The following is a 125,532-nucleotide window of genomic DNA, read 5'->3' on the forward strand; positions in this document are numbered from 1 at the left end:
CTATGATTTATTTCCCCCAAATGCTTCTTCATACAAAGAATAAGAAAGTAGTATCAAAATCTAGCCAGCATTGTTTTTTATTTATTTATTTGTGGGGGTTGTTGTTGCCGTTCTGGCGTGACCTTGCAACAAATGGTCCAATTATGTGAGGTATAGCAGCAGCCTTCATGCATTCTTTGCTTAACCCCTAATGCTGTCACACACATATCCCCCCCCCATACACACGTACTCAAGCGTGCCCTGGCAGGAGGGGGTCAAAGTTCACTGCACACTATGCTGAGGCTGTTAATTTTTCTCCCCCAATTTGGTGGCTTAACGACCACCGTGGGGGTGGAAAGACGGTTAAGTGTTCGGCGTACAGGTGCCGTGCAATCGCATCATAATGCTTGGTTTTGCGCTACATTTAAGTCATACAAAAGAAACACGGGGCCAATTTATCGGGTCTGCCCAAATTGTTTGTCGAAGCAGAGTTGTTGATGCTATCTAGAATTTATTTTGACCCAGTATCCTCTGGTAAAGACGTATTTTTTAACTTATTCAGTGACAGTGGTCACTACAGTGGATACATATTAGAAAGTTATATTTGCTTAAATGATTGAATGCCAGCTTAGGTGACCTAGTCAATGTTAGGGTGGTAAAATTCATATTTAATATATCTACTGATGTCAATTTCAACTGAGGGTAATGTCAATGGCAACCAAAGAGTTAAGTTATGTGAGGTCACGATAGACAACAAAAAATTAATAAATGAAAGGATAGAAGGGAGTCTATTCTTTCATTTGGTAAACTGTGTGTGTGTATATATATATATATAATTATAGAATATAAAAGTCTGTTGGTTTTGGAAAATCCATTAGAATGCTCCAAAATGGCTGGAAATATGTGTTTGGTTGCTTTGGAAACGGCTGACAGTGAATGGTTTAACACACCACATGTGCAGGCTACCACAGAATCCTTGTGAGACAGCTAACAATCCAGAATTTGCTTCTTTGATCAGTGAAATCTATCTGTAGATACCGCACAATAATCGCACTGAATCATCTTTCCAAGTATCCATCAATTTTATCCTTTGCTGATGTTGATCGGTGAGATTTACGCACAATGCACCCAATGGCAAATAAATGGGCCTTTGCTAACATTCATCAGAATTAGTCAATTGGTCCTGATCCTCACTTGGGTGTTGCATTTTTGTGTGCCAACTACAGTACAATCACACTTATTGGCATTCATGAATATGTTTCAATCAATGTTTTGTCATAAAATGTCATTGTGTATTGATAGGTTGAAACCCTCAATACACGTCTGACAATTTTCCCCTGTGGAAAAGGTTTAACGATTGAGATGGAAATCATGGAGGAATTGCCACTTCCCGAACACCATCTGCTGGTGTGTGTGTGTGTGTGTATGTATGAGGCAAAATCAGGACATATGGCTTGTGAACCTCTCCGAACAAGATGGGGGTAGTGTTAGGAGGGCTGTCAATGTTCAATGTGCAAATTCAGACGTTTCCTTAGGTGACATGGTGTTTATGCTCTTGTAGTTGCTATGACAATGGCCTCAATTCCCTCTTAAATGGCCTCTTTTTACCTAATCTTTTAGTTAACCCTCTGAAATATGTATCTAAATGCTTCCTGATAAGTTCACATATATTTTGTGAAAATTTAACAAAATTACACACTGCAAATGTGGATATTTTTTTCTTTAAAATACACTATGTTGAATTCCAACTGGATGTCCAGTGGTTCTTCCGCCTGATTTTGGTGCAAGCAGTCTGGGTTCGATTCACACTTGGTGGCAGTGTGAGTGGTTGTTTGTCTCTCTCTGTGACCTACGACTGACTGGCGACCAGTCTAGGCTGTAGTCTGCCTTTCACTCGATGTTAGGCTTCAGCAACCCTTTTGAGGATGAGCGGTATGGGAGAAGAATGAATGAATGATTCTAATTGGCAGTTTACTGGAAATAGCAAAGCTTCTGCAGTCAACCATTTTTTTCTCCTGAAAGTACAAATTAGGTCAGTGAAACACTGTTTAAGTAGAGCATCATGAGCACTGAGAATCCTCCCTCAGGCCGTCATCCTACCATAGACTGGAAGTCAAGTGTGTCATTGGCCTGCTGGTAGCAGGATGCAGCAAGCTGTCGGAGCTCCTGCGACAGGTGCATCTTTTCCCTGAAAGCCAGGCGGTGGTGTCGTCAAAACATCGATAAATCTACAGATGCTGATGCGCCAAATGTGTCCATTTCCCGTGAAAGCGAGTGATTATGGCTGTGGTCGAGCCTTCCGCAGCCAATAGTCAATGAATATGGTTTGAATGCAGTGAGATAAATGGCTCTCAGTTACTTGGTATCGAAATTCCCTTTATGTCCGCATGGGTCAGCATCAAGTTCCGAGGTGTTCAGTGGTTTTAACGATAATGATAGGCATATTCATGCTTGGTTTGACACAGTGGATAGTCGGTTTGGCTGAAACAGTTGGTCAGATGTGCAGTTTTTCGACCCAACCATTGGCAAGGAATTAGTGCTGGAAATATGATTCTGTCAAAGTGAAAATGGGATGCTTCATTCAGTGTTGGACTTAAAATGAACGTGAATAGCAACTTTTTGGCGATGATGGCTCGATTCGGAGGTCTTGTTAACTAACTAAAGTTAATTGTGCTTGGTGGCAACATTGCTTTGTGGATTTGTTTTGATAGTTTTTAAACATAGTTACTTAGAGTACTATTTTTATGACATATCCCAAGTAAGTTTTACATCAGGATGTGACAATTTATCACTGTAGTGACCACATCACAATAATACCTTGTACTATTATCCTGTGGAATTGAAGACATTTTTGAGTCACTTTTTTATATGACGTATTTTAAAAACTTAGCAAACTGTAGGCCCCGTGTGTGGTGTATGTTTTGGCCTTTTTCTTGATTTAGATAACTTAAATTGGGGCAATTGGAACAGGCAATGTGGTGAAAACATCTTTACATGCCAGACATAGTGCGTCTGTTTGGGTTCCTAAAAAAATTGGAAGCGGTTGTATCTCGCCCGACTGATTGAGTGTTTTCTAGGCCACGTTCGCAAATTTGTCTTGGTGCTCATTTCTCGGTCTCATCCTCGCCGCCTTCTTCTCGCTGTCGAATAGCATAACAAAACATCATCTATTGCCAAGTAAACTGTTTAATATTGCCGTCAGTGTGAATGAGTCGGAGGAGAAAAAGCATACGAAGGAATAACATTTTTCAAAATATCAGCATGGCTGACATGTGGAAATCAGCGTTAACAAAAAAAACGCACCAGAATCTGTATAGCGGAACACAATGATTCTGAGGAGGAGGTTATTAAGAGTGCAACTTTTTGACAGGAGAAAAGATGCCGCTGTCAGGTTAAGAAACGACATTTTATGGAAAGAATATTTTTTTCAATTGTTTGTACAGACTACTTTATAGGTTTCATAAACAGCAAACACCAAAGTAAGAAATCTCAAGGTAACAATAAACTGATTGACTGCCACAAACCTGAGGTGAAAGACACAAAAAGTATTACTGTACTTCATGATGGTAAAACAAGTCCCCATTTCCTTGCTAGAGTTCCTCTTTAGTAGCAATTCTGCATCCGTTGACTAATCTGCTCGGTGCGGCTGAATGGAAACATACCAAGACATCGGGGTCTAGTGACTTGCCATGTGCGTCAGAAGAAATTGAAACCAATCTGGCTGGCCTTCGTGTCCACTTAACTCGTCACGATGGTTGTCAAAACGAGGCTTCTTCTCAGTCAGGAAAAAAAAAGCCATCTGAGTCCTGTATATTCTTTAACGCATTACCATTTTGAGACTTGTTATTTCTTCAAACATGACGTGTGTAGTTAAGTAACCACAAACGGTAGTGAGAAAGACAGAATGGAAAGCATACGGTGAGAGGAGATGGGCTGAGAACTATGTGGGCCGTATTTTACAATTACGTCCAATGTATGAGTTTAAAAGGATTATCACAAAACCCAAGTTAAATCAAGTTAGTAATAAATGGACTGTAAATCTAATGTGTAAAGGCTTCCTCAGCCAGTAGAGAATCACCGTTAGAGATGAGACATTGAGAGATTCACTTAATACATGGCAGGACATTGCCTTAGCGGTTATTATGTTTGCTTCACAGTTCTGAGGTTTGCAGTTGGAATTTTAGGCTCACGTTGGAGTAAGCACAGATTTGAGACGTTGTGTCGTGGTGCCAGATTCAACAAAGCAGAACTCAAAAGTAGTTCCTTCAACATTCACTATAGTAAACCACTCAACTTTGGAAGTATTTTCATCCCTTTTTAAATGAACATGAGATTATAGATCAATCCATTTAACTTCGATGTTTAAATGTATCCATTTTTGTTTGCATTTGTGTCCGTCAAATGTTGTTAATGCGGAGTATGCCTTTTAGGATGATATTTTAACATTTTTGAATGCATATTTTTGCAAGCCGTCCCTTATCTATAGTTCATTCAGCTTAAATTTGGGAGAATCATTCCGCAGAATGTGAAAACACAACTTTTTAGTCTTTGAATATGTCAAAGATCCGATCGGGCACTAAAATCCTCAGCTCTTTAGACAACTTTAAGCCTTGGAATGATTTTCTGCAGTTTGACGTGAAACATGAGCGTGTGTGTGGTGGAAAATGAGTGGGACAAAAGCTCCAAAAACGAGCTCCAATGGAAAAATCTGTCCAAAGTTGGACCGCTTCGACAAAAAATTATGAATACGGACGTCCATCATCTCTCCCTCGTTGTTAGAGATCAGGCTTCATTTTTTTTTACTGTTCTGCTCTCCAACATCTGTTTAGAGGAACATTAATCCCTAGCACAGCTTACTGTTTTCATCTATTCTTATATTATATTTATCATTAATATTTACGCCCTACGAGTGTTTTTTTTCTTACACACATTTTTGTCATAACTTAGTGCTGCACTTGAGATTTGTATAAGTTTAAAATGTGAGCTTTTGTGGCAGATTTGAGAATGTAGTGCATCTTTAAGGTTGACCAATTTTAAAAAGAGATTGCACAATTGCTGCATTAAAGGACTATTGACCAGAGTTGTGTAATTTGTAAAGTTCCCTTTATAAACCCAGCTTTAGGATCCACAAGAAGGTCAATATTTCCAATAGCAACGGCATGAAGTGTAAAAGCTGTTCTAAACTCTTGCCTCAGTTAAGTGGCAGTCTGCTGCATCAGCCATGGGCATCTCCCCCTCTTATCACTTGTTTGGCTTGTTTGTTTTGACTAAATGAAGATCCCATAGCATCGGCACGGACCGATCCGTTGTCTTATAAATGTATGCAATTTAAGCTCTCTTTTCTTGCCTGCAGATTCGAAAGTCATTGAATTTTCATGGAGTAAGTTGACTCTTGCTGATTTGAGCAATTTTCCTCTTTTTTATCTTTTTAAAACTTCAGTAAGAGGTCATATATGCAAAGCAACTGACTAAGCTGATGGGTTAGAAATGAGGAAGCATGATTCATAACAGTTTTCATTTCATTTTTTTTTTCTAGTCTCTTAACTTCTGAATATAAAACAATATTTGGCATCTGCTTTTCATTTTCCATCTCGGGCGATAAAATGTGTACTTTTGACTGACAGCCTGATGAACATTGGCAACGTGTTTAAATGGCACCTTCTAAAACAACACCACTAATTACGCCCCTTCACATCACCATAATTGATCTCATCGCAACGTGACCCCGTCGACGCTGCAGCTGGATTTGGTAATTTAATACAGAGTGAGACTTTCCCCTCAGACGAACATAGCATTGCTTCCTAAATTAGGAATGGGACGCCCACATAGTTGTTTGTGGATACTTGATGCTACACCCAACATCCGTGACACACAGATGAACAGTTCATCGTCACAACGGTTCTTTTTTTCAGCCCTGACAAAATATACGTTGGAAAAAAAGGATTATAAACCATTGTTTTTTTTTTATTCTTTCATTTTCAGTCATTCTTAGAGCTGAAAACTTTAATATATTCTCACAAATGCATTCACAATTATTGTTTCTAAGACCCAAATATCAAAATGTATCAGTCAGTGAATAGCAGCATTCAAAATTTGGGCTGAAAAAAAGTTAAAGATTTAAAAAATGAGAGAGGTTAGCACATAATCACCAGTGATGAATATAAAGAATACGTGCTTTTGTTCATTTTTTTTTTAAAGGCACAATTGCGATCAATCTTCACAAATCCATTGTTGTCGAAGGGAACAGTCGTCGTCGTTCCAAGTTCCATACAATACAATGTGTTTATTTTGTATTTCACCGCAGTCCTGGTTACGGAGGTTATTTGGTTGCCCCCTCTGCCAGAAGCTGTAGTTAAAACAAACCCGCAAAATATTTAACATTAACAAAACAATCATCTGATGTTTTGGCTTTAAAAAAAAATGACGATCTTACTCTGTGATGACGGGAGTCCCATCCACCCACATCCAGGTTCCCTCATTCACATGGTCACTCATGCCGATCCACGCATGTTTGCCAGAGCCCAACAAACCGTTCAGGAATACCTGTTTGTGAAGACCACAATCTCACATTAAATTTCTCTTTTTGTTAGGAGTGGGGCTACAAACTGAATACTCCCTGAAATAATCTGGGATAAATGAGACTGTAATTTCACTGTTAGAATGACTTTGATTCTCTAAGAGTACTAGTTTTGCACTGGTTATGCCAATTGTCATCTCATTCGCGAGTTTGTCAGTCCCACCTCTTCCGACTTGCTGTTTATGATGACCAAGTCGGCTCCCTTATTGATGCAGTCTTGTCTGCTGTCTCCCCAATTCCGCTTCAAGCTCGATACAAAGTAGCAGTTGGTTTCAAACTTCCGCCATCCGGCCTTACAGCTCATACCTACACAAAAAGCATCAAAACGAGGAGATTGGTGACGTAACTGGACTTTTGTCTGCCGTAGTCTTACCTTTTAGCTTTGTGGTCATCTTGTCCAAATTCTGCTGCAGATCGTACGTTAGTGTTTCAAGGCTGCTCTGATTTCTTTGCAGCTGTTCGTAGTCCATCCGTAGTGTGTCACAGTCGTTATTCTTTGTCGGACGTAGACACATTAGACGCATCAAAAAGTGCCTTCTTTCAAGAAGGGTTTTTTCAGCCTCTAGCAAAGTGTAATTGGTCTGCAAATTGTTTCTCTCATTTTCAATATTGCTATAGAGGGACTTGAGCCTATCTCTTTCAGTAGTCAATTGAGTTATAGTTAGCACTTTCTCTTGGATGAGTGAGGCATGTTGGTTCTGTAACTGAGCTTTCTCGCTGCTAAGTGAAGAAAAACTCAGTTGTAGCTGATTTTTCTCATTTCTTAGAATGTCAAAGCGGGACTTGCATTGTTCTCTTTCATTTAACAAACTGGCTTTAGCTGTTGAGAGAAGCTTTGTGTTTCTATCAAGAGAATTGTAACGAGCTTGTAACTGGTCCATCTCGCTTCTTAGTAAAGAGCTATTGTGTTGTAACTGTTTTTTCTCGTTCCCCATATTGTTGAGACTGGACCTGCACTGATCTCGTTCATTTGACAAGGTTGCTTTACTTTCAAGAAGAAGCTTTTGCTCTTTACTGAGCGAATCGATGCTGCTCTGTAGACTAACCTGCAAGTGGTCTTTCTGTTGTCTTAGTAAGGCATAATCATGATCTAACTGTTCTTTCTCAGTTTTCAAACTGTTGAAGCGGGACCTGAATGCGTCTTTTTCAGCAGCCAAGGTTGATTTACTATTTTGAAGCTGTTCTTTCTCTTTAGAGAAGGACTCCAATCTGAGCTGTAGCCGGTCTTTGTCCTTCCACAGTGAAGAGATATTTCGTTGCAACAGGTCTTTCTCAATTTCAAGATTTTCAAAACTAGACTTGCACTTATCTCTTTCTGTAGCCACATTGGTTTTACTAGATAGCAGAAGCCTTTTCTCCTCCACGAGGGAATCGTATTTGCTCCCAAGCTTCTCTTTCTCTTTAACAAGGGTATCGTAACGGGCTTGTAAGTGGTCCACCTGGTTTTTCAGTGAAGTGTAATTGTGTTGCAAGTGTTCTTTCTCAGTTTTCAGAATTAGAAAATGTGCTTCAAACTCGGCAAACTCGGTGCTTTGATTCATTCGAAGTTGTTCTTTCTCTTTAAGGAGTGAATCATAACTGGTCTGTAACTGTTGTTTGTCTCTTACAAGGGACTCCAAATTGGCCTGTAACAGGTCTTTCTCATTCTTCAATGAAGAGTAAGAATACTCTAACTGGTCTTTCTCATTTTCCAGATTGTTTAGACGAGTCTTGAACTCATCACTTTCAGAAACTGCCAAAGTTTTATGGACTTGGAGTTGCTCTTGTTCTTTAACAAGGTCATTGTACTTGGTCTGTAATTGGTCCTTTTCTTTAACAATGGACTCATAACTAACCCGTAATTGGTCTTTGTCTTTGCCCAGTGCACTATTTAGGGTTTGTAGTGAAATGTGCTCTCCAATTAGAAGGCTGTAATTGGTTTGTAACTGATCATTCTGTTGTTTCACAGTCTCGGAGTTGGCCCTCAACTTGTCAAGTTGGGTAGTCAAAGCCGTTTCGTTGCCAAGCAGTTGATCTCTCTCCGTCACCAGAGAATTGTAGCTCGTATGCAACAGGGTTTTGTCCCTCGTCATGTTATACAAAGCAACCTCAAGTTGGTTTTGCTCCGCTTGGTCGAATTTGTGATGGAGATATTGGCCATTCTCTTGAGTCAAATGGTCAGAATTAGCCTTGTCCTCCATTGAAAAACGAGGCAAAAGTTCATCTGTGAAAATAAAATCAAAGTGATGAAATGGCTGACAAAAACTCACGCAACAGCATGTCAAATAGTCACGCTAACAAGCTTTTATTGTGACATACAGAAGATGAATTGTCCAATGTTTCCAGCCAGAAATACTGCGCACAGCAAACCAAGACACACAGTGACAAGTCTGGATTTTCTTTGTTGAAAATTCACTAAACAAATGAAAAAGAAAACATTGTCAGTTTCTAACAACCTGGAATGATTAATTCCTAATTTGATTGTACTGTTGTACTTTCATAATGTTAACATTTATTGAAAATGAATATTTTTTAAAAGCCAAAGCTGCGTACATTTTCTACACTCTTTTTCTTGTTCTTTGGGTGGGCTGAAACTGAAAAATGAAAACCATTTGTGTTTCTAACCTACTTGGCCAGCATGTAGAATTCTGATTCTTATTTTAAATAGTCACAAGAGCACAAGTTGTCCGTCTTTTTGAAGGGAGATTGCTGACATTCTATCTATATGTCTAACTCACAGCCAGACTACACTTATTACGCATGAGCTCTAGTATGTAAACATTTGCAGTAAAGCACATGGCGTTTTAACGTCCCCTCACTGTACTATGTGACGTGAACCATGACTTTAAAACAAACGTGGACAGTGATCCATTGACTTTTTGCAATATCCTTAACTTATTGAAAAAATATATCACTAAAAGAATAAATAAACCACTGACCTGTATTTCAAAATAATGGAAGGAATGCAGATGTTTTATAACTTAGCATTATTGAGGCCAGTTGACTCTTGGTTTTAATTATTTTATCATATTGTTGTGATTATTATTATTATTATACATTACCTTCAGGAGCCAACTCATTCAGTGTAATTTTCCCCTTGAAGTAGCCGCAGTCTTCAAGTTCCATGGAATCCATGTTTATCCATATGTTTCGCCCCCTAGTTCAGAAAGAGAATATTTGAGATATTTTCTAAATTATTGTATCATTTCTAAATCATGCCAGGTTACTGTGACAAAGCCATAAAAGAAGTCCTTACCTTGGCTCTGTTGAAAAACAAATGTAAATGATGGAGAGGTTCTGCTTTCATACCTTTTTCATATCAGATGAACCTTAATGTTAACTCTGATTGGTTGTAAATGTCCACACTGTATGACAGTTAATATTTCACTCCATGTTATTAGAGTTCACTGACTTATGGTCATCTTTTTTTTTTGGGGAAGCTGTTGACTTTCTTTTCCCCTTCTTGACTTAATCAAATGTTCATCTGGACTTTCCCTTCTCTTTTGCGGTCAGAAAGTCAGAAAGTGCAACCTTATTCCAAAAAGTCAAATGTGCCAACTCATTCAATTTCCACAGAAAGAATAGTTTTTGTTTCATTTAACTGGAATCATCTTCTCGAATTTTCTCACCTGAAAGCATTTTAGTTTTTACTCCTTCCTCAGCAAAGACTTAACTCTGGATTTTCAAATATAACTCATTTGATGCTCTTTACAAAAACAAATTTCCAACTTTTATGGAGATTCAACCAGGAATACGATAGATTTGGTTAATTTAGATGACAGGCTGTCATGTAGCTAAATGACAGCAGTAACTTAGGAGAAAGTCTTGGTTCACTTAACCAGGTGCTCCATCTGGCGCACTAGCAGGAGGCCCTGAGGAGTTCAAAGGCTAATCTCCGGCTCATCATGGAGGCTGTCATTCTACGAGTATGTGATCATGTTTTGGCCCAAACACCACCCATAGTTTCTCCTTTAATTATCCCAAAACACATTGACAAGGACCACAGCGCAGCGTTCGATGATTCATTTCATAGAGTGGCCACTGACTGTTTTGGCTGCCAGCCTAAAGGCTTTTCCCCCTACAAACGGCCCTGAAGTAGATCTTGTTGGAGGGCGAGAACACAAATTCAAACATTTGCCAAGATCGGTAATTTATTGAAGTGGTTAAATACAGTAGTTTGCGGTATTATGGTCCTTTTGTGATGAGTCAAAGTGGAAAGCTGATGATTAGATAAGAAAATCACAAGAAAATCTGGAAATAGCCAAAATCTATACCATGCAAAAATGATATAGCTTAACATATATTGTGAGTATTTTTTCCCTCCGCTTGCTGGCGGTTACAGACGTCTTACACAAGATTTCCCTTACTTGATTCATTGATGATTTCGACTGTAAAAACGTCTGTACCGCGTCCTTGACATTTACGTCAACTTCACAAAGGACCGACACGGTTTGTTACGAGCATGCAAAAGTGCTGACATCACATTTCCTGCATCAGCTCAGCATGCTGCACCAATCAGAATGTGTCGGAAAACAAAAGATGGAACACGATCTCACCATCTTGGCAGCATAAATACCGTATGAGCAATGTTCAAATGGTGCAGGATACCTAATACCTTTCACGGCTTCGCAAAAAGGGACATTCATCCCAGTTGAAAAGCGATAAAAGTGAATTTATGACCCTCTATGTACGCCTCGGGCACAAACTGTCGGGTTTTTTTTGGGGGTTGTTGTTGCTGTCAAATCTCTCCCATTGGATTGGACGTCTAGTATCGCCAAAGCTATTCAGTGGAAGAAATAAAGTAGCAAGTACCACATGGTCTCCTCTGGATTTAATGTTGAATTAAAGACTCAGCAACAAAGACGTGAGCCACTACGTTCCATGGTGGAAATCTCACCGCATAGCATGCTGCACAGATTAGTTCGGGGTCGGAAACTGCACAACTCATGACCTCAGTAAAACGGCTAAAAAAAAACCCATTCCATCTAACCCACGTGGACCTGGCTTTAGATTTTCTATCAGCGCTCATAAGGAGGAGATAGAGGTTTTGCTTCAAAGCATCCATGTCACCGGTAGAAGGCTTTTTCTAAACGTAGCTCGAGGCCTATGTCCGAGTGCAGCTTCTTATTTATGCTCCCTTCAGGCGTTTCACAGTCAACAAAGGATTGGATAGCGTAAATGCATCTTATGTTGAGTTTGACTTAATATGTGCCCCGGGGATTCGTCGGCACCTCTACTTACCATTCCTGACACGTGATCGCTGGATTGAGGGAGTCTAATTGTGAGGTTGAAGGGTTCTTTTGGCCCCCAGTCAGGGATTTTCTTTTACACATATATTCCATAGCACGCCGCTTGCACTTTCACTGCTATTATCTTGACAAACATGACATGGATCCCCCTGGTAATGGTAGCAGAGCATGGGATGTTAAAAATGGGATGGCTCATTATATAGATACCATATGATTATTTACACACTTACTAACTATTGTTTTCATACTCTATTTGTATTTCTGTTGAGTGTCCTCAGAGGCTTCTTGTAAAGGACCTCCTTCAAACCTTTGGGGATTATTCTTACAATTCAAAGCAGAAACGCTGTAGTATATTTTTAATGATGCCTACAAAGCAATGCTTTGTATTGGGCCTCTGTTACTTTGTCTATTGTTGGACTTTTTGCTTTTCAAAGTTCAGATTTCTTTCCATTTGTAGCTGTCAATCAGGTAGTTCATTTAATTATGTTTTGTTGCCGCTTATCTTCTGGTAGCTATATTTAAAAATTCATCCATCAATCTTTCTTTCCGTCTACCTTCCAGTAAGCAATTTACCTGTTATTTATTTTTTTTCTTTTGGTTAGGCAGTGTGTTGAATCTTTTATCCATTCACACTTGTTTGTTTGTTTGTCAGTCCCTCCTTTTGCCAGTCTGCATGTGGCTGATATAGATTAGACTAAGCACTTTTACCTCAGTCTGCCTTTTCTGTTCATCTGTATCTTCAAGGAAGTATGCACCAAGTGTTATTGAAGAAATAAAAAAAGAACAGCACCCTTTTATATTGCCTGCCACCATTACAAAGTCACCATATATTGATTTGATAATCCTCTTTGAAAGCTCCTACTATTGTACTACATGTATTCAAGTCCAAAGCTAAAAATCGTAATGCCACAAAATTGCTTTTGTGCCTTTTTGGGAGAAGATTAATTCAATGCTAACACACAAACAGGGACACACACTTTGTCAGTGAGAACAAGCCCTGAAAGAAAGCACTTCATAATCTGTAAACCAGAGAAGGTGCATTGATTTCTGCTTTGAGAACAAAAAAATGTCCTGAATATTAGGACACTCCAAAATATGGAACACTACTAAACACCTTCAATGCAATTTTTCAATGCAATTCCATAATTTTTCTTTAATGACCTTGATTTCTTAGATTTGTCCACGTTATTATTATGTGCTAAATAACATGAACTTGACCCTAACGGTAGAAATTTAAAAGTAAGACAACACTGACATCTGTTGATAGGTTTTTAAAATACATTTGCTGTTTTTTTTCCCCACCTAGAGTAGATGACATATAACATGCAAATGTACTCTATGTAAGTTAAAATTAATATCTAATGGCAGCTACATCATTTGTATAAAAAAACTAAGTATTTTATTCATGATTCAATGTTTCAAAAGAAATAATTTAAGAGCATTTATTATACAGAATATAAAGAAGGGAATATATCAACCTGGATAGTTACACTGGGTAGGAAATGTCTGCCTCACAGCTTTGGGATCAAGGTTTTAATCCCTGGCTCCGGCCTTCCTGTGTAATGTTTGCAAATTACATCCCGTGCCTCTGCGGATTTTCCCCTCGAGGGTTTAATCCTGGCTGGGTCCGAAACTTCCTGTGTGGAGTTTGCATGTTCTGCCCGTACCTGTGTGGAATTGTACTCTGGTTTCCTACCACGTCATTTTATAGGGTAGTCTGATTGATCCGTCCATATTGGCTCTAGGTGTTAGTTTATACATAAATGATTGTTTGTTTCCCTTGGCATGCGATTGGCTGGCAATCTACTCCAGGTGTACCCCGCTATTTTGCTGGGATTGGCTCCAGGCCCCCTGCGGCCCTTGTGAACATAAGTGGAATGAATGGAAGTTGAATATGAATTTCATTCCATGGAATTTTCAATAGTACTTGACCTTTTTCAAAATAGTTGCATATGATGCTCAGGGTCTGTATAGGGATAATGAGGAATTTCCATATACATAAATGCTTCTGTAGTTGGTTGAATTTACATCAATTTCACATCAGGTTTAATTTACATGATGTAATGTAATTGTGACATTGGATTGCAATTCCCAATTCGAGATAAATCTAAATGGGTTGGTTGTTTAATTCAATTGAATTGGATGTTTTATTTCTGTATTTTATGCTGTAGCACTGTTTGGCCGCTAGATGTAGTTACTTACTCACATTTGAAAGAATGATCTCGCCAATTCTATCTGAAACTTCACTGGCTTGTTGAAAAAAAGGACTTTGATAATCAATATGTTTTTTTCCAAGGAAATACTTTAACGTTGCAGTGAATAGGATTGTTTTTAAAGCCTAACACAACTGTGATTTAGTCATTGGCTGCCACTGATAGCACACTGATACACAAATCCAAATGCCGTCAAAATGAATTGGACGTCTCACACTGTCAATAGCAGCCAATGAGTTCAATATTATGAAAACAAATCAACTTTAAATCATTGCATAGGGCCATAACCAATGTATGTGTGAGTGTGTATATACAATAATTTTGATTATTAGTATTTATTAACAGTATGTAATATTTTTTTAAAATGAATTTATGATAACATGGAAGGTACAATAGTTAAAAATGTCTTTATAATGCACACTGCTAATATTTACATTTTTATTGAAAACAAAGAATCAATTGCCACGTCAAAGGTCATTATTGTCATTTTTGCGAAAATAGTTGTTCAACTCTTAAGTGGTAACTTTTAAATAGCTGTCTGAAAGAGTTAACAATGTTTTAAATCAAGTACATTTTCCTCAAGTGATTTATTTACAGTTAATCTTCAAAAACAAACGTGTTTCACGTCATAAGTTTCAATTCTTGGTTTAACTAGTTAATGGATGCCAAAAGAGTGGGATTTTTTTTTCAAATTTGCTAATGTTATACTTTTGTAGAGGGAAGATGACACTTGTTAAGCACATTCCTGACCTGTATGACATATAAACTACAATAATGTGCATGAAGCATGACTGGCGGCTTATATACAAACGGGAAGCGTGTGTGCACGCGTGCGCGCGTGCGTGCGACAATGGAAAGTGACGGAGGCGGTGCGAGCTTGCTTAGCCCCGTCCAATGGGATCCAGAGAGGGAGGGAGCCCCGAGTCCAGCTTTGTTCTAACTTTTTGGAAAGAGACTTTGCCGAGTAGCGGCGCAATGTAAAGTGCGCGCGCCCAGTGGACCGTTATTCTCATCGCTTCTCAGCTGCGCATCGTTCCTCGCTTGCCCGGATCCACTTTTTGCGCACAGAGAGGTTGACTGACATTTGGACAACCCCTTCTTTTAGAATCAACGTGAGCAGGGAACCTTTTTGAAGGAATTTCTTTTCACCTTCCCGTGGATGCTGCATTGATGAGGAGCGCTCTGCACTGCTGGAGTTAAGTGGGGTTTTTTTTCAGCCAGTGTTAACTTTTGCAAGAAGTTTTTTTTTTTGGGGTGGGGGAAGTAGTTGGGGGACTATTATCATGCTCTAGCGTGGATGCATCAAGCTGCACCGGGCTGGCTGACCTGACCTGACCATGGCGCGGCTTCATTCGCTCCTGCTGCTGCTGTGGACCCTGTCGCGCTACTCGGCGTCCACGCAAGTTCGCCAAGAGTTCCGCGTGTTGGAGGAGCAACCCGCCGGCACCTACGTGGGTCAGATAGAGACCCGCGATGGCTTTACGTACCGTTTCAGTGAGAGCCACAAACTTTTTGCCATCAATGGGACTACTGGGGTGATTTCTACTTCATCCCTAGTGGACAGGGAGCTTCTACAGAGCGATGTCATCAATGTAGTGGTGCTCTCCAGCCAACCCACCTATCCCACAGAGGTCAGGATTGTGGTTATTGATATTAACGACAACGCACCGGTGTTCCCGGACACGTCTATCGTGGTTTCTTTCAAGGAGGATGCCAGTAGCGGTCGGCAGGTCATCTTGGACACGGCTACCGACTCTGACATCGGGAGTAACGGAGTGGACCACACCACTTACAGAATAGTGAAGGGAAACCAGCAGAGGAAATTCCGCTTGGATATTACCGTTAACCCCAGTGGCGAGGGCGCTTTTCTGCACCTGGTCTCGACAGGAGGCCTGGACAGAGAGCTTATACCTTTCTACCAGCTCTTGATCGAAGTGGAGGACAAGGGGGAGCCTAAAAAGTTTGGCTACCTGCAAGTCAATGTCACTATCCAGGACATCAATGACAATCCCCCTGCTTTTGAGCGTGAACAGTACCAGGCCAGTGTATTTGAGGACGCCGCAGTGGGTTCCAGCGTCCTGCAGATTACGGCGACCGATCGTGATGACGGGACCAATGCGGAAATTAGGTACTTTCTAGATGAGGGTAGTCCTTTTCAAATTGACCCCAAAGATGGCACCGTTATCATAAAACAGAGTTTGGATTATGAAGTTAAGAAGGAGTACTCGCTGACAATTCACGCCATGGACAACGGGGCTCCGTCGTTGTCCGAGAGAACCGAGGCCACCGTCAAACTATTGGACGTCAACGATAACGACCCGGTGGTGAAGTTTAGGTACTTCCCCACCACCTCAAGATTTGCTTCCGTGGATGAAAATGCGCAAATCGGCACCGTTGTGGCCCTTCTCACCGTGTCCGATTCGGATTCATCCTCGGCTAACGGTAACATCTCCGTTTCCATCTTGGGTGGTAACGAGCAAAGACATTTTGAGGTGCACACGTCCCCCGTCCCCAATTTAAGTTTGATCAAAGTGGCCAGTGTGTTAGACAGGGAGCGGATTTCCTCGTACAACTTAACGGTGTCCGTGTCGGACAACGGCAAACCTGTGGCACGCTCCTCTTTCGCCAGTCTTGTTATATTCGTCAATGACATCAACGACCACCCGCCAATATTCCAGGAGGCGCTGTACAGGGTCGATATTAGCGAAGACGTCCCTAAGGGCAGCTACATTAAAGGGGTGTCTGCAACAGATGGTGACTCTGGGCAAAATGCCAACTTGCGCTACTCACTGGTGTCTGGAAATACTTTGGGATGGTTTTCCATCAGTGAAAACAGCGGCCTGGTTACCAGCTCTGCTTTTTTGGACAGGGAACTTGCATCCCAAGTCGTGCTGAACATTAGCGCCAAAGACCAGGGCTTGCAACCCAAGATTTCTTACACTAAACTAGTCGTCAGCATCACTGATGTTAATGACCAAGTGCCCACATTTACCCAGAGCACTTATCATGTCTCCCTGGTAGAACACGCCCCTGCCGGCACCGAGATACTCGTGTTGTCGGCCTCCGACGACGACTTAGGCGACAACGGGACCGTTCGTTTCTCGTTTGCCGCTGAGACTGCGCCAGGCATCCGTGAACTTTTCCGTCTGGATTCCGTTTCGGGCCGGTTGAGCGCTGCCGGTCAGTTAGACAGGGAGGAACAAGACTCTTACATGATCCACATCCAGGCAACAGACATGGGCGTGACCCCTTTGCACTCTTTTGCAAAGATTAACATCACCTTGAAGGATATCAATGACAACAGGCCTGTTTTTTACCCTGTGCAGTATTTTGCAAATGTGAATGAGAATGAACCTCCGGGCACTTATGCCACCGCCGTTTCTGCCACAGACCCAGACTTGGGTCGCAATGGTACAGTGAAATACATCATCACGGCAGGTGACACCTCTAAATTTCACATTAACAGTAACACGGGTAAAATCACCACCCTGGCATCTTTAGACAGAGAAGTGAAAACTACTTATCAGTTGCAGGTGACAGCTGCGGATGGTGGCGGCTTGCGTTCACACACTCATGCTATTGTCACTGTGACTGTAATTGATACGCAAGATAACCCCCCAATTTTCAGCCAGAGAGTTTACAGCTTTGTCATGTTTGAGAATGTGCGTTCAGGCACAGCAATAGGGACAGTATCGGCTACCACTGTAGATTTAAACTCAAATATTTCCTACTTGATTACATCAGGAGACCAGAGGGGGCTTTTTAAAGTCAATTCAGATGGTCAAATCATGACATCAAGCCAGATAGATCGAGAAGAGCAGGGCTTCTATCACCTGAAAGTTGTAGCCAGAGCAGGTGAGATCACAGGAGAAGCCTTTGTCAACATCACAGTGAAGGACTTAAATGACAACGCACCACATTTTATTCACTCTGTGGAACATGTGAGCGCTGTGGAAAACTGGAGCACGGGTCATGTGATCTTTCAAGCCAAGGCCTCGGATCCGGACGAGAGCGCAAATGGAATGGTGGTCTACAGCCTCAAGCAGAACCCCCGAGGTCTTTTCCACATTCACGAAAAGCATGGCCTCATTACACTGACTGGGCCTCTCGAGGTCACCTCCACGTCCTACGAGATCGAGGTCTTGGCTTCGGACATGGGGGTCCCCCGACATACCTCCACCTTGGTCATTATCGTCAGTGTTTACGACGTCAATGATAACTCACCCGTGTTTGACCAGCTATCGTACGAGGTGGCCATCCTGGAGTCGGAGCCCGTCAATAGCCGATTCTTCACAGTAGAAGCCACCGACAAAGACTCGGGCCTCAATGGGGAGATCACATATGACATCACCGGTGGCAACACGGGTGACATTTTTGGAATTTTCCCGGATGGTCAACTGTACATTAAAGCTGAGCTTGATCGGGAGCTGCAGGACAGATACAACTTAGTGGTGGTGGCCTCAGACCGCGCCGTGGAACCTCGAAGCGCCACCATCAACGTCAGCGTGATTCTCGACGACGTCAACGACAACCGGCCCCTGTTTAACAGCACTAATTACGTCTTTCAATTTGAAGAGGAGCAGACGAGGGGCTCAGTTGTCGGCTCGATCCACGCCGAAGATAAAGACTTTGGCCCCAACAGCGATGTCAGGTACTCGTTTGAGACTCCACAGCCCAACTTTGAGCTGAACGCCATCACAGGAGAATTGACGAGCACAGTGAGATTGGACCGCGAGTCACTCATGAGACAAAGAGGCGCCGCCGCCTTCAGCTTTGTCGTCATCTCAGCCGACCAGGGTCTCCCTAAACCCTTGAGAGACCAGGCCAAAGTGCAAGTTTACATTCGAGACATCAATGACAACGCTCCCAAATTCACCAAAGACATTTACCAGGCCTCCATCTCCGAGTCGGCGCAGAACATGACACAGCTACTCCGTGTCTCTGCCTCCGATGTTGATGAAAACAACAATGGACTGGTTCAGTATCATGTCGCCGAGGGCAACGAGGAAGGACAGTTTGCCATTGATGGCAGCTCTGGACAAATCACTTTAATTGGCAAGCTGGATTATGAATCAACGTCTTCCTATTCTTTGAAAATAATTGCCACCGATACTGGCATTGTGCCTTTATCCTCCTCTTGTATGCTTAGTATTAGCATTCTAGATGAAAATGACAACTCCCCTACGTTCCCTAAATCCTCCCTGACTGTGGACGCGCAGGAAAACATGAGGATTGGGGAACTGGTGGCCTCTGTGACGGCGAGTGACGCCGACTCGGGCCCTAATGCCGACATAACGTACAGCATCACGGCTTCAAATAACCACGGCACCTTCAGCATCAGTCCCACCACGGGAAGCATCTTCCTCTTCAAAAAGCTGGACTATGAAACGCAGGCATTTTACAAGCTCAACGTCACAGCGAGAGACAACGGCAGACCCCAGCGCTCCTCTTCCATTCCTGTGATCATCCACGTGAGGGATTTCAACGACAACCCGCCTATCTTCTCACCCGGGGACATCTTCAAATCTATTCCGGAAAATCTGCCCCTTTCAGCCTCGGTCATGACCATCTTGGCTCATGACACAGATGCGGACATCAATGGCCAGCTGGAGTACTCCATTGTGCAACAAGTTCCTCGAGGAAACCACTTCAGCGTCCATCCGATCTCCGGCGTCATTTACACAACAAAGGAGGTGGACAGGGAGTTTTCCAACCTGTTTGAGTTGACCGTGAAGGCCACTGACCAAGCCATGCCCTTCGAATTCCGACGTTTCGCCCTTAAAAATGTCACAATATGGGTCACGGACATCAATGACAACATCCCTACATTTGTGTCGCAGAACGCCCTGGTGGCCGAACCCAACGTTGTCATCGGTTCCATTTTGACAACGGTTGTGGCGTTTGACCCCGACGAAGGGGAAAATGGGGAAGTGGAGTATGAGCTGGTGGCGGGAGATTCGGACACATTTATCATGGACCGCTACAGCGGCGACATCCGCCTGGCGTCGCAACTGGTGCCCTCCCGCCTCGTGTACACGCTGACCGTGTCGGCCACTGACCACGGCAGCGAGCGCAAGACATCCAGAACGGACATGACCATCCTCATGCAGGGCTTGGATGGTCCCGTCTTCACCCAGCCCAAATACATCACCATCCTTAAGGAAGGGCAGCCAGCGGGCACTAACGTCATCTCCTTGGACGCCTCCAGCCCACGAGGCTCCGGCGGGAAAGTGGAGTACTTCATCGTGGCGGTGCGCAGCAGCGGGAAAGTGGCCGGACGTCTCTTTACCATCGGACGCCGAAGCGGAGTCATACAGACGGCAGCGGAGCTGGACAGAGAGAAAGGCTCTGACCTCTACTTGGTGGATGTGTACGCCATCGAGACCGATGCGGACCATCCTAGGACGCAGCGTGCCGAGGTGAGTGCACCGCAAGCTGTTGTGATCCTGGGAAATATTCTTATTTTTTATTGGCTCCGTTTGTTTTGAGAGTTCGTGAACTCATGTGCTGGCATTTGTGTCCAATATTAATGAGATCAAGATCCACACGAGAATTGGAGGAGGGTGTCAAAGGGACACCACAGACAATAGAGCCATGTAATGCATTGTTCCACTCATTACTTCACAATTTTACGCACAGCTCAGCCATTTATTTACTATCATTATGTTGTGCCCCCACTGAGGCGTTCTCGTTGTAAGGCATTGTTACTTTCAGTACAGTCTTATCTGGAGATATGACAGATTGAAAACAGATGCCAGTACAAAAGGGGTGGGCAAACTTTTGTGCATTAGGTCCACGTTTCAGTCTGTGAAATGGACAGATACTATGCACACATTTAAAATTGAGTAGAAAAGAAGTGTACCTAATAAGAGTAATAAAATTAAATAAAAAATTACAACACTTTTTTAAGCAAGAAATGTGTTGTTCATCATTTTTAATTCAGCAACCAATAATGTAATTGGAATAAAATGGTTCCTATATATATGTGTATGTATATATGTATATGTGTATGTATACATGTATATATGTGTATGTATATATGTATATATGTGTATGTATACATGTATATATGTGTATGTATAAATGTGTATTTATGTGTATATATGCGTATGTATATATGTATGTGCATATGTATGTACATTGGATGTACATATGTATGTATATATGTATACATATACATGTCCATGTATATCTTTTTTACATAAATGCATTACTTTAATTTGTTTCCACGCGATTATAGTGTTTCATTATACATATATATGTTTAATTTTATAAATATACACAATAATTCACCCATTAAAAAACTAATAGATTAATAAGAAGAACATAACGTATATTGCCAGATTTTAATAAGTGCTGAAACGGACGCATTTGGCCCCCGGGCCGAGCTTTGCTCACCACTGATGTTGAAAGTTCAATGTGCTGGATGGCTTTACTAAGTGTCTAAAAGGGAGTTATTGAAATAAGTACGTGTCACGTGTGTGTGTGTGTGTGTGTGTGTGTGTGTGTGTCTGTGTGTGTGTGTGTGTGCCAGTACTACGTTTGGGCCTGGGGGCTGTTTTGGCAGTGGGGTGGTCCCGACTGGTTCCATTATATGACTGAGAACTTCTCCACAGGCAATAAGTGACCATTAAAATTGCATGACCTCTTAAGCCCGGCTAAGACGATGCTGAGGGCAAAAAGGGCGAAATCCAAGCTTTGGGCCGATGTTTGCCTTCGTGACGCACTTTCGGAGACACTTGTTTAACCTCTCCTCAAATGAAAAGCAAATGTGTCCACAAAATTAGGTGCACTAGAATTATCAAAAGAGAAATCATATGAGGATTCTCACTTGGCTGTTGTTGTAATGCTGTTTTGAATCATTTGTGAGCAATCTAACAATGTGTTTATTATTGTGCTTCCAGCATGACAGCTGGTTCTAATATTTACCGTATTTGGTGATATGAGGGCAGTCAAAACATTCATAACAGCTGTCAACATGATGCACGCTTATTGTTTGACCATAATTGCATGGTGGCAAATGACAGCAATGTGCCTGGTGGGGCATTCTTACATTTGTGGCACAACAATAAGTACAGCAAAAATAATATGTAGTAGGATGCTGTAGTCGAAAATAGGTAGTTGCATACAATTGTAAATTTCGTACGACTCTTTATGACTGTAGTTGAGCAGAAATTAAGAGCAAAAACAATGACCAAAAATTGCTTTTTTGTCGTCCTGTAAATTTAAGGAAATCTAAAATCATGAAATATGAAAATAAGGCATAATGAAATCATCCCTGATATCATATTTCATGTCTTTGATCATTTATCTCGCAACAGTTTTTGAGTGAAAAGTATGGTAGCTCTAGATTTTTTTAGGAGCTGTATCTGTACACTCTGTCATCGTATTGTATTGATTGATTGTATGTTTACAAAAGTGTGGCCAACCAAACTATGGAGGAAATGTTTCTGAGGTGAGAGTTTATTCATTTGTATTCTTGCTTTTGGTGAAATGTGCTCAAATTGAAATTTGGCATTGAGACCTGCAGTGTAAATCCAGCCTTTGAGTGTTGAATATTTAGCCTAGGCCGCTTCGGGATATCAAATGTTCCCTTCTTCCTTTCGCCCTCAGGCCTTCCTACTTCGCACACTCTCACTTTCTTAATGAGACATCATTTCCAGACTTTCAAACTGGAGATGCTTGAACTTTGTCACCTGCGCCCGCCACGCAGAGATGACTTTACCTTCCCCTGGCTCATCTGGTCGCATTAAGAGAAGCGTGAGATCTAATAAAAAGTCGGAGGAGTTCACATGTGGAAATGCGCTTGGGATTTTTTTAAATCTGTCTTTTTTTTCGCAGTGTAAACCTTAGGACTTGGATAAATGTTTTTCCAATGCAGCGTTTATACGGTAGCACCTAGAAAGAGTAGTATTGGAGTATTTTCCTCCAACGGGGGTTGCGACCTTGTCGCGTTTCCGTCTATTGATTGGTCGCAAGAGGGGAAGTTGGCCTCTTTGTTTAAACCTGCTATGGAAGCTTTGTTTTCGTATTCTGTGTGTGTGTGTGTGTGTTCGGATTTATCGTCAGAAATCTGTGCATGACACGTTTCATGGATTGAAAGAAAGTTGGATGTATTATGCGCTTGATTTACTTTTTCCGAAGAATGGAATCCAGTGTTGAACTTAAGTCTTTGTGCTGCTTCCTGCTGGCAGGGAGGATGCCTTCTTGGCTGCGCACTTGCCCATTGTTGTGGAATGCTTTGTCATACTCTTATGAGGGTTAACGGATCTTATTCCTTTTTATTTTTTATTATTTCGGATCAAGATGACACTCTTCACTATACCTGCGCTGTTGTGTTGTTGTTGACACATTTCCTTGCAAGAAAATATGTGAATCATCATCACTTAAAATTAGAAAGTGTCAAGGCAATCTTTTTGAAGAGGATGTTATTTATACAAAGGCTCTGTTAAATACACCCCCCCCCCCCCCCCCCCATTAAGTATGAAATTCAACTATCAAGTTTGTTTTTTTGTTCGCTGCCAGAGTGGCTTTGCGCCATAATAAGAAAATTATGTTGGTCTGAAACATTTAGTTCAAACTTTGTATGAAAACAGGTGATGCTGAATAAGTTAAGCATCTCAAAAAGCCAAAGAAAAAGTAATAGTCGGTTAAAAAAAATATTTCCGCTGATGATGATTCCAGAATGTTTTCCAGTGTTCCCTTATTTTCCTACCCTTGATTTCAAGCCCCCTGCTGCACTGCTACTGATGTTTTTTTTTCCTTTTTTTTTTCCTCAACCCCCTCGCCAAACCAAATTCTGATCAAGTGGCACATCAGCTCGTATCCCTGGTGCTCTGTAAGTCATTGTTCGCCTCCAAAGTAAACACAGTGAGGCCTTCCTTTTTTTTTGTTTTTTAATTCTTTACGCTGCCCGTGTAGATAAACAATCCAGCAGTAGCATTTTTTTCTTGCATTTGTTATGTTTTGTTCTGTGCCAGCAGCACTTTGACTTGGCAGATTTATGAGTAAAAAGAACATAGATGGACGTGGACTTTTTTTGGATGGATACGAGGGGCAAAGAGGGAGACAGTTGGAGTTGTAGGGTAGAAAGGGAAAATGGGGTGGGTATTTGCATGGGTGTGAGGGATGGAGACAGGGGCATGGAAACGTTTTAGTGCCAGATGCAGGCTGTACTGCATAGAATTATGGGGGTGTAAAAAAAGGTAGCTGGCTTCTTTTTGTTATATTGTGGTCATTTCATGGTTCTTCCATTCATTTTGTTGCTTCAAGGTCCCTTTAAAGTGAAAACAAATAAGTCGACTGTGTTGTATTTTAAAGTTTGACACTCTAATCAAACTTTGTCTTTGTTTAGGATTCAATATAAGTGCCTCAAACATTCCTGCTTAAATTTGGAATGTCCGGGGTCCTATAGGACATATGATACAATATATTTGGGGTATTTTAATATGTCTTGGTGATGGTATTTTGAAAGTATTTTCAAATATCAATGTTCTTGTTCTGAATAACAAAAGTGGGAAAAAAAGCTCCCTCCTGTTTTTTTTTTTTTTTGACCACAGGAAAAAGTGTTCCCAGCTTAGTTGAAATTCTTGAGTCTTAATTTGGAAGTCATCAAAACTAGCCGACTCTTTTACAGTCATTAAATGACGCGTGACAATCAAAAGCCACACAGGCAGAACAATGCAGTATACTGCATGTGTGGGTGTTATTTTAACCCCAGTTTGCCTCGTGTTGACTTTGACTTTGTAAGATGAGGGATACAACTTCACTAGAGCGGTAAGAACATTAGCTTAGTTTTGCCTGCCAAAATAGAAAGTTACTTAAAGATGCTTGCCAAGTCGCTTTAAAAAATATATAAATATATATATTCTGTAAATGGCAGTTTAAGTTTTCAAAAGATAAACATGTCCAACCAACCTATGCTGCATGTTTTTGGGATGTGGGAGGCCGCTGGAATACCCAGAAAATACCCACACAATCCCAAAGAGAATATGTAAACACCCCAGAACTGTAAGCCCAATGTGCTAACCACTTGCCCACCAGTTTAAAAAAACATGTCTCATGACATAGTATTTGTAGGGTTTGCAGCCCAACTATTTGCCATTAAAAAAGTCCAATTCCCCCCTTTAAACAACAAGTCATGTCCTTTTTGCCCAAGTTCACCCAGCGGTCAAATGTGAGTGTCTTTCTGGCAGTGAACGAACGAGCGAGCGTGTGTTTATCTTCATTTTACAGTCATTGTCTCATAAAATAGCCAACATGTGCCACTCCCCTTCAGCGCGCTCATCCAACACGACCACCTAGTGGGACGCCACATGCTTTGCCTCGACTGGGGCGACAGCCGCATCCAGATTAACGCGTGAATTACACCCTGTGCGCACACACAAAAAACATGCTCCCAATACTACAATTAGAGCGTGAATTACAACACAGGCCTGCTCAGTTTTTTCTGCATCAGTCCTCCTCCAGTTCTTCTTATATGAGCCTTCTGAGGGACATCGTGTTTAAATTTAAACAGCACGTCTATTGGATGAAGAACACACACATAAAATAAAAGAACGTTCAACGTCGTTTGCCATCAGAACTCTTCCAAGCAGAGAGGTCAAACAGTCATTTTTTTAATAAAAATAAGTGAGCATTCCTGCATCTTTAATAACTGGCATCACTTGAAATGTGAAGGTAATAAGTGACAACATTTTTATAGGAAAGCCATTTCAGACTCAATAGGCGATATTTTAACGTTTCTGTTATACATTAACCATAGTAAAAATAAACTCCAATAAAGTAAACTACACAGACCTATACGATACTTAACAGAAGCAACTTTTTAAGACAGCTTTTTGTATCATCCTATGGATCAGAAATTACATCAGTGTATATTGTAACACAGCAAAATTTCAACAACTGATCGTCTATTCTAATTGCAGTTATCAGGCATTATTACTTTTTATTTTTACAATGATCTATGATGGGATGGTAAAGGGGGTGGGGGGGGGGTAGCCTGCTTGCAGATGGGGAGTTATTGAAGAGCCAGTTGGGAGCCGGAAAGCCACGTCGCACTCTACAAGCTCAAAACTGGCACTTTCAGAGGGAGAGCCCGTGTTATTGGATCAGGCTCCCCTGCTCTTCTTTTATGAGTTTTGCAGAAGTAGACCCAATCCCTCCCCTGAAAACGACCCCCCTCACTAGTACTACTTGCTTTCTTATGATTTAGCATGCATGCATCACATGCCTTGTTTCTCCTCTGTTGTTATGGTTGTCCGTTTTTTTTACATTTTCTTCCAGCTGTTTTCAATTGAAAAATTGGGGAAAACGGTGAATGAGCTAAACTCGTGGGACATTTATCTGTCTGTCTGATGGTTTGCCGTCCGTCCATTTGTCTGTCTCTATACCATAGCAAAGTGGCTGTCAAAATTGTAGACTGTTCATTCAGGAAAAAGGAATGTAAAATCCCATTTGGAATACAATGGTGTAATCCTTACCATTTGTTGGAAGCAATCTTTATTCTGTACGCGTTTTAACTTGGTAACCATATAGCGGTAGTTTCACGTGAGACGGCCAGCGTGGAAACTGTAAAAACGTTTAAGTAGAAATGAATCAGTATCAAAGGAGCTGCTCTTTTTTTTTACTTTTCAATGCAGCAGAATGGCTACAATCTTAAACTAAGAAACTTAAGATTCTCCTCCTTGATGTTTTCCACGCGACACCCACCCGCCGTCCACTTTGTTGGGCCTCGGGTTTGTACCGTGCTAGTTGTGGTCATATGGAACCGGTTTGACCCTCCCCCCAACACCTCGGCAGCACCCGTCTGTCAAAATGTGCCGGCCGCCCCCGGCTCCGCACTATCTTGCGGTCTGGCGGCACACTTTGGATCGGCGATCTCCCTGCTCGTTGCCCCCGTTAAAGGGGGGGCTAAGGGGGCAAGCGTTGAAATATGAAGTGGGCTTGACTCCCCTAAAGCGTTGTGCACATCTGCAAATGTTTGGTGGCTTCGGCATAACAATTCGAAGAATTTATACGCAATTGTTGACACTTTGCTGGAAATTCTTGCAATGTGCGTCTTTTGTCAGTGCAGGAGGTAAGGGTAGGACCCCTATTTTACTGCCTCTCAAAGATTCTGCCCACATAGAGCCAAACGGAAATGAAAAAGTACAGTTCCAAGATTGAAGTCAAGTATTTTTCAGGGATAAGTCTTAAGAAGGAATAGTTTAATTCATGTGTGTATTGAAGGTATTCTATCAAGTCATATTTGTTTTGTGTTGAAAAAGCCTAACATGCATGTTTTTGTATGTGGGAGGAAACTGGAGGAACGGGTAGAACATTTAAAGTCCATAAATGAAGGTCGGAACCCATCAGGATTCACTAGATGTGCTATCACCATGGCACCTTTTTTTCATGTAATTAGAATAAATATGCGCAAGTTAATTGAGGACAGATCACATGACATTATAGTTTATCTCTTAAATTCTAGAATTCTAGAAAACAAACACTAAATATAAAATAGATGACCAGAAAATACCAACAATTGAAATGAGGCCAGAGTGACTTCCTTGCTAATAATCCAAATAAATAAGCTCATCTTTCCAGATCATATGTTTACTCTTCCTCATTAATGTTTCCTCAATCTGATTGAGATCATGAGGACTCATTCATTAGTCCATTGTTGATATTGTTGTTTGTTTGTTGCTACTTTCGTATTCATGGCCTTTGATTCTTTCTCGCAGCCAAATTAGGAGATCTGACTATTCCTGGGGGGCTTAATTTGGGATGTATATGATTAGAAGATCAGAGACTGTGCATGCTCTCCACCTCTCCTCCACCCATCACCGACCCAAATTGCCCTGCCCTATCCATTTTTTTTAGCATTATCACTTCTGATGATAAGACAGTCCCACTTTGTTGACTTCTTTAAGAAAATGAGCGCTCTCCATGTCTTCTGGGACAAATAGAGCAGAGTTAGGTGTCGGAAGCCCCTCTGGGTGGCTGTTTAGCAGGGATTACATTGTTGTTGGCTTGGGGTCTGTAAAATTTGCTGCAGAACTCATAAGGGGGTCTTTAGAAATCTCGCAGTTCTGGGCCAGGGATTTTTCTATGGGTTGTTATCCCATTACGCCAGAATAGTGGCCATTTTATGCTGGGGAAATGCTTGTCAGAAGGATTTGGGAAGAAGGGATTGAAGAGAAATAAGTAATATTAATGATGAAGATAAGAAAATATTGGCCAGTGAATATCAGATTTGGTCATTGGTCAATAGTGCGTTTCGAGACATTTTTTCTTCTAAAAAGCTGAGGATCTTTCCAGTTTTGTAATTGGATAAAATTGTATATTTTCAAGGCGGATTCTAAATTGTTACCTGGAATGAAGGCGTTACTGCATTGCGACACAAGAACTGAGCACAACGCCAGATTCTTGGAATGTTTTTGGTATTAATTTTGTCTCGCTCTTTCACATTGTGCACCAATGAACATCAACAAGGCTTTTTAAAGTAATGCTCTTAACGGGTCATGTCGTTTTTTTTTTTGTCCTGTGCATTTTGCCCAAACACTAAGACCTTGTGTCTTTCGCTTCTGATTAGTGACACTTTAATAAAGTCATTTAAAGTTCAGTCGAGTGAATTTTCTACCTTTTCGAGTGTTTCTATGGACACGGGGGGAAACGACCTGCATTCAGGCCTGTGTGCCATCTTTTAGATGCAAATGCTTTAAAAGTAACTGTGTAATTCCGTCTAAGGGGGAACTCTCCCGACTTGGCGTGGAGAAAGTGTTTTCCTTTTTAAATATAAAAGGCAAGCGCGGCTGTTTTTCTTTTCTTTCCGTCTTGATCTGACAGCAATTGACTGAGGCGGTCCTCCAGGCGTGACAAAAGCTTGGCAAAATCTTTACATTGCCTTTCCCTTTCCCGGACTTTTTTCTTTGGATGGGCAAGACGGACAAAGGCTGTCTTCTCTTCCACTTGATTGGGTCAGAAGGCTGGTGTTAAATGTTTTCCTCCCAGCATTCCCATCGTCATCTTTTTTTTCTAACCTCCAAACCCACCCGTCCCCCCCCTTACTTTATTTTGTGCCGTTCGGGAAAGCTCCGAAAAGCTATGTCGAATTGACCACAATTGAATCATTGCATTGGTAATGGAATGTGAGTCGAGGATGTGGCGAAATCAGTTTTCCATTACCTTCCTTCCTATAATTAACGCCATGTTGGTCGTTTCTCACTACGCGTAAAACAAAGGAATATTACATTGCGACAGCAGTTTAACTCTCCCACTGAGAATTACAAGTATTTTTTTCTGTTTAACCATATCAGTGATGGTGATCACTAACTCATTAACTGAAAGTCCAGGTCACAGAGTATGTGTTGTTATTGTTATTAGTTAGTCTTGATGCATTTTAATATTTATCTGAGGATCAATAGGTGTTGTATTGACAGGAGGTGACTAACGGTGGACTGAAAGTAGGCGGGGGGTTATATGCTGCCTTCATTATTCCCCGTAGTGAAAAAACAAGAGCGCTTGTGGGAAACAAAGACGTGAATAGGAACAGAGGACCCTGTGTCCCCCCCGCACCCCCTTCACCACCACTCTGCCACTGACTGCTGCAGTTGGGAGGCTTGCGTCTTCCATTGGTGACTTAAGTGCAGTTCCCACCCTCTTTCCAACACCTCCTTCACTAACATTTCTCTTGCTGCTTTTTTTTATTCGGTCAAGTGCCAGCTGAGGTGTGCCGTTTTGTTCCCCGACCCCTCAAACTCAGCGTGCCACCTACTCCGAGTGTGACGCTTGTCTTTGTTTTTCATTTGAAGATGAGTGCTCTTTACTTGTGTGTCAACACTAAGAGATGCACTTGTATGTGTTGTGGCTTTTGAGTTGCCTTCTGTGGTAATTTTTAAATGATTCCACTAAGAGATCTGTTGTTGTAATAGCTCCACTCTTTCTGAATACACACACATTTTAAAAGATGTAACCTTTTAATGAAGGGACCATTTTTGAGAAGCCTAGATTGGACACCATCTGCTCACCTAATGAAGACACTAACTTTTCAAAGTGACTGAATGAATAATGACATTTGGCAGCAGCGATAACGTCAACTGTGCATTTATCCCATGAACTAAGCCCTAGGCTCACGCTTTGAGTTATCACACCGAGCTGTTCTTATCGAGGTTCTTTCTTTGATGGAGGGTCCTACTTCTATTTGCTTCTTGATAAACACTGTATGTGGGCTGCTTGTGGGTTGGCGTTCAAACTGTTCAATGGAACAGTTTCTGGTCACGTGCCATAAGCAGTGACTTATACATTGATAAGGATTGGTTACAAGCGGAGTTAAACCAATGCCAGGTTTACATCCAGCAAAAACAATTACAACGTCAGGCACTGCACTTCAACCTCTACCTACTTGCCGTTTAACCTTTTGAGAGCACTTTTTTGACCCCTACTCATTCATCTCTGGACTCGAACCCAGAAAATTGTAGCTGATTTGCATCTTCCTTACGATTGACTCAGAGTCCTATGATAAGAACACCAAAGAGAGTCAAGGGTTCTTAGATGAAGACTCTGAATCCCATTTAGATGTTTTTTGGGGGGAATTTTCAAAGCACTATTTACCATCAAGAGATTTTCAAAGACGTTCTGTTAGCGTTTGGGTTCTCCCCTGCATTCTTTTGCTTGGTGACCGCACTAAGTTGGCTTACTTTGTGGAGGGACTCCATCCTCAACCCGCAAACCCACCCCCATCTTGCCTTTCAGTCTAATACCGCCTTCTTTTGAAGTGCGGATTTTCCGGAGAAGTAGTGCTCCTCCGCCCCTCCTCTGCGGCCCACACCAAAATCTTCCCATTGATGTATCAAGGACCTCCGCTTTCATACAGAGGGGGATGCGGACCCTCGATTTTGGGTTGTGAGCTCTTTATCGTAATATACTGTATCAGGGTGTGCTTCGCTCCTGGTATGTAGGGATTGAAAGCCATGGTCATGTGCTGAACTGATTAAGAAGTTGCTGGTGACCCGAGGTTAAACCCCACCAGAGAGAGAGAGAGAGAAAAAGAGAGGATGGGAGGTAGGCAGGCTAAAAATACAAGAAAGAGAGTTGATGAAATGGGTCACACCAAGGTTTTAGAGTACCACCTCTCATCTTGGTTAGAGAAGTGAAAGTTCCCAGTCAAGGATAAAGCTCAGCCACTCCTGTGAGGAAAATTGTACGCCCTGAGAAAGTCAAGATAACCCCATTAAAGGAGAAACTCCTCTCGATTGTCACTCGAGCTGACTGGAGTAAAGACACTTAACTTTTTTATCAGGTCCTATTCATCACGCATGACGTCACGTTGTCTTTCTGAGCCAAAGTTTGGACACTGTCACTCAGAGTTTCCTGAGAAAAACAAGCATGCCAAATTAAACTAAGTCATATTAATGAACAAATTCCTACCTCTGGGGTACGTTCGCCCTCTGTTTGCTGAATAGACTTTTTTCCACAAGACCTTTTGGCCTGGCATGAGGCTTGCCAAGCTCTCTTGGGCCCAGGTAATTCCTAGGCATTTCCCTTTATTTGGCCAAGGGGGAGAAAAGTAGAGCCCTCCCATTTTACCCATCCGCATATGTTAAAACCATTTGATCGGGCCACTAGGTGCTAGAGTCACACTGTATACTGGTTTACTCAATGTTTCTTTCAGTTGCAATAGAGACACATGACACCGTGACTGTGAGTGGCAGTTTACCTCCACATAGTTAGATTTTTATCTCGGGTCTGATTATGTGTTACCGTTACGGTCTTGTGATCTGTGACATGGTACGTTAAGCTTTTGGCAGGCTGCAACTACATTTTGTGTCCTACCAATGCCTTCCAACATTTACTTCTTAGTTAGGTTTAGTTCACATGTTAGACTTGGCCTTTTAGGGTTTGGATTATTTTTTTTAGGCCAAATCTCACAGTAGAAATATAAATTTCTCAAGATACTTTGTCTCTTATACTAGAAAAGTTTCTATATTCACTCACTAAGGGTAAGGCATTTCCAGTTAATTTTTAATTGACTTTGAAATACTTAATGGCACTCAGACGTAAGCATTCAAATATAATCCAATGTAACAATATGTATAAATCTCCTATAAATTATCTATATAATGAAATATAACAAAAACATTTGAAAGCGCTACATCATATTCACTTTAACAGGCCGTCTTCCCTAATTCATATGGATTCTATATAAGCGAGTGTCTGTGTGCTTTCTTTCTCCTCTGTGGGAATTAGTAGGGATTCTCTAAAAAGCCTTGTGGCACACTCAATCGAGGCCTTTTGAGGATTTCTCGAGACCCTGAAAGGCAACTGTGATCTTTTCGAGAGGCACGGTTCTACTCTGGTGGTCTGCCCTATTGGTCTTCCGAAATAACCATATCAATAATCAACACAAATTGCCCCTGCATTCAATAAATGAGAAGACTTTGTCACTCTTAATAGACTGCGAGAAGACATTTGTTAAGCTGCCCTCATTAAAGCAGTGGTTCTCAAACAAGGGTTTGCGAGATGTAGGTTGGGGAGGAGTTGCAAACCAATAATGATGCTGTGACATTTTGAAAATGGAGGAAAATATTTGAAAATTGACATTTTCCTTATTGTACTTACCGTTAAAGTTATCATTTATGTTGCCAAATTGACCTTTAAAGATTGTTAAGGTCTTTGGAGGGAAAATAAATCATTTTTCAAGTGTCCCAGAGACACTAGGATAGACATGCATTACATTATATATTATAGATCAAAATGATAATATTAAGGATCAGTTAAAACTCTTCCATTTAAAAATATCTTTTAAAATTGGTTTTGTAGGATCGAAAATGGTAAATATTTGGATATTGACATAGAAACACTTTAGTATCTTGACAACATTAGTCTATAGTGTTGCATGCGACGAGCACCCCTCCTTTCCTTCCATTTATATTCTTTCATAATAGGAAATGGGCGCGATTGCCCTCCAGAGGCCTACGATCCGCTATGTGTATGGTGGGCAGTAACCAGGGCCGACAAATAAAGGCCGCACCAGTGAATGGCAAGGTTCTGCTTCCCGTGGCTCTGTTTGCGGCGCCGACCCCGGAGGCCGCAGCCCCTCCGCCTGGGGGGTTGTCAGTTACTGATGGCGCTGTTGTTGTTTGCAGCGTCAAGGGTGGGGGTGCGGGTGGACCAAGCCGAAGAGGGCCCACCGCAACTTGTTAAAAAGCGTGAATTAATGAAGTGGTGAAGCTGGGAACTTCCTTAAAAAAAAGCCAACCACTTCCTTTGCATTTCTATGACCCCCCCAACTTCTTTTTATCCGGTTTCCAACACCCCCTCCCACCCTCACCACCCTTCAATCCCGCCAGTTGCCAGACTCTTAAAAAAAAGTGCTTTAATCCTTAGCATTTCTGCAGAGTAGGGAACAACTGCGACTGATAAACGACATGAAAAAAAGGGAGAAAAAAAGTGGGATATGTAAATTGGGGCAGCAATCATGGAAATTTGAGATGAAAGAATAGCAGAATGTTTATGCTTGTGGTTCTTTTGCTGGGTCTGGTTCTCCAACGTGCAACATGATCATTGCTCATGAAAGGAATTGCATACTTTGCTGTCAAGGAACTATGTTGAAGTGAGTTGGGAGCTTCATGTTATCTTTATTCTGGGGATGGATGGGTGTCAATTATAACCCAAGTCATGTAAGGACTTCAAAGGATGGAATGTAATAAGGAAAATTGATTATTCTCCATATATTTTCTTAGTCTGTTCTGATTTTAGTGTTTTTAGTGAGGAAGTAAACCATAAATTTAATTCCAAAAACTGCTAGTTAAAACATAATGTTTTATTGATATTGCTTGAAATACAAATACCTGTAAACAGACAAATTTTTTGATTATCATTCATTTTAGAGGAAGTAATTTTCTCCAACACCACCATCCGCAGATATGTGATGCGATCAAACATACAGGTAAAATTAATACAAAAAAAACTGAAGCGCTATATATTAAAGTAACCCTACTTTGTATATTCCCATCTTTAAGTATCTTTTCTCATTTTGTTAGCGTGGACAAAACTTGTTGAGCCGCAGGATGGCGTACCCCCACGGTGCACCAGGCTCCATTTTTACAACCTCTCTGAATTTATGAAAGCTTCCCAGAGTTAGCGGCCGGCTTATTAGTTTTAGGTTACTTACGACGTCTTGTCTCTCTGCGAGCTGCTGATTTAGAGATGCGAGTGGAAGACGCGCTAACATTTTTATAGAAGTGTAAAGCGGCACAGTGAGGCTGATGGATAGCGCTGGGAGCGCCTTATGTCTGGCGTTGCACGCTGGGGGTCAAACCCGAACCTTCCATCAGCCAACGAGTTTGTCCTCCCTCGGGTGAACTTTGGGGGGGGAAGAAAGAGCTCTTGCTTTTTTTTCTTTTTAAACAAGTGTGTTATACTCCGTAAGCAGGTTTTCTCAAACTTTATTGGGCACAGGAAATACGTATCCATGAACACAACAAGATGTTTGTAAGCCAATCGGTGGATAAATTGATTTAATTGTTACTTATGGCTGTGCTTACAGTGAATTTTCCTATTAAAATTAGTAAAACAATGCTTTTGACGTTCCCTGAGCTTAATGATAGAGGCCAATCATTTTTACCATGTGGATTTTAAGAATACTCAACTATTCTGATAATGTTTCAGTTATTCCAAAAAAGGAAAATGAGATTCCCTCCGAAAATAGATCTTTGAATTTTAATACCCCATCACCCCGTGACCCTGAACAAGATATGTGGTGTTGAAAATGGATGAATGCCGCGGTTTAAGAACCATTGCCTTAAAGGCCGCATTGGACCCATACTTGTTGATTTAATGCTTGTACGTGTAGATTCTCCCCCCTTCCTTGTGAGAAGCTTCTCATAGGATCCAAGCATGCTGACACACCAGCTTTCATTTCGGGGTGAGTACATCATTTTTATGGAGACGTATTGGCCTTTAGGCAAGCAGGGCCTCACCCAGTCCTGGCTCATCTCAGTGCCCCGTGCTACCTCTCGACCCCACCCCCGCCGTCAACCACTCAACACCAGCCCCTTTGCTGATAATGTACATTTCCTTTGGAGGTGAAAGCTTTGACTTTTAATTGGTTGTCAAAATCATGAGTTGAGATTCAAAGGAGGAAATTGAACCCACACATACGGGATACATTTCAGCACCCCCTGCCCAGACAGTCCTGGTTAAAGTTGGCGGCAATGTGACTTAATTTGAATCCTTTAACCTGTGGTAACCATGAATCAAATTGACCCTCTTCCAATAAAATTAGCAAGGCACTGACAATAAAATGTCTCTAAATACAAACCTTGTTTGGAATCTAACACTTTTTAATAGACAGAGTTTAAACTGAACTCGGAAGCAGACACGTATCACGCCAATAATTGCATCTAATTCTAGACTTTTCCAACTTTTTGAGCCAAATCAGCCAAGAACTGATTAATTCAAACTTTGACCATAGTGTGATAGATTGTATGGTGTTCAGAATGTCACCTCCTAGAAAAAAAAAGAAAAATAAGGCTTCCTGGGAAATGGTTCAAGCTGACAATCGTAAATATATATATTTTTGCTTTAGGGCTACCATACGCTCCTAAGCATGTCACTGCCTGGGCGGTGTTTATGTATCATAATCTTTCATGCATGTAACTCTCTTAAGCGGTCTTTTACTTATAACAAGCTCTCCCTTCTGGTAAAGATGAACCCTCTACTAGAAAGTCTTTCATCAGCTTTGTGCTTTCGATGCCAGTAGAACATAATTCATGTTTCTTGAATATGGAATGGAAGCTCGCTTGGACTAACATCCACCATAAAATGCTCTATCCAGAATGTGTCCTTCCCAAGTTTCCATGAGAGATTTTTCCATATGGGGCTCTACTTGGGTTGAGTGCTTCTTCTAACTTTTGGAGAGGTTGAAAAGCTCCAACAAACTGAAAATTAAAAAAAAAAACACCTCACAGTGGAAAATATGCCTACGTTACCATCCATGCCTCATGAACATTCCAATGCCAGTTGAGGCCCTTTTGTCAAATGTCAACGGAACCATTGGTACCATAACTACAGCATTTCTGGTGATGGTAGTAAAGTCAGGGAAAATAGCAAAAAACTTTCAATCCAGTGGTACTTCGATATTCTTGGAGGTCACTGAGTTTGAAAGAAGTCAAACAGTATCACAGAACAGATTGCGTTCCACTTAAGAGGTAGAGGCACCGGCTTCTAGGTCCAAATGTAATCACTTCACCATCATCGGCAATACTGGGCTGCTTTTAAATTGGGGCCGCCAGGCAAAAAAAAAAATCCAAAAAGTCTCCATCAGTTAGTGAGGACCAAAGGAGTCGCCACACAAAATGTTCCATGGCAAAATGGAAACTTCTCTATCAACTTAAGATCAGAGCTTTTCTTCTCATTTCCATTCAAAGCGAGACCATGTTTACCTCTCTTCCACAGAAAAGTGGACCCGGTGCCTCTGCCTGATAGTATCGTTTTGGCGTGATGTTGTCGACTGCCTCCACTAAAACCTCCACAACAATAGCCCAGCATATTTTAGGCTAGTTTTATTGTTTTTTTGCCATTTTACTGTCATCTTTGGTTGAACATTTGATCAAAAATACAATTTGGTCATATCAGTATGGATACTGATAGAAGAAATTGGAAGAACTGAAGGAAATATCCGATGCTGATGTCTTGATACTGAATTGGGACTGAATGCTATCAATTCATCGTCAATAGAATCATGGCCTGCTCATAGACTAATTGGACTGACAAAACTCTGCGGGAGGTGGATGGAGGGCCAACGCTAGTGCTCCTTTATGAAATTAAGCAATTAAGGTTACCAGGCCTCTAAGATAGAGACAAGAAAGAGCCTTCTCTTTTTTTTGTCCATTCTGTTTTCCACACAGGCGCACACTGCCCACTGTCCTAAAGCCCAGCATGGTTTAATCATGGCGTCTGGCCGAATGAATGCCCGCTTCATATAGCCCAGGCCTGTTAGTCACTATTAACCAGTTAGACAATAAAACTCACGCCGCACAGTCTGCTCGTTCACTCTTGGACTGCCCTTGTCACTCTGTCCTCTGACTATTCATTTTACATTTTAATGAATGTATTTTGCTTTTTCTCGAAGAGTTTTAGTGTGGCAGAATTTTGTTCGTATAAATTTTTAGTAGTGGAATTTAAGGTATTGGAACAGTGAAATGGATTTGTGTTGGTGTTGTATATTTATGAATTTGTATGTATAATTTGAGCTTTTGTTCGACTAAAATGAAAAAGTTTGATAACGTATTGTATTGGTTGAAAGGGAGGAACATTTTTGTGGTTGAAGTTGAAGATGTCTTTTGACCTTTCATTTTTGTTGTTTGTGTCTTTGAGCTACAAAAGCAATTAATGAGAAACGGAAGAAAGAAAAGGGATACAGACCATTAGAACCCAATTGTATACATGTTGCTTTTGGAGTGGCTTGGGGCAATACACCATTTTGCTGGTAAACTGCAGAGATGAGAAAGAGAGGGGGTAAAAAACATGCATGTCCATGCAGATTTGGCGTTTAATCGCATTTTATACCATTTATTTCTCCTCCCTTGACGTTTATGCTCCTGCAAGTATTTCCAGCCAAGAAGAGAACATTTGTCTCTGTGGCAACAAAAGAAACAAAGTATTCTCGGTGATAAAGCTTGTCTTAATGTTGGACTTGCCATTTTGTTCTTTTCCAAAAAGGTGCAGGAGAAATAAAGTAGTTAATGTCTTGAATGATCTTTAAAACACTATCAATTTCAGCACCAGGATTTTTCATACTTTTAACACTTTGGTCAAAGTAGTTTTAACCTCATTTCCTCCAGAATTAAAAGAATAAATACAATTTACCATACACAAGAGATGCTTTGCCTTAGAAAATAACATTCTCACAGACACATTTTTCAAGATAAGCAGACAAACAATTTACTTGGTAGACCTGCTCTTTAGATTCTTGCTGAAATTGGTATGACATTTGTGGCTCATTTTAACATTTTGTGAGAATATGGAGGCTGGTTTTGCCTGACAAAGTTGAGCTTGTACAACCGCAGAGCCGTAGAAGCTGAGCACTTCCGCCTCAAATGAGCGTCTGCTGTGTTTCAGCCTCAGCTGGTTTTTGTCTTAGGCCTGATGCGCTGTTTATTCTTACTGCGGAGAGCTTTCATACGGTGCCATCACAGAGGCTCCTCGCTTACACACGTCATGTGTTTTCTCTTTCCCGTCCAAGTACTTTCCGCTAAAAGCCGGTCCACATCCTTTGAACGAATTTTGTTTTGAAATGAAGAAATTTAAAGCTTTGTTGGCCTCTGCTGGCTTCTGACATCATACTATGCTGATGAGCGAACGGCTTAATTTGTCAAGTAAAAAGACTTTCAAAATAACGAGCCAGATGTCAGCTCCGAAATGGCCTGCGCAAAACAATTTGCATTAAGCAATCATACACTACACTGCAGCATAGTATCATTTTTCCAGTCAGTGTCCATATTGGTCCCAATTTGGCGTTAAAACTATGTCATCATACTAGGGATTACGAAGAAATAACGCTGCGTGCTGCATAAAATGTACTTGGACAAGTCGTTTCCCACCATTGCTCGGCATTACCAAAATGGCTGCCAGCTATGCACACCACTGTAAAAAGTGCAGCTATCAATCTGCTCTGAATTCTAATGCGTTTATCGCAAGTAGACGTCCATTACTATTGAACATTCTCTCATTCGTTCTCCTAATGCTTAAAATGAATTGGCAGCCAACGGGTTAAAAATAATCATATGTATTCTTCCTCTGGCCAAGATGCACCCTCCCCACCAATTAGTTTATCACTAGTAAATGTCCATTCCATTTGATGTGAACTTTTGTTTGTCTCTAACCCTCCCACTTCCAATGGATTGGACGTCAAGCCATACCAATCCATGATAGCATTGTATGTATGTATTCATTTAGTCTCAAAAGTGTTTATTTTTCTTAAAAACTGTGGTATCGTTAAAGTATTGGCATTTTCCAATACAACACAAATGTTAAAGAAAAGCTGTATCGATGCAAGACTAGCTGCTAGTCTTGTGTAACGTTGGCGAGGCCATAAATGCTGTCAACGACTGGTCATAAAAACTGATGGCCTAAGTCGCCTTCTTCTATTTTTGGAAACTCTTATATACTTGATTAGTGTCAGTGTAGGTTTAATTGTCACTTCTTTGTGTCACGACACTGCATTTATTCAGCAAATATAGTGAAATTAGGGTCATTTAACAGTGAAACCTCAGCGGTTCACCTTGAGGAAACAGCGGTAAATATTGTGTGAGCTTAGGAGGCAGGTCTCTGCATGTAGAGACAAATTGCTGTGTAGGTAGCACCTTTGTTTTTACACAAAAAAAGGTAGTCAGTGTTAGTTGATAGAGGATATTGTTCGCCTTAGCATTTACTGATTTACCCTGGAATTAGACATTGCTGAAAAAAACTTTCTTGTACTGCAGCTTTTTTAGTTTTCCTGCATTTCTTCATGATAGTTCTTCATTTGCAAACACTACTTTAATTTGTTGAATTTGTAATTTCCACGCTAAAATGTTTTTATCAACAACAGTTTATCACTTTTACTTGATCTACACGTTGCAAAGTTGCATTTAAACAAAGACCTCCCATTTTCTTTCCAGTATTTTCACAACCTTTGTGTCCATGACCAGGTATTTCTATTAATAACCCATGTAACTATTGGCAAGTGGGTATATTGGAACCAAACAGTGGGCATTTACTTGCATAACAAGGCTTGATATGATGTCATGTTGTCATAAATGCCAAATCTGGTTGTTTTTAGATCCATTTTGTCATCACGTTGACCCTTTTTTGTATTTCTGCTTCCCGAAAATTCTCCCTTTACGCCTTTCCATATGTTCGCCGTTTCACTGACAGACTCCCATCATTAACATCCCAATATTTGTCAGCTGTGGCAACAATACTCATGAGCGTCTTAATGGTCTCCCCAGCTGTTGATCCATTAATTGCAGGAGCCCGGTAAGGCAAGCGTGGATCTCGCATTGAAGCTTTCATTGCTCATAGATTACAGAAGACAGAGAAACATAGGTCAAGCTTGTTTTGTGATAAATGGCTACTCTTTCCAAACACAGCTGTACTTGTGAAAGTGGGACTGCCTTTTTCTGGCTTGACACTGTTATTAATTAGTGTAACACTGCATGGGAAACAAATGATTAACCACTTATTTAAAAAAAAAAAGGCAATTCCAGCATCTGCTTGAATAAAAAACATTTTAAAGAGAAGCGAGCAATTCAAGTTGAAAAGGGAGAAATCATTTCACATTCTTCAGTGCTCTAATGCATTTTTGATTTGCGTTGGGTTTCACATTTGAACAGAAAAGAGCAATTTTTAACTAAAGGTTCTTTTTTAGCAGCACGCTTACTATTAAAGAAAATGACCATCCAGCATTGTGAAAGTATTTGTAATTCTTATACCTTTGCACTCCGACGGATTCTAGCCCAATTTATCCAAAAAATGACATTTTATGCATTTGCTTCAATGTTCTGTCTTTAAATGGTAATTGAGCACTGAAGTTTTACCATTTTTGAGGTGATGTGGAAAGTCACCACGTCATGTACTTGAGCTCTTTGCTGATTAGTCCCCTGTGGTATGCACTAATAGTCAGAAGAATTTGCCACAGCTTTTGATGCCGTTTATTTGTGAGGCTAATCCACCAAAAAAGCATTTCGCGTTGGAACCCTGGCAAACCCGTGCGTGATTTATGAGCCAAACTTCTATAAGCCACGCCCCACCAGACATAGTTATTCATATGTAAATGTTTTAACTGCGGCGATGTGAGCATTTAGCATTTTATGCAATATATATATATATACATATAACATTCTATCTGTCCTAAAGAAAATAGTTCATTTTCTTTTTGGCATATGGGAACTTTAAACACCTTATGCACTCTTTTATTTACTTTATAAGCATTCAGGTGGAGTGAGACGCAGCAAAAAATGTCCCGCTGTTGCATTGACAGCAAGAACGTAAATGACAAAAATCTTTTCTTGGGACTGGATTGTCACCGGGGCAACGTATGTACAGATGGTGAATAGGATGCCGTTTTTGGCAGCTTCCTAATCATTACCTTTCTCGTTAAAATTCCCTCCAGGAATCAGACCGGTCGTTTCCCACACAGATAAATAGTCACAGGCATGAGAATAACGCAAATCAGGGGGGGAAAAAGGACGTCCTCAGGCCCCGGGGCGGCACGTTCGACCAAACCGTTCTGTGTCTGTCTGCTTTAATCTGGATTAGTTGATTTTTTCTTTTATTGACCTGGATTAACAGCCAGTGATTCAATGAAATATCACGCAGAGCAATTGCTATGAATTGCACTAGTGTTACAAGGAAGCCAGCAGAAACCATACAAGTTTAGTTTCATTCATGGGAACTGAGGCTTCAAAGGTCTTATTTCTTTCTTTTTTAGATGGATGGAAAAAACTTGCTCCAATATTGTGTTCAATCGCTCATTTCATATGCAAAGAAACTTTCCGCCAAAACGCTTAGAATTCTGCCAAAATGTGAGACTAATTTTAGAATGTGTGTCTTAATTCAAACACTACCCGGGATATTAAATTTAGCAGATGTCTGGTTTATAATCTAAGCATCTCAAAAGTTGGCAAAATTTGGCCCTTTTTGTTCCTGTTTTGGCAATGCTCAAGTTTTTAGGATCCAAGATTAAACAATTTCAGGTGTTAGTTTTGTCGTGAATCATTTGCAAAAAAAAAAAAAGAAACTAAACAATTATAAACATAACATCTCATTATGACGCAGCGAAATGGTCAAGTGTAACACCTCACATGTACCTTAGAGTTTTATCGCCCAACAAGCACTGTAAATAATGACCATTTCTAGTTCAAATGTATTTTGGCATTTGCTAACAGTTGTGTAAGTTACGCTTCAATGCAGGCGAATGGCAGTGATACAATTGGTCTTAAATCTTCTTTGAGAAGGCCTATTAATTGTCAACTTAAGAAGGGCCCACAGAGGCTTCCATGCGTGAGGGGTAGTAGCTCTTGGACTTCTCATCGTCTGTCTTTCATTCTTCCTTTGTGTCTGTCTCAACGCTCATCCATAACACCTTTTAAGCCCGCCTCCCCCCAGTGTTTGGAGGGTCAGCTCGTCAGGTCGCAAGGTTTGCATTGTGGGATGCCCTTAGTTTCCCCGAGGGCGGAAAACCCGCTTTTAACACAAGGGTGTCGTTTGTTAGCTGACCTCTGCTGGGGCTCTGACATATATTTTAAGGATCAGGAGAGGGAAATGAAAGGGGGGGTAAAGGGGTTGTAGACTGGGGGTGCCGACTTCTGCTCTTCATTACTATCACTATTGCAAGAAGAAATAAATCCTAACAAAAAAAACACACTAGAATAGGTCTTGTGGGTATTGAAGAATTTGATGAAAAACAAATGACTTTTCTTTGAAGTTGGTGTTTAGTCTAGACAAAAAAAAATTCCAGGCTCACAGTTCGTCATGAAGAAAAAATATTTCGGACACTTGGAATTGTCAACTAAATATTTCCAATTCCTGGTATACGCTAGTAAAATAAATTTTCGTTGAAATAAATAGCAAAAGGTGACAAAAAAATAAAAATGGGTCACATAAATTTCAGTTTCATTGGTTGTAAAGAAATTTGCTCTGGAAAGAAGTTTCCATTCAATCCCATGAAAGCAGTTGGGCGATGTATTATTGACATTCTCATATTTTCTCCGCCTTATTGATGCCGTTATCGATATAAAAGTATCGGATGATGTGGTAAAACTTTGGTTTTTATCTCTAATCGGACAGAGTAAGCCTTCATTGTACTGCGTTCCCGCTCCTACTTCCTGTTAGAACAGGAAAATCATCAAATTGAGGAAGTAATCAGTCCTCCCCTGACCTTGCAAAGAGTACCAATAATTATTCTTGTTGACCTGCCATCAATGCGAATATTTGTAAAATTTTGACATTTTATAAACTTTTTCATCTCGGCACCTTCTAATTTGGATTTTGTTATAAATTATAAATACACTGAGGTGCTTTGTTTCAGCAGTTTGCAGTCAGACCGGGAGCTTAAGTGCTTTTCACCATGGTGCCTCAATGTTATTTATTGAGGAGGAGGTGTTAGCTCGGCGTCTGTTTTCCCAGCCGGATTGAAGCGCAAAGTCTGGATTCAACCATGTAAAAACAACTCTACCCAAGCATGGTTTTCAAATAGATAGTTTATTGTGGACAAAGCAGAAGAACTTCAATTGGAAAGTTCTAAATCCCTTCTCACACTACTGTTGACTACTGTCATTCGCCACCTCTTCGCTTCATATGGATTGGACATCTAGTGGAGATAAACTATTGGGTGGGAGTGTGCATTTTTGCCAGATGAAGTACATATTGTACATTCATCTTCCATACCGCCCATCTTCGAAAGGGTTGCAGGGTTTTTCTTGAGCCTAACCCAGGTGTCTTCGGGTGAAAGGCGAACTACACCCTAGACTGGTCGCCAGTTAGTCGTAGGGCACACAGTGAGACAAAGGACCATCTGCACCCCCAGATTGGTGAGTTGTGACTACTGTCATTAAAGTGTGACAAAGACAATTGCATTTAAAAAGAAAGCTCTATTATCTTAATTGTAGGGAGAAAAATTAGAACATGAGCAAACTGTAAAGATAAGTGTACATAGTGGACTACAACTTGACCAGTCTGCCTCAGTTCTGACATGACTTCTTGCCTGACAGTTGACGTCTGAGTCAGGGATCATAATCGACTCCTTCCAGTAGCCGATGTCACGGCTCAGTTGTAAATCTCCAAGAGGCTGCCCCGCATTATGTGGAACTCCTAAGGAATGTAAAGCAATCAAGCTCTGGCTCTATTCTGGGCCTTAAAATGTAAACTAGAAATGAACAGTGGGAGATAATGAAATGTGTCGGCAACATGGGAGCCCATTGAGGTTTTTTTTTTTTCTTATTTAATCCGCTAATGAAGTCGCCAGGGCCTGAGATCCCGTCTTTATCTGAGATGCTTCTTCCCATGCAATGTTGAAGGCCATACAAATGGTGCTTTAATTAAGATGGATTGTCCTTTCCAAAAAAAAGGTCTATCTTCATGATAATGCCCTTTGCTGAATATGCGAATCCTTTAAAACGTCCTTGTATCGTTCTAAGAAATGCGTACAAATGCAACTGTGAGGTTGGAGGGGCCCGGTTTATTTGTTGCATACGTATGAATGTGCAATGAGTGATTGGTGCACCAATTTTGACTGCGAACAGAAACAGACGGAAGCTCGATGGGAAGTCATTTAGTGAAAGTTGCTTTTACCGAGTTGCAAAAAGGACTTTTCGTAGTCTTTTATTTAACTTTTTTATCCAAATGTCTCTGAAAAGGATTTTAATAAGAGGAAAAAGGATGCTGTCCTATATGCTGTCAGAGGTGAAAACACAGCATTCTGATTGATGTTGTTAACAGATCAATTTTATTTCACTTTTTTTTACAATTTTTGTTCATCTCCAGGATTCGCCCTTTTGCTCCATACGGCACTCTGCTTTTAACAGAAAAAAAACGTGCAAAAGCTCTTATGCAGGAAAGTGAATGTCACATGACCAAACCGCAAAAGAGACATACTGTGTATATGAATATACTCTCATAACTTTGTTGATTTCATCCAAAAAGTCAGTTTTAGTATATCTGCATCAATGTATATATAAAATAAGTGCCTAGCCGCAAAAAAAGACTACTTACACAGTCCGAAGAGTTTCTCAGAGTAGACGAAATACGTTTGTTATTTTGGCTCCCTTTCAAGAGCTTTAACTGGAGGTAATTCCATTCAAAGTGCAGTGATAATGCGACTAAAAAATGGTACCTTACCCCAGCCAACAAAGTAAGAAGAAAACCCAAAAGTGTCCCCTCAAAGCCTCTCCAGGTGAAAATTGACTAATTATTTCATCTTGTTTTTGCCTTTCATCTTACAGAATATGGAATATGCATCTTTTTACATGTCCATCTTACCACAAAACACCAAGATGGGGAATGTGGTTGTTTCTGTGATTTCATTGATACTTTTGAATAGTGCTCGGGCTTCAAGGGGCTCTCAAATAATATCCTGATTCCATTAGCGCTGTTCAGGCTTCACCTTAATTACGCTTTCCATCTTGCCCAAAACACTTGGCGACCAATTTACGCTGTCCCTCTCCTGGTGCTTGAAGTCAGCTGGCAACCCTTGTGAGGATAAGCGGAACTGAAATCGTATGAATGTATGTATTTCTACATCCAGCTTTTAGGACCCCTGATTTTCTCTAGGCATAATCTATCAGGATTTCCATCCAGAACATCTATGAATCAACATCCAAGTCCGCATAACCAAGAGGGTAATTTGTTATGTTGGATTATGGGTTTGTCCCAAAATGCTCAGCTTGGCAAGGGCTTTTAAGGGGCTCGGAGGGGGTCCAGCTGTAGATAAACAATCTTTTAACAGGTGGTGAAGTGGTCCGTCGAGAGGACAGTGATCCTCTTTATTAGAACCACTTGTCTGACATTGTCTGGACTCCTTTAGACAACCCTCCACCGCTCTTCCACTTTCTCGTTAGTTACGTAAGGCCAAGGTGCTTGGTGATCCTGTGCAGACTCTCCAGTTTTGTTTGTCGCTCTTCTCTTTTTTTCAGTTTAAATTTTCTAAGGGGGGCTTGAGGGGGAAGGCGATCGTATATCCTGGCTTTTCGAGAGTTGAGGTTTGGCCCGGGTCCAGCTTTTCATCGCTGTGCGTATTCCCATCTCCGGCATGCTCAAATTCCGCCCCTCTTGCCGGAGCTCGTGTACTTCAGCCCGAAGCCCTGATGACTGCGGTCGGAAGATGAATTACACCGCCGGTTTTTGTTTGACAGAGCCAGACGGTTTGCGATCCAATGCGCCAAAGACGCTTTACGGAAGAGTTCTCTTTGACCTGTCTTGGACAATTTGTCCAGATGGCACTCTTAACATAGTATTGGTCTCTTTCTGGAGCCAACGCTGGACCAGATAAATAGCATAAATGATATTTAAATGCAGTCTTCTACCGCTTTCATTTCTATTACACAGCGTGGTACTCTGCGTGTTCCTTGCTATACAGCATTTAGATTTAGGAACGCAGACATAGGGTCTGCACTTTGTCCAGGCGGCCACTAGGCTTTTGCAGAAGTAAAACATATGAAATATTGTTTTAGACAGCAGGGACTTTTTTTCTGGAAGGAATTGTTTCAACCTGAAGATGATGTGGGAATCATTATTTTGATTTTTGCTGAGGATGTCTGGATGCGGTTCTTTAAATTGTGATAGTTTGCAGTCGGTCTCCTTAAATCAGTTTTTCATTTGTAGACGTCCAATCCATTTAAAGTGGGAGGTTGAGCGATCGATTATGCAAATTGTTGAATATCCAAAGACTTGTGTGGCATATTTATTTTCTCATCAATGAACCCTTGATGAACTCCCATTATTTCCTCTGTGTTTGCAAGTATTGTTTTGGTGGAATTCCCAAATATTTCACTTTTGAGCTATATAAATGTACAGCTTTAGATTCATTCAAGTCCTGTGACCTGGTTCTTCATGACCCAAGTAGAAAAACAAATTTTCCTCCAGAGACTAGCATCAAAATTCTGATGGAAAGGGAGTCTGACAGACTCGGAAGTTGGGAGTGATGAAATAAGATAGCAGGATGAACTGGGATTCCCAAAAGCAGGTGGAGGAGAAGATTTAAATGCGTACAAATCAAGCTTCCTGCTTGATGATGTAGTGTTATGTTTGGAGTACAATCAGTATTTAAAAGATCAAGTCCAAATGCAAATTGCTTTTTTAAAAAGTCAGGCCAAGTGTAATGGGAATTTTTTGTCTCGACCTTGACACGTCAACTGCGTCTTACAAGTACTTAAATCATTCTGAAACCACTGCTGCTTTATCAGACAATTACATTCTTATCAAGATTTACTTTAAAAGATGTATTTTATGTGGAATTTCCAGTCGCAACCTTGGTACCGCATTGATTTTAAAATGTCCATATTTCTAATTAGTATAGCACCTGCTCAAGTCACTTATCGGACACATACTGCGTTTATGTCCAGATTTTGCCCATTTTGTAACTTTGAGTGGGAAAATTGCTCCAAGTGACATTTCCTTTGCTTCTAGCTTGAGCCAAGATTCCCAAAACGTTCCTCTCGCGTGGCAGTGGTGAGACGGAACATTAATTTTGCTATATTCCGTGTTCTGTCGTTTTAATCTTGGCGGAATGTAGACTGTCAGCAGAAACTCCAAGTACGTGTGCAACCAAAAGGAACGTTGATTTATTGAGGTAAAAGACTTCGAAACTCATTATATTTCATAATAATTACAATATATTTTGAGGTTTTCTGCGATAACTACACGTCAAAACAAGAGACTATCGATCCTCCTTGATTCATAGTAGTCTGAAATATTTGAGTGGGAGTTTCTTTTATGGAAATAAAATCAGCCGTTTTATCAAGCATTTTATTCGCAATACAATGTTACTAAAACATTAAATTAGTATGGGTTCGGACCTTTATATTCTTGCAAGGTTGCACAGACATTGTATTTCTGTTCACCATTGATAGTTTTTACTTTTTTGGGGGTAATTGTTTGTTTTGCACTTGAACTGTGAATCATTCATACAACCACATCAATAATACACGTTTGGAGGCCACATGTAATTTGAAACGGGGCAAGCGTGAAACACAATCATTTAGAGTGTAAACTGAAAGGTTTTACCTGCCTTGTATCGTGCTTAATAAGCTTCACTATATCTCCTTCCACTTGGCCTTACTTTCAGTCATGATCAACAATCTTTCCCTTTTAAGCCCTTTAAAATATCAAGGTGCAGAATGCCTAATTGTGCCTCAAAAAAAAATATACATAATTTTAAGCATAATTATTTCCTATAAGTGTGCTTCTAGCCTAATTAGCTCAGTCTTCACAAGTGGCCCTTGCAATATTTACACATCAAGGGGAACCCCCAAAGGGAAACCCCCACTACACACACATAGCGAGAAATAAATATTCATTGTTTGTTGACTTTTCCCCCATTCCTTTTGCTCAAGTAGACTCGACCGTCGCTGTTATAGTGGCATGTTTGCCTAACTTTTAGGTCAAGAGGCCTCTCGTTCTCGTTCGTGACAATATGGAGCCCAGAGCTGGTTTAATGCCATAGACTTCAAAAAATGGTAGATTTCAGCTCGGCTACACATGAACTGCCTCCCAGTTAGTCACATATGGCAATTGTTAATATACATATATGGTTTTTAAAATAAATATTTTATTATATTTCCAAAATATATATTTTTGTCTAAAAATACATGTAAAAATGTTTCCAATGTTAATAAAAACAGAATAAATGAATTAAAATTAATAAACAGAAATCACACTAGTTATACTTAAAACTGGATCATTGCATGTGTGTCGTAGAAAACAATGTCAAGGCAAGACCTTGAGACACATTGTGCATTTACTGCAGGAAACTCTTGAATAAAGCCCTTGTTGACATTTCATGAGCCCCATATTCCTCCTATTTCCTATTATTATTCCCCTTCACACAGTTTTGTCCGCCAGTATTTTATAGGGGGCAAAGTAATGAAAAAAGAATCCATAATTGTCTTTACCGTCGTATTAATCGAGCCAAAAAAACTGGGAAAAATGACAGTTATGGTTCAAACTGCATGCTTTCTGACTTTGAAATGAACATAGGGGTAAGTGGAGGCGCCTGGGGGCTCCCAGTTTGACTTGTGGAAATATAATACAGTCACAAACAGAGTAGGAACATCTGAAACTGTAAACGCCTGACTTGCATTGTCTCCAAGGGGTTTTCAACATTATCTTATGTAACAACGTGTTTTTGCAGGTTATATGAATATTAATGGGAATTCAGTAGAATAACTCTTTGTTAAATTTGATTAGGAGAAATTGCAGTTTTGTAGTAGCAACATGAATAGAAAAGAGTATAAAATTCAAATAATATGCCTAACACTCTAAAATACATCATTTCGATTTATAAAGAGAAAGTTGTGCATTACATTTCAATTAGCATAACAAATCGCCACATACGGCCAAAGGTTTAAGCAGCCGGGGGGGTCTGCGGTCTCCCGTGATCTATGTTTATTTTGTGTCATTTAAGCAAAGCAGCCCTTGACATTGGTAATAGTGTAATGCATGTTTTCTATGCGGGCCTGCGGGGTGCATGAGGTCGAGTTAGAAGCCACATTGTGGTTCCCTAAGTACCACTTCGAGACAAGTCGTGTCGAGTATTATATCAGGAATACTACATACCCTAATAGTATCACTCAGAGAAACAGAAAACATCGCCGTTCATGTGGTATCAGCGGCTGATTTTCTGTAACCTAAGGAAATGTAGAAAAGTTGGCATATGATCCACAGCTTTGGCTTTATTTTCATTAACCACTACACAAATGTACAGCTCATTTGCTCATTCTTCCTCACATATTGTACTTCAGGTTCATTTTGGCTGAGCTCTAACCAAAACCTTGGTGGTCCTTCTCTCTCTGCAGGTGGAGATTACACTTCAGGACGTAAACGACAACCCTCCACTTTTCCCCAATGACATCCTGGACGTAACTATTGAGGAGAACGTGGGGGACGGCTTCAAGATAATGCAGCTAACAGCCACGGATGCAGACGAGGTAATGGCTCCCCAAGTTTATGGAAGGACTGGCTGTGTTTTTGCACCTGTTTTGCACACCCAGACAGGCTACCGTGGGACTCATTTTAATTTGGAATGGGGTCTCAATTTTTGTTTCGCACTGTAGAAAAACCAATACACGAGGAGCTACTTGTACTTTTTCAAGGTTGGCAAGTTCCAAAGAAATACATCCATGATACCTATGAGAGAAATCATGAAGAAAAGTAGTTTTTGATTAAAGTCAATATTTTGTTGGTAATTTAGAGTTTGGCCAAATATAATGTTATAAACTTTAACCCTGTTTATGGACTTAAAAATATTCTGACTAGACTTGGAAGAAGTCGACACGAGGATCGAATAAATCCAGAATATATCATGGGATTTGCTGATCGCTTTTTGGGAAAAAAATAGTCCCTTAGAGGAGTGTGAATTCACAAAAATAAAGTCAACAAATTGGCAAATTGTATGCAATTGCTTTTAAAACTTGGATTTGAAAACAGCCCATAGGAGATTGCAAAGTAAAGTGAGCACTAGCTCATTTTGTCAGGACCACCCTAAACAAGCAACATTCTAAAACAAAGGGGAAAAGTATAAAATAAATCTAGATATTTCCCTTAAAGTTTGTAGCAAATATGAACTGCTAAAAATCATAACAAATACAGTGAATACAGACAATAGTATCTACTATCATATCTATCTATATTATCCCATCCAGGATCCTCTGAGAATGTATTCCCACCTGTACTGATCAGCCTGGATTTACTTAAATACTTTACCACATCCAACCCGTTTTATTCCACTGTTATCAAGACGAGGAACTCTTGAAAGAATTGAAACCTGAAAAGAAAGTTCACCAAACTCAAACTGTTTTGCCAATTATATATTGGTCCGGTCCAAAGAAAGCAAAGTATGAACTTCCTCGTTGTGGATAAAGCCTATGAATATAAGTCATATCATGTATACAGTTTGTAATCTTGTCACCTAACATTTAATATCTTTATGCTGTTCGTTTATTTAGCAAAGTCACGTGCCTCGTCAGGAATCTGCCACTTGAGCCCGACTGTGTAAAGCCAGCCTTAGTGTATGGACATGAGTGTCTTCTTTACACTGACTGGACGCTCTCATACCACTCTCGCAACAATGCAGGATTACCGGCCGTCGGCAAGGTTAAAATTAGCGCTTGACCTTTGTCACATATGAGCAAGACAGATTACAAACACTCGTTTGCCGCGACGTATCAACACATTGGCCCACTCTCCATAATCCTCCTAAAACGCAGCGCCGACATGTGCACTTGAAAATTGTTCCGACTTCCCCCATGTTTTTTTTAATGATATCTGAGAGGTCCCAAAGGAGCGTCTCGCCCTGTCGCTAATCCTCCCGCATTACTTCAATGGCATCCTATCCAAAATAGAAAAAAACACTACCTTGTTAAACTGTGGCTTATATGTTATACTTTTTTTCTGCACTTTTTAAAAGCAACCTTATAAATAGCTTTACCGAAATCACAATTTTATCATGAAAGGGTGATTGACTTGGTACAGAACATGCTGTAATCTGTTTGCTCAGTTAAAGTAATTTAGAATCTCAATGTGGCAAAATCTAGGATTGCAATACCACATTTTTTTATGGTTTTGTTTCAAAAACATACTTTTTTTTCTTTTGATACAGCGGTTGGAAACTATATCCTGAAATGTACAGACTGGCACCTTATTTCTTAAGTGCTGCCCAATATCGATTGTTGTTTTAGTGTTGTAATAATTTCAGTATCTGTGCACCATCTTGATAAACTGCTACATATTGTTTTTAATAGGCAAAATCCAATCCAAATATTTTTTTAACTAATTAGAGAAACTCCAATCTTTCAAATTTGAATGTGAGACCCAAATAAGTTCAAGCCAATTTTTTTTCTCATACATAGTATATCATTTAGAACAGTCAACATTTCTTTATTGATTTGAAGCTTATGAACCCCATAGAAAGTCAACCAAGTTGTTTTGGATTACATCATTGATTTCCCCCCTTTCAATGAGGAGCAGGTTTCCCGTCATTAGTTGCTTAGTCACACTTGGAACATTAAATCCTGGGGCAAAAGTTGGACTTTTGAGATCACAAAGAGCCAACATAGTCTCAAGTTGAAATGATGAGGCCACACAACTTTGAAAGCACAGCTGTTGGCCTCGGCCCCGCGTCGTGTGAGAAAAGTCATAAAGTCGCACTTACGGGCATTTATTTTTTTAGACTACGTATTGACTGTAAATCTCAGTGCAGAAGGCAGGTTCAATTGTTGGGGGAATGCTGGATTTTTGGGACATTAGTTGGCCTTTCATCTCGAAAAGCATATGGAATTGAAATTATGCTCACTTTTTCCTTACCCGGATTTAATGGGATGGCAGTCTGAGCTACGAGCCACCAGCTATTTTCAACATTAGCGAAAAAAGTAAAGTCTCGTTATTAGGAGCTGAATTGAAACAGAAAGCGTATGTATGCCGTTTTGCAAAAAAAGAGGTTGCTAAGATGTAAGAGTTCTACTATCGCCAAGTTCTTTGCCCACATCCTCACACAGGAAACCCAAGTTGCGCCGACACCGGCAACAGATCGGAAGATTCCCCTTTGAGGCCAATCTGTTGACCAGCTGACAGGCTCAATGCAGACATCATATTCCAGACCTTACTGTGTAGTAAAAATTCTGTCTGTCTGGGCCTGTTTTCACCTTAAAAGGATTGAATTTGAATCAGTGCACCAGGACCAATAGAAGCTCAAAACCTTTGAAAACTTTGTCACCTCACTGACGTGTTTTATTAGATTAGCTAAACCTTGTGTAACATTTCACTTGTGCAGTTTTGATTAGGACAAATTGCGACACTGCTCCAGAGAGGAGCATCTGAGAGTCAAAATAGACGTCAACGACTTGGATCTGATGAAACTTTTTCTTAACTGATGTGATTTAAAAAAAAAAAAACACCACAGATGGTTTGGTCATTGATACTTGTCAAGGATCCCCTGAATTGTGAGCCCTAGAAGTGTTTCTCAACTTTATTGCAGTGCCAGGAAGTCGTCAATGTAGACAGGTAATAAGGAGCTTTGGGCATGCGTAATACAAGATTTGTAAGTTTGGGATTTTGAACATTGAATAAGGGCAGTGAAAATCCGAATTACAACCTTAATTGAAATATATCCCGGTTAAACACAGCTGCAGAAATATGACAAAACAAAAATAAACATGATTTATATCCACTTTTTAAAACCTTAGCCATAAATGGCCAAAAAAACATGATCCGAATGCACTCTTATCCCTCGTCAATTATCCTGAATGTGTCGTCTCCTTTGCCTTCCCAGACACGTCAACATTACTGCCATCTTGGCTAAATTACAGAAGCCCTGGAAACCCATTCAAGTTAAAGCTGCGGCTACCTCTTTTTTTCCTGGATAGCCACCCTGTCAAATAGAAACAGGTGACGGGTGTCAGCACATAGTTTTTCAAATGTCTACGTTGCCGAGTTTGTCTTGAGGTCTTCTGTCTGTTAAATGTGTTTCCTTTTGCTGCTCCTGGAAGTCTGCTGTTTAATTGGTTAACCCCCCTCAGCCACCCCTTTTCAATGATGTGTCTATCGAGGGCTGTAAACTTGGCTTGAGTCAAGGTCAAGAGTAAAAGTGCTGTTAGTGACTCAGATCTTAATCACATTGCCAAAAAGATTATTTAGAAAAACGGATTTCCATTTTTTTAGGGCGTAACTTTCACAAAAATGACCGCCTGCTGCAAAATTTAATTGGCAAAGCGACCAGTGTTGGTTTCTAGACTGTACCCCAGGTGGTAGATGGGATTGCCAGAGCGAGAGTCACTGATTGATGACAGCAGGGTTTTTAGATGAGCGCAGCCTCACGCCGGCTGCCTTACTTTTTAGTTTTACTGCACCTGGACCTAAGAATTGGTCTCTGCTAATGCAATGAGGCAAGGTCAAGCATTCAAGAAATACCAGTTGAAAAAATTGTGACTGACTGAAATAAGTTGATTGGCACATTAGAACTTTTGTGTGACTTTTAGGCCTTATTTTTTTATGTCAAACGGCCGTCTCCTTTTGGACAAAATTGGTTTCCTTATCATGCCTTCCTACTTCTGCTCTCCTATACTGACACCCGCTGGTGCACGTACCTTTAGAAAAAAAAATACACTAAATCCACCATGCCATGTGAATCCAATTGTCATCAGTCAACAGCCAGTAAATATGCTAATGGACACAGCTCAACATAAGCCTTCCCATTGTCCAGGCAGGATCAAAAAGCAGCCTGCAAACCTACCCAGACACAACTGAAAGAGACCCTTCTCACTCAGCTTTTAAGTAGCTGTAATAAGAGCCATTGCTTCATTCCACTAAATGGCAAATGCTTTTTGATGTCTTTTTTTTGTTATTTAATGCATAAGAAAAAACCTCGAGACGAGACGGTTTTCTAATCTTCTATTGTTGCGTGCACAAACCTGAATGTCAAGTTTTTGTCATCGGACCCTTTCACACCCTATCGCATTCAGGGCCTGTATACCAATTCAAAAGCCTCTTGCCATAGCTGCAATGAAGGCTGTCACACGCGCTATTTGTAGCAAAGGAAGCATTAGTTACTTTATGAGAGAAACTCAGTGAATCTTTAAACATGGAACGTTTTTCTGAAAGCAGGGCTTTTGTTGTGGTTTGAACATAAAATGCGGTGTACATGAAATGCTTTTTCTACCTTAGCCTGGTTTTATCCGTAAAAAGTTCAACAAGTTCAATACTGAGAAAGCCAAGATCAAATTTTGGGTCTTCTCCCTGAGTCACGAGGATGCTCGATGTAACTTCAAATGTTTTCTCTGTAATGGGTCAACAATTCAGCCCGCAGTGTCCCTTACACTTTCCCTTCCACAGTCATCTGGACTAAACTTCAGGTTGCCCGTAGCGCTGACCAGGATATTCAATCAAAAAAAGACAACTGCAACCTGATAACCAGTTTTATTTCTGTATTTTAAGGGCCCAAACGCTCTGGTGACGTACACCATCATCAGCGGTGCAGACGACAGTTTCCGGATCGACCCCGAATCCGGTGACCTCATCGCCACCAAGAAACTAGACCGGGAACGCCGCTCCAGTTACTCTTTGCTGGTGCGCGCCGATGACGGGAAGCAGTCGTCGGACATGAGGCTGAATATCACTGTGGAAGACGTCAATGACCACACACCAAAGTTCTCACGGCCAATGTACTCTTTCGACATTCCTGAAGATACAGCTTCAGGTAAGGATTTTCTTACACTTGAACGATGTTTGATTCTTTTTACTTCTATGTCCAAGTTCCTGCAAAAAAATATTCTTCCACCAAATAATTAACCCTGAGTTTCCCCTGGTGTTGGGTCAATGGAAGGGTTGACTATTAGTTCTTAACTCTGTAGTTATGTTTGTTTTAGATCACCCACAATCAGACAGTTTAGAAAATCAATGTTTTAAGACCAAGTGTACATTGCATATTTATTCATTTTTTAACTCATCAATGTCATGAATAACCGGTGGTCTTTCTAGGCAATTGAAGAATATATATAAGAAATTGTATATTTGAAATTAAATGTGCTTTTCAGCCATGAATGACTCATTCACATTCATGTAGAACCTGGTAGCGAAAACCCCCTGCTGATATTTGGGTTTTATTGCATTGGAAAAGAAAAGCGAATCATTGAAGTTTTTTATTTTTTTTGTAATCTGTAACCAACTGTATTCTAGGCTCCATTGTGGCGGCGATCCTGGCCAGCGATTCTGACTCAGGGGTGAATGGCGAGGTCACGTACTCGCTGGAGGAGGATGACGAGGACGGCACTTTCTTGCTGAACCCGGTCACTGGTGTTTTCAATGTGACGCGGACGTTGGACTATGAAACTCAACAGTATTACATCCTCACCGCCAAGGCGCTGGACGGCGGGGGACAGTCCAGCACAGTCCGAGTGTATTTCAACGTCCTGGACGTGAATGACAACATGCCGGCATTTAACACAACTGCGTACAGTGCATCAATTTCAGAGAGCCTGCCGCCTGGATCCAGTATTGTTACTGTCAGTGCCAAAGATGCAGACGATGGTATGTACAAGGCATACACAAGACCATGTACATACATAGCAATACATTTCCACATAAAATATCACTACCTTCATTTTTTCCTAAAAAAAGTAGTAGTAACACAAGTTTACAACATTAGGTTGACATGATTTTTCTCTTTTATGACGTCAAATTGAAGCGATTATATACTGTACATACTAAATGTGAATAGTACTGATATGACAAATATATTAATGAACATCGAAACTCACATAGGAAAATGTTGACCAACTAAACTAGTACACCTATACACTATTTCCCACCATATCCTGGCCGTATAAAAAAAAAACTTATATTAAATCTCAAACACTAGCCTCATATCATGCATTATGAAATATGACTTGCTCACCATGTGATTATGAGACAACCTTTTGCCAAGCTTCCTGTAATTACTCCTACATTCGGCCCTTAATGCACTGCTTCTGACCTCCACTCTCGTGAAATATGGCATCCAGTTCTCCTGTTGGCCTATTCACCACAGTCTCATAAACCTATAGCTGCCCGTTCCCACTGTCCAAATAAAACTCCACCATTGTTAGCACTTCCTAAGCCCTGCCCTTTGACCCCCCCCCTCCCTCTCCTCCTTTGTCTGTGGATAGAGTAGTCTGAACTAGGATGGAAATGGCACTCATGCCTTTGATAAGGGATTACTTGTGTACTGTAAATACACTCACACTGTGGGAAGGTGCAGATGCTTTCCACATGACTACCCCGTTGAGTTGAATTACCAATGCTCAATTTAAGATCATGTCACAGAAGCTTTCTGAATGGAACCACTTTCTGGTTTTGCATGTCATTTGCTTATATGGAGGAACCCAAACACAACAACATAGCAACCAAAGCAAGCAGCAGTGGTGTGAAGCCAGCACATTCAACTTTTAAAGTCAATTGAAAGTTTGTTAAAGAGTTCAAGTATGCATTTAAAAACTTTTTTTTAAGCCTGCCATACATCCAATATTTCAACTATATCTTCCTGTTTCAGTTTCTTGTACAAACACAATATGTGGAAATGAGGCTAGATAATGCATTTTAGCACATTTGGCATATAAATGATTGTCATCTAAAACAATGGATGCCGGGGGGAAATGTTCACCTCTTCCTCTAACTTACACAAGGTATTATTTGTTGTCAAGATCATTTGTAATCCAAGATTATGAATTGCAGTTTTATTTTTCATTCAAGGCCACTGAGTTTGCTTAGCCCTATTTTTGTTCAAAATGTCAGTTTACTATTACTAAAATATAAAATGAAACAACAGTTATTCCCCATCAAATTATATCTTGTAAGATGATTTAGTTCATTTAGAACTGGGAATTGAATACAAACTGGATAATGCAAGTAAGGCATAGAGCACTTAGGACCAGATGTTAGACATTTGTGTCAGGTATTTTTTTGGTAGCGTATCTTTTACATTGCACCATTAAATCCAGTAATGTAGGTTGTGTGTGGTTAGAGCTCATCAGCTGCTTTTAAACTCAGATCTTATGTTTTCGTCTAATGTAATGCGTGACTTGGCTTGGCTCATTTAGAAAAAGGCGGATTTCATAGAGTTGACCTCACTTGATCTAATTAAAAAGCGAAATGTGTTGTTTGTAAACAGGAAAATCCAGCATGTCAAAAACAATCTTGTTTCATTTTTGGACACCAAAAACAATTGATGGTTTCCTGGTTTCTGCTATTTTTTCGGGATGCAGACATCCACTTCCTTTCCCAAGTTTGGTCGGCTATTTTTTGTCTTGTATGCGCTTTGTGTGAGAATTGGAAGTTGCCATGTCAACAAATTGGACTAAGATTGCTTGCGTGTTTTATTTTTTTTTGTCAATCATAGTCAGACATACATTCAGACCTATGGACCCCACAAAAAAAGCAATACTCTTATACCACTTTTTTTACTGCAATATCACACTTGATTTAAAGGGGTAAACTGTTTGTACACAAGTACGTTGTAATTGAAAAGGGAAAGCTTTAAGTAATCGTCACTATCTTCACAGTAAGCACTCAAAGATTAGTAGGTGTAATACATTTCTAATTCCTCAATTTATGTGTCTTGCAGGTCCAAATGCACAACTTCTTTACAAAATTACATCAGGTGATCCCCAGGATTACTTTGTCATAACCAAAGAGGGGGTTCTACAAACCAAGAAGGCCCTGGACAGGGAGACTCAGTCCTTCTACAACCTGGTGATCACAGTCAATGACCTGGCTCCTCCACCGATGACCCGCTTCACCAGCACGGCACAGGTGTCGATCATCCTCTTGGACGTCAATGACTGCCCACCAACGTTCATCTCCCAAAAGATGACCTATATCCAGGAGAACACACCAGTGGACACGGTAGTTTTCACTGCCCGCGCCACAGATGCCGACAGCGGTCCCAACAGCTATGTCGAATACTCTCTCAGAGGACCCTTCGGAAGCAAGTTCAACATTGGCACCATAGATGGCGATGTCAGGTTGATTGGAGAACTGGACCGAGAGGAGCTTTCGAACTATACTCTGACGGTTGTTGCCACTGATAAAGGCGAGCCACCATTATCATCCACTATGGACATGACCATATTGGTTCTGGACATCAATGATAACACGCCGAGCTTCTCGCAGAATATTTACGATATTGAGATTGAGGAGAACACTTTGACCGGGACAGACATCATCCAAGTGTTTGCCACTGATGCCGACGAAGGCACCAATGGGCAAATACGCTTCTCTATCTCAGAAGGGAATACCAACGGAGACTTCAGGATGGATTCAGTCACAGGGATGGTCTCGGTGGCCAAACAGCTTGACCGTGAAGTCCAGTCTGCCTATTCACTGGTTGTTCAAGCTTCTGATCGTGGAAGCAGTCCTAGGGTAGACAGGGCTACTGTCAACATCGTGTTGCTGGATGTCAACGACTGCTCCCCTACGTTTGAGCTCTCACCTTATACTGTCAATGTTCAAGAAAACCTTGAAGAGATACAGAGTAACATCTTGCAGGTGACTAGATTTTCTTTGAGCTTTTGTCAAGTGGTTAACATGATTAAGTTGTTAGAATGTAAATGATATTCACAGACAGGGTGTCTGAGATTGCTGTATTTTTTAATGACAATCCAGAGACCTCAAATGAGAAAATGCCCTGAACTGACTTCTTTTAACTAACTCAATAATTGTAGGTATGTGAGTAGATCACTACCACTAGTGAGATGGAGTCTCTTTTAACCGCATGTCATGAGAAAAACATGAGTGAACCAATGATTTAATGATACAGGGGTATAATTTGTCCTGCCCAATTTGTGCTCCACGGCATTTCACCAAAATATGCGGCTTGGCTGAAAATGCACTACAGAAATCATTACGTTTATGACCACCATGATGGGTTAAATGAGCCGCATATAAAAATGGAGGAGAACGACCGTACTCACGAGTCTGCTTACTCTTGATCAGTTGGGAATCAGTAACTGTTTCCCAGAGAAAATCCGATTGGGCGAATTGAATAAGCACTGAACTTCCTGCCCTCAACAATTACCTTCATGGTACTACTGTGATGAAATTAACCTTGTGGCAGTACACTGTTTGTTTTCAAGCAGTCAGCATATGATGTTGCTCAAGAATATTCTTTCTCATCTCCACATGATGACCGCTTATCCTCAAAGGGGTCGTGGGGTTGTGCTGGAACATATCACAGGCAACAATGGAGGTGAAACACAGGGCACAATCAAGACCTCGCTGATGCGCTAAACACTATTGCACCAGGGCCGCCCTAAAATAAACGCATATAATTAATCATAGAGAGACTACGTCAAAATTACACGGGAAAACTTTTTGGCAAGAAACACATTGCATACAAATGATTGAATCTCCATTTGTTTCACAGGTTGTCGCCAGGGACGACGACCAAGGCGCCAATGGCCAGCTCAGCTACATGCTCAGTGGTGGCAATGACGATGGCGCCTTCAGCTTGTCCTCAAGGGGTCAACTGAGTTTGACTCAGACTTTGGACCGCGAGATTCGAGGGAAATATGTTCTCCTGATCACAGCCACTGACTCAGGTAAGGCGGAATAAGTTGCTTAATGCTGGCATATTTTTAGTTGGGTTTGCAAGATTGTATTTAACTACACAAATTTGGTTTATCTGCTTTGTTCTTTCTCATGATTGGAGTGCTGTAACATATTTCTAGATTTGCCAAGAAGAAAAGCTTTGTTAGAATACATTGTAGGAAACTTGCCTGCCGTCAACAAATATTTTGATTTTGTGGACTGTGCACCGCTTTTGTTTTGTATGGGTCGATAATCCAAACATTGGAGAATTCTTACTGTGCATTATTTTTACGATCTTTTCCCCACAAGTCCATTGAGCGGCCTTGTATCTTGGGTTTATTTGGATACGATGGTATGGTTTGTTTTAGTCAGATAAAAGCTTAACTTGTTATTGCGCGAGGGCCAGTTAATGTACAGTTAAATGACTACATGCTTTGCCTTGTTGCAGCCAAATCACATAGTGTACTGGCTAAATATATGTTTTACCCCCCTCACTATGAAACACTCTAGCATAGTTTTCATGATCTATGGGTGGTTCTGTATCATTCCTGGACTGTGTAGAAGCGTTGGTGAGAATTGTTTCAAATGCTGCAAAGTTTTGCATTGTATGATCCCCGGAGAGTTGAATGAAGGGCTGAAGGAGTATTCAGTATTTGGCTTCCGATCAAAGTACTTTGGTATGGTTGCTGACGGACAGTGCTCAGCTCCAAATTTGAATGACCTTGCTACAACACCATAAATTTGAAAGAACAAAAGATGGAATTTTATTTTTACTCTTCAAAATGGCTGTTTTTAATCATGTCCTTTTGCTAGTGAAACCATTTTTTATCACATACTCTCTTTGTACGATGCTCCAAATTGGTGACAGCCCATAAATAGAAGCTATTGAGAAGGAAAATAGAAAAAAAAGGGTTCAAGGTCCAACTGTTGCCATCATAAAAATCATTGCTGTCATTCACTGCCCCCAGGGTGAAAGAACTTCTTAAAATATACATGCCAATATAAAATAAAATAAAGCAGTACACTTAACTTTAGGAGACACTGGGCATTTTCTCCACATCGGATCGCATTTTGTGGGTTGCTTGATATTTTTTTGCCATTCTGCGTTCAAAATACACAATAGCTAAAGAATTATAGGAGACTTAACATTTACTTGTAATGAGTATGGCCTTTGTTGCCATGATGACTAGGGACGGAACTAGGACGGCCTTTTCAGCTAAGTGGCTACTTGTTGCGATACAGATTATGAAGAGCAAAGTCAGTCCTCACAAAAACTTAAAGCCGTATTCGTAGTAACAGTTTCTCTTGCCTTGTGGTATCTGGCATCCTCCAAACACAACATGTTTTGTCTTTTTATGTGATACAAAACCTTAAGAGGATAGAGAAATGAGAAGAGCATTTTTATCTAATTATAATTATATATAATCGTAGTATTATAAAGTATTTTTGTCCAATTCTAAACATTGTATTCAGCCTATAAGCAATATAGTTTTAATGAAAGTGTAAAAGAAATCTTCAGGAAAACTTTTTGATGTAAGGCAGGAGGATCATGACGATTTATACATTTGATTAATATGGTGGCTACATATTTAGATATTTTATTTTACTCAAGTTACATGGATCTAGGTATACGCCTGTCCCTCCACGTTTTTTTCATGTTATAATTAGGCATTCGCTCGCTTGCAAATTCAGTTTAGAAGTGTGTGCCACATGGACAGAGTTGCCCGACAAGTGAACATACTAATTTAGTACTGGACGGCTTTTTTGCACTGTTCACATGCAGTCCATATTTAGAGCACTTGACAGCACTTCCAAAATATTTTGACAAGACATTTTCAGTACAATGTTGGTGAGAGCCAGCAAAGGGAAAGAGAGAAAGGATTTGGGTTAGAATATCAAAATATCAAAAAACCCATAATCAAGAGCCCAGTCTAAATTATCCAGTGTTTTTCTCACATTTTTGAGGCCTAGGCCCCGGGACGACGGCGCAAAATGCTTCTCCCAGACACAATTTGGCACCAAGAACTGAAAAGGTATACACTCCAGACATTTCTCTGTGTCTCCAATCTAGCTTGTTTGTGACCACCATGACATTTTAAAGGCTGTCATTATTCACCAGAACCCCAACCGGGTTGCCAGATCTTAGCCAAAGGGGCGGAAAGACAAATTGAGCCTGTCAGACAAGATATCAGCAGTGAGATTACAATTAAATGGACGTTTGAGTCTCTAGTAGTTCTATAACCTGTCCAGTGCCTATGTTTTGTCTTCAAACCAATCTGACCAATGTATAAACCGAAACTGTCAAAGGCAGTGAATGCTTTAAGCACTATTATAGTTATTTTTTTGTTTATAACACATTTATTGCCTTTAAAAAGGTGGACCCTCAAGCTACAGTTCACAGTCCCCAATTTGAGAACCATCAGTGCACAAACATCACGAGCGGAACATTTTCCCCACTGTGTTTACAGAAAAAGCTGTTTGCTGCATTCCTGAGAAAACAGCTATGTTTTATTGCCAAGATTTGGCATCAGCCAGAGGCAAAATGCAAAAATACCAGAAAATTAATGGTTTACTTTACCTGAATCCCACTGATAAAAAATAGCAATGCAGTAATATACACAGGAATGACTAGTATTAAAGGTAAAAGCCATAGAAATGTATACAAAACAGTTTAAATGATATTGTTTTTGAGCTCATTGAAGATTTTTTTTAAGTGTTTGTATGTGTGAGAACATTCTCAGGGTACAGTGACATGCTTTTACCACATCGGGCACATTTATTAAAGAGAAGCTATAGTAATTTGTTAAACCCATGCCCATTATGGTAGACATGGTTGCACAGAAAGTATATGTTTTTATATGTTCGATGTTTGTTTGTGTGCATTGCATGTTTTTAAGTGATGCTCTGAAAGTATGAGAGGTTTTTTTCCATTTTTTTCCACGATCTTGTTTTCTTCCAAGGAGCAAGTCAACATCTTTTTCCTGTGAGGTTTGAGAGAGAACAAGAAAACAAGTTCATAGATTTATTAGGTAACAATAGAGATCCAAAGGTGGTCTCATTGCAGTATTCATAGAATATTTGTCGATGATATCTCAGTGGAGGAAATTACTAATTCAAGCTTCCACAAACCGTTCCAAACTATCCAAAAAAACAACTTAAAACGCATTTTATTTAAAGTAATTTTACGGTCATTTTAGTTCTGTTACAATTACTTTCTAACAAGACGTTAACTTGTGCTCACAGGCAAGTTTGTAAGTATTTTCTAATCAGAGGTTCTTTGTGGTTTCTCTTTTTTTGTGGAAATAACTTTGGGCAGTGTATAGAAAATAAAACATTTAAAAGCGGTTTGACTTGCGTGTGCCTTGGCTAGGTGCGCCTTTTTACGATGTTTTTCTCTGCCGGCCGGCCAGCACGTTACTAAATTCTTTAAATGCTAATTTTATCCCAGCTAGTACTTACTTCTATCCACAAAATTATGTTTGATAGCTATCCAAAAGATACAAGACACTTTTATTTTGTATGGTATGAGCACTTTTTGCTGTGTGTGTGGGGGGGCCTTTTTGCACTAGCATTTGATTTTGTGGTTCCACTGTGCTTTTAATATACAAAAAGTCAAAAAAGGCTTACTCTAAGGTCAAAATTTCAACTTTCCAAATATTTTAAAACAATATGAATGATGCTGTTTTTGTCATAAGATCACAATAGTAAAATCACTTCATTAAATTTTACCACGAGCTTTACAATGCTGGGATTTGGATACTACTTCCGTGCCAGATTCCAAACCACTAAATCTCAGTAGCATATGGAGAACAAGTTAAGGCATAGGCGATCATTGAATGCATTTAAGAACAGGTTGACGTTTTATAGATAGGTAATTCTTATTAGAAAGATCTCTTATGGTCTGCATATATGTTGTTTTTGCGTTGTCGAGTTTGTGAGAAAGCTTGAGTTTACTCTGGTCTGTTCAGCACTGAAGACATCTCTCAGGCTGAACCCAGTTGAGGCTATTCACGGGGGGTTGCTTTGGACAAGGTCACATTAAAAGGAGCTTTGTCGCAAGGCAACAGGTTGTCAGAGGCGGAAAAATGTCAATTTTACCTAGTCTGTGGCCAATGTTCTCTTCATTTTATTTACACCGGCTCTTAAGGGCACAATTGAGCTGCAGTCCATAAAGTGTAATTAAGCGTTTAGCCTTAAGCTTCTATCCACAGATGGGCCATTTTATAAAATTTACACATGCATCTATCTCTTCTCGGTCAGTCCGTTCTCTGTTTAATGAATCCGGTTGTTTGAACGCTTCTGTCTTACTGTGTGCGTCTCGGCTCAAGATTTTTGTTTGGGCGGAAAACATCAGTCAGACACTCTTTGAAGGGACAGATTATCCCAGCATAGAAAAGCCAAACCTCCGTTTTAGCGCAGCTTAGGCTGGCCAACTCTGGGTAACTCACAGCCTTTCCCAGAAGGTGGGAGCCTAAGTTTCTTCAGACCCTTCACACCCTGTATCCCCCTTTTTTAACCCCCCAAGCAGTATGTCCTGTCATAGCAGCTGCAGCCATCAGAAAACAGATCTCTTAATCGCCATTAACACATGTATTTGTACCCCCTCCTGTTCACAAAGTATGGCTATGGCACCTTCTTGGTGGTTAATGTGATTTGTCCGGTGAAAATGTTCACTAATAAGGTGCTTAGAGTCTGCCATATGTTTACAAGAGACAATGCTTTGTGAATTTAGGGGCTTACACGGGGGAAGAGGAAGCAACAGATGGTCACATGGTCTCATTTAGTCTCATAGCCCTGAAAGCTTGTTATTTTAGACACCGAGCGCTTGGAGTTGCTCCGGGTTTTTCCAGATGAAACTGCTCAGATATGGTTCAGCAATTAGCAGACCGCAAGGAGTTAAACAAACAACCTCACTGGATTAAAAAAAAAAATGAAATCAAGTAGAGCTTCACGTTGCAGACCTCTTCACCCTGGAAAAAATATAACATTAATAACAAATATCAACACTCAGGCCTTTTGAATTAAAAGTGAACACATTTGAAACAACCAATGTAGCATATTTTCTCCCTTTCAGATGGAAACAACCAAAATGACTGGTTTTCTTTTATGGCTTAATTCATCTAGAATCCAAACAGTCACAATGATGAGTTGGTTTGACAGATGTTAATGGTTTTGTCATGAAATCTTGCAAATAAGTGTTTTTTTTTTCAATCAGCTGCTATTGTTTGTTTAAAGAAACATTGACCTTTTGGCCTTTTTGTCTATTGTAAACTCCACTTGCCTTTTAATCAAAACTTGAGGTCCAGTCATGCTTTGCTAGAGCCTCCAGATTAACCCCACCTAAATAAGATTAAATATACGCACACCAGCAGAGATGAGGTACTATGTTAATTGCTTTATCTCTTGTCCAATGGGTAATCAAGAAATTAGAAAAAGGAATGCAAACATTTGAGTTTGGAGCATACTGTATATATATAATCCTACGATTGTTGACTGGCATTGTTTTACACAGCGATTCAAATCAGAGGTCATTCGATATACTGATGATGATGATGATGATGATGTCATGTTAGTGAGGGTCCAGGAATGAGGGAAGGGACATTAAAAAAACCAAAAATTGCAACATGAGCAAGCACTGGATCACTGGTTCAAGACATAAATCCAAAGTCCTCTGTTTGTTGTTAGACACTGGAAACCGCAACTATTTATTTTCAAATAGAGAGCAGAGCAGAGTCATTTCAAGACCACAACACTAATAAGAATTTTTAATGTTTTCCCTTAACCTTTCTCCCCTTTTTTGGGCCTAAATTGAGTATTGTATTCATGTAAAAAACATGATAATTTAAGCAGCTCTGTGATCAGAATTTAGTAGCATGCATTGCAATGGGGTTTATTTTGGAGACAGGTTCGAATTAATGCACTGAGGCCACATTAAAGTGTTTATTTAACACAACTACTGCAAAAAAAAAAAAAAGAACAAAGGGCTTGGGGTGGTGGGAATTGCAGATGGAAAAATAGTTTTGTAACCACCAAGACAGCTGGCATTCCTGATGCAAAATTTCCAACAGCTCTCTTTCCGTGACAAAAAGAAAATGATGTCATTCGCTCAGTGTCGAACTCAGGCCGCCGAGCTGGCACCTGCATTGGCAGCAGGCTTAACGATCAATGACCCTGACAGTCTTTGGTAGATTCCAGAAAAGACTGAATATGATGCTGGATCATTCCACTCTGTCATTCCGTTATGAATAAGAGGATGTCATTGCAAGTTTTAAAAAGCATCCTTTGGTAGCTTTTCTCACACAAAACGATAACCAGAAAAATCAATTTTTGTACCCAATTGTATTGTAAGTGAAACAGTCAAGAGTAAAACAAAGTAACTATATTAGCTATCTAGTAATCAGCATGATAACCTGCCATTGATGACAGTTTTATACCCTTTTTTTTCTCTAGACAATAATCACATTTTATCTCCTTTAAGTCAGAGGATCAAAAAGTACTAGTGAATAGCTGAAGAATCTGTTATGGATATTTTCCTTTCAAAAGTGCCCGTCAATCCAACTAAATCTCTGAGCATGTCATTTTTATAATTTCTGGAAAATTGCAATTGCCACCCTGCCATATAATATATAGATAGCACTTTTTTTACTGACTATTTTGACTTCAGGCTCAACCACAAGTTTAGATTGAAAAATTGAACTGAAAATGTCTGATTTGAGTGTTTATTTGTTGGTTAATTAAAAAAATAGCCCTCAAATTTTGTTAACATGTCACATCTATTATCACACACTGTTAGAAGTGTCTAGTTTCAGATGAGTGGTTTACAAATAGGATCTGCACAGTGGCCTGCATGGTGACCAATCCAGGGGCCAGAGTCCAACTCATCTATGGTTTAACGCAGTAAAATATGCATGACATATTTCTAAACCTCATCTATGTGTGATCAACTCGGACCATTTGTTTCTGAAAATCAAATATGGCCCCTGACCGCACGACTTTGCCCACCCATGCACGAGAACACATTGGATATTGGGGAGAAATTTAAGAGTCGGAAACAGATCATATACTGCGGCTGCTGTGTGGATGTTGATTCATCAGGCATATTTTCTGCATCTCACCTTGAGCGTAACAATCTCCACGTCCATTAACACGTATTTGCATCCATGCCAAGGTATCCGATTCCTAGACGGCTAATTCTGTCGGCCCACGCGATGTAACAGGATCGACGTGAACTATTCGTACGTTGGACACCAGGCTCTGTGCAGACAGCTGCCAGGGGGTTATGTGATATCGGAGGGCTCCGAGGGGCTAAGACGGCACGTCTCCAGGCTTTGGCCGGGCGGCGTGAAGCGATACAGCCGAGAGAGATGTGAGAAACGCTTCCCGTCTGATCCCCGCGCCTGTCGACATGGTCGGGGTCGGCTCGGGGTCAGGGCCGCTCCATGAGAGTGTTTGAGGGCACTTTAAGGCAGAGGCGTGTTTGCGCCCAGCTTTCGGTGGATTAGCCTGAGAGATGTGCCCGTGCTTGTGGTGGACCAAGCATTTGCAGGTCAAAGGTGACGCTTGTGCTTGGCGGAGGAGACTGATTGTGCGTTCTCTCCAGACGGTAAACAGGTTGTGACATCACATCCTGGACCTGGGGGAGACAAAAGCATGGGGATTGTATGCAGATATATACACACGGTTTGTGTATGTTTCCCATCTAAATGGGGAAACAATGTTATCGTAAGGTATTTTGAGGCTGGTGTATTTTCTAATCTATTGGTTTATTATGATGAAGCCATTCTGGGCAATCTGTATTTCAGAGGTAGGGAACATATGGCTTGGGAGCCACATGTGGCTCGTTTGATGGGTGCTTATGGCTCTCCGCTTAGCTGTGAGCATGCATGCATGCATCCCATTGATTAGCGTCAGAGTAACCATTTTATCAACATAATTATGGGACTTTTTCTACTTTAAAGGCAGTGAAATGACTAAAAATGCATGTGTTTTCATGTATTTTTACTTCTAGTAAATTCTGAGTATAGCTCTCAATGAATAACAATTGAAAATATGAATTGTTTATGGCCCTCTCTGTCAAAAAAGGTTCCTAACCTCTGCTGTAGTTGGAAGTAACACAATACTTAAAGTATTAGAAAAGACTTTGTTTCTTCGTAGTCTTTGGAAAGTACTCAATGAAGAAAAAAATGGCTGAGGGCATAGGCAACTTTTGCTTCCCTCATTCATTTCTGTTGATGAGTATATACTTAAGTTTTTTTTTTTTTTTTACAATAATGGAGGGTTGGAGAGCGTCTGATTCCTGTAACACTGAATTTCAAGCTTCCTAACAACTTTCTGGTCAATTTTTAGCTATGAAATCCACAGTTTGGGAATCAGCAAGAGATCTTTCCTGCATTTGGCTAAACCAACCTATGTTCTACTGCTTACTAAAAAAAATAGAACGTAGAATCAAACTTTATTTTCTGGATAAAAGAGCCTCTTTGTCAAAATTCAAAATGATTTAAAATGCCTGGCAATCGCATTTTAGCTGTTTTGACTTGATTCAAGTGATGACAAATCCTAATCATTAATTTAACATTTGGTACACAATCAATAAAGTGACAAGCCCATAACGTTTTGGAGGAAGAAAAAAAATGTCTCGACTTGATAAGCGTTGGTGTTGTCTTGATAGCTGCTGAGCCCCTCTGAGCACTAAGCAGTTCATCTTTGATCAACAACACCGTGACTGCCAAACACACTTTGGCTGCCAAAAGCTGAAGCTAAAGTCATACAGACACTGTGATCAATTAAAGAGGATCAGTCAGCTCTAATCTCTTTCCAGGACAGCCAAATAAATGCAAGATTGAATATCAGACAAAAGATAAACGGCTTGAGTATTTCGGCTAATGTACAATCATTTTAAAACGTCATGAATTTGACAGATTTTTTTTTCCCGACCACATTTAAGCAGCAGACTTCCTCCTATAAATCTGCAATCATTTTGGAATTAAATGTTTTTTTTTTGTATAAATATTTGTGATAGTGGCAATAAGCCATCACCTAAAAGTCAATGTTGTCCATATTTAGTAGGAAATGGAGATCCTGAAATGGAACTGAAAGAGATATGACTCATTTCTTTGGGAAGGAGTCAAAGAAAAAAATGTGTTCTGTGGTTTTAGGGCCTTTTGAGGGGAAGTTGATCAAAATATTTACCTTTTCCTTCTATTTTTTTCCCCTGTGTGACTCGATTTTGTTTAATTCTAATTACCACTCTTTTTTTTAGCAGGAAAGCCAGGTAGATTTGCAGACATATATCTGATTATTAAAGCAAATTGATGCTTTAAGTACAGAAAAGCTCAATTATATAGCATTTGATTACTTTAATTGGCTTTTAGTCTTCAGTATCAGCCCCCATAATAACCTACCTTTTTTTATTTTTTGCTCTCGTTACCTAAACCATTGACTGTTTTTTTGGTCTATTATCGAATATGCCATTGGGCAAAACTATTTTACAGTAGTGAAAATAGTCTCATTATTGAATGTCAACGATTTTTTATAATAATCCGTCTTTACATCCATTATTTTCTGAGCATGATTTTTTTGAGGACATACGGTATGTATGGCTGATGGAAATGTTTGAAATGTGTCCTTTTCCGTCTCTATTCAAGAAAAGCAAATGAGAGCAAGCTAGGGTTAAAATCAGTCATTCTCTTTATATTCTTCAGAAAAGCAGAGATGGAATTAATGATGAGGTATTGAATGAATGAATAAATGTGTGATTCTTGTTTTTCTTTGAAACATCCACGCCAACTTAGCCTTAAGAGGAATCTCCATTTTGTTCCAAACCAAAAGCCCATTTGAGTTCTAAAATGAACACAAAACATTTGGTATATTCAAGATTTTTTCATGTCCTGATCTCACTGACATAAATTCCAATTCAAAACATAGCCAATAAACACACTGTGATTTGAGAAATAAGAAATATAACCCTAACCCTTTTCAATTCTGCATCCTCAGGAACTCCATCATTGAGTGGAACGGGAACGGTGACCATTCTGGTGGACGATATCAATGACAACGTGCCGATTTTCTCTTCATCCATCTTTCACACCACCATCATGGAAGATGCCCCCACCGGGACCGACGTGCTACTAGTGAACAGTACTGATGTGGACATTGGACACAATGGTGTCATAAGGTAAACTTGTCCTTTCATTTCCTTATCATTATGCCTTTATACTTGGTCTTTATGCCTCATCCGTTTTTCCACACTCACATCTCTACCCCATGGGGGAGCTGCTCAGGACCCCCTGCCATAAAATTCCCCGTCCCCCTCAATCCGGACGTTGACTCAAGTCCGTTCCCTCCATTTTCTCTCCAAACTCTATTGGGTACGCACAAGGGGGTGCCGCAGTGTGCTTCTGTTTCCCAAAACATGGTAATGAGGATGTTAATTGTCTATGACAGTACGAGGTGTACACATCGGGGGGTTTTAATTGAGAACAGAGCTGGTTACCGTCGGTTATTAGTTGGTATTCTCACGGGCCATTATTGTAGACTTAAGGTTTAGGACTTTTCCAGTACTTTTGAATAGAAGTTTGCCTCCGTGTTTTCTTCATACTTTCCCATAGTTGTTTGGGGGTTAGAAGGTGGTGTATACTTCATTTTGAGTTTACTTTCTTGTCGATCTGGGTTTAAGAGTGAGCAGTTTGCTATTCCTCTGACTTGCCGATGAGCTCTGAAAGACGAATCTTTGGGTGTTTGGACCATGTGCTTTTCACTCTTACTTTATATTTATAATTGAATTGATGTGGATGTTACTTTAATAGACATCTATTGTTGTTTAAAATATGGTCCAAGAATATACTTTAAAAAGAGGTTTAATATTAAAGCAGGGATGTGCAATTAATTTCACAAAGAGAATTATCAGCATTACATAGGAAATAGACCAAATGATTGCTTCCCTAAATTGTTGTTTTACTGGTGAGTCAGCACCATGGACAGAGGTCACACCTGTTCAAACTGGACAGCTGACCTCTGTCCATGGTGCTGACAATTAATGAACATGTACATGTAAATATGTAAAATTTTAACCACATCTTAATTCCCTTTGTGAAATTAATTGCCCACCCCTGTTTTAATATTAGACCTCTTTTTTAAGTGCATTCTAAGACCACAACATCGTCCGGTCACTGTGTTTCTCAGTTTGTGCTCAAAGAAAAAGTAAATTGTTCCTAACAATTCTGCCTATTTGATTCCAAACAGCTACAGTTTGACAGGAGGACACGGACAGTTCTCCATCAACCCCGCGACCGGACAGATTATCACCAGCTCACTGCTTGATCGAGAAGAGCGAGCCAATTACCAGCTGCTGGTGGTGGCAACAGATGGAGGGCAGCCGCAGGGCCTCTCCAGCTCTGCCACCGTGTCCGTTACAGTGGCCGATATCAATGACAACCCACCGCGTTTCCACCACCATCCTTATGTCACCCACATCCCCGCCTCCACTGCAGCAGGTAACATTCAAAACTTTCATTTCATAAGAACAATATCTGTTTACAGTTATTTACAAGTGATTAAGTGATAAAAGCTCTGGCACATTTTAAAATGATGTCAATGATTCAACAAGGAATGCAGTTACCCTAAGTAAACAGTATTACAATGAGCATATCATTTAATCTTGGAAAAAAAAGTTAGTCTACTAAATGACTCTTATCCAGAGCCAATGCATTTAAATTTATTCTCAAGACTATTTTCCATATGTTTGTCCAGGCTCCTTGGTCTTTGCGGTCACTGTCACTGATGAAGATTCTGGATCCAATGCCCAGCTGCACTACTCCCTGATGGGACGCAACTCAGACAAGTTCAAGATTGATCCCATCCGTGGTGCTATCACTGCCAACGAGAAGCTCTCGGGGACCTCTGAAGTTACTCTAACAGTTCGAGTCAAAGACGGAGGCGCCAATCCCAAAACTGACACAACCACAGTGACTGTGCGCTTTGTCAATGGTGGCAACTTCCCTGTCATTAAGCTGAAGGAGCATTCCTTCACATTCCCTGAGAGTCAACCAAACAATCACCTCGTCACCACTGTGACGGGATCTTCCAGGAGGGGCGGGCCGCTGTCATATTACATTGCCAGTGGCAACCTAGACAATGCCTTTCACGTTGACCAGCTTTCCGGTGACTTAATCATCAGACATCCACTGGATTATGAACACATTCAGAAATATGTTCTCTGGATTGAAGCCAGAGATCAAGGCTTTCCACCATACTCTTCATATGAAAGACTTGACATAACTGTACTGGACGTAAACGACAACCACCCAGTATTTGACAAGGACCCTTTCCATGCCGAGATTCTGGAGAATCTATCACCTCAACGAGTGCTAATGGTGTCTGCCGTGGATCAGGATAATGGATCTAACGGACAACTGGAATATGCCATCATTGAAGGAAACAAGGAAAACAGCTTTAGTATCAGTCGAGCTACAGGTGAAATACGAACAACCAGACCACTTGACCGTGAGAAAGTGGCACAGTACACATTGAAAGTCAAAGCTGTGGACCGTGGGACATCGCCTAAAACCTCTGCAGTGAAAGTCAAAATAAATGTGCTGGATGTTAATGACAATGCTCCCCGGTTTTCCAAAATCTTTAGCGCGACAGTGGCTGAAAATGCACCCGTAGGTTACACAGTGACCAGAGTTACCACCACAGACGAGGATGCTGGAGCTAATGCTATCAGTCGCTATTCAATCACAGACACCAGCCTCCCATTTACTATTAATTCTAACACAGGGGACATCACAGTTAGCAGGCCACTAAACAGGGAGGAGACAGATCATTACATTGTCAAGGTGTCTGCGCATGACTCTGGATGGACAGTTAGTACAGACGTCACCATATTCATAACAGATATCAATGACAATGCCCCCAAATTTAGTCGCCCATCATATTACCTTGATTACCCTGAACTGACAGAGGTAAGCTCCTTGGTAACACGGGTGTCAGCCACAGATCCTGATGAGGATTTCAATGGAAGAATATTTTATTTTATTCGGTCCCAGTCAGAGTATTTTAGAATTAACTCAAGCTCTGGGGAGATATTTGTCAAGCAGCAGTTGAGATATCTGAATTCAACAGGAGCCAGAAGTTTGAACATCAATCGTCATAGTTTCATCGTCACCGCCTCAGATCGTGGCATCAAGCCTCTGATGAGTGAGACCACAGTCATTGTCAACGTTGTCGACAGTAACGATAATCCTCCCGAGTTTGATTCACCCAGCTACTTTACTCCTGTCACAAAGAGTGTCAAAGTTGGTACTAAATTAATAAGGGTCATAGCACATGACAAAAAAGACTTTGGCCTCAACTCTGAAGTGGAGTATTTGATTACAGGAGGTAATAGCTCAAGTAAATTCAAATTGGATAAAATGAATGGCTATGTTACTGTGGCTTCGCCTCTCTCATCTGACATAAACAAGATTTTCCTCATGGACGTTACAGCCACTGACAGAGGAAATCCGCCTTTATCCGCCCAAACGGGAGTCCGGATTGCCGTAACTGAGGAAAACCACCACACACCTGAGTTCTCTCAAAACCAGGTCTCCGCTACAGTCCCGGAAAGCCTTGTCGTGGGAACAGCAATAAGAACCCTGTCAGCCAGGGACAAAGACAGAGGAATGAATGGCCTTATCAAGTATAATATTACATCTGGCAATGACAAGGGGTTATTTGCAATTAATAGTAAAACTGGGGTCTTATCCCTCATGCAGCATCTGGATTTTGAAGAAAATCAACAACATGAGCTGAGAATTTCAGCCACAGATGGTGGTTGGATTGCAAAATCCAGTTACGTGAGTGTCACAATTCATGTTACTGATGTGAATGACAACCCTCCAGTATTTAATCCTGATGAATATTACCCCATTGTACAAGAAAATGTCCCAAGTGGCACCACAGTGGTGAAAATGAATGCTGTGGACCTTGATTCTGGAGCTAATGCAGTCATGGCCTATGTCATACAATCATCAGACAGTGACCTCTTTGTTATTGATCCCAACACTGGCACCATCACCACTCAGGGTTTCTTAGATTATGAGGCTAAGCAGGTCTACCATTTGACCGTGAAGGCATTCAATGTCCCAGACGAAGAGCGCTGCAGTTTCGCCAATGTCAACATTCAGCTAAAGGGAGCCAATGAATATGTACCTCGCTTTGTTTCCAAAGAATACTACTTTGAAATCTCCGAGGCTGCTCCAAAAGGCACTGTGGTTGGGGAAGTTTTTGCAAGCGATCGTGACCAAGGTGACGACGGAGTAGTCTACTACCTCATTTTTGGGAAAAGCAGAAGGAAAGGTTTTGGCATTAACAAAAGAACTGGACAGCTTTATGTCACAGGTGCGCTAGACCGCGAGAAAGAGGAAAAGATTTCACTTCGAGTTTTGGCCAAAAATGCTGGGGCCATTCGTGGTGCAGATATCGATGAAGTTTTTGTCAACATCACAATACTTGATGCCAATGATCCTCCTGTCTTCACTCAGGAGTTATATGACGTGCAAGTCAGTGAAGGTCTATCACCCGGTGGTCTCGTTACTTTTGTGAGTGCCGAGGACTCGGACTCTGTTCCAAGTTGGAGCCGATTTTCCTTCTCAATCGCACCGGAGTTCGATAAAAAGATTTTTACTATTAACCCTAAAACTGGCCAAGTGTCTATTGCTGCAGCACTAGACAGAGAAACAACCCCTGTGTATAATCTAACCATTTTTGCAGTGGATACTGGCACACCCCCTTCCACTGGGAGCGCCACACTGATTGTAAACCTGGAAGATATCAATGATAATGGTCCAAGATTGACAACCACATACGCTGAAGTAATGGAGAACCAGAAATCTGGCACCGTGGTCACTACATTAACAGCTTCCGACCCTGATTTACCACCCAATCAAGGTCCGTACATATACAGCCTTCAAAATTCTGGCTCTGCCAACAGCTATTTTAATATAAACCCAACTGGAATGCTGACCACAAGTCGGGAGATTGACAGAGAACAGATTAGTGACTTCTATCTCTCTATCGTGATCAAGGACTCTGGTGTGCCTCAAATGTCCTCCACAGGAACTATACACGTCAAAATAAATGATCAAAATGACAACCCTTCAGAAGCCAGGTCCATGGAAATCTTTGTGCACTATTTCGGAAACATGTTTCCTGGAGGTCCTTTGGGGGATGTTAAACCCCAAGATCCTGACATTCAAGACAGGTTCCACTGCTCCCTCATTCCACCATCCTCTGCCCTCTTCAATATTCCTACTGGAACATGCAACTTGAACTCAAAAGCACGTTCAACAGATGGAAACCTTGAATTAACCATAAGAAGCAGCGATGGTGTCCATGGTCCAGTCAGCAACACAGCTCGAGTCCTTTTCATGGGCATCACAAATTCCACAGTAGATAACAGCATACTAATCCGTCTACAGTCTCACGGAGTCAGACACTTCCTGACCGACCATTACCTCAGCTTCTTACGCATTGCCAACTCTCAGCTAGCAGGACTGGGCACTGGGGTCCTGATTCATGGTGTGTTTGAGCTCAACAACCAGACTTTCGTGATGGTGGCTATCAAACGAGGACATGGACAATATGTGAACCCAAGTGGTGTGGCCACATTCTTCCAGAGTATCAAAGACGTTTTGAATAGACAGAGTGGCGTGTTAATAGATGCAGTGGACCATGATCCATGCACGCGGAACCCATGCCAGAACGGCGGCAGCTGCAAAAGGCGTCTCACTGTTGGGCCTGAGATGAAAACAGAAGAAAGTATCCCGGTGATCCTCGTATCCAACTACCCTTTGCAGCCTTACGCCTGCAGCTGCAGACCGGGATACACAGGTGTAGTCTGTGAGACTGACGTCGATGAGTGCCAGCCTTCTCCCTGTCACAATGGTGGCACCTGCCACAATCTGGTGGGGGGTTTCTCCTGCACATGTCCTGATGGTTTTACCGGCATGGCCTGTGAGAGGGACGTCAATGAATGCCATTCTAATCCCTGCAAGAATGGGGCTCTCTGCCAGAACTTCCCCGGCGGCTTCAACTGCCTCTGCAAATCTGGATTTTCAGGTACTACTAATGCAATCACACAGCAGTCGTGTTTTATATCAAACCAATTTACCATTTTACCACTCACATGGGACTATAAATTGAATATCTGGCAGCCATATTTGCTTTTGTAAAATAGATGCTTTGAGGGTAACTCTGTTTCAGAATGGAGTCTGTATAACATTGCATTATGTGCCTACACATCGCTGGCCACACACACACAGACTCAATTATCCTACTGTAATCCCACTGTGTGCTGTGGGATCTACTAATCACAGAATTTGGCCGTTGACAAATTGGCAGCTTTGTAAAAGATCCAATCAGTCCTTTATGTCGGAAATTAATGACCACTCAGACTTGTTAGCCACTAAGATATCGAGATGATTTTAATTGCAGTTACTGAGGACACTCATTTTGATAGGGGCTCATTGTGCAGTCACCACATCTGAAATACATTTACAAAGCAAGGCAATTTTCCCCCCAGTCTAGTCATTACTGTCCATTTTTATTATGACAATAAAAAATGAGCATGACTTTAGGCTTCATCAAAATGAATGACCCTCTTGAGGAAATGCACCTTCTGACTTACAGTAGTTTGCATACCCGCGCTGTGAACTTTTGTCTTCCTGTTTTCTTGCTCGTTTTTTTGGCAGCCAAGTTGCTCCCCATTAAACAAGATTTCATCAAAATTTATCACAGCTAGCATACAGACGACCCTTAATAGTATGTCGTCTGACTTGTCCTGTTTCAGCCTGTGGCTTTTAAGTGCTTATACATGTCACATCTGTGTCACATTGTTATCAATTTCACATTCATTGTATTTTTATTTTAATGACGCTGCACTGGCCTGTTTTATTTCAAAAAGGTCTGCTCATTTCATAGGTTTGCTCTTAAGCATTGATACAAATTCACTTTAACCAAGATTTATCTAACTTTAATTCAATATTACTTTCAATTATATGTGGTCTTTTACACCTATGAATATTTCAAGATTCTTTGCATTCATTTCAAGGGGGGGAAATGCAAAAAAAAGCAGGTTAAATTTCACTTTTCTGTCATGTAATATGTAGAAAAGGCTTCATAAGTAATGAGACATTTTTCTTTGTCTGAATCAGGCAAAGAAAGTTACTCGACCTGTTGGGAATGTGTTCGTTCTTTTTTTTATTTATTTTTTTTACCCTCCATAACTTCATCTGTTTATGTGTATCGTCTTGTGAACCCAGGAAAAACATGTGATTCCATCATCAATTACTGTGAGTGTAACCCATGTTTTAACGGTGGCTCCTGTCAAAACCGGGTGGATGGATATTACTGTCATTGCCCATTTGGTAAGCAACACTACAGGCAACATAACATAATCATAAGCCATTCCATCCATATCATTCATTCATTGCTATCAGATTTTGTTCTAAACACACAAGTTCAAATAACATCAACTTCTTAACTTCATGTTTTCTTCCTCAGGTGTATTTGGTAAACACTGTGAACTAAACAGCTATGGCTTCGAGGAGCTCTCCTACATGGAATTCCCTTCACTGGACCCCAACAATAACTACATTTATATAAAGTTTGCCACGTTGAAGGAGAATGCTTTGCTCATGTACAACCACGATAACCAGACCGGGGACAAGGCAGAGTTCTTAGCACTGGAGATTTTTGAAGGACGGATGCGCTTTTCCTTCAACTTGGGAAGTGGAACGTACAAACTGATGACCATGATAAAAGTGTCTGACGGGCAGTTCCACACAGTCATTGCCAGGAGGGCTGGGATGGTAAGTTTGGCCTCTTTTTACGGGACATGTTTGAGGTTTAACGCAACAGCTTAATTGCGTAAGAGGAAGAAAACGCAGAATAGAACACAGTTTATGTCCTGAGGTTTCCTAGCTAAACAGCAGCCAGCGTGTTGTTTGCACCATCAGATAATTGCAGTTTGCCAGACCACTGCTAGCTCTGCTTACAGCATCCACAGTTTGTAATTACAATTCTATTGCGTGTTTCTGATTTACCATATAAGGATCTAAGAGTCTAAAAGATTAAAATTGTGTCTCTTGAAATGAGAGGCTTCATCCAGACGGACATGCAGTGGCAATAAGAATGCATGAAAGTGTGTGACAGGTTTTTTTTATCAAATAAGCCTCCAACTTTACAAAAAAAATCTCTCCCATGGAGCAGGGGAAATTTCATAGGGGCACTTTGAAAAACTGTTAAGTTATTGGTTTTTTTTTACATTGTAAAAAGTGATAATTTGGAAACTATTACAGTGAAGCAAGTAAATGTGGCAGTGGTCCAGTTGGTGATCAGCATGAGAAGTTAAGACTTGAAATTCTGGACTCAAGTCTCCATCTTATTACATAGAGATTTATTTAAATGCACGATACTAGTCACAGTAGAACCCAATCAAAGTCGTATAGTAACAAAACAAGTCTTTAAGACTGCACAGACTGCACCCCGGCACAAGACCAGTTCCATGGTTTGCTCAAAAAACAATGGGCAGTTGCGGTACTCTCCTCACATTCCCTTAGCCACACACAAAAGCAATACAGTCAAATTTTCAAAGGCTTTGAGGAAAAAGAAAAAAAAACCTCTGAGACCACAGCAAGATACTGGATAGCAAGTGGCATTTACCAGGCTTTATGGCCTTTGATTACTCCAAGTTCGGAAAATGTTCATGTGATTCTGACATTTTTCACGGCTCTTCAAAGGGGTCATGTTGTTATGTGCGACCCATGTGTGGCAAAGAGAGAAATACACTGTTGGTTGATGGTTTATGTTCTGAGATCTCAGTCTCGTGTGGTCCGTGTTAACATAAGATCCAGCAGGGGTGCGGTAGAGTTGCCTCCATTTTTGACATTTTTTTGTACATTCACTCAGTTTGGAGACCTCAATTTTAAGCAATCATCGAGTAATTTCATCACCAAAGCACAGAACCATGACCATATCTGTTTGACAGCTGAAGAAAGCTATACTCTAATATAGACTATCACAGCACAATCCTACATGCATTTGCTGGGTAATCCCTTGACACCATTGTAAACAATCGTTCCTCAATAGGCGGTCGAAAATTGGATTATTTTACTTGTAACTGGACCAATAGTGTTGTGCTCAAGACCATACTAGCCGAGACCAAGACTTGCTTGATACCAGAATTCACTGAGCTCATACCATGTATGTAAATTTGGTTTAAAAATGCTCATTTTTGCAGTAAATTACACAGTTGAGGGTTCCCAATACCACAATTGCTGTTATTGCTTGATTCAACCTTTTCTTCTCCTTCTAATCAAGTTAACACATTTACAACATTGCAGTCTAGACTGAATATCACGACTCCTGCCCATTGGGCAGTTTGAGACGAGATGGGACAAGACTTTTGTGAGTCCAGACCAAGATCTTGGAATGTTGACATAGCAACATTGGTTGCACACAAGGGACGATTTTAACATTTGGAGGCTTTGCAACTTCCAAGATTGTTGGCATGTGCCCAAAGAAGACGTATTGGTTTATTGAATTTGTCTCGGAAGGTATATAATCCACAATGTTTGTCCTGTAGGCCGCCTCGTTGACTGTAGACCTGTGTGGCGAGAACCAGGAACCAGGCTACTGTGCCGTGAGCAACGTGGCAGTTCACACTGACTGGTAAGACAAAATTTTCCCCTCATTTCTCCAGTTCAAGTGTAAATACCAAAATCAGGATGACACATCCAATGCCTGAGGCCTGGAAAACTCCATAAGTAATTGTCAGATTCCAAATGTTTTATTCCACCTGTTATGTTTCTTTTTCCGTGTATCTTAGGAACACTCCACGCCCCTTAAAAAGAAAATAATAATAATTCAACACACATTTCCCGACAAGCAATGTTAGCCAACATTTGCCAAAGATTTGTCAGGGCTTGCATGTCTGTTGGTCGTCACCAAAAACGTTTTTGGCTTTTATTGGAGGGGTGTAAAATTATCCCGCCAATAATGGTGGCGGTAAAATTGCCAAGTACTCAACGAAGGACTTAACAGAGTAATTTCTGTGTGGTGTTAATGAGTATTCTTTAATCCTGGCCCGGCAAATGTCTCACAAAACAGCTCGCAGTCATCATGCCGAGCGCCACGTTGGGAACAAGTGAGGTAACTGTAGAAGCTCGCTTGGCCGAGTTCACTCGAGCATTCTATGGCCAAGTTGTCCTCAAATAAAATCAAGACTGTTTTTGTCTCTTCTCAACAATATGTTTGTTCCAACTTGAACATGAAATCATTTGCCTTTCTCAAGTAACCTAATGCCTGAGAAATGTTCAGCAAAAGTTGCTTTGTGATGCTCTTTTTTTTTTTTCATCTTTGAGGAGTTAAGGAAAAGTCAAACCCAAAAGAATGAGAGATTACGACAGAGTCATGACCAGGGATTGAGAAATTACAATGAATTTATGATTATATAGTTCATTGTGTCTTTACTTTCTGTGTGTAGGATCCTGGATGTCGAACCCAACCGTCTCTCAGTGGGGGGCGTGAGGTCAATAGAGTCTGTCCTCCACCGACGCGGCCAGGTCGCCACCCATGACTTTGTAGGCTGTATCATGGAATTGGCTGTCAACGGTCGTCCACTGGAGCCCAGTCAGGCTGTGGCATCACACGGCATCCTTGACAGGTCGGTAACCCCCACGCCCGACTGCCCCTCGTCCGTTCAGTCCTGCTTTCACCCTCTCCCCATTTGCTTCTATCTGTTCATCTCTCACTGTGGGACATCTGCTCATCTTTAGCAGCATTTCTTAAACACTGAAGGATGGCAAACATTTTTGTTGAAGTAGAGGCAGATCTTTTAATATGCTAATCATCCACAACTTCTTTTCGAGAGTCCTTTGCCTCTTTTGCTGAAGATTCGGTTTGCCTTGTCAAACTGACAAATCTGATTGTCTATTTTTCAAGATGTCCAAGATTGGAGGCAGCCTGCACCGCCAACCCCTGTAGACACGGGGGCACCTGCTTAGACCACTGGTCTTGGCAGCAGTGCCAGTGCGTGGATGGCTTCACTGGCAAATACTGTGAGAAATGTAAGTTGGCATCATATTCCACTGATTTACTTTACTGATGCCCTTTAAGATTAGGAGTATGCATTGTGAATTAATTTATAATAGACAGATAGATTGTCATTAAAGTGTCATTAATTGACCGCCCCCGAAGGGCTTGCTGATTTGAAATATTCCTCGCACGCAATGCGCATGGAGGCAAACAATGTGGTGTTTGACAGCTGTTTGTCTTATTCTCCCTTCTTCATGAAAATACTCAAAAGAAAAATGTGAGACACAGCTGTGCATCTTTCAACAGCTCAGAGGGTGAAGACAGTGATATTGTTGACACAGCTGGTGGGATCTAGCTTGCCTGGCATTGCTGTATAGGCAGCGTTATCAATGTGTCGGCGGTATAGTAGATCTTACTCTCTTTTTTTGGCTAAAAAGTTATTTAAAAATTATATCTCAACCTGTTATACATTTGGGGCTGACTGAAATACAGTCTGGTAATGTAAACACAACTTAACATGGTTCGGCTGATACTATACCGATAGTATATTCAAGTTTTTTTTTTTTAAGTTTAAGCACAATCGCTTAACTATGAAGTAATTCTAATGGTAATATACTGTTTCAGCTGTATTATTCCAAGCAGTCAAGGCAATGACACATTTCTTAGAAAATATCCTCCATGACACAAGGTAAGTTTGAGAAATAAAGGCCGACATCATAGATAGGGCTGTTGAAAGAAGCAAACTGGAAACCAAGGCTTATTCAAGAGATACATTTTAGTAAAAGTCCATCTAAAGATTAAACAGTACTAGTTCAAATACAGTTTAAAAATCCAAATATTACAACAAATATTACAATTAGTTTATAATGTGCACTACTACATTGCTCAGTAGCACATGGAACCCTCTTATTGGACCTCCGTACTTAAGGTTGGCCATCTGTAATTATGAGTGAGCAAAGAAAGTCCAATTTGTGGGTCTGGCAACTGAATGTGGAAAAAAAACAACATGAGTGTCCAGCAGCTGCAGAACAAGTAACGACTCAAAGCCACAGATAAACACTGAAGATTGAAACAGATCATGAAAATTCTTTGTCTTTGTTCCGTTCTGTTTCACAGACATCACAGCCGACACAGCGCTATCCCTCGACGGCACCGGTCGCCTGGACTACGCCCTAAAGCAAGGCCCGAAGCGCGACGTCCTACTGAGACGGGCCTTGCATGGTGGGAACCGCGAAATTGCGGTTCCCAGCCGTCTGGAGGTCAAGTTTAGGACACGTGGCAAGAGTGGCACCTTGCTGCATGTACAAGAAAGCAGTAATTACACCACTGTTAAGGTAAGGAAGCAGATATTTGATAACTTGCGCACATAAACTCTACTCCCACCTCCTACATGTCCAATCCTGTTAATGTATCACCCACCATTTTCGCACATGACTTCCCTGAGAGCACCAAACAGGCTGTTCCTTCGGTTAAACAGAGTCAGATTGATTCAACTTATAAATAATGAAACAAGGCAGCTCTGGAATAAAATGTTTTCCAAGGGAAGTCAATGCCCCTGAAGTATTGAACATGATCACGAGAGGAAGTCTGGAGTTTTAGTTATCTGCGCCAACGAAGAAAAAAAAACAATTATGTGGAACGGTGCAGGCAACAATGTGAAAATACCCTTTTTTCCTACCAAAAGTACACTATCACAAAAAAGCAGTACCAATATTATGACTAGAGGATGTAAGATTGTTCTTTTGTTAAAAACTAAGCCTGTAATGAGGAAAGATGAAGATTAAACTGTTTTATTTCTTGTGGGTGTGGTTTTAAATAACCAAATCTTTGTCTCCATTTCATAGCTAAGAAATGGCAACATCCACTACATCTCAGAGGCTGGTGTGGGAGGCAAAGTGGAGAGGACCCTCGGAGATGTAGTGCTTTCAGATGGAGTATGGCACACACTCATTCTGGTTAAGAATGGCTCCACCACCTTGATACAAGTGGACAACAGTCACTCCCGCGTCATCCAGCATCCAACCCAGGACTTTGGAGGTCTTCAAGTTCTCAGCTTTTCCCTCGGAGGGATCCCACCCGGTCCACAACACCAGAAAACTGCAGCAGGTGAGATTGTAGTTCAGGGAGCTTCAGTTCAAATTTGGAGGGTTCCGGTCACATAAGGATGCATCTAAAATGACAGTGTTTCAAATGGTAAAAGCAAATTTGATTGAATTGGATAACAGTTGCATGGTGTTTACAATATTTGACAAAATATTCCTATATCCAAATATCAACCATAAATGTAGGGAAGGGAAAGAGTAAATAATGATTTAATAAGATTTCAGAGTGTGTCGCCTTTGAGGATATTTTGTAGTTTCAGCTTCGTTTTTTCGAGCTAAATCACAGATCTGATATCCTCGAGGCTGTGCTAAGGACTGTTTGGAAAGGGTGAAGCAGAGTATTTCCAGACTGATGGAATGCAGCATAGAAAATTTCCTACATTCAAGGAACGGAAAACTAATTTAATGCCATAGACTAATATGGTAATAATCTTGATTTGTTGGAGTAGGGCACATTTCCGAGCATACAGACTCACGTCAAACATCTCTGACATCAGCAGTATACTACTGTGCATCTTCAATACTCAATGATCAAATACAAAATGGCCTGAAAGTGCACTGCAGTGAATGTAATAATAAAAATAAATATTAACATTACTGAGGAGGCAGTGGTGTTTGGCAAAACACAAAGCCAGAGATTAAATTACATACGGACACACTCATCGAACACAGATGTATGTCTGGAAACTACAACAGCTCAGACAACTGGTTTGGATAGGACTCTTACCCTTTTTTATGTAAATCAGCAAGTTGAGCATGTATTTGTTTCCACCAGTTCGCTGTCCAAACAGTATTCCTTTTGTTGTGATCGGAGCTCCCAGATCCTGTTTGGTTTGAGAGGAAATAAACAGGCAGCAGTCCCAGTCAATCAGTAGTGATCTTACTTAGTTCAGGAAATTGTTGTGCCTTACTAGCCAATAATGCCTATTTTCTTTTCTACATTTTTTTTTCTTGGCAGGTTTTGATGGCTGCCTGGCCTTTGTTAAATACAATGGCGAAAACCTACCTTTCACCGGTGAACATAACCTCGTTGCTTTATCGAAGACCAGTCCATCAGTCAAGATTGGATGCAGAGGTCCAAACCTGTGCGAGAGTAGCCCATGCTGGGATGGCCTAATGTGCATCAACCAATGGTACACATACCAGTGTGTTCCACCTGGCGACTGCGCATCCAGTCCCTGTCAGAACCAAGGAAGCTGTGTGCCAGATCCCCGTTTTGGTTTCAGCTGTGTCTGCACCGAGTTTTACACTGGAAAGATGTGTGAGACCCAGGTGGCATGCCTGGGTGTCCAGTGCCCTCAAGGGACCATCTGCAAGACAGCCAATAACGGTGGCTTTGTTTGCAGCCAAAACCCTACGACAGATGCCATGATTCTCCCTATTTGGGCAGTACCTGCTATCGTCGGAAGCTGTGCCACGGTGCTCGCTTTGGTGGTGCTCAGTCTCATCTTGTGTAACCACTGCAAGGGGCGCAACAAAACCAAAGTTCCAAAGGACACCAAGGAGAAGAAACCTAAGGAGAAGAAGAAAAAGAAGAAGGGCAGTGAAAATGTGGCATTTGATGATCCAGATAATATCCCACCTTATGGAGATGATATGACAGTCCGCAAGCAACCTGAAGGGAATCCCAAACCAGATATAATCGAGAGGGAGAATCCATATCTCATCTACGATGAGTCTGATATCCCTCACAGCAATGATGCTGTCCCCAGTGCTCCCTGTGCCCCTTGTAACGGCCCGGAGGCGGATATGGAGCACTACGACATCGATAATGCCAGCAGCATCGCACCATCCGACGCAGACATCATTCAGCATTACAAGCAGTTCCGAAGCCACACGCCCAAATTCTCAATTCAGAGGCACAGTCCTTTGGGATTTGCAAGGCAGTCCCCATTACCACTGGGCGCCACCAGTTACACTTACCAACCTCAGTATACTCAAGCACTTCGATCCACCCCACTTAGCCACTCCCACTCAGCTTGCCCTACGCCCAACCACCTATCCAGGCATTCCCCTGCCCCCTTCACCAAGCCGTCTTCCTTCTACAGAAACACTCCAACCAGGGAGCTTAACCTAGCTCGCCGCGAGGGTAGTCCTCTGGAACTCCACAATGACATGTGCCAGCCGGCACCCATGTTTAACTATGCCACCCGGCTGGGGAGGCGTAGCAAGAGTCCACAAACCATGGCGAGCCACGGGCACACGTCTCGCCCGGGGAGTCGGCTCAAGCAGCCCATCGAGCAGATCCCTTTGGAGACCGGCCCCCCTGTGGGGCTTTCTATCGAGGAAGTGGAGCGGCTGAACAATCCACGTCCTCGAAACCCCAGCATCTGTAGCGCTGACCACGGGCGCTCCAGCTCCGAAGACGACGGCCGCCGGCCTCTGTCGCGGGTCCGCAACCCTGCCGACGGCATCCCCGCTCCAGAGTCCTCTTCCGAGAGTGACTCACATGACTCCTTCACCTGCTCAGAGATGGAGTACGACCGGGAAAAAGCAGTTACTTACAGCTCCCGGGTACCCAAGCTCTCGCAAGTGAACGAGTCCGACGCGGATGACGAGGACTATGGCGGGAGGCTGAAGCAGAGGAGGTACTCAAGCCGGCGGGCAGAAGGGGTTCCTGGTATGACCCAGATGGCCGCCAATGAGAAGCATAACACGCTGCCTCATAAACTGGGCCCGTCCGCAGGGGCCTTCAACTGGGACAATCTTTTGAGCTGGGGTCCTGGTTTTGGACATTACGTCGATGTGTTCAAGGACTTAGCCATGCTACCTGAAAACACATCGGTAAAGGACATTGAAATGAACAGTGGGGACGGCTCTGTCACCATTCTAAATGAAGGAGAGGCAGAACAATATGTATAAGACTATTTATTGCAGCGACGTTCGCTGAAAAGGACATCAGACTATCTCGATGTGGTTTTAAAAAACAAAAATAACGACGACTCTCAATGAAGTAAGGCACAACCAACGGCACCTGCATTCACCTTGGAAAGGTTTCACCAGTTTCTCGCCCTGCTATCCCGCTATACGTTGTTTGTACCCTTTGAAGAAGCCTGTCTCTGGAAATCAATGACCCCATATGTGTATTTTACTGAAACGTATTACCGATATTGCCTCCCCCTCGCATCTAGAAAGATAAGATGGCAGATTCAATTAAAAGTTCCAGCTGTTGAATGAAACAAAACTCCTGTTCAGACTTTTATAATCTCCTTGCAAAGGAAATGTGTGCGTTTTAATGGGCCCACACCTGCAGACCTCCCATGTAAATCACACCCATTCTTCACCAGTTATCGCCTCAAGTTTATTTTTCGCACAGAAAGCTGGCTAATTTCTCCAAGAGTGATGATGAATTGAAATGCCTGCCTTACACACATTTGAGGAATACAGCATGGGGATAAATTTGTGTTTTTGTGGTTTTGGGCACTATAGTTTGCATTTCAGCTCTTATCTGTCGTTTTGTTTTTCAATCAACATGTTAACAGCATATGGATCACAAAGAAAAAAAATAGCATTCAGACTGTGTACAGTGTTCACATAATTCAAACGTGGAGTCAATTGTCATTGGTGTCTTTGTCCATTATATTGACAAAATGTTGTATGGTTGCTTTGTTTTTGTACATTTTATTAACTTAAATTACTTAAGCTGTGTTTTTATGGATATTTTTTCAAATGCCGAAATGTAAATTCTCACTTTCGGAGAGAGTAAGCATTAAAGACCTATTTTTTACATCTGTTAAATATGTAACATCAGTATTTTCCACTTTTTTTTTTTATAAAACTATAACATGTTTTATGCTTTGTACTTGTAAAAAGCCAATAACAGAATAAAAAAAATATTTATTTAAAGCTCTGTTGAATTTTTATACCTTTTAGACAATTAAAGAACGTCACTATTAATTACAAAGTTTAAATAAACTTTTTCCATAATAACGGTAGTAAAAATAATATTACCCCAGTAAAGTAATGGTATTTTTTGTGTATCTTTTATGGGTACAAAAGCTCGATTTATAGTTTTTGACCAATGCCAATATTTCAAATAATACTTTCAATGCCGCAAATTTAAATGTGATCTGAAACTCATGGACGCGTTTCCAAGGCATAATATCTAGTGAGACAAATCATTTGAACGAGGATTAGACACGATGACATTTTGCGGGTTCATGAGGAAACAACACGTGAGCTCCGTGGGAAGTTGAACCAGCGCCTCATTCGCAACCACAGTCATAGTTTGTCAAATCTGCGAATTACGTGAGTTTGCCAGATCACTAATGCTGTGGAAGACATCAACAGTTTCTGCTCATCGCCTAATATGTACAGTGGGGCGAATTTGTATTTAGTCAACCACCAATTGTGCAAGTGTGGGGCTGTGTGTAAAGGAAAGAATGAATGGGGTCATGTATCGAGATATTTTGAGTGAGAATCTCTTTCCATCAGCAAGGACATTGAAGATGAGACATGGCTATGTCTTTCAGCATGTCAATGACCCTAAATATACAGCAAGGGCAACAAAAGAGTGGCTTCGAAAGAATCATGTCAAGGTCCTGGAGTGGCCTAGCCAGTCTCCAGATTTCAACCCCATAGAAAATTTGTGGAGGGAGTTGAAAGTCCATGTTACCCAACGACAGCCCCAAAATGTACATAAAGTAGTGTTTTGGTTTTGACCAAATATTTATTTTCCACCATGATTTGCAATTAAATTATTTAAAAATCAAACTGTGATTTTCTGTTTTTTTTTCCACATTCTGTCTCTCAGGGTTGAGGTTTACCCATGTTGACAATTACAGGCCTCTCTAATCTTTTCATGTAGGATAACTTGCACGATTGGTGGTTGACTAAATACACATTTGCCCTACTGTACATATTAGTCGATGAGTGAAAACTGTTGATGTCTTCCACAGCATTAGTGATCTGGCAAACTCACGTGCTTTGCAGATTTTACAACCTGTGGACTGTGTTTGCGAACGAGGCGGCGTTCAACTTCCCACGGAGCTCACGTGACGTTTCCTCATGAACCCGCAAAATGTCATCAAGTGTCTAATCTTCGTTCAAATGATTTCCATGCTGACTTTAGGTGTATTTATGAAAGGAAAGAAAAGTAAAGGAAAGGATGTGGCACTGAGCTGCTGATGTTGGCCCCACCACGCCTTCCCCCTCCAGAGAAATGTTTATGAAGATTGATGATTATAAGCTCTAGCCTTAGTGACTCCTTTAGTCCGCATTCATTATCAGTGCAACGCAAATGGCATTTAATCGAAAAAACTTGGCCCTTCCCTGGTTTTTTAAAGATGTACTGCATAACCACTAATGTACTAATCCCTTACCTTATCTCCATTTTAAGTGTCGTTCCAGGTGTGTTGAACTTCATCACTAGCTTCACCTTAGCAAGATCTGCTCCAATTTATGGGATTCCCAAAGAGTTCTGGAAAGAAAAAACAAAACTACAGGTAACTAATTTGTTTTTGTGAATGTTTTATTGGATAAATTATATTAGAACACAGCTGATAATCACTAATAGTTGGTACCCTAGTAAAAATTTACACACCTAGAGTGGTCTACCTATCCAATCTGAAAGTGCACAGTCTTGTTTTTGTGACACCGGGGGGTGGGGGGGGGGTTTGGCGATAAACATCAGAATAAGGCGCGGCGCACGCTAGTGTAAACCCGCTTCACGTCTACACAGGATGCACTCAGCTTGAGCTCAAGCCAACAGCAGCTGCGTATGGTCCTTGTATAAATGTTCCACCCGAGCACATGCACTTCTCAGCTTTTAAATCAAACGCTGTTGTTCCCGGTCATAAGTCAATCTGTAGACACATTCTGGAGATCTATGATTGTTTTCTCATTAAATGACCGCTTCGACAATGGCAGTGAAACAATAAAGCAAAGATTGGACAATTTAGTGCCATGTTTTTTCAGGCAAGGTCTTTTTTGTGCAATATGTTATCGCAATTTTACATGTTTAAATTATCACAAGAATAATACAAGAAAAGCTAAATTAATTCAAATGTGTCAAAACAAACAATGGTTGCGGCGCCAACTAACACTATAGTAGATTTTTTTTTTTTTCTCCATTAGTATTTAACTCATTGCAAAATAATGATAGTGATAGTTCCTGTTCATTTAAACTGGGAGGACTAGTCTGGGGTCGAGGGTTTGATCCCAGTGGTGCCCTCACTGTCTAAAAAACAACATTTCGTGCTTGAAAAGCATAAAAAAGATCTCTTAAATCATCGATTGCAAACGATGAACTGTAATTTAGATGGTCTTTAAACATTTTTCGCAAGTTTCTTCAGCTGTGTCTAAAAGATTTGGCGCTTAATTGCATGCTGGCACAGCAGTTTTCGCCACGCTTGTCGAACATCATTAACCGATGTTCTGCTGTACAAGCGAGTGGTTCCGGATGATGACTGATTGTTTGTCGGCCGTGTGGTTGAGCACGGGCTAAAAGCGGCCGTTCCGACGTCAGCTACACGAACCGTCGTGGCGGACGTTTCAAAAGCGAGACACGTCGGGCTGACCGGCGCAAACAGTAAATCAGTGGCTTCTAATTAGAGCGTAAAATAACGCTGAAGTAGCAGAGTGTCACAGGGCATCACAAACACTTGGCGCGCCGAGGCCCGTCTGCGGCGTGAGCTCGTGACGACAAGGTTTGCTCGTGACGACAAGGTTTGCGCCTTTTTGGCGTCCCGTTTCAAAAAACCTCAAAGATTGAAAGTGGAGTGAAAGAGAGGGCAAGTAAGACGGCACTGGCGATGCGCAACTTTCTTCCGACAGCTCCGGAACATCGCTTTCATGTGTGTTGAAAGGCTTGGAGTCGGCCGCGCAAAACGCGCAGCTTCTATGCACATGTGTGCAAAAAAAAAAGATGCTGCTGATCATATGCAAAGCATTACATGCCTTTCCACATGGTGAATACCATACATGCAGGCCATAAGAACAAAGGTTGCGGTTGGCTTTTGACGCTTCGAAGTTGACGAAGACAGAGATAAATTTTAAGAAGAAAAAGAAAGACTAAGATTAGTTTCGTGAGAAAATTATTCTATGGTAGTGTCAAATTGTATTCTTTTTGGAGGGAACCAATAATGGTAAGGTATTTATCACGAGATTAAAGTGAAAGTTAATTCATGATTTTTTTAAAGTATATCTTGTAGTAATATATAAAGAATGGTAATATGTGCTTACATTATTTTTTGTTTAATTTTCTGAACTGCTTTATCCTCATTAGTAGTAAGAAATATTATTTTTGTTAAAGAATGTTTTTGTTGATGTTGAGTGACAGTTTACAAATCAGTTATTTTTCTAGCAGTTGCAATATGAGAATTTGATTTGAGTTTTTGAATATCTAAACTGAGATTAAAGTCAGATTTAATTTTCATTTATAATAAAAAAAAAAAAAACACTCTTTTTCCTAATCAGGGTCCCGGGTATCTTTCACAATTAAGTCAATAGTATTCCTATTTCATATCACTAGTCATTAAGGTACGGATAAATACATATTATTTTAAAGCTTGGATGTGACAAAAATGTCCACATCCAATTATCCATTTACATTAAAATCTATTTCTTTATTTTAAACAGGCATCTGCAGGAATTCAGGACTTTCAAACAGGCTTCTTGACAAAAATGTCATCTCCAAATAAACAAATAAACAAACGGACAGACAGACGAACAAGAGATGTGCAGAAAAGGACTTGGCAGGTGAGTGACATGCAAATGAATTTTGATGGGGGTTAAATCAAATACAAGAAGATCTCATGACTTCTTTGTGCTTCCCTCTGCTCATTGGTCCACTTGAGTGGTGGATTTTCCCAGGCCCCACTCTCAAGTCCTAATCTTTTCACTTTGGGCTTTCAAAAGGGTCCGGGCTTCATGCTCATTGTCTCTCAATGGCCCGGTTACCTCCCACCTACATAAAGCACCTTGTGTCTGTGTTGGGCTCCATCACATTGGACAGAGGGGCAAGTGGGACTGAAAATGCCTCGGGCGACCGACCACACAAAGTAAAGGGAAATCAAAATGGGACATTTTGAAAGAGAGAGAGAGAAAAAATAACTGTGAAAAGACAAAACGTCACATGTTAAGTTTTAAATTGAAATGTCAACTAAATGTTGACAAAATGTGCTAAGTTTGTATTGGGTGACTATATTTTAGTTTCGTGACTGGTATTTTTATTTACGGTTTTATTATTCATAAAATTGTGCCTCTGCCATTAAATACATTGGTTTGGTTTGAAATATACTATTTTAAATTAGGGGGGTGTATTAATATGCCATAGTAACATAGTCTTGCTCACATATTGCATACTTTACTTGAGTAAATCCCTTTGATTTGAATCCACACAAAAATAGACATTTTGACATCATAAATGCATGAATAATAGTTATAAGTGGCATGTTTACACTCCAAATGTGATTATTGTGCTTTCATTGTCTAAGGTAGGAAAATGTTGTTTTTCTTTTTCACGGTTCAAGTCCCACAATTGCTGAGACAACAGCAGGCGTGCGCTATTAACATCAAGGCAAGGCTTTGATCGTCTCTGGCACAAAAACCCAAAAACAACAACTCCAATCGGAGCACAAATAGAAGCCTAATGAGCAGAAATTGCTTCCACGTTGGGGGAGCTATTTTTGACCATCAATGCTTCATTCTAGCGATAAATCACTGAATAATTAAAAAAAACAGATTAAATATTTGTTCTTGACTCCTCACAAGTATGACGCCTCTTGCTGGCATGTCATATTTGACACATTCATAAATTGGAAACTTTGTTGGTTTGATGGGTGTTTTTGTTTGAATTTTCATTCCTCTATTAGAATAAATTAACAAGCTTTATTTCCATTATTTGAGCTGGTTCTGGTTCTATTATGGTTCTACTTAACTCAGAAATAGGTTCCCACAAATATACTTTTATATTTATTAATTGATGTTTTTTTAACTATCACCATAAATCATTTACGTGCAACAAGTGACTTTAATATTCGGTCATAGAATGGCCAGTATAATTCATTGATGGAAAAGTGCATTATTATTTCTACTATTATTGCATTATATTTGACTTATTGCATGACATTGGCAGTAGACGACCATTTTTTTTAAACTGCAAGGATTGGCTGTGAATGTTATGTTTGAATGACTTGAATGTGAATAGACGTCCAATCGATTTTGACTGGAAGGGGCTAATATCGCAATAAAAGTACATTTGCCACTCCCAATAAAAATAGGTCGGATGTCTAAGGACATCAATGGCAGCTAACGGGTGCACTCAGAGGGTCATTTGTCCATGAAAAGGTTTTAATTGGGCATAAGTTGAGTGAGTAAGGAGACCTCCCTGACCCCCTATCGTAACGGAAATTCCATTTGTTGCTGATTTTTTAGCCTCTCATAATGCATAAATAAGAGGCTGACAAGGAGGCATCTGCTTACGTTGGCCGCCAACGTGAATTCTGTGAGTTCACTTGTAGGTCAGATTTTCTTTAGAAAAAGAAGTGTTGAGTTTGCTGTCTCTTTCCAGCTTTTTTCTTCTTTTTTTTCTCCTCCCTTCATGTCGCCATTGCCGCGTGGCTCGTTGAAAAGAAGAGGCCTTGTTTGGTATTTTTTGCGTGACTCAACTGAGGTGGTCTTCAGGATTGTGACCTTGAGCCGCCTCCATGTAGAATCCATAAAAGTACATTCAAATTGTTCAATCAAGAACATATCTCTTTAGTGTTTCTCAAAAAAAAAACGTTGCAGTGGCATGCAAATTCAAATCGTGCCAATAGGGGAGCAAAATTAGCGATTTCTGAGGTCGCCAGACGCCATTGATTTACCTAAGACGATTCTTTTCCCACACTCAGACAAAGATTCAGTCGTCTATTTGACTCAAGGGATTTTTTTGTTTTACCGCAGTTTTTCTTTTAGTTTTTATATTGCTATTCATCCCCTTCCAGCGTATTGTTGTTAGTCTTGGGCAAAGAAGGTTATAATAATAAGAACCTCCACTTGGTCTGTTTTAGTTGGTCACCGTTGTTGTCACTTGCTTGCCAACGTGTCCAGAAATGACTTCATTGTCATCGCCACCTCAGAGCGGACGTTGCTGAGGCGTGCATGTGGTGAGACGTACGATGCTTTTGTTGGCGATTCTTTGAACCAAAGGCTGTGAAATAACGCCACTATAATGCCACATATATTATTATGCAACAATAGTAAGGATTTTCTTCTAACCACAACAATGTTGTTAAATTTTCTTTCAAATGTAAGAGCCAGACTTGTTGGGATTGATATAGTAAAATACTTTTATTTTTATAGAATCACGTCTAATCCATTTGAAGTGGAAGGGTTGGCAGTGAATGAATGTTATTTACTGTCACACGTCAAATGGATTGGATATTTATCAGTGACTAACTTGTAACAGACATTTATGGAAATGCCATACATTTTGATAGATTCAATATATACAAGTACATTTAGATACCATGAGTTTATTTATATTTAGCATAGTAATTAGCTCAAATTTGTTGTTGATCAGGAGATTTTCCCAGGCGGACTTGAAGTAGAAACCCAGGAAATGTCTAAAAACATTACACCAAAACAAATTGTCAATTTCTGATTCTTCCATCCGTGTTATCGAGGTTATCTGAGAGCATCTGGGAGTTTGCTACTCGGAGACATCGGTTTCTTCCCAATATTTCCATGCGATCAAATCCACTTGGTCTCAGTTTTGTGAATACCCTCCAAAGGCTGCACCTGGTTCCTATTCTACACTTGCAATCTGCTTTCTTTGGACATCTAATCTTCCTCCTCTTATGTTTCACTTTCTGGAGATCTCAAATGCACTTCGATATTTGCCGGGATAGCTGGCCTTTGGAAAGGGGCGGTTCCGAGCTGGACGTTCAGTCCATTTGGAAAAGAGGTTTATTGGGATTTGGCATTGGTTCCTGTACTGTCAAAAAGAGCTTCAGCAGCTGTGAGGGGAAAAGGAAAGCAGTAAAGTCTATAAAGTCACAATTATGGGACCCATTAATGCTTTTGTTGTACCCACCACTTGAACAAGTCAATCTTGGATGGCTTTCAGGTATTTTTATGAGGCTTCTTCAAAGTAGAACAACGTTCTCTACACATCTTTACCTAAAAGTGTCGGCGAAAACATTCGGTCTGAAAATGAGCATACGCTTCCATCCCGGGCTGCGTTCACTTTTACTACTTGGTAAACAGAGGCGGCTTCGAGGTTCTCTTTAAATTCTTGCACCCGCTATTATTTTGAGCGAGGGCACATAAAAATGCAGTGTGATGGGTTTACTTGTCCTCCCAAACGTTCTTCGGATGATGGTGGGATGGAACGCTACTCTCCTTGGCGAAAACAACATCATTCATCAGATCCTTGGACATTGTCAGTGTTGGTATTTAAAAACTGGACTGGACTGGATTTACAATAGTCTCCAGAAAAACTACAGTGGCCTTGCAGATTCTGGAAAATTCAACAAACTCTGGTTCACAGTAAACAGACTGCACAGATGCCAGTCTCCAATGGCCATAGAGAACCTAATTCTGTCTCTTCAATGTTTCATAGAAGGTAGAGAGTTATTTCAGTAAACATAGAGTTAATGAGACTTTCCAAAAATCAAGCATTGTCTCATTTGTCCAACAGTCATCCTCCTACAAGCTTTGTGGCATGTCAGTATGCATTTTGGTAAATTCCTTTCTCATCACTGTCAAGTTAGTAAAAGCATTGGCTTTTTATTTTTGTTGCTTTAAAAGAAGAACCCCGACAATTTATGTATATGAACTCAAGTCGGAAGAATGGTTAAGCCTTCAGGTTAAAGACAAGTGACTCAGCTAACAGAAAAATTGTCCAAGTCATCTTTCTTTAGTAGATAATCCAAGTATGATCCCCACTTTAGAGACTTGATGTGATACTACACTTAACCCTCATTGTCTCGTTCCTCTTAAAGGCAGACTCTGTGAGAAAGTCATTGGATTTTGTAGAGATTTACGACAGAGGCTCCACCTTCCGCTATGTTAAAAGACATGTAAAAGAGGTCAACCACCATGCCTGTCCACAAAGACGCAGGCCACGACATGAAAATACCTTGGCAGCCACCCTTGCCAACAAGATGATTTAAGGGCGGTTTCCCCTCAAATCCTGAAGCTTGGGCGCCGTGCTCTGAATTAAGTCTTCTCTCCCATTTGTGTTAATGGCTAGGACCCGCCCAAAAAAATGGTGTATATGTTTGGAAACTATTCATTGACAAAGTCATGAACCTTTTTCTTTTTGGAGGATGTATTTGTTTAATTCAGGGCTAAAGCCTTTTCTGGGTATAAAAAAAATCTTTCAATTATACCCATAAGTGACTTGCACTTTGGTCAAGTAGGTGGTTGGGTAGCTTTTTGAGAGGGTTGTGGCAGATCAAGAGCTTTTTTGGCCAACCTGGTCAGCGGTTTGAGGCACTTCAACAGAAAGTGAATGTGTTTGTGGTTGGACTACTCAATTTCTTTCCTTTGTATGTGTGTGTGTTTGTGTAGGTGTGTGAAGTTTCAGGGCTGGATAAAGCAGGTCATTAGAGAGCAGCCAAGAGTGCTTGGGTTTTCCTGGCATACAATGGCAGGAAGTGCTGCCACACTATAGATGGAAGTTGGAATAGCGGAGATACTCAGTAAGGCTAAGTTTCGAACTATAATAATGGACATAAATAATACAAAAATAAGTATGCCATATACTTTTGTAATGCAGAAATCGAAAAATAATGTCCATCAAAACCTATCAGAGTTACTCAGATTGATATGAATTTTCATGTTAATAGAACATTTGACAGATGTAGTTGTGGTAGTAACTAAAAGTACATTTATCACATGTGTATGTATAACCCTGATAGGCTTCAAAGCCTAAGCTTTACCCAGTTAAAGTTAGCCTCTAATACTTTCCCAGTTAAACCTCAGTCTAAGGCTTAAGTAACTCTTTCCAAAATCATAACACATTTGCTAATTCCTAATTCCTAACACTAACAAATCCTAAATGTAAACTCATACAACACAGACTGCGAAAAAATGTAATTGTGCAAGGATGACGGCCACATAATGCACGGGTTACTAAGCAACAAAATAGATTAAATTCAACTCAGCTATATTATCTGTCCTAATCCTAAAGGAACAATAACTCTAATAAACTCAACACTTCCAAATCCCATTTTGAACCGTCAACCTTCATTTTCCGCTTCAGGTATGTTCTCCTTTTACAAGTGTTGTTTTCTCTATTTGTAAAAAGCAGTGAAAGTAAATTCTGGAGGCTAAAAAAAACACCAAAGTACGACCCGGGGATTACTACCGATGCCAGCACATTCTCTCCCGAGCCGTCACTACTTACGTCATAACTACGAACAGCTTCAAAACCACAAAACAACAGGGAATAAAACTGTGCAAAAGTGCCAATGTGAAGGAAGGGATTGCATTTTATTATTGGAGACTCGATCAGTATCATTATTTGAAGTTTTGTGTAGTACTTGGTCACTGCTGCAGTTGTTGTGAAAGCCCAATATAATTACTCTTAATGTGAGTCACATTTAAATGAGCTCTTTCATACTTCTCATGTTGCGTCAAAGCTTTTTGGTGATTAAATGTGGCCCTGAGGAAATTTGGATCACCTTTATGGCTATAGTAGAACCCAATGATGCTCATTTACTGGACCTTCCTTCAGAGTTGATGTCACCCCTGCTCACATGCTGCTGCTTTAATGCTGAACCTTCATAACTAATTGCATTTTTTTTCCAAAAGAATGTATTACTCACATGAGATAACGGTGAATCCACACAAAATGACCCATCTGGAACCTCGTCTAATGGTGAAAGGGCATTCCAAGTCCACGGACATTGTGGTCAACAAGCATCTGGAATCTCAGTCTGCCATGTCCCAAATTTTGCTGAAAAAGAATAATTAGTGTGGATTAGTGGATTCACTATCGCAGCCATGGAATTTATGAATAAAAGATTCTTTTCATGATTTACACATTGTTAATTATCCCTAAGGGGAGAAATTGGGTCATCTTCTTTATAGAACACCATCAATTAAAAAGATTTAAAGAGAGTAGTGATGATGTTACTGAATATTTTTCTTTTTTTTTCTTTTTGGAATGAGTGCTTTACAGATGTGCAACCTGTTTTAAAATCATCATTAACCTTGCACTGGCCTCAACTATACATCATTGCCACTTATAATTAAAAAAAACAACAACTCTGAACTCAAACTCTTCAAATTATACCTCTGAGTTATAGTTTAAAATATGATCATAGTTTATCTAAACTATGATATTGTAGCAAATCAAACTAACTATCCTTTAACATTTGTTATATTTCCTGTAATTGTGCTCCTTGATTATGAACTTCAGCAACAAAGTTACCTGATATTTCAGAATACATTTTTGCAACAATTGTTTAACTGACTGAAAAAATAATTACTTTGACTGGGCTCCAATTATCTTAAAAGCAGGAGGAAACGGGACACAAAAGATTACTATGAAATATCATGTTTATTTACCTGCTGGGAATAACAATTATATTGTCAGCAGGACATAGGTGATCTAATTTCTTCCCCCCTAATACCTCAGCCTCATTTAAATAGTCGACAACTTTTTCTTTTTAATCATTGCATGTATATAACCCACTTGTGGCATTTCCATCCAGTATACAAAGGTTCCAGAAAATTTCTGCTGTTACATACAGTACACGAAAACCAAATATGGGCTTGAAATGGTAAAAATGATATTTGAGCAGAAATAATATGGAATAAAAACATTGAGCAGCAGCTGTGCAGAGGTGGATGACGTTGTCAGCATGAGAGATAAGGTCAAAAATAAATATGCCATATGGATTTAGGCGTTATGTTTGGAATGCGCGTCATTACATTGGCTGCAAAAATACATATAGTATACTATATTTTTTAGATTTTTTGGTCAAGATTTCAAGAAGTTATATATATATATATATATATATATATATATATATATATATATATATATATATATATATATATATATATATATATATATATATATATATATATATATATATATATATATATATATATATATATATATATATATATATATATATATATATATATATATATATATATATATATATATATATATATATATATATATATATATATATATATATATATATATATATATATATATATATATATATATATATATATATATATATATATATATATATATATATATATATATATATACACACAAAGTTCTCTTTTTTAAACTTGTTAATCTTATAATGGTACATTTGCACTATGACTATGTTCAATCTTAACGGTGTTACTGTAGGCCGAAATGTTTGTAATAATATATACATAGAAAGGGAGTCCACTCTGGGGGGTCGGTGAGGGTGGTGATTGCTATGTCAAGACACTAAAATGAGGGCAGCTGTCCGAGTCGCGCTTGTAGCCGCAGTTGCTGTGGACTTTTAAAATAACTGTAGCCTCTTGACAAAGCCAATGTTTTTCTAGTGTTCCAAGCCCAGCAGACCTCATCCGTAATTATATTTAAAGACCAAAGATGGACTTTATTTAGGGCGGAAACAGCCACCGCGGGCCGCGCACCGCTGCTTGATGAGTCGGTAATGGCCACATGTTAACGTCATGTCTCAAATATAACCCGTCCTGTGATGAATCTACCACTCAGCCGAGCATATTTGCTTAAAAAGATTGGTATAAGTTCAAGAAATAAGAGGCATCTGCTCTGGGAAAGACAATTTGACAGCAGACTCTGACCAGATTAAGATGAATAACAGTAAGGTTTTGTCAATTGAATGAACTGGCATCGTTAGTTTAATAAAGTCAAGTGTTTTGCAACATCTGGATTAAAAAAATAATAAGTAGAAGGCTTTCATTTTGTCTTTGGCAGAAGGCAATGTTTAAATCAAATTGAACACATGACCTTGGATGTCTTTCTATTGAATTAAACTAGTTTTGATTAGAAACTTCGTTTGGGCATGGCTTCATAAATCAAACTTCTCAAATATTCTTCTGTTTCTTTTCTGTCAAATCTTGAAGCACGAGACAAATTAAGTGTGTGAATCTTACACGGGACTTGGATAGATCATCTTGATTGTTATTGTTATTATTATTATGGCATGACTCACTTGAAGCAATCACTAACTTGGTCAGTAGATGGCTCTTGTCACGTCCACCTGTTTGCATGTTAAAGGCTAATTCATAAATCTTTGAACACTGCACCACATAAGGAATAGAGCCCAACCATTAAACGGGTCCATCTGGACAAACACACTTGTCGGGAAAATTTTTGGAGCTTCTCACTCGCTATGAGAAATGAGCTCCAAACCGCTGCGGCTGTTTAAACTTCGGGGTTCTAAATTAGGACAAAACGTCTCCTATCAGTTTCCAATGGATGGACTATGCCTTAAAGAACCATTGATTTAATCACAACTACTCTTTTTGATGTATTTTATATGCTGTTACGGCCTTTTGTTTATTCGGCTTGAAAAGGGACTAATTTGTCCCGCTGTGTTTTAAGAATCAATACACTGAACAACAATTTGATGAAGGAAGGGGAGTCAATGAGGGAATAAATTATTGAAGAAACCAGTGTATTGTCTCAACAAATATGTTTTTTTTTAGAAATATTGCATATGAAGTCTGCTTTACTTGACACAAATCCAATCAAAACATTTGGCTGTATCGACTCATTGATTATGTAATGTCCAATTTGTAATTTTCCTTCCGGTAGTATTGATTGGCAGGCAGTATTTTCGAAAAATCTAACCGTACTCTGAGGAGACGGCTCCCCTTTGAGCAATTAAAGTAGTCATCGTGCAGCATTACAGCATCGTAACACGCGGCGGCCAGTTAATTATTGTGAAAGTATAGCGGCACTTATTTCACAGATGACTGAGCTCGTCATGGTGATGCTTTTCATTGGGTTCAATCTCCTCTTGCCATGAATAGCTACACAAAGCGCCATCCTAGCTCAATAACTTAGAAGCGGGCCTCCAAAACAACCTCGGAGCGATGGTTCTCACACACACGACGGCCCCAGAGGTGACATTTGTGAATTCGTCTATAGATTGAGAGCCCAAATTCCTCCTCGCATGCCTGTTTGGCCTTGAAGAAAGCACTCATTAGCTCAAATATCCGTAGAAATGCACAGTCGGATACTCGCCAAGTGACTAAGGCACAAGGTTCTATTTCCAATTAGTTCAGTTCAACTAAATATGCCAATTGGCTACATTCACAACATAGGGTGTGATGTCATATTCATTTCTATTTCTTTTGTGTAGTCATTTATATTTCAAATGCTTTTGTATTCTATCTGTATTTTCTGAAACATAAAATATATCACCTGTTGATAATTTATATGTTAAATTCACAATTGCACAGTTTTTGGATAGGTTTTGTATTGTATCAACATATTAATGAGCTCAGGTTGTATTTAAAAAAATATTCACAAAGCATGAAAAAAACTGATATTTGTTGAAAAAAAAATATACATATATATATATATATATATATATATATATTAAATATTTAACTGCAGTATGAACAAGGTTAACATATTGCTCATTCACGGCCTATTCTCCTAGTACAAATGAATTGGACGTCTCCAGACGTCAATGGCGCTTAGAAAAATTTGACATTTGACTCGCCCCACAACATTAAAAACTCATTTTTTCATACAATTTTCCACTTCTTAACATCTCTGCTTTCAATGCCACACTGAAACAACCCAGAAGCTTCAATTCCTGGAATGGATGGGACATTACATGACCCCCTCTCTCCAAGTTGAATTTGATTGCGTTGATCAAACAAATTACCGCTCGTCCACCTCACCAGAAGCTGAGCGCAATGTTACTTCAAAGGCCATGCACTAATCCTATTTGGATTATTTCATTAGAAAACTCGCGGCAGATCCCAGACTAAACAAAACCTGGGTTGTAGTGTTGCTCGGCGACCTCACTCACGGTGGGTTTGTATCACATGCCAGCAAATGACTGAGATATACTCATACGTATATCCACATTTCATCCCACAGGAAGTGAATACAAGTACTATTAAATGCAGAAAATGATGCTGTGGCTCAGATCTACATATAGGCAATGTGGCTTTGCTCCTGCCAATTTTTGGAGTTTATTGCATAGGTTTTGATAGCCATTCCCAGGGATCAGCCCCCCAGGCCTGGTTAGGACAGATTCTACACATAGTGGAAAACTGGGGAAGATAGCATCATAACTGGGAGCACGGCCACAATTTTATGTTAGAAGTGGAAGTGATCAAGCTAGAGTATTATTAGTTGTGTGTTTTGAGGAAACTGCTTTATGAGGGCCTGGTTGACACATTCACCCAAACATGGAAGCATTTTTTTTTACTAAAGCACGGAAAGCAGATGTTTTGTAACCACAAACAAAATGCCTATTTGATTTGAAACATTGCCCGGTTTGTACAACAAATCTAATGCCCCCCAAACAGTACAGTTGAGATCAAATTGATTGTTCTTATAAATGCTGGATGCTGACCTGATATGATCTTGATAAAGATGTCTTTAAATTATTCTTTTAATGCTGCAATAGATGAAGAAATGTATTCCAAACAAACAGGAAGATTCACTTTCACCAATCTGGTGTTTTACGAGGTTAATCATTTCATTCCAGTCAGGTGCTGGTTGTTACAGCAGAAACCTCATTGGTCAAATTGTTTGTGATGCATTGGTTGGAAAAAAACAAAAAAAACAAAAAAAACAAGAATGTGCACAACCCTGGAAGACAATTTGGAAGACATCTGCCCTAAACAAACCATAATTTTACTTGTAAACTCAATCTTATTCACAAACCCTAAGCCATGAAACCCAATTTTAATCAAATTTGAGTTAATTTGTTTGCACATTTACAAAAGTAATTGGATGAACATCTATAAGACAGTAAAGTTTGCAAAAAGATTGTCCCACGTATTTTCCAAACTACATTGAAAAGTAAAGTAGTGCAAATTGTACTTATATAACAGAAGGCAGTCACGACAAGAAATCAATAATGCAACCTATCAAAGCCCATCAGGATATTTAAACAGGATAAAACGTAGACATGAAATGCATTCTTAACATATTACAACAGCAACGTTACATTTTAACTCTGCCAATTTATAACCTCCAGCACTGCTAAGTTTAAAAATACACCGTATGGCTTTGATGAGGTTTTTTCTTTTTTTTTTTTTTTACCCTTTTAATCATTAATCATGCCCTTGAAGCAGCAAACTTTCTCTAACAAAATGCAGAAAAAGTCAGAGGATGTCGACTCATATAGGCCAGACACCCTCTGGGATTTTGCAAAAATAAAAAATAAAAGACAAACAAAAAAAAGAGGAGGAGGAGGAGGATTGCAATTCGGAACATTTGACGATCAACAAATTAAAGAAGTGCGCCAAACTTTTCATGCTGCTTTGAATTCTTTTGTCTGTTACTCTGCAAAGCAGCTGTTTGCTCTTGAACACTCACAGCTAGTTCATCAAAATAGTTCAAAAGGATATTTGACAAGGCCGTTTAAAGGTCGATGATAACCAAGTGACTTCCAAAAATCTTATAGAAAATATAAATTATTTTCCCTCATACACACATTGAGTGATTTCTGAGCAATTAAGCTATTTTAAGCACAAATTGTCAACAATTCTACACTGTAAAATAACGCCATTTGAGAAGGATGCACTAGAGTAGAAAAACAAGATAACGAAACAAGCCAACAGAGTGATGTTTTTCCTCTTTCATATTTTTAGATGATTTCAAACAGCATGAAGGCCATGAAAACATTTTCCAAGTATTTATTTATATCATGTTATCTTTATGTTCTGGTCATGGTATTTTCAAACGTGTTATTAATCAGTCTCCCTTTACAAGGTGCTAATAGAACATTTTTTTAAACCATGGTTATATTTGGTATCAGTCCCTGAATGGTAATGTGATTAAACCTCCCACTTTTGTTTGAAGTCTGTGAAAATGAGGAATCAATTAGCAAGTGCACAGAGATTCATTGGCCTCAATTGCACTTGGGAGTGTGAATCCCCCCACACACCCCACCTCATCCGACTCCATAATCATTCTCTTGCCTAAAACCTGTCAAGAATCCAAAGGCTGAATTCCGATAAAATACGAAATTTGACTCAATTACTGTCGATTCGTTCAGTGTTTATAGCCAACCATGTTTGGTGTTCCTACGCATTAAAATTGGACTGAATCCTTAAGCAAAATATACAAAGACTAAAATAGTTGAATGTGTAACCTGCCTGATGCCAACTAAGGTGTACTCAGTACAAACCAATTATCATTTAGAAATATGAGAAATACATTTTTTAAATTCCAGTCAGACATCACAAAAAGATCTCAAGGTTTTAAGTAAAAAGCGAGTTAACATAGTCTTTTTTTTTACATTTTTTAATCCAAGTAAAGAAATTCAACATTGATGTTCATTTGCAATGCAGCCAGGAGAGTATGAATTGCATATATATATATGTATACCACTTGAAAGTTTAAGTTTAAAACAAGAAAAACTATGTTTTTCCGGCTGGGTGGTACTTGTCCTGCTGTACAATTTCTGTAATTGTTATGCCTTCCTGTTTTCAAGCATTGTTGGCCCAGGCAGATGAAAAGAAGAATGTCTGTAGGCAGAAACGGATCCAGTCAAAGGTTGCGAGGGAGCGACCTGTAATTGACTGTGAACCTCATATTGTTTTGGTTCACCCATTAACTGCCGGCCCCTCAAAGACCACCCTCCTCTTCCCAATCTCACATGCACACATAAACAACAAAAGACGAAAGGAACATTAATCCTCCGAATTTGACAATGGGATTACGGTGTTACCGAGACGTTGGCATCACTATCCTGGTTCATTTGGACTCTTTGGGAAAGGTCTTTGAAAGGCTAGCGTCCTTTGTGGCAGCAGATCCCCCACTGGGCTGCCCCTCTGAACCATTCGCGGACTGCTAACGTGTACTGACGGGTTAAGTTGGGCAAGAAACTCTGAAACTGCTGGTCCTGATAAACAACTATGCTTTAATGGCTTTGTCTGCTGAATTGCTGTAGTACCAGTTTGCTGTTGGAAAAGTGTTGCTCGATTCTGATGTGTGGAATCGTTTGATTTATGTATTTTTTAATGTTTCAAATGTTTTTTCTTTCAATTACTCTTTAACCATGTGGATGTTAAGAATCTTCCAGCTATCATTGCTTGGTCAGATACTGGTTAAATCATTGTCTGAAATTGACCTCACTGGACGTCCAATCTATTTGAAGGGGCGGGGCTGGCTGAAAGTTTGATCTTTCGCCACTATCACTTCCTCTTTTTATGCATCTGATTTATATTCAAAGCAGAAGGATGATTGCATCATAGTGGGAAGGGCAACAGACTAGTACTTGAAATGTACAGCTTGACAAGCATCGATATATAAATATTATATTTTATATAACTTTCTTAATTCTCGCTGATACCAATGACCTCATTTTACCAAAAGCACAAGGCTATTTTAAAACAAGATGTTAAAAACATGTGTTGACATTTGTGTTTACAAACTTGAAAACCTTTTGAACACTGAATCAGAACTATATGTTGCATTTTTAGCAAGACCGATCTAACTGCATTGGAAAGGCCTGTTACTGCCGTTTGACCGGTCAATTTGCCCTAAATGTTTAAACATTTGTCTTTGTTGTATCAGTGACTGGCTTGTGTTGTCTTAATCCTTGGGAACACTACAGAGACGTCTGCAGATCTGTGGAATGAATGGAAAACCAAATGGAGAACATGTTCTTTAAGTTTGCGTTTGAAGTATCAACGAAGTGACAGCGGCACATTTTTATCACAAATGAAAATACAGTGAGTAATGCGGGGGTGGGGTCCATGTCAAAGTTATTTCAGGCTCCAGTCAAATTATACAGTGTTCCCAACGTTGTATACTGACAGTAAGTCACATATACAGTATAAGAGCTTAAGTCAACTGTTTTCTTTACTAAAAATTCCTTGCAGTTGTAGGGACGACCAAATCAAATCAGTGGTAAATATAAAAAAAAAGGAATATATCATGAATATCAATAGCGACATTTTCCAAATGTATTTTGCTAATTTTCCGCCATTGACGGCAAAAGACATCCAATCATCATGAACTGTCAGTCAAAACAGATTGGACGCCAATCACGGTCCATGGCAGGAATGAATGAATAATTTCTGAGCCGATGGCTATAACTTGATGACAGATGACTTGTTACTAATGTTATCACCATGACTTGCCAACCAGCAACTTCATAAACATACAGTTGATTTAATAACCCGAAAAGCAATATGCCGTGATGAAAAATCTCTTAATGCTAACAACTGCAAGCATTTTTATTGTCATTCTGCAGGCTTAGAAGTCCAGCCATTGACCATCACTCGTCATTGTTGATTGCACTCTCCACCGATTTTAGGGTGTGACCTTTCTATTTAGGATTAAGACCGAGATTTCCAGCGTGAAATAAGAGTAGTACGCTTGTGACACGCGTGTCAGTGAAATATGCATCCGGAGAGCCAGGCGTCATTTATCAGTCTCAACCGGAGGCCTCTGGGAGAAGGAAACTGGACCGCCACACAGGTGTTTGTGTAAACTAGCCAGCTGCTCCTCTATTGAAAATTTTACTGTGTACTGTCATGGAAGTAGAATAGTATTGTTTGAAGTATCAAACATTGAAATAGCCCTACATTTTTGAAGCACTAGGAATAAGGTTGCAATTAATGTGTTAAATAGTGTCTTTTAGTCTTTCACCTGTCCATTGGTTTAATTTTTTGTTTCATCTAAAAAAGGATTCTGAAAAATACCTTGTAATTTTGGTAATATTTCCGTTTGTTTTGCAACAGACTTCCAAAGCAGTTCCGTAAACTCCCCGTCTCCCCACCCCAAAACATTCAAGTTTCTTTGCTCTCACAACAGCAGGCCGGCCCACCCTTGTGGGCCACTAAGTAAAACCTATTGAAAGTTTGGAATGGCAGGGAGCCAGAGTCATCTGGTCATTTGCTTCCCACTTCATTTGTCTGGCATCTTCTTTCAGCAGTTGCCATTTGAGCGATTGATCTGTTACAACTGGTCCACCAGAAGCTGCAAAAGACAAAAAACGCTGTGAAATTCTCTTTTAAAAAACACAGAAAATCATAGATGACCCCAAATATCCACGGTAAACAAGCACATTTGGCCTGTCTCTTACATGGGAAATGTAGAGTGAAATCAGTACAGACTATGCATACCTGGAAATGTTGATATAAACACAAGAGGAAAACCAAGGTCAACACTTTTCTTGCATTTCTTTATGAAACCTGAACCACATGGGAAAACCTGCCGACCATATCCAACCTTAAATCAGTGATTTTGTGCAGCTATTTCCGTTGTATTTTAAAACCCTTTAGTAAACAAAACAGAATTGTAATGGTATCAGTCTGCAACAAATAAATCTAATGAGCTGGACATGAACAAACAAGAGCTTTAAGGGAAGTTTCACAAATCCTGTTTGAAAGAATAAACCACTATGAAAATCCCTTTTAAATCTTCTCCTGAATTTCTATTGTTAGTTGCAAGTGTTGGGTTGCGTTGTGGCTTTAGTTTCCAGCGATACAAATAATTCAACATTACTAATGATAGCATATAATTATAGCTTTGGGTTTTCTAATTTTCTAGGTTGATTGAGACAATGAGAGGGACAGTGAGGGTTAGGCATTTAGAGACGAGGTTGGAAAGACCAGACCTTGTTGGTTTGGGCAGGTCCAGAAGAGAGATAGGGGTCCATATCGGTAGCAGGATGTTGAGGGTGTAACTACCAGGGAATGGTGCTAGAGGTTGACCTAGGAGAAGATACATGGATGTTGTGAGGGAGGACAAGTGTAGGGGAGGATGATGCAAAGGACAGGCTGAAATGGAAAAAGTTGACCCTTCACGGGGCAAGCCAAAAGTGTATAAGGAGTAGATTGCGCTGTTCTACTGTAAATAGAAAAGTCAATGTTTTTCCCTATGATTGAACAATGGTGCTTTCCTTTTAGCATGTGTTTCAAATCTTTTTTTACGTCCTCTGGAAAGCATCTCATTTCAAACTAAGCTCGTAAGTGTGCCATGGCTACTTTTCTTCTATTTTAATTACATTAGTTGTGGTTGTGGCAAGGACTGGTGAAGACAGTGTGTACAATTTTCAAAAATATTGTCCTGGTCTTAAATGAACCCAGCTCATGCCAATTTGGTAAAAAAATAAAAATAAATAGCATTTAATCTAACATTTTTTGAGCTACTGATACTAATGCAAGGTATCGACACAACACTTTTGAAAATATGACAAACACACGCGCCAGCATTAAGTTGCCGGTCAGAGCAAAGCTGTAAATCAGTCGCACGTGTGCTGTGGAGAGTTCAGCCAAACGCCGCCTGGCACTCGGTATGTACCAGTTATGCACGCAACAATCATAGTACTACACAACACATTCACCACTCAGACAAAAGCAGCTGTTTTGCAAAGACAGGTTTTGTCATATAGGTCAACGATAGTCACTCACATTTTGGTTGTATCTTCATGGCAGAAATTAATTGGCCACCAGCATTTTCCAACAAGTAAGAAGTACACAGACTATATCTCCGTAAGAGTATTTGTACTTCCATTTTTTTCAAGAAGGGAAGTATTGGGGTTCCACAGTCTTTTTTTGTTGTTGCTCAAACCCACTAGCTGTTTCCAGCTTCACCATTTCTAATAATGAACCTCATTAAGTGCGTCCCCAATCACTGTATGAAGTCACTACATTAGTGAATATGAAAACCACATTGGCCCACCATCACCACTTCCTCCTCCTCCTTCTTTCATGAAAGACAGCATGTTTCAGTCTAGTTTCAAGCCGAAGGAAGAATTGTAGACATTCTACTGCAGTTCTGAAGTCAAGGCCACTGTAGAAGCAGCCAAGTTGATCCATAGATGAGGTTCACTAAAAAGGGATAGAGGCCAACTGAGCAGAAACGGACTGAAGCCAAATAGCTAAGAAATGAAATGAGCACAAGCAGTTCTCATGGAAACTTCAAACCTTATCTGGAACTAAATGTGGACAGTGTCATCATGTTTTCTCGATAGTGTTCCTGTTATCTGTCTGTCTTACTGTTGTGTGTTGTTATTTTTCCGGTTGCCTGGATTGATCTGAAAAGGCGGAAAAATGACAATTAGCCAGGTTCCTCAGTGTTGGAAAAGTTCAGTTTGTACAGTATATTGGCGCTCTCCTCTACTTTTTTGTTTAATGAGTGTTGTCAGAATATTATCATTACTTTTGAATATTATCATTTCGTTTCCTCAGAATATTATCATTCCGTTTTTCGGAATATTATCATTACGTTTCTCCATTATGTTTTGATTGTTAGGTTCCCATGAACCTTCAGCTTAACAATTATTTTCCTACTCAGAAACTGCTACCATTACTACTTTTATACTAATAATGTCTTTTCTAAGTACAGTTGACCAGTATCTCACATTTTGATGTGTGACAAAACCTAAGACGAATCATGAAATTAAGTTGCCAAATACCACAAACTGCACAATAGTTCTCTCAGTGATGGAGCTGGGTTTCAAAAGACAGGTTCTGCACAGGTTTTCCAGGAAGAAAGAATTGGTTTTATACACGCTTTCACCCTGGCTCACGATACCAAAAGGCGTTTAAGCGTGACAGTTGCAGATAGACATCTCAATAATTCCTTCCATGTTTGGTATTCTCTGGTCTGTGGACCTCAACAATAACGCAACAAAAAAAGAACAACAAACCACAACACAAAATGCAAAGATGATAAGGCCCTTGTGAATTCAACTTAGTTTAATTTGAACTTGCCTCTAGATTTGTGAGCAGACTTCTAAAATGTCTGCGTATGCTTTAAGATGCCTCAAGGATTTTTTTCCACTGTCTATTTTTAGTTTGGGGGTTTATGTTTTGATTGGAAGCCACCGAAGACCTAGTGGAAAACATGCTTGAGCTAATACAAGTGTGCACCTAGTGCTGCCCATGAACAAAGCCAGATGGGATCGATTCCCCTAGTGAACCCACATGGGACACAGTTGGACATCTTGGATGGGTATGTGGCTCATATTATCTGTTGTAGCATACTGTGAAACTGTATGGATGTAGCCTTTTCGTCTCAAAAATTGACCATTGTCTGGTTATGTTTCCGTCCAAGACACGTTTTAGCTTTTCATCATCATTCAACCTCCTGGCACAAATGTGAAGTTGAGTCACTGGCATCCGATCCGACACGTTCAACTTTTGTGGTACTGCAAAACCTCAATTGTGGCAATCATAGGTGAGTTGGACTAGACGACGCACACGAAGGGGGCCGTTGCCAGTGCTTTGAACTGCAAAAATAAATAGTGAACAGGGCTATGCTATACATTTTGCGAGCCAGGCTTAGACACTCATAGTCATCCGTCTGGATGTGTGCAACGATAAGTGTTTGCCTTGGAGGGAAGCCACTTCATGCGGTAGCTACAGAATTTTCACTACACACTACCTCCTCACCCAACAAAGTTTGACAAACCTCTTTTTTTAAGGGCTTGTTGACCGAATTCATTTCATACAGGCTGCCTGCCTGTCCATGTCAAGGATGGGATCTGTGCAAAAAAATCCAGATTATTTGCCGGTCTGTTACTTGCGTTTGACTGAAGGCTGAAAAGGCCATCACAAAGTTTCTGGGCGGGGGGAGGATGTGAGGCCACTCAAAGGAAGGAGGCATACAGAGAACCTGGGACAGGTCGATTTCAATGACTTGAATGTGGAAAAGGGAAGTGGGTAGCTTGTTGGCTGGCCAACATTCTTTTTCTTTAGACAGATGACAAGATTTGACTGTGCTGCACAGTAGAAGTAAGACGAGCAAGAGCGCAAGATGGGATGTCAGGGTAAACATTTGCTGGGCATTTTGTAGGATTACCTTTCCTTGTTGGATGTGTGCTTTATCCGCTGGTGCGCAGAGCTGCTCCAACAATCATACCAGTATTTAATAACAGCAAAAGGGGGAGATTAAAATCTCTATAAAAAGAAGAGGATTTGAAGTGTTCGGTTTAACGAGTTACTGGGCGGATTCAAAAACATGATGGGGAGGAAAATCTGTCCGAAGAGGTACTAGTTAGAATGCTAAATCAATGCAGGTGTCATGCTTATTCAGAAAATATTCCATCATAAACATTGGTAAATTATCATTTGAAAAAATAAGTGCAATGGTGATATAAGGGAAAGTCAAAACTTTCCAGTTCAACTGTTAAAGTTCAGTTCGCATCCATGGTTTGCAGAACTTTATTACTTTTTGACTAATGTGGCAAAACATTCAACTTTGACCTAATGACCAAATTATTTTCCAGGACATCAAAGTAGAAAAGTGAATATCTTGCTAGGACAATCAATAATTAAATTAGCTTTGGGTGTTAACTATTTTTCAAACAATATGACGCGTTCAATGTTAGTTATAGAATTGGTGCTAAAATTACAGATGTGCAATGCAATAACCATACAGGAAACTTAATGCATTTTAAACCATTTTTTTTGCATGGTCTGCTGAGTAAAAACAAATAAACTGCCTTTTTGCTGTGATCCTCAAAACACAGAATTGTGTGCTAGCTATAGAAGCAGATACTGGAAATGGTGTGTCTCTCGAGAGTGATTCCCTCAAAGAAGGATGGAGACGGAAAGTATGTACATATGGCGATGTGGAAAAACATTTAGCATAAGTATTGGCTAGAGATAATATGCAATGTGTTTTGCCCACAAGGGTGCGATCACACATGCGGGTCATCTAATTGCATTTTTCCATAGTGCTCACTTGGTTTTTGTTATATATTGTTCAGCATTGTGCCAATCATGATCCCAATCAATCACTCCTAGTGACAAGTTAAACCTGGCTCTTGTTTAAACGTAAATGATGTGTGTTTTACTTTTGATGTCCGAGAATGGATATATGGTCTTTTTTGTTGTTTTTAAGTAATAATAGCATAGTACAGTGTGTTGAAATTCAATCTCTTGTTTAAAAAAAAAACTTTCCCAAAAGCTATGTATAGCCAAAGTGTGGATGGCAGTCATTAAAGACACATCAAGCAGTTAAATAAGCTTTCGGGAAAATGAGCTCCCTCTTGCAATTATTGTTCCAACTTCCAATTCATTTGAAGCATTTTGTAGTTTCTTTGCTTGGCCGACGTGACCCCCAAGAGAGCTTTCTGTACCGTGTATTGGACGTGATTCCAAATAAGCTTTGGCCAATGCATCTACACACTTCAGCTTCCACCCCCCGACTACTACTCACCAAAAGTTCTTTGCCAATCGTAAACTTCAACCTTGTTGTATGACGAAGAGGGAACGTGAGGACTATAATTCATTACAAAAGCATTCATTTTAAAACCTGCTCCACCAGGATCTTGTTTTTGGGCCAAGTCGGGTGGTTAAAGAATTATTGTCCCATGACGACGCTTGGACAGTCTCACATGCAACAAAAAAAAAAAAATTCTACTGTCGAAACAACTAGATAAATGCAACTAAAATTGTGTTTTTGCTGCTCGTTTTTTATCCCAAAAATCAATCGCAGCTGTGGACCATCGTGACAAGGGAAATACGCCAGAGTGACAAGATGCCGACGAGTGTAGCTGTCTGCGGTGCTGGGCGTAGCTGCCATGTATTAGTGTTAAAATATCATAATGTAGTCTTGTTGATACATTTCCATAGTTTCAAAAGATCAGACTTACTGAAGTATTTTGACATTACGTTTCTTTCCAAAACACACAGTTTGTGTCTGAAATGTAGCAGTTAAAAGTGATGAATCCCCAGAATCTGCAGTTTTACCTCAACTATTTAATTTACAGGTTTCCCTCTGAACTGCCACCAAATGTCATTTTGATCTAGCGCTTAAAACGCACATGTTCAATTACTAGAACCGTCGACGGCTAAATTTATGAAGCGGTATTAGCATCACAGTTGTCATAAATCACACCCATGCTTTTTTTGCTTGCAGTGAGGAGTTCTACGGGGACACGCTTGAAATGGAAAAGAAAAAAAATCATATTTCATCCCTAGCTGTGGTCAGGTTACTGAGGTTCGTGCACGTTTAAAGCCTAATGCATGTTTCTATAGTATTGCACTGGTATTACTATCAGTACCAATACAGCATTAAAATGACATGATCGGTACCGAGAAATAATGTGCTGATATTGAAGTCTAGTTTAAAACCAATGGTTGCCATATATATGATGACCTCAAATAGCAATCCCATGTTAGGCATCCGTTCCAGTAGGGTTTCCAATAATCCCTCTAAAGCCATAATATCAATTATGTTTAAGTCAAGAAAAAGGAAAAAATAAATAAGAACACTTTCTAACCCCTCAAACATGGTATCAATACTGCATGGGCATCATCTGAAACCACACAACCTGCCTTCAAATTGGTATTAGAGGCCAAAAATTGATAGCAGTGCAACAATATACTTTTTAAATAGTCTAATAACTGATGGACAGCAATTTAAGATGAGAAGAATGTTTTCATTGGTCCATTTATTATTGAATTGAGTGATTGCAGACCGTCACCTCAAATCAGTACCGTGAGAGCTAAGAATGTGATTTTCCGCCTGATATTTGGTCCCACGCCCACACAGCTCTGCAGTAATGTTAAACGTTAAATCAGTTGCATTCTTTTTTTTTCCGTATTAAATTGGGGAAAAAGGTTCTCCCAGGGATGCATGCCATCAGATCCATCTCCATGGAACTCATTCCACTGACATGGTTGACAGCTAGAAGTCAGGGTTGATATATAAAGCCGCTTATGAAGGTCGTCCTGCTCTTATGTTCATGTCAACATGACTGCCTACACTTTGATAATTTTCCCAGAAATGATTGCAGTACGTGGCCTTCATCACGACATATAGTGTCTCCTCTTCTCTGTAATCTCGACTCAAATGACTTCACCCTTTTGCTATTGTGCTGGAATCCCTTGGATAAAGAGACATTAGTAGTGTCCTCCACATCAGTCCCTGAAGAATGTTGAAGTCTTTGTGTTCATTTTCAGTGTGCCAGAATTCCAATCTTCAAGATTATTCAGCCATCAAAATGGTCATGAAATAATCCTGTTGGCCAATCCCCCTTCATAAAGTAAATAGTAAGGTTTCCTGGCACCAGGCGTCAAACGAAAAACGCGACAGTCCTTAGACGCGACTGATGAATCTCACTGAGGTCTTTTTAATAGGGAACAGTTGTCGCATATATTCTTTGTTTGGTGCTTTAAGAGGGCGTGGCGCAGCTAGTGACTTGTGCTCTGTTTTTATCAGCGGTCCAATTGAAGAGAGGATTAGCCAGTAATTGGTTTTAAGAGCAATAACATTTGGAAAAATGTTATCTGGCTCGTTGGTCAAACACTTGGGGATTTGATTACTATATGCTTTGCAGTTTGACTTCATTCACAGAATCTTCAGACTTAAAGTAACATTTAAAATGAACTCAATACTTACTGAAATTAGACGAATGAACTAAGGACACAAATTAGGAATGTCCCGATTTTATACCCAAACTGACCATGCCATTCCATTCCTGGGAAAAAAAAAACAAATGGCTAGCAGCATTGTCCATCCTTGGAGGTCTCAACTCTCTGACCCAATATTTTATTGGAGCAACTGTTAAAACTATTGTACCCGGGTTCCAATTAGGAAATCTGCCAATGGGAGGATCTTCATAACTGCTGAATTCATCAATGGAATCGTTGCTTGAGTTCCAGCTGTGCATCGTGATGCTTGTCACCTCCTTAAGGCCACCCATGAAAAGAAATGACAGCGTCCAGAAGCTGTCCCCTGTTCTTCCATAAAAGTTTATTGTTGGCGAGTTTGCGGAAGCCTCCAGATGGAGAAATCAGACAGCGTGTGCTTTGTGTAAAAGTCATACTGTGGCAGTTTATCAGAGGTTGCGTGTGCTATGTGAAATGCATAGTTTCTCTCAAGTAGAATGGTCATTTTCAAGTGAAGACCACCATTCCCCACCATTCTGTGAGCTTATTGATCAAAACCCCGGCGGCGTATGACTGTTTTGTTTCACAAACACAGCAAACTTTTATTTACTTCTTGTGTGGTCAAGTTGTCACGACTTAAATTGGCTTCAGAAACAGTGTTGTGAATAATGTACCTGCAGTACATTAGTCTTTGGTGTTTGGCACTCAAATCTTAATTTCTTTCCCACCATGTGAGTGAACACAAGAATTACCGTATTTTCCGGATAGTAAGATGCAAATTTTTCTCTGTTTATACTCTGCAGTTTTTCAAATGAAGTGGTTTCACTCATTCATTTTCAATACCACCTTTGTTCGAGAGGGGCTTAAGGTGCTGCCTATACTAGCAGACTCTTCTTTGCAAATGCCAAATGTGACCTGTTTATTTATTCAAGTATTTATGGAGGTTTCAGAGAACATGATTGGAACTAGTGAGTTGAGTGTTTATTTGTATAATCAAATATGTCTGTCAAACATCTCTCAATTTAAATATCCCCTCATCAAAACGTGGGTATCTTCAGTCTGTAGTCAGGTGTGCATATAGATATGTAGATTTATTTATTATAGGTATTTGATCAAAACTTGAGAGTGCGTCCTGAAATGATGGTTTAATGTCTTAATGTATTGTCGCCAAGTAAAATTAAACTTACTCTGATTGACGTGTTTCTTCTTTCAAGGCGGCTAGAATGACGAAGTGAACGTCTCGCCACATAAAAGCAGAGTGAGCATTTCCTATCGCTTCAAGAGGCTCCCTCGCCTATAAACGAAGCTGTCGACGCCACTGCCGACATGGACTGTGGCGGGGTTGTAAAAAGTGTAGAAATCTGCGCCCGGCCTCACCAGAGGCCTGTTGCGCCTACGCACCCTCGTCATTACCATTGGGCTGGTGCGCTTCCTCTCTTAGTGCCTCGTGGGTACATCTGGAGAACTACTGGAAACACTGTGGAAACACAGAAGACACAGAGGTGGGGAATTTGCTGACAGGTTCAGAAGTTCAGTTTAAGGAAAACATGGGAAGAATTATGATGGACGCTTCAAGCTCCACTTTGAGAATCACTTTGAGGAAATAAAAAGTCCAAAATGAAGACGTTGAGTCGTTGAGTGCTACCTGCAATGGAGGACTGGACAACGTCTGCCTGAAGCACTCTAACTTGTTATTTTTACGTTTATCACTCTTTCTTGTGATTTACAGTTCAGGTAAGAAGTTAAAACCTTGTCTAAATGTACGCATCACCAACATAACTTGCTCTAATGAGTTTTCAGACTTTAATAACTGACAACATCTAAATGTTTCCTTCTCTGCTTCTTCTTTTTCTTCTTGGTCTAGTTGGTTTCAAGCTAAGACGCCTGGTACTGGTAATGTCTTCCAGCTGTATGCCCCCCACCCCCACCCAATTTTCCTCATCCCCTCCCCCTTTCTTATCTTTGCATGAGGTGAATTTTCCACTAGTGGGAAGGCACACTAAAAAAAAAGTGGAGTGGAAATTCTTTCATTTGGATTTGGTCTGCGGGAGTCATCCGGAACATTAGAGAATAATTTGTCAGGAATCCCGTATCCAACCTGACATGTGCCCTCGGATCTCCATCTCCTCAGGTCCGGATTTCCCAAATATGAAGACGCGTCCCGCTTAATGCATTCCTTGATCCTCCATATATAATGGGCTGCCGAGCCCCGTTAAGACACGAAACAGCTGCTTTTCACATGCTCTCCATATTGGAGGAATGCACACTATAGCCTGATCTAACTAGTTAACTTGTTGTCATTTCAAAATAATGGCGGTGTGGCATGCAAAAAGAGCTCACTTGAACTTTGAGATCAGTAAAAGTAGCTAAACAGGCATCACTTCCAGAGCGAAACTCTACTCTAGTTTTTCCACGATGCTGTGACGTTCGCCATCTCTTTCTGACGTCAAGCTATCGAAAGACTCTTGACGGATAAGAATACATGAACTGTGACTACACAAAGGGGCAGGCTCAAGGCCTCCAAGCGAGATGATAAAGGACCCTTTTGAGCTTCTGTGTGATGAAAACATTCTTTCCAGGAATGTTCCATCAAACAGGAGAGGATTGATGGCACTGATCTTGTGACCTTTCCTCCAAAGTGTGCTTTAGGAGGAAAAAGGATGTGTTTCAAAACTTTTAGCAGCAAGTATTTATTTATTATTTAATAAATAGCACTTTTACCCACATTTCTTCCACATCTAAGCAAAATAACTTGGTATTAGACACAAAAATCTTCACCTTCCCAAGTACTAATTTTTGTTCCATAGATCCCTATGCATTTGGAAAGTAAGTATCATGGCACTTTTTAATGTTATTTGCTGTTCTGCCTTCATTTCTCGGAAGAATCTGTTCATTTTGGCATGACATCTTAGTAGGTGATGCCAAGTGACCTTGATCGACCTTCATTACCCAAGTCTTTGCTGCATATTTTTATGTTTAAAACTGTCTAACTGCTTTTACTCATCAGGCACAGAAGGTTAGCAGGGGTATATGAACTACCATTTAAACACGCAATACTGTATTATAGCAAAAACAATCTTTAAAATCAAAAAAATGGGAATGGAAGAAATCACACAAATTTATTTAGCAGATTTAAACATTAAAAAAATTAAGTGAAGGTTCCATCATGCCACCAAATCATGCCAATTCAAGTGTGGTAATCCATCATAATGGCCAGCTTCTGAGGTGGACATATGTTGCCCATTGGTAAGAAAAAGGAAAAAAAATGTAATGGCTGTTTATTTTGTTAGCTCGATGACAAACGGCCAATGGATTGATCACGTCCGAGCAGAATCTCTGACATTTGCTTCTCGTTACAAAACCCAAGAAACCACAAGTGCCCTGACATCTATCGGGCATCAGAGTCTGGAAAAAAATGTTTGAATGATATCATTGCCAGTACCAAATTTGAGTGGCAAACCAGGTCACCGCTAGACCACCGTGCTGGCGTATATTTTTTGAATTGATAAAATGTATTTTCAAATTACAACGGCTGCTTCCGTATCCAGTTTCATTCTCTTTTCATGTTGGAACAAGTTCATCAGAACACACAAAAAAAAAAGCCAACACGCAACCTGAATGATGTCATCGTCATCAGAAACAAAGTTCCGTCCTAGTGGCTCGGGGGAAAATATGGGCCAACACCTTAGTGGAAACTAAAAACGTCTGTTTTGCGGACTAAGCCCCCACCGAGCAACTCATGTTATCTAATGAGCTCAACTGTCTTATGATCCCCCTTTGCTTTACTTCCTTTGGGTTTAAAAGAAACAACATGGAAGTCATTGAGAGGCAGCTGCAAGGAGCGCCAACTGACGACGCAGTGTATATCCGACAACATTTCCCATTCCTGTCGATTAATGGCGTATGATTTAAAACAGAGACCACCAGACTGTCGTTTGTGTTGTCATTATTAAACTGTTCCTTTATTAGATGTCCAAAAATGTTTCAAAGGGCATGAGATATTCCGCAATGGGACTGCGTTATTTATCTAGTCTTATATTTACCATATTTTTTCGGATTATAAGTCGCACCAGCATGTGACACACAATGAAGAGGGCAAATGCATGTAATCACACATAAATCAGTTCAATGGTTTCTCTGTGATTTCATTGAGGGGGCAATACTTCTATTTCTGGCTTTACTGATATTGGTATTTTTTGTAATTTAAGCATCTAAGCACATAAAATAGCAATTTCCTAACATTGTTTAGCACTTTTTGTCTCTTTTTAATCTGTACATTTCTCTTTTTAGGGGGCTTTTGAAAAATTTGACAGTTGGATGTGATTATGCAGGGACAAATGGACCTTCTATCTGAACCTACTATAAGAGTTAATTCCCCCTTTTTCCCATTCCATCTCCAATTGCCAGGTATAAATCCAAATCCGGACTTTATATTAAAGTGTGTCACTCATATATCTTCTCACTGCAAATGTTCAAAGAGCGCAATGATAGACAGGCGACACTCGGGGCTGCTTTTCTAAAAGGGCGCCAGGTAAAAGAACTATATATATATTTTTAGGGCTCAGGAGTTGAAGCCTTGCCAAGAATAAAGTTAAAAGTTTGACTTCAGTGGAATACTGAGTTATATTAAGCTCCTTTTATAATTCCCTCACTTTCTCTGCTTAATACACTCCATTTATGACAGCAAGGAAGGGTAATTGTATGGGGTGGAAAAAAATACAATACTCTATCTGGGATAACTGCATTTAAAAGTAAACATTCACATACATTTATTCAATAGTGCCAGTCGGGGTAATATAATTACCTAATTTTCTCCACAGTAAGGCACACCTTCAATGACCTATTTTTAAATTTGTTTCATATATAAGGCGCACTGGATTATAAGATGCAGTAGTAGTAGTAGTAGTAGTAGTAGTAGTAGTAGTAGTATTAGTAGTAGAGGATTGTGTTATACATCCAGTAGATGCAATGATTAATCAACATTGGTCCATGTATAAGGTGGATCCGATTAATATAATTGAAGTCTGGTAGTTTTGCTTTTTAATGTGGGAAATATGGTAAGACAAAACAGACTAGATGAAAGTGCAATGAGATTTGGGGGTAAAAAAACACTTATGGCTGTTTTTCTACTTCAAGTGTGGACAAAGTGATGCACTTCCTCTTCACCAGACGCCACGCCACTCATTCGAAACAGAAATGATGTCGAGTGCAATTGAGCGGCCGCAAAGGGTTTTTCTCATGAGGGGCGATTGTGTTTCAACAAGGTAGAGCAAAATGCTGGGATTTGGGTCTCAAAATGCTGACTGAGCTCATCCAGGATGATGAGGCGCAAAAATGTTTCCACAAGAGTTGGAAGCTCAATTTGAAGGTACACAAACATGTTTTTCAGGAGTGTGTTTCCACATTTACTTTACTTATTTATTAGTACTTTTATTGTACTGTCACTCTTAGAGTGGAACTCTGTTGTTTTTTCGCATTTTGCTTTTGTTTCCCTTAATACAGCCTGCATTTTTCTTTGTTTTTATTAATTTTTCTAAGACCGGATCATATCATTTAGTAATCTTTCAATGATTAATAGTTGTATAAAAATAATACTGATTTGAAATAACCTTTAAAAAATAGGAGAAAGGGAAAACATCCTCTAAAATCTAATATTTGCCTCATGTTTTGCTCTATCAACTTTGAAGAAAAAATATATTTTTTAAATAATTCCCTATTGCATTGAACTTTCTTTGTTGACTTTATTACAAACAGCTCTGTGCATGACGCGCAGTTTTTGGTTGCAACAAGCCCAACGCAAAACATCGTTTTACGTTGACATCCCTACTCATGGCAGGAAACACATCGAACAGGATCCTCACATTATTGGCCAAAGAGGTGTCGTGCAGCCTTGGAGCCGTGACATACATCCGACGTATAATCAGGCTAGCTTTTTCCAGGCGGAAAAGACTTTCAATGTGATCAGGGACAACGAAAAAAATATATAAATAAACAGCGTGCACAACAGGTGTTTTTATTTTGAATGCGCTCATACATCAAACCCCCCCTAAACTTTCTTGGCTGATGCTCCACCGCTGAGGAAGTCACAAAAAAGGACAAAGAGATTTCTCAAAAACTTTATATATATTAAATGCAGGTGCAAAAGGCATGACTCGGTGATCCAGACGTATTGAACTTTGGAACGGAGGTTGAGAGCAACAGCTTGTTTTTGAATCAGGAAGCCTCAGCATGTGTGTGTGAAAACAGTTTATGTTAATCCCATTACGACACATCATTTAAACGCAGACATAAAGGACATATTAATAATGCGACCACTGCCTTCCTCTTTACTGCTGCCATTTGTTCCATTTTATCGAAACAGTGCCGATAATATTAGATGGCTGGGAAGCCAAGAGAAATTCAATTTCCGTCAATGGTGCAAACGGAAATCCTCATTTGGGAATTTGGAAAAATGAAGGGCATAGAGGTAAATTGGGTGTAAAAATAACTTAGGTTAGGTTGGGCACTCTAAAATTGCCCCTTGGTATGAGTGTGAATGGTTGTCCATTGGCTGGGATAGGCTCCAGCATCCCTGCGACCCATGTGAGGATAAGCGGTTCAGAAAACCTTATTCAGGTAGCGCTCTGCAGAATGGCGGCATTTTGTCTCCAAAGGGAAGCAACATCATCATCAAATGATTGAACATGTGCTCATGTTGTTAACAGGTTGTCATCAACACAGTGGAAGGCGATCCTCGCGGAGTACACTGCGTATCCAAATCCGGCGGTGTCGCTTTCAAATTGGATTGGGATTCTGGCATGGGACAATATGATGTTGTGATGGGAGTAACATGCTGTACGTCTGCAATTGATGATGGGAAGTGTGTATCGTGCGCAAAGCAAAGTGTAAGTAAACATTCTATGTCGATATTGGCGGTCGGACACTTTATAAATCAACATCAGTTCATTTGCATTCGGCTTTATTGGTGTGCTTTATATTAGGTTCTAAAATCCAAAACCTTCCATTCAAATTTTCCACTTTTAGTTTTACATTCTTATGTATACTTTTGCACGAATTGGCAATTTTTTGTTTGGGTTTAGTTGATTTAGAGACATTTTGTGATCATTAATTGTTGATTTGTTTTTAATAAAATACATGTTTTGGTCATTTTTGAGGAAGGTACATTAGTCTATTAAGAGAAGTTTCTTTTTTCTCTTTTTTTATATTTTATTGCACTTTTTTGAGATTTTTCAAACATTCTTTCTTCTGTTTCAATCGGTGCTTTTTGGTCAACTTTTTTTCCGCCATCTTGCTATGTAAGCCGTCATTTTTACTTCCTTAATGTTTAACCTTTGTTTGATTCAAGCAACAACCTCATTTAAAATATAAATGGTGACAAGATATCTTTGAATGTCGCTTTGATGGCAGGTTTGCAGTTTCCCGCTGTGTTTGTCTGTGGAGGACAATGTGAATCCTCCAAAGGAAAAGCTTAAGACGTGACATGTAAGAAAGGATGAAGTATTCCTGACGGATTCAGTGAGCTCATTGCCTGCCATCTTTCTTGCGTTGGCAATTGAAATGTAAATCAGATGAATATTTACATAAAAGCCCACACATGTGCTACAAATTGTGTGGCATCTGTTATCAATTCTGAAAGAGAGAGAGAGGAGGAAAAAAATGCACTTTGAAAATGAATTTTGAATGGGCAGGCGGTTTGTGATGTGCCAAGAAAGGGTTGTTTGAAAAAATAAATATGTATTTGTATTTGTTGAATGACTTTTGGAGTTGGAAATGGCACAAGAATGTGCCAAAAGACTATAAGCAAAAATTGTGTTGTGATATTAAAGGGAGAATAATTGGTAGGTACTGTAAATTTCAAGGCTCAATTCAAGTAGCAGGAAGGAGGAATTCTTTCAATTGGTTTATTCGTGCACAGAATATGCCGTGAAATGCAGCTCTTCCTGTTGAAAGTTTTCTTTGAATAGAATTACTTAATTGCCAGGGTATTCCTTTTTTTAGGGTTCTGTTGCAATTTTTCTTTTGTGTTGGGTTTGCCTGGTACATTGCGTTCCATTGTGTTTGTTTGCTTTCCCCCCTTTTACTTTAAATATTTGTTTTGCTGCATTTTTTTTAGGTGTTTTTTGTTATTGTTGCATGTGTATTTTCATTTTATTTTGACTTTTTTTCTTATACTTTTGCTGTATTATTCGACTCTATAGGGTCATGCTTTAAATTTGTTGCATCTGCACTCTTTAATTGTTGTTTATAAAAAATGTTCTCCTTTATTTCCCCTTTTCTAAAAACGTTTTTTTTTACTTTTTTGACATTATTTGACAGTATTATGGATTGCGTTTTCTTTCTTAGGGATTGAAAACCAAACCATTCCCAGGAAACCACAGTATCACTATTTTTGGAGTATGGTTTCACCACATATGTTTACCAAATGTTCCAGTTCATGTGATCAGCAAACAAAAGGTTAACAAATGGTATATTTTTCAATGTCTATACAAAAGAGGATGAATATCCATGTTACAACTTGACATGTAACAATTCTTGGCAGTGTTGCCTTCCTTCCATCAGCTGTTGGACATATTTCACATCTGACATGAAAGCTCCACTTCAGGTGTTGTTCAAACACATGTGCGATGCACTCGCTGTATGCGACACGCTTTGGTGTCAGCCTTTGAGAAAGTATCTTTTGAATGATGTGGTGCGGACGAGGCAAAGCGGAGGTGTTTTTTTTATTTTCAAAGTTGATGCTTGACGGGGTTTAACGCTGTGCCGTGTGCATTTGAGACCTGCTTAATCCAAGATTTAATCCCTGTGTGTTCCCTCTGCCTTTTGGTCTATTATACATCAACAGCTTGAAAAGACAAACTAAAGCTAAATAACACCATCAAAAACGAAAATTCTGCCCTTGAAATCAATTTTAACTTGGTAGGTATTCTATTAAAAAGATAATTGAAAGGAGTGCGAAATGGGAGCAAAAAATAGATCAAATCTTTGCATCTACATGCTAGTATGGAGTAGAAACCTTATTATGTCATATTGGATGGTTTTTATCACTATCATAGACATCATAAATGAATGTGGTTTCCATATAAATGAGAGCAGTGCTCAATTTTAGCAATAAATAGTTACTTTCAACATGTTTTTTTTTCCAGAAAAGTTAAAAAAATGAACCTAACATTGTTATTTTGCATGATGTACTGTTTACTTTTACTTTGAGTAGGCTTTTACACCAGTTTACTTTTACTTAAGTCAAATTCAAGCAATGTAACCATAGTTTTAGGCGACTCGATTTGTTTAATGTTTACAACATTTAAAACATGGATGCTTGACAAAAGAGCGACGCTAAATTGCAGTCTTTGCACGATCCTACATTTGTTTAAACCTCAATTTTGCTCGATCACGTTTCCGTAGATGACAAAATTTGTCTGCCAGTAATTGAGAAAGCAGATGGTGTTTGATTGATAATGAATGCTTCATCAGGGACTATTGGCTCTTTCAATGAAAACTGTTTGATTTGCTGGCCTGCTGACAGTATAAACATATTCCTTTTATCTGCATGCGTGCCAAAAGCCGCGGCCGCTTCTACAACACAGGCCGGTGTAGTGCAGAATTTATTTCTGTTTACGGAGCAGCCAGGAGACACTCCATCACGCGGTCGTATCTGCGGGCCGACGGTTGAGGCCAAGTTGGTTTTTCCCAAAGGGGCGCGTCATCCCGCATGTTGGTTTTTGGGTATGACGTCTTAAAAAAAAGTCTGGAATACACACAGGTGCTGTGAGCCTAAAAGGTCTATGAAGACAATTATCTACATCCAATTATGTATAACAGAAATATTTTCCCAGTTCTTTATCTGATATTCCCAAAAGATTATTCTAGTCCGAATATATAGTATGTTAAAAAAAAAATCAAAAAACAACAACACTAATGGCCAGTTCCCATTATGCACAACTGAGCCTTTTCATTTCCGAAACAGAAAAAAAACTTGGCAAAGCATGTAATTAACAAATGTCACTGAGGTTAAACCATAATTGAGTAGCATCCACTTTAATTAATAGGACACAGCAAAGAGGTTCAAAGTTGAAGCCACTAAAAAGGGATAAATTGTCGCTCCATAAATTATTTACATCATTTCTCTCTGTACGACCCAATATATAGTCTGCCAGAGTACATCTGTTCATACAATTATGTATAGATCCACCCCTTGTAAACTCTTGATTGCGCAATTAAATGCTAGCAATAGGCCTATCAAAGTTGGCTGCAGTATTGTATTTAAGTTGAACTCAGTTTCTAACCAACTCAGCAACACAGGCCAAAGTTTCAAGTTTCATCGCACATTATAATTGTGGACTTTAGCGACATGTAGTGTTGCGTACGATATGCGTGACTGAGTTTAGTTAACCTCCACAGAACAAGTACTGGTGTTCTACTACAGGCTGCAGGCTGCCCTCTACTGGCTACCCTGAAACATCCAGCAACAATAATGACAAAATTAATTATGCCTGATTAAAAAAAAATCATAAAAGGATACTGAGGATGGTTAGATACTGGCCTAATATACGTAGCTACCCATTTTCAAGATGATTGGTTCACGAATAAGGACACAAATAAGGAATAGGACTTAGTGTACACACAAACAACAACAGCAAGTACTTGAATAGCAAGTTTTTATTCAGTAACTGAATCCAAATAATGGATTTTTTTTGTTTTCATGCCAAATTTAATATTGTACATTTTGCAATCCTTTGCCCGCATCAGTTGATAAAATGAGACAAAAAAATTAAAATCTATTCTTGCCTTTGGGCTAAATTCCCAAAATGGTTCCTGGTGAAAAGTGGAAGGAATGGCAATTCTAAAATGGCCTTCATTCGTGAACGTGCAAACTTTGTTTCGAGTTTTATCGCAAAAAAAGTTTCCACAGACTGGCAAAGCAGATGTGTTATTGAAGATTATTGCCTTTTGAAAAACAGGCCAATTACCCAACTCCCACTGGGTTATCTAGATCCATTTTATATAAAGTGTCAGTCTTATGGTATGTTTACTGCATCATCAAAAGAAGCTCATGAGCCTGTGGAAGTGTTTTATAACAATTTGCCTCTTCTTTGTCTCTTTCCATCAGGGGAGGCTGATTAGAAACTTCTTTGGAAACTAAAAATTCTTTAATAGTCCAACAATGGTTGTGTCAATTTGACTCCATTTGCGCGTGTGCGTGTCTGTTAAATTGGTGTAAATGATTTGCTCGTGAAAAATATCAAAGTACTACCAAAACTGAAAAAGGCAGATTTGTTTGTTTATTTTAGAATAAAAGTGACCTTTTGCCTTGCTTTTTAAAATGCTAAATTCATTAAGAATGGGCTCGAACAAGCACTTTTTTTTTTGCACTCCAATTTTAGTTTTCAGCAACGTTGAAAGCGAATCAATAGCGCTTCCGTGGTTATGTTCATCTTTGCTTCAATTGCTTCAAGACATGATAAATCACCAGTCAATTTCACACGATTGAACTTCCAATTAATGAATTATCAGGGCCATTACTCCGATAAAAGTTGCTTTTATCATTGAAAGTCAGATGTGCCCACAACAAGGCCTTTTTCCCAAAACGCTTTCATCCCCTTTACAAATTTGGCCTGCATTCACGCTGGCAGCCGCCGCTGGCAGCAGGTGAGGGTATAAACATTCTTTGCTCGCAACATGAGGATGTGTTTATTTTCCTCTGCATCTGGGGAAACAAAATGCCTGCCCTTCTTGATTCTGACGGCTCTCACGTAATCGCCTTCGTAACACTTGGCAGAGCTTAAAAGTGGTGCGAGGGGGATACACCTGCTTATTTCATTAAGTCACATGCCTTTTAGTAGGCCCTTCATTTCCAGTTTTTTTAATGCCTGATTCCACTCGTCCATTCGCCTAATGGCCGCTGCATTTAACCCGTTGGCTACCATTGACGATGCGAGACGTAATTTCTTCATTTTATCGTTACCGGACGTTTGGTCGCCGGTCTTTTGGTCCCTTTTGGTCGCCGGTCAAATGTACTTGGATATTAAACTCTCTTTCTTAGATATTAAACTCTCTCTTGGATATTAAACTCTCTCTCTCTTAGATATTAAACT

At 40.1% G+C, this 125,532-nt stretch overlaps 2 protein-coding genes and 1 long non-coding RNA gene across 3 annotated transcripts; 1 reads left to right on the forward strand and 2 right to left on the reverse strand.

Moving 5' to 3' along the window:
* Positions 1-5,523: 5,523 nt before the first annotated feature.
* On the reverse strand, positions 5,524-9,868 carry LOC144207418 (uncharacterized). Its single transcript, XM_077732887.1, has 7 exons — positions 9,792-9,868; positions 9,598-9,692; positions 8,855-8,950; positions 6,930-8,759; positions 6,720-6,862; positions 6,413-6,522; positions 5,524-6,325 (listed from the first exon to the last, which is right to left on the reverse strand). Exons 2-7 carry the CDS (start codon positions 9,668-9,670, stop codon positions 6,190-6,192), a joined length of 2,388 nt encoding a protein of 795 aa, XP_077589013.1. The 5' UTR covers positions 9,671-9,692; positions 9,792-9,868; the 3' UTR covers positions 5,524-6,189.
* Positions 9,869-15,286: 5,418 nt separating this feature from the next.
* fat4 (FAT atypical cadherin 4) lies at positions 15,287-86,777 on the forward strand. The gene is made up of 17 exons (XM_077732924.1): positions 15,287-20,416; positions 49,535-49,666; positions 54,666-54,927; positions 55,407-55,757; positions 57,829-58,751; positions 59,629-59,803; positions 69,786-69,966; positions 71,034-71,284; positions 71,541-75,890; positions 77,093-77,197; positions 77,334-77,641; positions 79,417-79,502; positions 80,317-80,496; positions 80,775-80,899; positions 81,984-82,201; positions 82,712-82,973; positions 83,928-86,777. Exons 1-17 carry the CDS (start codon positions 15,335-15,337, stop codon positions 85,829-85,831), a joined length of 14,895 nt encoding a protein of 4,964 aa, XP_077589050.1. The 5' UTR covers positions 15,287-15,334; the 3' UTR covers positions 85,832-86,777.
* A 16,662-nt stretch (positions 86,778-103,439) lies between these two features.
* On the reverse strand, positions 103,440-107,843 carry LOC144207820 (uncharacterized). Its single transcript, XR_013328799.1, has 3 exons — positions 107,507-107,843; positions 106,711-106,807; positions 103,440-106,070 (listed from the first exon to the last, which is right to left on the reverse strand). It is a non-coding gene; the product is annotated as an uncharacterized LOC144207820 (long non-coding RNA).
* Between the last annotated feature and the right edge of the window lie 17,689 nt (positions 107,844-125,532).

The sequence above is a fragment of the Stigmatopora nigra genome, chromosome 14, assembly GCF_051989575.1.
Source record: "Stigmatopora nigra isolate UIUO_SnigA chromosome 14, RoL_Snig_1.1, whole genome shotgun sequence".
Lineage (NCBI taxonomy): Eukaryota > Metazoa > Chordata > Actinopteri > Syngnathiformes > Syngnathidae > Stigmatopora > Stigmatopora nigra.

Coding starts and splice junctions, on each gene's coding strand:
- LOC144207418 (XM_077732887.1), bottom strand. CDS start 9,670: ATGGATTCCATGGAACTTGAAGACTGCGGCTACTTCAAGGGGAAAATT. Junction 8,951..9,597: donor GAATGAGTTGGCTCCTGAAG/GTAATGTATAAT, acceptor TCATTTGTTTAG/TGAATTTTCAACAAAGAAAA. Junction 6,326..6,412: donor GGGACTCCCGTCATCACAGA/GTAAGATCGTCA, acceptor TTTTAACTACAG/CTTCTGGCAGAGGGGGCAAC.
- fat4 (XM_077732924.1), top strand. CDS start 15,335: ATGGCGCGGCTTCATTCGCTCCTGCTGCTGCTGTGGACCCTGTCGCGC. Junction 71,285..71,540: donor CCCCGCCTCCACTGCAGCAG/GTAACATTCAAA, acceptor ATGTTTGTCCAG/GCTCCTTGGTCTTTGCGGTC. Junction 77,198..77,333: donor TTACTGTCATTGCCCATTTG/GTAAGCAACACT, acceptor TTTCTTCCTCAG/GTGTATTTGGTAAACACTGT.